A 144179-nucleotide genomic window follows, 5' to 3' on the forward strand; every position below is an offset into this window, starting at 1 on the left:
CATCCATCACGATGGGATGAAACAGTTTCCCTATCCGTGTGTAAACATGTAACGCGGGAACCCGTACCCCGGGGCTATAGCGCTCTACCGTGGGGCTGGACCCTCGATCTGCCACCATCAAAGTGTACAGGGGTCAGATATAAGTAAACGGTTCTCCTAAGAGCAGTTTGACAAGTTTGGTCCTCGTGGGATACGAGCAGACCCACGGCTGAGAACTTGCTCAGAATCAGCGGCTTCACTACCCAGGAGACTGGTGTGATACATGGACTTTTAATGTGAGGCCGTCCAAGGTAAGCTTGTAGCAAATATCAAAACCTCAAAGACAAATTTGTTAACTAGAATATGATTTGTAATTGACTTTCAATCAGAATTTAATGTTCAATACGGTCATTCAACCAAAAAAAGAAAATATTGGATGATATATGTGTTCTGTTTGATGTAAAGATGCATACATTAACGGGCGTATTCTGAATATACTGCTTCACAGACATACATAGTTTGACATGAGAACATAACACCACGTTACACCTAGCCACTCTATGGACTTCTGTAAGCCTATTGTCCATTATAAACGTCAGTCTCCCTGTTCTTCATACCTGTGTGTCTTTGAGCATGTCTGCCTTTATAGAGGGGAGAACTGGTCAACTATTCATAAGATCTTAATGTGGAAGTTGTTTTGAGGATGCGCCAAAAGCAGTTGTTGTCGAGTCAGGGTATACCATTACTGGCAGAAGAAATGCAACGACAAATTAAAGCAAGCTTCTGTCGTCATGGAATGTAGAGATAAATTTGTTCTAAGATGAAACGAAAAAATAACGTCGTTCGAGTCTTCACCGATACACATTAGAAATGAAGGACCACCCGTTTCTGTCATGCTACTGTAGCTAAACTCCCATCCCATACCGTGACAGATTCACTATAGTTATGTGAAAGAATCGGAAAAGCTTTAACTTCTTGTTGGTGTTATATTGGTGTCAAGACAAGCAACTTATCGTTTTATGTATGGAAGTGGCCATAACTGACCTTGAAAAGTATCGTTTTAACCTTGGACAGTATGTAACTATTGAGTTCAACCAGATGACAATGAAAACCTTTAACTCATAAGAACATGTTCTCTTTTTTCGTTGTTTGTTTGTGGATGAGTTTGGTTTTACGTCGCTTTTAGCAATATTCCAGCAATATCACGGCAGGGGACACCAGAAATGGGCTTCACGCATTGTATCCATGTGGAGAATTGAACTCGGGTCTTCGGTGTAACGTGTGAATGCTTTAACCACTAAGCTACCCCTATCTAACCGCCTTTACTATAGTCAACTCGTTCCCATCGCGACATGGCTCCAGTATTGCCGATGCGATGTACAATGTTAACCCACTCACTCACTCGAGCTATTACGTCGGGATCAAGTATGTAATCATTATAAAGTTATATCGCAAGTCCAAGTCAGTACTGTTTCCAGCTTGTACACGACTCTCCATATCGCCGACCAAGCGGTACCTGTACTGCAGATGACCTGTGGGATGGCAAGAGATGACCTTGTATGACACCCTCCCGCTAATGGTATATCCTGGTACCCATAATGACAATATCATGCTTAAACTCCAACTGATTTGGGTCAGACTCCTTAAGCTACTATTACGGAAATCAACAAAGATGGGCTGTGCGCCTCTCAGTTGTCCTGGACCTGACCGGAAATGTGTTGCATGTTAACGTCACTTCCGGTCTATTATACAACCGACAGCTACAACATGAGTACCGGTACATGTATTCATCACCAGCACGCCTATAGTTGTGACGTCACAGGTCGTGTTTATTAATGAACCCACTCAGAGGATGTTGCAACAGACCACGTTTACACAGGGAACCAGCACCGCTGTCATCGTGACGTAATCCAAGGCAGATGACTACCCCGGTGTGTTAGTCCCCGGGCTTATATTAGACGAATGGCGGTACGTGTAGCATCGTGAGAAGTCAAAATTGTGGTACAGCTGCAGTATTACATCCGTGTGGTCATTGGGATACTGACCATTGCTGGGCGCTGAATGTCCGCAGACCATGGTGGGAATACATGCTACACATACGTGTCATCAGACGTGGTAAGATTGCCTTGTGGCCATAACCGTGTGTTAGTTCGTGTTCGGGTACACCCCGCGTCTCAGAATGAGATTTTTATGAATGTTGTATCTGAGTAGAGCTTATGGTTGTATTTAAGTTCAGTTGAACTGAAATGTTGTGTTTTCCAGATTCTTAAACGATGATGACGTGGCAACTCTGGGTGTTTATTTTCGTCACCCTTGGAAGTGTCTCCATTGTTTCACCGCAGTGTAAGTCATCTTCGAGCTTCCACCCTTACCACTCTAGGCGATTTTCTTCTTGCATATACCTATATATATATATATATCCGTTCGTCTTTTAATGTGTAGCCAAATGTATTCGAGTTTCTGTACATATCTTAAAAAGTCGTTTAAGAGATAATACCACACTGTATACCTACTACACCATGATATAAGTTGGATTATCAGAATTTAAGCTGAAAAACGGCTTCTAATTTTATCACAAAAATTCTCCCGCTGAACCTGTGATCACTTAACAGCTGAAAAGTCCAAATTTGGAACACTGAGAGAACACGTGGAAGGTTCAAGGATTAACTTTCGAGGATCAATAATATTACGAATGATTTGTTGAAATGTATCTTGGAAACCTTTAGACATGGATCATGAGGAATCCATTTGCTATTAATTCATGACACTATAAACCGAAACAAAAAGAAAAAACAGGATTCTAAACGCCAAGATGGCGTCAGTCCGATTGTTGCGACCGCCGAACCAACTTCAAATAGCAGTGTAACAGTGTAATCACCTGTATCCTATTATATAACTAGTACATATACATATAAGTACATATACATGTATATACCTGAAAATGTAATGTCAAGTTAAAATCAAGCCTGACTGAAACAGGAAATATTCAAGTTAAATATTAATTGTTTATTTTGGTCAATTTCTTTTTCTTTTCTTTTTTTCTAATTTTATGTCTCATGTCTTGCATATCTATTATTGTATTGTTTGTTTAAATTTGACTTAAATATTTTTTTGCGTTGACTCATTTATTTATTTAATCCTATGATATATATATTAACTTACACATTTTTGACATTAACATGCTTTGTCACTGTCTGATTAATTGAACTTTCTTCACCTAACTTGACCACTATCATGTCTATGTCCACTGGATTCACAATCATGACATCTGACGCAAATAATCACCAGTATATATTTACATGCATTGCGTGCACATAATTTGAACATTCAAGAAGTATAAAAACAACCAGAAGTTTCAGCAGTGTTACTGATTTTAGAGAAACAAATTAACACATGAGAAGGTAAAGATCTTTGACGGGCACAATTTACACGGTTCCAGTATATCAAAAATATTCTTAAACCCTAACCGTGTGGGGCTTGCAGTTGTATTCCAATGCTGTTCCAGTGATGAAATGCGATGTCCCAGGAGACGTTATCTTCGTGCTCGACGGCTCCGACAGCATTCAGCCTGTTGATTGGCTGAGGGAACTAAATTTCGTGGAGATCCTGATTGACAGTCTTGACGTGGAACCGTTAGCAATCCACGTAGGCATCATCGTATACAGCACCTTCATCGGCGACGTCGTCGGACTGAATCCATATAAGGACAAATGGACTCTGAAGCAGATGGTACGAAATCTGACGCAGCCTCGTGACGGTACTAATACCGCAAAGGGTATTGAGCAGGCAAGGAAGATGTTCCGCTATCAGGGTCGACCCAACGTGCCCCACATCGCCGTTGTCATCACAGACGGACGCTCCACGGTGCCACGTGACACCATCAGACAGGCTATTGCTGCCAAGCGGGATGATGGCGTTACCATGATCGCTGTCGGTATTGGGAACGAAATCTTTTTCGACGAGCTGCAAGAAATTGCGACATCTGAAAGAAAACTGTTTAACGTAACAGATTTCAGATCGCTGCCCGGATTGGTTCAAAGCCTCCGAGACAGCATTTGTTGGGGTGAGTGTGTTGAAGAATATATCTAAACCCTACTGATTCGAAGAGACACGTTTCTGTCTGTGCATTGGTGGTAAATATATTGAACAGAAATGGATACCTATTTATTCATTTAGTTCAGGTCATTGGCTGTATGTGTCTGAGAGCAATTGAACTGAAAGGCGTATCACGATACGGTGTAATATTATAGCGATACCTGATACGATGTATTACACGGTAGATATATCGATATCTGTATAGGTCTCAATAAACTTGGAGGAGTATGAATGACTCTCAATTTGCTTTATGGAGAATCTAGTGTTTTCTTTCTGCCAAAGGAAATTATATTATTTTTTTACATAAAGATTTCAGTTTCTGTTGCTCTAATAGTGGTCTAACCTTGCTTATTTTTTTTGAAAATATGCCATTTTTCACTTAGTGGGGAATGGTCTTTAAGATCTTACAGCTGACTGATTGTAACACTTTATGTTGCAGTTATCACAACCACGACTTCCACCACCACCACCACGACTACAACCACGACTACAACTACTATGACACCGCTTCCACCAGAAGGTGAACTGTTTCAAGCTGTTGCTGTATTGTCAGGGACTGTGCTGACTAACATGAATGTACCATCTGAGAATGTTTGTTAACGCTTATAGTTGCCCATGGTGAAAAAATGACCTACGAAAATGTATCATCACCTTAGAATGCAACTGGCAAGTCATGAAAAACCTTTGTAAAGGAGTATGGCAGACATATATGTTCTGAAGGGGAAGGGGAACTAGGACAGCCAGATTTATAATTACAATGTTTGTTGTTGGTGTTTAATTCATTCAGCAATATTCAAGCTGTTATGACGCAAATGTGACGTATGTGTATCAGACAATCCACTGATTGACATCACGTTCATTGATGTAGACAGTTTGGATATGTGTTTGGACAGAACTTGATACACCGAATATTACATTTCACGGGTTGAAACCTAGCGACATCCTCCTTTACCTGTCATCATCTGACACGGGATGTTGTACACAGGTAGACATGTAGACATGTAAATGTTTAGACAGATAGATGGGTAACTATCTAAAATATTCAGACAGGTAGAAATCTTGGTTATACGATTTTGGCAAAGTGTGTCACTGTATCAGCAAACACGAAAAACCTCCCACTTAACATGTGAATGAAAGGTGTATTCACACCAACATGTCTTCAAAGAAATTTTATATCGCAGGTAGTATAGCTGGTTGGTTGCGATGATATGTTGGACCAATTAGTTAGCGGTGTAGTCATTACATAGCTGATGTCACTTCAGTGACATTAAATTACTCAGTTGGATGAATACACCACTGACCTTGACATTTTTTCCCAGTGTTGAACTGCAACATGCCGGCAGATGTCGTCATTCTTCTGGACGGGTCTGACAGTATCGAACCGCCAGATTGGGCGAGAGAAACACATTTCGTAGCCTCCTTGATCAACAGCCTCGACATCAACCCAAATTTCATCAACGTGGGTCTGATCGTATACAGGTACACGTATTACGACATGTCTGTGCACTTGCCTTCATCCATTACACAGTGCATGGTGCTTATACACTTGCCTTCATCCATTACACAGTGCACGGTACCTGCCTTCATCCATTACACAGTGCATGGTACCTATACACCTGCCTTCATCCATTACACAGTGCATGGTACCTATACACCTGCCTTCATCCATTACACAGTGCATGGTACCTGCCTTCATCCATTACACAGTGCATGGTACCTGCCTTCATCCATTACACAGTGCATGGTACCTGCCTTCATCCATTACACAGTGCATGGTACCTGCCTTCATCTATTACACAGTGCATGGTGCCTATACACCTGCCTTCATCTATTACATGAGACATAAATGTGGATTCTTCATCTCGCTCGAACGTAATATGAACTTTCCAACGTGTGCATACACATTAACTGGAACGGTTAAAGCGCGGCGATCAGAAAGGTGCAGGAACTGGCGACTGTTAGAATCGTGTGACGATGTTGTCAGTGTTGATTACATCAATGCACCTACCCTGTAACACCTGTAACACAGTCCTGACAATAAATACAAACAAATACAGTTCTGTGTTACATATTCTACAAGTCATCTGCTCTTTCTTCCAGTACATTTATCGGTGACGTCACCAGCCTGAACCCATACAAGAGTAAGACGGTCCTCAAGTATCTAGCTGGCCGCTTGACCCACCCGCGGTTCGGCACCAACACAGCCCTGGGCATCCAGGAGGTCAGAAAGATGCTTGCCACCCAGGGACGCCGCAACAAGGGTGTTCCCCAGATCGCCATCGTACTGACGGACGGGCAGAGCAAGTCCCCCCGGGAAACCATAGCCCAGGCCCAGCTAGCACAGAAGGAGGGGGTGATCATGATCGCGGTGGGTATCGGGGCCCAGGTGTACATGCACGAGTTGGAGGGCATCGCTAGCTCAAGAAGAAAGCTATTCAGTGTCGAGGACTTCCGAGCTCTGGCAGGCCTTGTCCAGACACTGAAAGAACTCATCTGTAAAGGTTAGGAACGACATACTGACTGGTCCCTGGTACATCTACACTAATGCTGTTTGTCTGTTGCTTAACGAATTAGACGTTCGGTGGCGGTCTGTAAATATACGAGTTAGACAAGAAAATCCTTTGATTGACTTCATAACATTGATCTACACAATTATATACATATTGGACTGACCACCCTGTCCTAGTTTCTTGACAAGCATGTGTTTCTGTAAATGGTTTTTAACCTGAAACCCAGGGTGGTATGTTGACTACACTAACGGGTAAATAGGGTACATTTACACGTGAAATCAACAATGATGCCACCATATTGTAACAAGAACCTAGTATGAGTTTACATGATGTTGACCACAGAGCACAGCAATGTATATCAAGAACTGGTTACTGTCTATATATCCACTAAATTATGTGTCATACGTATTCAAATTATTACGTATCATACGTATTCAGTTGAGATGGTTTAAAGTATAATGATAAAGTGACTTAATCTTCTTTCATGACCTAATCAGTTTAACCCTTTAGATATCGGAAAATGTCATTTGGAGAAAGGGTTTTTATTCAGTTACGTGAGTACGTGGCCACCGTGCTATGGAATTCCAGAAAGAGAAACAAAATGCTGTATGTGTGTAAAAGACATTCTAATCCAGTTTGAAATGACATCATCCATGTACTTCCTAACTGTATTACAGTTAGCGATGTAACGTTTAATCATGTGATACTTTATAACTCCCATGACGCATGTTCGAATGTTTCTGTACATTTACAAGTGTATAAACAGTATTTATTGTGTACAAATGGTGAATAGAAGCAAGACGGAAATAAACTATTGTCTGTCTGTGTGTCTGTACGTTAATTACTACTAACACATTATTCATATATATAACAAAGTGTTACGTATTAAAGAGCTAAAAAATCATCGACAGTAATTCCTTTCCCCTGTAAGTGAATGTTTTCCCGAGTATGGTGAATAGAAGCAAGACGGAAATAAACTATTGTCTGTCTGTGTGTCTGTACGTTAATTACTACTAACACATTATTCATATATATAACAAAGTGTTACGTATTAAAGAGCTAAAAAATCATCGACAGTAATTCCTTTCCCCTGTAAGTGAATGTTTTCCCGAGTATGGTGTAACATTGTAATGTTGATCAGTGACAGAGTTTGGCCAGGAACGTCGGCGTTCTGTACAAAGTCTACCCGGAAATGACCTTTAGGAAAGGTAAGGCTATTTTCTGTGAATTTATTGTACATATATAACATGCTGCTGAGAAAGTACTCCTCTGTGCTTGCAGCCATCACCACGACGACCTCCACTCCACGTCCGGTGATCACCACGCCCATGCCGCCGATCATAATGCCAGGCAAGTCCTCTCTCCCTCCTCCCTCCTCTCTCTCTCTCTCTCTCTCTCTCTCTCTCTCCCTCTCTCATAAACACACGCACTCACGCACTCACGCACGCACTCACACACACACACTTCGGTGCGTGTAATCCACAAACACGACCTTTCAGTCTTTTGTCTATTTTCAGAGCTGTGCACCGGTTGCATCATCGACAACGGTATCGGGTACAACCCCTACCCCGAAGACTGCAGCAAGTATGTACAGTGCTTCCGGGAGGGGCGTCGATTCCGCGCCTTGGTCCGGCCGTGTCCCTTCGGCCAGTACTGGGACACCAAGGCCATCAGCTGTAGGCCCTCGGAGCTGGTCAGCTGTTACCGGGGTACGTTTAACCACAGACGCCCTCACATTTCACCACCTTGGGCTCTTAGAGTCTCTGAGAATCTTCCTAAGGTGCTTGTAAAATATGAATATAAGTGTTTTTCATATTTGTGTTTTTCGTATGAAAATTGATGTTTTCTATCACAAATTTAGTTTGTATCTGTGGAATTGTTTCTGAAAAACGAATGGTTGTGATTCGTTGGCTCATTTGATTTATTAACTCCACGACTTGAAACACCTGCGTAGGCTTTATGTGATTCCTTGCGTTATGTGTCGACTCCCATCTTGAAACTACTTCTGTTATTAACCGGAGATCAGTCCGTAGTGAAACCACGAACAACAGCACGTGCACAATGTGGCGTGATTAACTGTTGTTTTCTAAAATTAACTATGTTTACAAAGTTACACAGCAAAGGCTTCACAAAATACAAAATAGAATGGCAGGACAAATTCAAAGTTATGTTCTTCAAAGGGAATATTGATCATCACAGACAATGCTATTGTTCTGTATCTAGGGAATATTAGTCATCACAGACAATGCTAGTGTTCTGTATCTAGGGTGTATTGATCATCACAGACAATGCTATTGTTCTATATCTAGGGAATATTGGTCATCACAGACAATGCTATTGTTCTGTATCTAGGGTATATTGATCATCACAGACAACGCTATTGTTCTGTATCTAGGGAATATTGATCATCACAGACAATGCTAGTGTTCTGTATCTATCAATGGTTTTACAGTCTCGTACACCCTTTCAAAACACAATGTGGCGAATGTATTACCAGCGAGATCTTTAAATAAGCTTATCTTCAAACAACAAAATTGAGCTTCCGGCAGAAAGAGACACAAAACGTTTCGCCATGATATTTCCTGAACGGTCATAGAGGGAGATAACCCGTTATGGCTGTTTTATCATACAAATGATCGAAGTTGAGGTTCTGTTAAACGGCAAGTGGAATACAGAAACATTTGTTTGTTTGTTTGTTTGTTTACACAAACGAGGGTCAGATTCGATCATTTGTATCATAAACTAAGCCAGAGTATATTGGTCATCACACACACTGCTAGTGGTCGTTGTCTAGAGTATATTGGTCATTATACACACTGCTAGTGGTCTTTGTCTAGGGTATATTGGTCATCACACACACTGCTAGTGGTCTTTGTCTAGGGTATATTGGTCATCATACACACTGCTAGTGGTCTTTGTCTAGGGTATATTGGTCATCTCACAAACTGCTAGTGGTCTTTGTCTAGGGTATATTGGTCATCACACACACTGCTAGTGGTCTTTGTCTAGGGTATATTGGTCATTATACACACTGCTAGTGGTCTTTGTCTAGGGTATATTGCTCATCACACACACTGCTAGTGGTCTTTGTCTAGGGTATATTGCTCATCTCACACACTGCTAGTGGTCCTTATCTAGGGTATATTGTTCATCACACACACTGCTAGTGGTCTTTGTCTAGGGTATATTGGTCATCTCACACACTGCTAGTGGTCTTTGTCTAGGGTATATTGGTCATCACACACACTGCTAGTGGTCTTTGTCTAGGGTATATTGGTCATTATACACACTGCTAGTGGTCTTTGTCTAGGGTATATTGCTCATCACACACACTGTTAGTGGTCTTTGTCTAGGGTATATTGGTCATCACACACACTGCTAGTGGTCCTTATCTAGGGTATGTTGTTCATCACACACACTGCTAGTGGTCTTTGTCTAGGGTATATTGCTCATCTGACACACTGCTAGTGGAGTTTGTCTAGGGTATATTGGTCATCTCACACACTGCTAGTGGAGTTTCTCTAGGGTATATTGCTCATCTCACACACTGCTAGTGGAGTTTGTCTAGGGTATATTGCTCATCTCACACACTGCTAGTGGACTTTGTCTAGGGTATATTGGTCATCACACACACTGCTTATGGAGTTTCTCTAGGGTATATTGGTCATCACACACACTTCTTGTGGAGTTTCTCTAGGGTATATTGGTCATCACACACACTGCTAGTGGTCCTTATCTAGGGTATATTGTTCATCACACACACTGCTAGTGGTCTTTGTCTAGGGTATATTGGTCATTATACACACTGCTAGTGGTCTTTGTCTAGGGTATATTGCTCATCACACACACTGTTAGTGGTCTTTGTCTAGGGTATATTGGTCATCACACACACTGCTAGTGGTCCTTATCTAGGGTATGTTGTTCATCACACACACTGCTAGTGGTCTTTGTCTAGGGTATATTGCTCATCTGACACACTGCTAGTGGAGTTTGTCTAGGGTATATTGGTCATCTCACACACTGCTAGTGGAGTTTCTCTAGGGTATATTGCTCATCTCACACACTGCTAGTGGAGTTTGTCTAGGGTATATTGCTCATCTCACACACTGCCAGTGGACTTTGTCTAGGGTATATTGGTCATCACACACACTGCTTATGGAGTTTCTCTAGGGTATATTGGTCATCACACACACTTCTTGTGGAGTTTCTCTAGGGTATATTGGTCATCACACACACTGCTAGTGGTCCTTATCTAGGGTATATTGTTCATCACACACACTGCTAGTGGTCTTTGTCTAGGGTATATTGCTCATCTGACACACTGCTAGTGGAGTTTGTCTAGGGTATATTGGTCATCTCACACACTGCTAGTGGAGTTTGTCTAGGGTATATTGCTCATCTCACACACTGCTAGTGGAGTTTGTCTAGGGTATATTGGTCATCTCACACACTGCTAGTGGACTTTGTCTAGGGTATATTGGTCATCACACACGCTGCTTGTGGAGTTTCTCTAGGGTATATTGGTCATCACACACACTGCTTGTGGAGTTTGTCTAGGGTATATTGGTCATCTCACACACTGCTAGTGGTCCTTATCTAGGGTATATTGTTCACCACACACAACGCTAGTGGTCTTTGTCTAGGGTATATTGGTCATCTCACACACTGCTAGTGGTCTTTATCTAGGGTATATTGGTCATCTCACACACTGCTAGTGGTCTTTATCTAGGGTATATTGGTCATCACACACACTGCTAGTGGTCTTTGTCTAGGGTATATTGGTCATCTCACACACTGGTAGTGGTCTTTGTCTAGGGTATATTGCTCATCTCACACACTGCTAGTGGTCTTTGTCTAGGGTATATTGGTCATCACACACACTGCTAGTGGTCTTTATCTAGGGTATATTGCTCATCTCACAAACTGCTAGTGGTCTTTGTCTAGGGTATATTGGTCATCATACACACTGCTAGTGGTCTTTATCTAGGGTATATTGCTCATCTCACACACTGCTAGTGGTCTTTGTCTAGGGCATATTGCTCATCACACACACTGCTAGTGGTCTTTATCTAGGGTATATTGCTCATCTCACAAACTGCTAGTGGTCTTTGTCTAGGGTATATTGGTCATCACACACACTGCTAGTGGTCTTTATCTAGGGTATATTGCTCATCTCACACACTGCTAGTGGTCTTTGTCTAGGGCATATTGCTCATCACACACACTGCTAGTGGTCTTTATCTAGGGTATATTGCTCATCTCACACACTGCTAGTGGTCTTTGTCTAGGGTATATTGGTCATCATACACACTGCTAGTGGTCTTTGTCTAGGGTATATTGGTCATCACACACACTTCTAGTGGTCTTTGTCTAGGGTATATTGGTCATTATACACACTGCTAGTGGTCTTTGTCTAGGGTATATTGGTCATCTCACACACTGCTAGTGGTCCTTATCTAGGGTATATTGTTCACCACACACACTGTTAGTGGTCTTTGTCTAGGGTGTATTGCTCATCTGACACACTGCTAGTGGAGTTTGTCTAGGGTATATTGCTCATCTCACAGACTGCTAGTGGACTTTGTCTAGGGTATATTGCTCATCTGACACACTGCTAGTGGTCTTTGTCTAGGGTATATTGGTCATCTCACACACTGCTAGTGGTCCTTATCTAGGGTATATTGTTCACCACACACACTGCTAGTGGTCTTTGTCTAGGGTATATTGCTCATCTGACACACTGCTAGTGGAGTTTGTCTAGGGTATATTGCTCATCTCACACACTGCTAGTGGACTTTGTCTAGGGTATATTGCTCATCTCACACACTGCTAGTGGAGTTTGTCTAGGGTATATTGGTCATCTCACACACTGCTAGTGGACTTTGTCTAGGGTATATTGGTCATCACACACACTGCTTGTGGAGTTTGTCTAGGGTATCTTGGTCATCTCACACACTGCTAGTGGTCCTTATCTAGGGTATATTGTTCATCACACACACTGCTAGTGGTCTTTGTCTAGGGTATATTGCTCATCTCACACACTGCTGGTGGACTCCGTCTAGGGTGCATTGGTCATCTCACACACTGCTAGTGGTCTTTTTCTAGGGTATATTGGACATCACACACACAGTTAGTTTTCTGGTAACTTGAGATGTAGTGTGAGATCAAAGGTATGAGTTAATATTCACAGGTTTACAGGCTTGGCCTGAATATGTTGGCCCATAGGATGAGAGTACCCTGTAGTACGTTCCAGAACTCTGTCTAAATATAACCCAAATCTAAACAAGTAGGCATGTAGTCATGTGAACACAACCACCACATGTCTACTCTGTACCCATCTTATCCCTTTGTTTCACATGAACAGACCCGTGCAACAACCGCCCAGACAACACCGTTCACAATTATAACGGAAATGGATGTAGGGCTTACTGGATGTGCAAGGGAGGTAACTCCGTGCCTTCCTGTTGTCCCCAAGGAACACGGTACTTGACCAATGTTGGCTGTGTGCAGGACCCCACGTGCAATGAGAAGTGCCCCCCAGACCCACCGTCAGGATCATCCAGCAGTAAGTTCTCCGTCTGGTATAAAAAACACTTCACTCACAAATCTGTAAAATCCAAGCTATATCATGGCCAATAACCAAGTCTGACTCACAAACCAATGAATGAAAGCATGAGGCATCGATTCCCGCCGTCGAAGTACAGAAACAAGCGATGAGTCATGCTGTGACATGACGAGCCATGAAGGTCGCCTACAGTAGTTCTGTGTTTTTCGCAACATTTTGGCATCCAGTTTGCACGTTTTATCAATATTTAACAGTTCTTAAAAACACCATAGGGCATTTTATCAGTCATTACTTCAGGAATGCTGGTGGTAAATTCCCCAAAACTCGTTCCCCATAAATTTCATACCGTTGCGTCACTACGTTGTATATTTCTGTCTTGTCGTAGGATATTTTATTTTAGTGGACATCCGTTTTGGGATTTCCCGATATCCGGAATTCCGATCAGTTTACATTTTGAAGCATTGTGAAAAGGTGGCTAATCTCGCTGGACAATACTTACAGGCACTTGCTCCCTGAAGACCCACCCTGACCGGAAGAACTACATCCAGACCATCCCGGGGGTTGGCGATATCGTGCGGCCATGCGCACCGGGGACGGTCTTCAGCCAGAAACTTTGTAACTGTATCATGGCGGCACAGTCAGGCAACAAGACCTCTGGGGGTAAGTGGCAGCACCAACTGTATGAGTGAGAGATTTGGTTTAAACTACTCACAAACTGCAACAGTAATTCCCCAACGATAGCGTCAGGTTTACAGCTATCATGTTTCAATGTACTTTATCTACATCAATTGCTGAACAGAACCATGGTATGGTTAAACTGATTATATATAGCATATATGGGATTCGCATACATTAATTTTGGTTTAAAGATTCAGATAAGGTAATTCCTAATACATGTACGTACAGACACAGTGTGTTAAGTTCGTTATAGGTCTTCCATGAAGTGATCCTGAAATGTCGTTACAGGTGCACTCTTTCTCGCTAAATGGAAGTCACAGCAATAGTCGGCCGAATAAACTTTGTAATAAATGAAAACATTTTCCTGTTTGTCACTGTAAATATCAAGCAGCCTAATCACACCATATGAAACGAATTACACCTAGAACTAGACAGAATTTGAGACAGGGAGTCCCCCTTTCAATACCATGGAGAATGTAATATGGCTTCGACTGAATGACGATAATGTTAATGAATTCTTTCGTGTGTGAGGTCCGGGGTAGAACAGGCCTTCAGCAACCCATGCTTACTTAAAAAGGCCACTATGCTTGTCGTAAGAGGCGACTAACGGGTGGTCAGACTCATTGACTTGGTTGACACATTTTATCGGTTACCAGTTGCGCAGATCAATGCCCATTCTGTGGATCACTGGATTGTCTGGTCCAGACTCGATTATTTACAGACCGCTGCAATATAGCTGGAATATGGTCGAGTGTGGCGTAAAATTAAAGTCATTCACTCATGTGTTACAGTGTGCAAGCCGTCCGTCCACTACAAGTTCAACCAAGGTGTGATTGATCACTCCGGCAACAATGTCCAAGCTGGTGTCACGAATGTTAAACTGACCGGCAAGGGACAAGCCATATTTGATGGCAAGAGCAAGATCAACATATGGAGGTTTGCTGGTATTGACTACGGTTCGAAGCTCGTTATCAACATGAAGTACCGTCTCGCCCACCCAGGGATGCCCCCAAGAACCGGAGGTATAGCAGCACAGGGGCAGAGTCATAGAACGCTGTGGTACCTGGTGAGTGAGGTCGGCGATATCCTGAGGTCAGGCAAGGGAGATATACCTGCTAAAATCATACAGGACATTCGGAAAGGCATACTATCTGGTAGCCTGGCGAGACAGATCATCACTGGGGGAGCTGCTACTACAAAGGCTGTGTGGCAGATACTGTTACTTAACGGTCAAGTCGTTACTTCTGGAGACGGATTAATCACACCAGAGATACTACGTCGAATTGGACGTTTCAACTCCAATACTGGGCTGCGGATTGTATGGTTCGTCTATGGCACCAATGGCACAGTGTTGAGATCTGGGAATGGAGATGTCCCTAAGGCAATATACCAGCTGCTGAGTCGAGGAGAACTTTCAGGAACCTTGGTGAAGCAGATTGCCGAAATATCTGGAATGAACGCAAACTGGCAAATTCTCTCCCCAACTGGACAGACTTTGAAGTCAGGCAAAGGGCAGATAACCAAAGATATCATCATCCAATTCACTGATAATGGTCAAAAGCATGTGTGGTTTGTCTATGGACATGATGGGTCTGTACTTCGAACAGGAACTGGGGTCGTTCCTCAAGATGTTCTGAGGGCAATTAAACAGGGGGAAATGAAAGGAGTCATTATCAGGTACACATTGACGGGTACTAGCACTACCCCGAGCAGTAGTTCAACCTGGCATCTTCTCTCATCTGATGGCAAAATTCTGGAATCAGGATCAGGGGTCTTGACGAAAGACAAAATAACACAGCTGTCTGGAACAAGATCTTTTATTTGGTACGTCTTGGACCTCAACGGTTCGGTCATGAAATCTGGCTATGATGTTGTGCCTGAACACATTTTAGCGGGTCTCCGAACTGGATCTATTAAAGGGACGCTTACCAAGCAGATGGTCACAAATTCTGGGGCCCTAGGTCAGTGGAAACTGATAGGCAAAGACGGACAGGTAACAAACTCTGGGTATGGACGAATTCCTATGAACTTGCTTCAGATGGTGTCAGGGCACGGGGGTTTCAGTATGCCTGGCAGTAATATTCTTACTGGACAAGTGGGTGGTACACAGGGTGTCACAAGAGGCGGTCACAGTGGCTCATGGTCAAGTAGTTCCACCAGTTGGAGACAGGGTGGGACCATGGGTGGTATGCAGACCGATCAACACGGTGGCACAATGAGTGGAACAATATCAGGATCTTGGACACGTGGTTCACAGACTGAAAACCAGCAGGGTCAAATGATGGGTGGTGTGACTGGTGGCCAGCAAGGTGGAGTGATGGGTGGAACAATGACAGGGTGGGATACTCAAGGCATGCGTGGTACATCAGGTGGTATGGACAGCGGCATATACAGGGACGGGAGCAGTATGAGTGGCACAGTGGTTAATGTTGACCAGCAATCAGCGGGTACTTTTATGACAAGCCATCAAAGAGGGCCTGAAGTTGGTGGGACAAAGACGACAACAACCACTCCAAAGTGGACAGAGAGAACGACTATGAGGCCGCTAGTTCAAGATATCAAACCTGTCACTTTTGGCATGCAACCTGATATGACTGGTCAGTTTGGGTTCCCTGGTGGAATGCCAGTAGGAGGTTTGGGAGGATCGAAAGTCAACTTACCCAGCATCCAAGCTGTCAATCGTGGAATGCCCGATGAAACGTTTCAAACAGGATCAGTCATCACAGATTATGGTACTGGCACTCAAGACTTTCAAGTACCATTTGACCAAGGCCCTCAGTATGGTGGGACAAACTTTCAGATGCCAGGAAAAACATTTGGGGGACCAATGCAACCAACTGTGGACCAGCCGGTTCCAGTAGATGGAAGGACAATGACAGCAGGACCATGGGATCAAGGGCCCATTGATCCGGATGGCAGACGTTATGTTCCAGTCGACCCCAATCAAGGGTTCAGTTTTGGAGGAATGGAAGGAACTCCTGTACAAAGTGGGCAGGATTATAATCAATGGGCAGTGCCACAAACAGAGCGTACAACACCAAAACCAACCACAGCCACCACAAGAGCTACAACAGCCCCTTCAAATGTCGGAATGGGCAATATGCCAGTACTTCCTAGTGGAGTTCCAGAGACGCGGCGCACTGTAACAGGGGAAATACAGGACGCCCTTTTTGGCAGTATATCTGGTGGACCAACTGTATCAAAAACAGACACCGCCAGCACTGGAACCGGAATAAGTGGGGCATGGTCAATGTCAGGAACTAGTATGGACCAGACAGCAAATGTTGGAACTGGAGACAGCATGACTGGGGATTCCTTTTTTGATGGATTCTCAGGTCCAGTGTCAGAGTCTAGCTGGATAATGTCTGCAGGAGAAACTCCAGCGGCTACTGGAGGCACTGAATGGTACACAATGAAGTCGGATGGCACCATTCTTCAGTCAGGAACTGGTGCTGTGCCACAGACATCACAACTCTCCCCTATCGCATGGGTAGTACGTAAAACTATGGGATCAGGAGGTGTACCTTTCAAGTGGTCCGTTCACAGGCCTGATGGAACGTTGTTCGAAAGTGGTAATGGCAATGTTCCTAATGATATTGTAGCACGAATAACGAAAGCGTCCCTCGTCCGTGTAAGTGTTCCTGTCCAAGGCCAACCATCTTCTCCTCAAACCTCGTCTATGTGGTACATATTAGGATCTGATGGATCAATCATCAAATCCGGGACTGGAGAGATCCCTGTTGATGTTATAAGTGGGGTCACTGCAAGAACCATTTCAGGCACAATCATCAGTCATTCTGATATTGGAGGAAATACAAGATGGAAGATCATCCGTTCAGGAGGTAAGGAAACATCGGGAATGGGTGAAATGCCTCCATCCGCTCTAGAGGATCTCTATAATGATATCATGACCAGGCAAGGTGTTACTGTTATGAGAGGCACGGCCAACACTCGGAGGATGTGGCAAATTTCGAAACCAGATGGGTCTGTTCAAACAGGCTACGGATCCATCCCTCAAAGCATGGTCAGTGGTACAATGGACTGGACTGTTACTCGCTCTGACGGATCAGTGCAGAAGGGAAGTGGACCTATACCTGATGATATCCTTAATGGAAACCACAATGTTAACATAACAGGGACTATAAGAAGACCTGTCGCAGGTGGTGTTCTCATGGGCGGAAATGTGGGTGGGGGTGTTGGCGATGCAATTCTAGGGATGGGTGCAGGTGCAGGGTCAGTATTGGGAGGAAAAGTTGTTGTGACTCAGGAGGGTAGTGGGGCTCCAAGTTCAGCAGATGGATGGAGTGTCAGCTCGAGATGGACCCTGAAACTTCCTGATGGATCCATTAAAACAGGTTCTGGGTCCATTCCAGCTGACCTTATTCAGAAAGTGAGCATGGACTCTGGAAGCCAAGCCCACTGGTCCATCACAAAGCCCGATGGATCAGTTCAGTCAGGAACTGGTGCAATACCAACTAATATCCTTCAAGGACCTACTTCAGGACAAGTCATCGCCTCCTCCTCCAAGTGGTCTCTCATCGGGCCTGATGGTACTGTGCAGACTGGAACAGGTGAGGTTCCGCCCCATCTATTGCAGGCCGCAGGGGGGACCAGTCAGTGGCAAATGAATGGACCTGATGGAAAGGTGTATTCAGGCACGGGTGAGATGCCAGAGTCTTTGAAACAGATGATGAATGCGATGACTGGTGGAGGTGGTGGATTGGCAACAGGGTCAGCAGCAGCAGCGGGAACAGGAGGAGGAACAGGATCAGTTTCAGGAACAGTATCAGGAACATGGAAATCATCTTCCATGTCATCCAATACCGGAACTCAAGGCCTTCCTGTCATGGGTGAGACTTGGACGTTTGGTACTAGCGAGACGTCAGGCAGCGGGGCCTCAGGAACTGTTGGTGGACAAGGTATAGCAGGTGGACTCAATGTCCCTGTGAAGGTAGACAAGACTTACATTGGTCCACTCCAGTATGACCTTGTACCTATCAGGGGTCACGTGATCACCAGGCGAAGCTTGCGGAGACTTAGGCGACAGGTGCGTCCTAACCCACATCAAGCTCTGGTCACCAACTGCAATGGCAGGGATGGAGAAGGACCATCCATCATGATCCTGGCAGGACGGAAGAGAGTAGTATTTTCTCTGAAGACGGAGAGGACAGCTCGAGCGGTCCTGATGTCGCTTCCAGCGGTAAGTAACATTCAAGTAGAGAGTGAATGTTGCAGCACACCAGTGAACACTCAGTTTCTTGTAAATATATTGACTGGTCGAGTCTTGAAATAGTGAATAGAATAGAACACAATAGAAGTAGGTACAATGGCACGCAACAGACATCCACGTTTTAGTCGACTCTGAAGTAGGAGATTTTAGGGACGAGGGGTGATTTCAATTCTCCTCAGGATAACATTACAGAAAGTTATTGCAGTGAATAGATAATGCAAAAAAATACCTCCACATGGATGCTATGCGTGCATAACAACCTGTAAAATGTGTCATCCTCTCCACTCTAGTATGTCACGGCAATACATTACAAGGCCCAATTGATGTTTAATGTGTATGCCACACTCCAGTATGCAGAGTATGTAAAGGTTCTGTGTACACGTGTATGACTGTAGGTGGATGTTGTAAACGCTCCATTTAGGCCGGCCTTCCATTACGTCCGGTTGTTATGTATTGCATCATAAATAAAACGTCATCACTTGCTAAAAAAAGCATGCGTTGCAATCCGATGCTACTGAAATAGGTGGCGCGTCTGCGTTTGGTATCTCAAATAGTTCTATGTGATATGAAATACTAGCATTAAGAAAGAACGCATCATTTTCAGTCTCAAGAAAGTCGTTCTCCGTCAGTAATCGTGTTTCTGAGCCTTGGGTTTTGTCTTAAGATGGTACTTTCAGTATTCTGTAGAACATGGTAAGACACGAATTACTGTTTCCTTCAAGTTTCGAATTTCGGAAGAACCATTAAAACGTGTCATCAGCTTGTAGGTGTATCATGAATTTATCAACCACTGGGTACATGTGTTCTATACAACGAGAGTGAACTGTTTTACCGCGTGTGGTGTCAAGCTCTATGTTTATACATGGTTCTAATGTGCATTCGCAGCGACCTGGCTTCAATAACATCAAGCTGATCTATGACGGATCTCACATAAAGGGCGTGGTCAACGGCAAGCAGAAGGTGATGCCGCTGTCAGGTGAGACGAGAGCTTACTCTGTCACCCATGCTGGTCTTGCAAGCAGGAAACATGACATTACAATCCAGCTTGATCATCTTACTGAATATCAACGAAGATAATCCTGGAAGGAAGTGTGGATTCGAATGAAAAAACTTTAATAATCGAAGTTGGAATGAACGTTAGCATAGCATAACGGCTATGACTTTAAGTCTTGAAAATATTACCATTATGATCTTATCCGAAAGTTATGCCAAGTTTGTGACAAATATTATCATCATATGTTGATGAATATTACCATTATGATTATCCCGATTGCAGGTAACATCGAGAGGAGACAGGCCGGCATAATGCTGGGTTCCTGTGAAGGATATCCGAGCTTTTCCGGGGAGATTGAGGAGGTGAGACTTTCACTGAAAAGTGTCATGAAGAGAGGTTTCTACAAACAAATCACATTCCCACTGAGGTGGCATCATTCTCTTTTAGATGTTTTTGGTAGTGAAGGTTGCTTTGATAACAGTTAAAACTTTTGGTTTGTGATATTACATATACATCTATAATTTTCTGAAGCATTCTCCAGCTGGGGTGATTAATTGCTGTCAAGTCTGGACTGGGGGATTTTGTAAGTAGGAAGAGTCTTACTGCGCCACTGCTGATAAGCTAGGCAGGTTATGTGATGGATCTGATATGTGGGCAAATGTATTGAAAGGTGCCTTGAAAGATTTGTCTATGTTCTTATTTAGAGGTATAGGGTGAGCAAAGTATTTTGGTTGTCTTTTGTAGTACGAGTTCGGCTTTCAAAACTGGCATCTCTCCATACCCATAAGTTGTCATCGTCGTCATAAAATCTGTCCTGTCTGTGGCTACATTTAACATCAGCTCTAATACCGTGTCTAAAACAGATTCTTTCTCCATTCCCAAAGACTGCCGGTTTGGACACCTTCCAAGTTAAAGAGAATGACAGTTATAATGGCATGAAACAAAGCGATTCAACCTTGAACATGTTTATGTAGGTTCTGAGTGAATTTCACAACACTTTAACTGTGTCCTCCAAACTGTTACATCACTTCTCCTTTTCAGTTTTCGATGTACCAGTGCCTTCCCTAGGTGACCTTCATCACGTGAAATCCTGATCACTTCACACAATCTAACCATGCTTCTAACTGTTTGAAGGAAGACGTCCATTGTGGAATTATACATTGGTGGGAAGCTTGACTATAGCACAACCACCAAGATGCCACCAACCCTTAATTAACCTTCAAACAATTTACGCTTTCCAAGACATGTAAATAGAAAATATAAGATGCTTCACAGTTTGTTTCAGTTTGGTTTCATGAGAAATCAAAGTTGCTGTGAACAAAGCTGCATCTCTGTTTCTTCCTATAAATGGTTTTGTTATGGACTTGTGACTTCACAGCGCCAAGTCAATAGCGAGCATCCAAGATATGCCTCACTGTCACTGTGAACTGTGTAACAGTGATGAATTAGCTGTACATGCCTGAAGCTTATCCTCAGTGTGCTTTTAACAGATCTTATAATAAATGTGTACAATATACCTAGTGCTTTACGTTTTTATTTCAAAGGTTCGCCTAGGCACAGGATATTCCTAGCCAAACAGAGCCTGGTTGTAAAATTGAATTCAGCTTATATAGCAACATGTCTACTTGTGTGCGACTCCATGTGCGAAATAAGCATTGTTGGAAACGTTAAATCTCCAAATCACAATCATCTTGTGTGTGACTGCTTATACTCATCAGGCTTTCTGCTGATTTGATAGTGCTAGCCCTCAATGACATGAAGTGCTGATGGTGTGAGACACATTATAGCTTATAACAGTACTGAGGTTGCACATTAGAGCACACACTAATATACTGGCATTACATGGCTTTATCATTTGGCATTATAACAGGGTATTATATAGGCAGGTAATCTGTTCTGGTCAAAACATGCCATTATATTCAGGGTGGCATTATAACAGGGTATTATATAGGCAGGTAATCTGCTCTGGTCAAAACATGCCAGTATAGCCAGGGTGGCATTATAACAGGGTATTATATAGGCAGGTAATCTGCTCTGGTCAAAACATGCCAGTATATCCAGGGTGGCATTATAACAGGGTATTATATAGGCAGGTAATCTGCTCTGGTCAAAACATGCCAGTATATCCAGGGTGGCATTATAACAGGGTATTACATGGGCAGGAAATGTGTTCTGGTCAAAATATGGCATTATACATCATTCGGCATTATAACAGGGTATGATGACTTCTAATTACTTTCATTTGGATGAAGAAGCTTAACTCAGGTCACAGAAAACAGTTGTTTTATTTATCAGGTAAGGAGACAGTGTACCTGAAGAACTGGCTTTACATCTATAAAATAACAAAATATATTTCATGTGTCATAATAGTTGAAGCCCCAGCTGGGAGTCAGACATTTACTGAAGCAGATCGGAGCATTACACTACATTTATGAGAACAAACACTGGTGGTAGCAGGATAATGTCTCCACTTTCATGTTGACAAGATAACAATTTCAACAAATAATGTAAAATAACAATACAACAAAACACCTGCATTTGTCTCGTAAAAGTAGATGTCATGAGTCTCATGACCAGCCTGCCACTAAACTTGCAACCTGCCGAAATATCTGTTATTCTTATTAAATACTGTAAAAAGACTCCACTAAAACATCCTTTTTGTACGGGATGAAAACGTCCATATAATATGTTCCATTCCAGGAGTGCATAATTTATTGGGAAAATAGTGAGTGTGGTGTCACCATGAGGAATACCTGAAAAGAGCTTCACATTTTGCAATCATGTGGGGAATCAAACCTGAGCCTTCTGTGTGACAAGCAAATGCTTTAACCACTGAGCTAACAGATGACAGTGACAAGGGGAGATAACTCATGGCCACCTAATCTCTGTGGTATTGTAATGTGAGCAGCAAGACAGACCAAACAGATGACATGTCAACTGAACTCACTGGTAACCTACAGAATTATGAAACACACACTAAACTGATGAGTCATCAGAAACAAGAATATCTTTTATTTCAAGGAAATGAGAAAAAATGGTTTTACAGAAATAAAATAGAAAAAAATATCAACAGGAATATACAATACAATCACTAAGATCTAGTAGGAAAAATAGAGATTCGATCACAAGTCAAGGCATGTGTTTTCAATATTTGTACACCTGTCAATATCTCTAGCTACACTGAATTCATACTCAAATATTGTTACAAGACTTTAGTTGCTTGATACTGACATTTCTTGATACTGCCTACAATAATCGGGGGGTAAACATTACACATCATAACTTAGATAATTTCAGATGTTGATGGATGAAAGGTTTATCTGGGTATCTATTGTGTGTCAGTAATACTATAAACTTAGTTACACTGTTTTTGGTGTCTTCTTAATGAAAACTTCTACCCTGGACTCTCAATCAACACTCACGTTGTAACAATAAAACAACCCATCTACTGCAAAAAAAAAAAAGAATAGAAATAGTATTTTCAAAAAAATTTGCATCATGAAATTGCACTTTTAAGAAAATATTATATGCACCAAAAGATGTGTACATGTTCTTCATAAATTATGCGAGTCAAATATGGTACAGATTTACTTTGACAAAACTGCCCACCAAATGCATTTAACAAATATCGTCTGTATCTTTGGGAGCAAGGTACAAAATACACTTTAGAACACAAAAAACACAAACTCTGAGGCCAAGTCGATACAGTGTACTTAGTTTACACAAGCTGAAACAAACATTGTACACCTTACATTGAAAACCAGTGTTAGAAAACATCACAGGCTGAACACATGATTCATAAATGAAATCAACCTCGGAGTTCTACAGGTGAACCAGTATGTAACCATACAGATATTGAGATCTAGGTCTAGGATAACATATCGAAAAATAGGCACATACTATATGTGGTTTGAGAAGGGAATTCCTGTTAGTACTTCATAAATACACAACATGCTTAAACATTAGTATTAGGAATAAATAACATATTGCCTTACACTTGTATGGTTTACTGTACTGGTATTCATTGCAATTGATGTATGGAAATGCCAAACATATTTTCTTTCAGACTGTTGTCAAACATCCAGAATACAAATGCACAGAAATAACCATGCAATGATACATGCTTTGACAGCTTAATTTGGTAAAACCATATTTTTACTGATAACCTTGCCTGTTATATGAACTGACAAAAATGTTTCTCCAGACTTCACTACTTCAGCACATGTTTTACATGAAGCCAGCTGAGAGGAAGAAGCTAGGGTATATATCACAATAATCAGCAGAGCAAGCTGGAATGATTTACACTAATACAGCTGTAACTGGTTCCAACTTCCATCCTTTGAGGTTGCTACAGGCTTGGTCAGTTCAGAAAACCACATGTTACCATGGTAATGGCAGATTCCCAGCAAACAATGTACAAAATTTGATGAGATCCACAGTCTACTGCTGCAGAGTGGGACTGTGATATACTCTATGGCCATCCTCCACTCGGCTCCATCACATTCTTGTATTACACTCCACCTCCACTCCTCTCCACCGGAATCTTCACTTCCGCACTCTGTTCTGCCGCCATGGCAAGTCGCGAGTTTGACACCCGGCCACTTTTAAGAGCACTCATGAGCTGCAACGTAAAAGATCATCAGCTCATCAGGACCAGGATAACAGGTCTTCAGCTCATCAGAACCAACATAACTTAAAATGGTGACCACTGCCCAGAAACATTCATCATTATCATCATCCTCACTACAAGAATAATATCTTCCTTACACATAAATGTTGTTTTCTGATTGGCTGAATGTGCTGAACTCATTTGGTATTTTGTGATAGTAATTCCACATCTCGAATAACATACAATCATGTATGGAAATTACTGATGTTTTGCGAATTTGTACCCACTGGTTCAACAATTCAACATAAACATTGAGTTTAAGTGCATATGGACAACTGCACAATAACAACTGCTTAGTTAGCAAAACACTTAAATTCTTCTGCTGATCACTAAATTCTGATGCAACATTCAATCATAACTCCATCACTAATTCCTTTGTCTTTACATGGTGCAAACTGTGAGAGGGAAACAGTTCCTGATAATTGTAAAAACATACATTATATACTGCTGACAAAGAAATAAAACCAAAATCATAAAAGAAGGAAATCATGCAAAAAGAAATAACTAGAAACTGTGGCTGAATCAAAGATACACATCAAACCAGTGCATACAAGAAAGTTGTTTCAAAGGCATTTCAGAAATTCTTACTCATGAAAAGTATGCAAAAGGCAGTATTATTGTAAACCGATTCACGTTAACCCCTTCATGATTGCTATTGTTGTTAATGGTAACCTTTCACTAACCATACATAATTCTGCTATGTTCATTATTCAGGCTTGTTTAACAATGATGAAGGGATCCCTGCTAAAACATTGTTATTACACTCTGATACAAAATTGATATCCATAAATCTTTTGTCTACATTTGCAAGACATTTCTTCAGTTGGGAACCAGGCTCAGGGGTTTTCAGCCGACCCCAAATTTCTGTGTTCAGTATATATGATAATTTGTGACTCAGACATCGTGTATGTGATTAGGAAAATCAGTTTGATTTATGTGTATGATTACACTAGTGATAAGAGACAAAGTGGATTTTGTCTTGAATGAGCCTGCCCATAAAGCCTGGTCCCCCATTAGTGCATGATGCATCTCACACCTGTCTAGTCCAGACACTGACACCAAAGCCTGACTTTCAGCACACTAACAAGCTGGGAAAGTAAACAGATGCTGGTAAGCCTATAACACACTGATCTAGATGTACAGGATCTTCCACAGCAAGGATGACACAAAAATGCCATGTTCCCTATACCACAAGAGTGATCTATCATGACCTTGAAACTCCAACTTAAGACAAACATGGGGCACTGGGGACCTAGCAGACAAAGACAAGCATGAGGATTTATTCTTTGCAATATCAAACAATACTGGGGTCTTTGTGATCTGCTGAATCATGATAATGATGTGGTAGTTAGGGCTAATTCATCCTTTGCATGGCAACCATCTTGGACAAAAACTGGGGTCTGTCTCTAATGACAGACAACCTTGTGAGTTATTCTGCTTTAGAACGCTTGCAGTGAACTATTCTGCCCTCACAATGCTCAAAGGGAGACAATCTAGGCATCTGTTCTGCCACTGAATGCTAACAGGGAGACAGACAGACTACCTAAGGAGCTATCCTGGTACAAAGAGAATCAGTAAACACAGGAGGAGTAAGCTGGGCAACTAAATCATGTTTTGTGAAACACATCAAAACCCTACAAATGAAACCAATATGTTTGTACCAAATAAATATACTGAAAAGTATGAGGTGAGAGAGCAATTTTTGTATTTTCATAATGACAAAAAACACGTCAAGATGGTCAGATTGAATGTGAAGGAATGTCTCAAATGAGACTATATGAGGATTGGTGTTTTTACCACTTTGGTGAAAGTAATGAATACAGCCATGCTGCAGGAAATTTAAAAGCAATCAGCAGTGGACTGAGAGCTATCAGATTTAACTCTAAAATATCAATAACAAAGTTGTGTGAAGCTCTTCTGACTGAATCACTGACCACATGTACCCTCAACTGTGATGAAATATCATAATAACTTGATGGCCAAGAGATCTACTCTTCTCCAAAGTCACTGTCCCATGTGCCTCTGATAGAGATGGCTTGTCAGTGAGCGCCCACAGGAGACACCAAGCAGTGATGATATCTGTACTGTTAGTTGTGGAAGGACAAATATTGTCCCTATGTACATCTACCGTCAAATTTTCAATTCAATTTCCTTGCTACATGGTCACCATCTTTTAACATCCAAAGACAATGACTGAGTGCCATCTCTCAACAGTGGATCTTAAAGTACAGCTGAAATGAGCAAGGTCCAATCTGAGCATGATACCCCACCGACTGATTTAACCGGATAAAGCACAATATACTGTGAAAGATTTGACAGCGAGACCCAACAGATAAAGTGACACTGTGCCACAATGGATCTGAAAATAAAGCAAATAGACCATAACCAATTTGAGAGTGAAAAGACCTGTTTATGGTCAATCTGACAGTGATCTAAGAGTGAAATGCAAGATGTACCATGATTGATTTGAATGTGAAATGCCAGAGTTTAATGATCTACCCATGAGTCACAAGCGTGATGTACCATGACCAATGTGATGAAAGTGAAACCTTCCATAAGAAATGAAACCTTGAGTAGAGTGGAACTACAGAAAGAAAAGGGACTAATGTGGATCAGTCACATTGACATCACAAACCACACCATCCTCCCTTACCTACAATGTTGCCAAGGTAACTAGTGTTTGTGCTTTTGTTTCTTCTGTAATAAAAGGATTTACTTGTAGCATAGGATATTTGTTTGATCATAAATCTATGTGTACTGAGTGTGTTTACTGAAGGTTGTTTTGGACTAATTATTGCACTAATTCCAAGCACTACTGAGACACAACTACAATACTTGTACAACTATTCAACATTCCGGTGTCATGGTTACTGCACTACAGGTGTGTGTGTGCTTGTTTGTGTGCATGCATCTCCATGCCCCATCCACGTTTGGATATCTGTGTGACCAGTGACCATACAGCTGCTTCCTCAAACCAATAGACATCATGCTGGTATTGCCAATATTGGAAACATACAACACAACCCATTCCAGTTAACTACAACTCTTGAGTCAAATGGCAGTGATTTATACAGCCTACTGCAACCATACAGCCAACTGCAACCATATGGCCTACTGCAACAATAAAGTCTATTACAATCATACAACCTACTGCAAAAATACAGCCTACTGCAATAATACAACCAACTGGAAACACATGGCCTATTGCAATAATACAGCCCACTACAATAATACTGCCTACGGCAACCCTACAGGCTACTGTAACCACACATGCCCAGTGCATCCATATGACCTACTGCAACAATAAAGTCTTTTGCAACCATACAGCCTACTGTAACACAGTGAAATATGAAGATCAGGACAAACAAATTCTACAACATTTTACATTGAAAGCGATTGTAAAGATGTACATGATACATAAATGGTCATCAGATAGACTATAACATAGGTGCAAGAAGTAACGGAATATTCGCTTTAGAGGCAACCTTGGATGATATTGGCTGGAAGTGCCGTAGTAATAGTTTCACTATGATCCTGCTTTACCCTTTGTTTCTTTAAAAAGAAAGTGAATTTCCAGACTGATGATTGCGTGGCATGCACATGCCTTACCTATGTCATGGCAATATGCAACTTGATATATGACTTGCACTACTGCTACTAATTGAGGTACTATCAAGCAGTAGGACAGTGAACACTAAAGATTAAATATATGGTCAGTGAACACATTTCAGATTCAGTTCCTAACAGTTTGAGTACCTAACCATCAAAGGTCTCAGAAATAGAATAGCCGGTTAAAGAACACCTCGGACCCTTTCAGGCACCATCTCTCACATTTCATTTAGAGAATGAGTTGCAGCTAAAGTCATCCATATTTTGACATGATCTTCTCATTTCCTACCTCAAGCTGCCAGACAGAAGGCAGGTAAATAAACAGAACAAAGAGAGAACAATAGAAAAACAACAATGAAAAAATAATTTTTCACTAAATGCTTGAATTACAGGATTAACTACTCTTGCTAAGAAGAAAACTTTCAGCTCCAAGTTGATCTGAATAAACTCATTTCCAAAGATCAAGAGAATACCTGTTGTGCACTGATTACCTGACTTAGTGAACACATGTACTAAGATGATTCCCAGACAAAAGGATCACCTGCTTTCATTACCTGATCATGGACAGATGTTGTGATTCGTAATTACCCAGGAAAGTTACTCACTGTCCCCAGAAGGTTGCGTAAGTTAACTATGGTGACCTCCTGATAGAAGGCTTGAGTGAACTCACAAACTGCCCCAGCACAAGCATTCTTACCTGGAGGTACTCTCCCAGGTCTACTTGAGCATTCTTGTTGAGGTCTACTTCACTTAGAATCTCATGGAGTTGATCTTCAGTCACCTTTTCTCCAATTTTCTGCAAAATACAACATGCTGGTTAAAATGCAATCCTTCAACCAGCACAGTACAAACATGTCTGCAAGAAGACAAATATTTGAGACATAGCAGTCAGTAATAATGGCTGAAAATTGAAAATCTTCTGAGCTGATCCTGAGGTAGCTTTAATGATTCAAATTTCTTCTTGAATTCTATAGCTGTGTATACTATCTTCAGTTTTATAACAGGTTACATTTTCAAGACTTAAAGAATCAAATCTGAATTTCAAAACAAGGACCCATGGATCCAAATGCACATAAAATAGCAATTTGGGTTACTCCGCTGAGCATGCAAACTATTGCCAATGATGTTAATATCTACATCTATGTTGTTATTATTTCCCACTATCAATGAAGCTCCTCTAACATATCCAGTTCTTCTATACAAAATGTTAGAAACGGCTACTTGAAAACAAAACCATATACCTGCAGTTAGACATGAGCGAATGCGTTAATGAGATGTATGATCATATGACATTCTGACTGTCTACACCATCAATGTTCAATGATCAGATAAGGCCAAAATATAATCATTTTCTAATAAACTTCTGAACAATTTAAAACTTGCGCCACTTGTCCTGTACTATATAAAAGAGAAGTAAAGGAACACTCTTTTTCATCCATCCATCCAATGATTAGACATAAGAATCATCCATCCAGTTACTAGCCCTGACAATCACTCCTCCAGTTACTGTAAACAGCCAAATTTTCGCGACTGTTTAATTTTCGCAATTTTCGCGTCAGACTTCATGACGCGAGAATAAAAACATGCGATAATATAGATATATCATTCACTTTATTCAGATACGTCAACAACATAAAAACAATACAAGTGTAAACTGCTCATCACTGTCACCACTGGGCTAATCTGGATTAACACGTGTCACTTACTAATACTCTTACTAACAGTTTTCACAAGAGATTAGCCTTTCGCCAACCCCTTATATACAGTTTAACATTTCACTTGTTTTTTTAACATTTAATAAGTAACTGGTTTCTGTAACTTCTAAACCCTTTGATGTTTGAAAAAGACAAACGAGATTTACTGTTTTTGGAGATTCATGTTTTCACAATTTACGTAAGCAATCACAACACGTGAGAGGAGATAATTTAATTTTCATTGTTCTAATACCTGGTCTGGAAGAATTAGGTTCGAAATCAATTACATTTGTTTTTAGATCACTACGCAAATTTGTATATTTTATAACAACTCAATGATCACGCACCTGGGTATTGTGCTAAAACATTCAGAGATGCCCTCTGTAACAAGATCACATGCTTGTCACGTGACCGGTCTTTTTCATGGCTGAATGAAAGATTTATCGATCAATATTCTGCTTGAAAACGTAGTCATGTAAAGTACCCACTAGGACTACATCTCAGTTATTTATACTGCATTGCATCTGTCAATACATTTGTCAGCCAGCACCTCGCGAAAATAAGAAGGTGCGAAAAGGTTTAGTGACCACCACTCGCGAAAATTCAAAGGCGCGGAAATAAGACAGTTTACAATACTGGCCCTGACAATCACTCCTCCAGTTACTGGCCCTGACAATCACTCCTCCAGTTACTGGCCCTGACAATCACTCCTCCAGTTACTGGCCCTGACAATCACTCCTATAACTACTACCCCTGACGATCACTCCTCCAGTTACTGGCCCTGACGATCACTCCTCCAGTTACTGGCCCTGACGATCACTCCTCCAGTTACTGGCCCTGACGATCACTCCTCCAGTTACTGGCCCTGACGATCACTCCTCCAGTTACTGGCCCTGACAATCACTCCTCCAGTTACTGGCCCTGACGATCACTCCTCCAGTTACTGGCCCTGACGATCACTCCTCCAGTTACTGGCCCTGACAATCACTCCTATAACTACTACCCCTGACGATCACTCCTCCAAAAACTGGCCTCGACATTGACACCTCATTCTACTGGCTTAACAATTACTCCTCTATCTACTGGCCCTGGCAATCACTTCTCCATTGCTGACCCAGACAATCTCTTCCACAATTACTATCGCTTCTAAACTACTATCCAAAGAGTTCAGCCTATCAAACCCCCCAGTATTGTTCTCAAATACTCAGGCCACATATCCATGTTGAACTGAACGAGTGTGGTTTTACACAATTATTTCGCAAAATTCCAGCAATATCATGGAGGGGACACCAAAAATGGGCTTCACACATTGCCCCCATGTAGAGAACCAAACCTGGGTCTTCAGTAAGACGAGGAACACTCTAACTACCATAATACCCCACCACCCCAAGGAGAAACTTTGTGTTTACTCCCTTACTACAATCAGTTTTATAAAGACTAATATAATAGAGGTTCATATATATGAATATGTTACCTCCACAGCATCACATCTCAAACTCAACTAAATTGCTGTGGTGTAGATATCTGAGCAGTTCTTCAAATGAAGTGCAAAAAAGTGAAATGAATATGACTTTCAAATTGTCAGCACTATTTCTGAACAAATAAAGAGTGGTTGAATCTGGAGCAGTGAAACTGTTGCTCCTACAGGCAGCAATCTCCTCCAAGCAAAACAGTCATGATGTGTAGCCATTTTAGCCATGAATTCCCTGACCAGCCTGACTCGGAATGAGATGACGTTTACTGTGATATGCAAAAGCTGTTCTACTGTTAGTTTATAACAGCAAATCTCCATTAGTAATTTGAGAAGATTAAAACCATTCTGATGTCAAGAATTCATTGGTTTCATGGTATATTTTATTAGTCTATTGAAATGATCTCATAACTGATGGCAGCCAGCAACATAAGCATCTAGGTGCTGTAGCTCAACATACATTTACATGAACAAGTGGAGATATCACCTGAGAATTATGGGAAATGTAGCTGTTCTGAAGGTGAAAAGACTTTTGATGGCATATGCAAGGTGGTATGTTTAAGATTAGGAGGCAGTTCATCTTCAACATGTAAGGTTTTTTCAGTTCTGTAAAATATTTTCTTTAGTCAAATCAAACTAAGCATTACAATTTCTGAGATATTAATAATTTTCTTTTCAAAGACTATCCACGCAGACATTAATGTTAATTTTTTTTCTGCAATTTGAATAGTGTTTGATCAAACAACGAAAAGTAGAGTTTTTATGCAAAAAATCCAAGATTAATACTGGGTAGAAAATTCAATCAGAATTTCACTTGTATCAGAAAAAAATCATACAGTATGAAAAAAAATTGAAATATAAGTAAAAGGAACAGCATTTGTTTATCTTGAGTCACTTCAAGATGCACACATATCTGAAAATATTTGCATCCAGTGCCAGAGGGTGGCAAATCCTTTCACACGCTGCAAAAACTCAAACAAATCTTTAGGATGTTCATTGCAAGCAAACTGAATACTCCTTGAAAACTGTCTTCCATTAAAGTAAATTTTCAGTTTATAAGTAGTTTTGGGAATCAGAGACCAAATTTTCGTTTATTTAATATTATATGAAACAATGATTTTTAAGTTAAAAAAGCTGCCTTTGTTAGTTGATATTTGGTTATTTTGTGGTTTAACCTAATTCAAACATCTTAGTTTCACAATCAGCCCAGTGAGAGAAGGAATAAAAGCAAAAAACCCTGATAGAAAGGCAACAGACAACAGTGCACCACAATCTCACCCTGACCTGAGGCCCTGGTGATCTCAACAACATGTAGGTGAGAAGGAATGTGACTGAGTTATGGACTCCACTTGCTCAGAAGGAAAAGACAACTCAGCTGAAATGCACCACAAAGTTTTCATAGGGATGTAAAGATCACACAACACCCACAAAAAATAAATACATATATAATACAAAGATAGTGCTTCAAAATCAAAATAACTAAATAAACCTATAAGTAGTGACTATTTTTCAAACTGTTGAAGAAAATACTGCATTTTAAGAAAAGTGTTTGATTCTGCCATTCTCTATGAGTGTGCAGTGAAGCAGGTTAGACAGGACACCAGGTGTTAAGCCACTGTGCTAGGGCAGAAGGTCTATATGGTCTGAATTCTTGACAACACCACTGGAAGCTGACAGGAAGCAACAGCACATGAACAAACCTCACTTTCAACATAGGCAAGTTTCTGTCAACAGAATATAAGAATACGTCACTGAATAGTTGAACAATGTAGGGATGGGGTAGTTGTGTATTGGTGGATTAAATTGTCGAACTTGACAAAACTATTGCTTATGTATTGTTACTTACCTCTCATTTCGTTGCAAAAGTGTGTGTCAAGATTGTGGTAACTTGACAACTTGAATGTAGCAATGAAGGTATTAGTTAGATATATCCTACCACTTTTGTTTATTAGTGTGAGGAGAAAGTAAGCTTTTAGCAATATGGCACAGGTGTGATCAAGACGTTAAGAATGGGCTCAATGTATTGGGGAATCTAACTCAGATTACACTTCAACCACTGTTCTGCCTATGTGTCTTACAAACAAGTGTCTACCTGTGCCAAGTGAACACTTGAACCTCTAGGCTAACATCAGACTTGATCCAGATGAGCAACTACAGAAACAGTCGTCAACATTCAGAGGCCAGGTTGACCTACAATCAACTGTGTTGGAGACCGTTGTCAACATTCAGAGGCCAGGTTGACCTACAATCAACTGTGTTGGAGACAGTTGTCAACATTCAGAGGCCAGGTTGACCTACAATCAACTGTGTTGGAGACAGTTGTCAACTTTCAGAGGCCAGGTTGACCTACAATTAACTGTGTTGGAGACAGTTGTCAACATTCAGAGGCCAGGTTTACCTACAATCAACTGTCGTGAGGTAACCAAAGGCCATAATACTACCTCATGTGAGAATGTAAGTCTCAGATGTGCCCTTGAACAATTTACCATTATGTCCACAGCATTGCCGTACAAAGCCTAAACAGGGAAAACATCTTTGCAACTGAGGATAAAGCATTGTGATAAAGATTTTACAATTCCCTCATTAGGTTTTATCACTGGATGTAAGCTGCCACAGGATGAGGAAAACTCATGTATACCTTTCATTTCAATGCTTCAACTTATGTTATAACCTGTCCTCATCTTGTTACCAGAACCAGCAAAGATGTTTTATTGGAACAATCTAGATCAGCATTCTCATCTGACATTTTGAGCCAACTATGCATTGATACCAGTGCACTATCCTGGCCTGTACATTATTTGTCATGAATAAAAACATGTCAAAATCCCCATCTACATGAGTGAGTGAGTTTAGTTTTACCCCGCACTCAGCAATATTACAGCTATATGGTAGCGGTCTGCAAATAATCGAGTCTGGACCAGACAATCCAGTGATCAACAACATGCGCATCGATCTGTGCAATTGGGAACCGATGACATTTGTGAACCAAGTAAGCGAGCCTGACCACCGTCCCTTAAGTCGCTTCTTACGACAAGCATAGTCGCCTTTTATGGCAAGCATGGGTTGCTGAAGGCCTATTCTACTATGGGACCTTCACGGGTCCCCATCTACATGACAACAATATGGCAACTTATATACAATGAGAGGAAGATACTCACTGACTTCCTTACAGATATGACAAACAAATACTCCAATCACAGCACTTGTTATAAATTCTCTCAGCCAGTGATTCTATGTGTAGAAGCTTAACTAGTACACAAGTGAGGTAAGTTTAGAGTGGAAACTGACACTGGCTTTGTTGACAGACTTTGTGACATTTTTGGTGTATGTTCACATGTTTCAGCTGACTGTATTTATTTTTGCAAACTTTTGTAAACTAGCCAGTCAGTGCCTAATCATTCAGTGTAACCAGCCATCAGTACCTAATCCTTCAGCACAAGCCCATCAGCACCTAATCCTTCAGCACAACAAGCCCATCAGTTCCTTAATCCTTCAGCATAACTAGCCCATCAGTACCTAATCCTTCAGCACAACAAGCTCATCAGTACCTAATCCTTCAGAACCAAATCCTTTGAATAACCAGTTCATCAGAGCCTACTCCTTTAGCATGAATAGCCCATTAGTATTTAATCCTTCAGTATGACTAGCCCATCAGAACATAACCATTTAGCAAAACTACCCCATCAGTACCTAATTTTTTAGTGGACAAGATTTCCCTCTGCAAAACTAGTCAATCTTTTTTGTGAACCTATAGACGGATACAGATTTATCTCAATGACACAACAGTAGTGTATCATTATTTATCAAGTTGCTGTAACAAGATATTACTGTTTGGAACCAAACGATCACCGTCACATGCTAATGATAAATAATTTGATCAGCTGCAACTTCAGTAGATGGTAAAGTGCTGAGTTTGTTTACTATCATAACACAGAGTGCCTTTGTTCAACTTTTCATCTCCATGACAAAATAACAACCCTGACATGGCACACATTCAAACTCTCAGACAACCACCTTCCAGGTACTTACTTACTGCCTGGTGAACAGAAGTACATATGACTGTGTTGTACTATAACACAGTGTGCAACAAAAACATTTCCTATGTACGTTACAACACAGACTTGCTGTCTTGCCTCAAACATGGCAGAATGCACTGAGCAGATCGTCCATGCCAGGTCTGATATATGTACTGGTGTGAACATAATATCTGCGCTGAGCAGAACGTCTGTGCCAGGTCTGATATATGTACTGGTGTGAACGTAATATCTACACTGAGCAGACCGTCCATGCCAGGTCTGATATATGTACTGGTGTGAGGGTAATATCTACACTGAAGAAGAATGGTTTTCAAGCCGCCAAGCCTATGGACTACACTGATGTAACCAACACAGCATTCAGCAATGATCACTCACACCAACACTCAAGGCAAATGATTTCACTGTGAATAAAATATATACATAGCACTAACTTATTAAATGATGTCAACAAAACATTCAAATACAACACAATTACAATAACTATTCAAAATAATCTACACAACAAGTACATAACACTCTGTTGTTAATTACAACATAATTTTATAAAGATGAAGGAAAATCTCTGAAGGATGACAACTTCATATTTCCCACATTTCAGTATGGACAACAGAAGCTGTCTGTCCCCAAACATAACTCAATGACAGATGAAGTCAGCCATACAAGACTGATGCCTACATTCTACCAGCTTGTCAGTTCAAACATGGTGAACAAGGCAATACTAAGTCCTGGACTCACCTTGAAGTATCTGCGCAGGTCATTGATGGTGATGTAGCCCTTATTATCATAGTCCAGGCCCTTGAATCTCTTCACATACACGTTGATTTCATCCTTAGTAAAGTTAATAGGGGCCTGCAATTCTGAGGCCTTCTTAATGTCTAGGCCCATCTCCCTGCGGAGGAACCGTTTGGCTCTTTCTGTCTCCTCCTGAACAAAGATTAATACAGCAAGTACAGACATGCAGGCCAGAAGTAGAAACTCACTGAGTGAGTGAGTGAGTTTAGTTTTACACTGCACTCAGCAATATTCCAGCTATATAGCAGCGGTCTGTAAATAATCGAGGCTGGACCAGACAATCCAGTGATCAACAACATGAGCATCAACCTGCACCATTGGGAACCGATGACATGTGTTAACAAAGTGAGCCTGACCACACGATCCAGTTAGTCGCCTCTTACGACAAACATGGTCGCCTTTTGTGGCAAGCATGAGTTGCTGAAGGCCTATTCCACCCCCGGAACTTCACGGGTCAGAAACTCACTGAATGTCCAGGACATTCTTAGTGTCATTTTCCAAGAAGAATCTGCTGTCAATGATCCAGTCACCTACAGTGTTGTACAGTCAATAGTGGACATGTGGTAAGGGTGTACTCCAGTTTCTCAACCTTAAATCAGAGTAGATGCCTGAACATATCTGGTGTCCTCCCAAAAATGAACTGGTCTTTGCAAGTATTTTCTCAGCGGTAGAGAAACCAAGTTTATTTTTAAAAACATCACAGTGTAACCCTAGGGTATCATCAACAAGTATACAAAATATCTAAGAGACTGCCCACAAATTATGCGAGCATTACCAAGTTCAAAAAAGCATGTCAAAAAATGCAATTAGATATGGGACTTTCTAAAGAAGAAAGTTTACCGAGGAGTGACCAACAAACTGACTGTGTGGGCATTCAAAGACAGGATAATTATGTCATGGAAGGAGAAAAATACGCTAAAGCATTTCTGCTTGGAAGAAACGAACAGCTTTGTTCAGTTGTGGAGGAAAATATAGGCCACACTACATAGACTGAAATAAGTGAGTTTCCCCTTGATATTACAGTTTTTGACACGCTGTTTTGAATTTGACAATACACGCATAATTTGCAAGCAATCTCTCAGATACTTTGTAGACATGTTGACGATATCCTAGGGTTACTCTCTGTGAAATATATTTGGTTTATCTATCAATGAGCAAATACTAGTCAAATACTGGTTCATTTTTTTGGGACACCCAATATAAATACAGATGTCATAAGAATGTAAAGCTAGCAGAGAACATCAAGCTGTTGAACAGTTTTTGCACAATTTCAGTTTGATAGACAATTTTATAAAATCTAATCCTGGAGACACAGTATACACATTTTCTCTACATATATAGTGAAATCATACTGATTCGATGTTTCTTTGAACATATTACCTAAATTATAAGGTAGAGAGTAGTTCACTTTCGTATGGATAATCAATATCAACAGCAGTTCTCTGACAGTTTATGAACCAATTGGTTGGGACTATTTCACTTCTTCATTAAGCTTCCACGCAATGAAGTTATATGTTAAAAATTGATACACAAGCAGGGATTCAAACAAAAGTTTAATATCAACAAACCTTCTGTTTTGCTTTATTCCACTTGAGTTCTTCAGCCATGATTTCAATGATGCGAGGCAAGGCCTCCTCTGCTGCGTGGACGTTGCAGAACGCCAGACGAGTACGTCGTGCCAGGACATCTATTGCTGAGCAGGCATACTCGCGCACAGCGTACTTCACCTGTCAGAAAGTGGTATCAGTTAGTGAGGGAGTGGGCTTGTATGCCACATAAGAAATATTCTCACAATATCATGGCAGACAGACATCACAGGCTTCATACACTGTCATCTATGGCCATTAACTGCAGGCTAGGACTGCCATTTAACTCTGAAGCACTCTCCTCTAAGCAGTAACTAGAAATGTGATAATACTGCCAGCATAAAACAAATGTCATAATTTGAACGAAGATCCTGACATAGCTTTAAGGTAGGAAAACATACAGCTGTTTGTGTGCTCAAGCTTTGATGACCTTTTAATTGTCTAGCTTTAATACTGCAAACTGTGGCAAAAAAACTCATCACACAGCACCATACATTAACAAATTCTGATTGGTCAGTCTGGCTGACACCAAACATCAACAACTTCTGATTGGTGAGTCTGTCTCACACCATGCATCAACAACTTCTGAATGGTCAGTCTGTCTCACACCAAACATCAACAACTTCTGGTTGATTACCTCGGCCTCTGTATAGGGGTACTCCTCTGATAATCTCCTGCCAACAATGGGCCATCGGCGTCCTGTCAGGTTGGCCAGCTTGGCCACCTTAAATGCCTTGTCTCCATAAGTGTTAGCCAGATGCTGAGCAACCTGTAGGCAAGAGATATATGGGATACCTACACCATGCTATTGTGCCATATACTTCTTGAATGCTAGGCATAAGCAAGCAACGCAACATACAGAATACACGTTTCATTTGATCAGACTTTAGAGTTGGTTTGCTAAAACTTCTCATTTCTCATTACTTATGACTGTGTGATGCTAACTGGTAAAATATGCATGATTATCAGCTGAGCAAACATAAACCAAAAGTAATACTTCTCAACTCATGTCTTTTACTCTTACTACTAACATATAGGTAATAGGCCATTCTTCACAAGCCTTACTTCGTTCTCCAGCCCAAAGTCCTGAACGAGCCTGATGAAGAGGGTAGGAGTGAAGCCATGTGATCCCTCCACCATCAGCCCCTCTGTGCGGCAACCAGAAGTGGGGGTCAGACCACACACCTCCACAGCTTTGTCAATAGTCTCCTGCGCCATGTGACGATACGTCGTCCATTTCCCTCCTTGAACAAACCGAGAAAGAGGGAGTCAGTGTCAATATCTGTTACATCATGGTGCTATGAGGGAGGGATGTTTTAAATGAGGCAGGTCCAAAAAATGATCCACATTGTAGAAGTTGGCGAGTCATCAATGAAGATTACGATGACACGAACAAAACTTACTCACATTTACAAAGTGCAATGTTCAGGTGCAGATTCTTGCACCACTGTCAAGCTACAGTGGGGTCAAGTGTCTTCATGTTAGTGCTAAGAGCCAACCTTAAACTCAAACCAAAACAATCCAATTCAACACAGCTGCTTCAACTCAAGGATGGCAAAAAAATACCAACTACATGCAGACCTGTGACCCCAGTGTAACCTCATAACAGTGTAACAATCTACACCTGAACACTGTTCACTGCAATTAACAAGAAGCTGTTATCCATATAGTCCTAATCCCCATGCTAGGTATAACCACTCCGGTGAAGCTCATGGCCACCAGTCTTAGTAAAATTAGTCCCTGTATTATTTGTTACACTCCTCTACTAAGTCTAACAAACCCTAGTAGGAGGTCGTGTCAGGTAACCTTTGAAAGACCTATAACTAGCCAAACGGACTTAACCAGTTAGACAATGGCTACAGATATTTGGCCTGCAGTGTATACACCTCTGATGACATGGTTATCAATAGCCAATATTTCCGCAAGCTGATATTCTTGAATATGTAAAAAACTGTATCTTCAGCAACTGTTTACTCCCTATTGACAGTGCTGTAGTGTGCTCTATGTGCATCATCCCAAAGCGATCATACGCAAAATACTGTTAGGAATCGTTCGGGTACGAACCTTATCAAGGAAAAGGTTCAAAAGGTATGTGTGAATGTCCACTTTCGTGATTTGGTCAGTGGTCTTCTGATTGACCAATCTCAAAGGTTATTTGACACAACCTCCTACTAAGGCTTGTTAGACTTAGTCGAGGAGTGTAACAAAAACTACTGAGACGAAATTTACTGATACTGAGTGCTGACGACCAGGAGTCATAAGGAAGTACATTTTGTGATTGAAACCCAAGATATCATGATACTGCAAACCACAGGAATGTAACTCTTAACTGTCTTAGATGATTGGGTGTCGTAACAAGCTTGGAGCTCTAGAGATTTCAGCTGCAGTGTGCATGAAGTAATCCTACCCACACAACCAGTGTCAGTTCATGTTAGGATATAGGAGTTACGATCACCTTCGCATGAAGATTGCCCTGAACTCCTGAGCATAATTTTCGAAGTTCTCTCAGTGTTAAGATAGTTGTAAGTTAATGATAATGTATGGTACCTAATACTATCTTAGTGCTAAGAGAGCTTCATAAATTTAGGCCTTGACATGCAAGTCTCAGGCTTGATGCATAAATAATTACATCAAGTATTTGTCAGGAGAAGCAGTAACCTTGTTCCTCATTTTACCTGTGATGGTTGCACATGTGAAGGTGTGAACTATCCCTTTCATACAATGAAAACGTTTGTTCAATCTCCTGTCCAGTTATGTCCTATATCCTCTTCAATGAATGTCGTTAGTCAAGATGCACATACCTGCTATTGTTGTAAGTTTATCAGGAGACGTACATACCTGTTATTGTCATAAGTCTATCAGGGGATGTACATACCTGCTATTGTCATAAGTCTATCAGGGGATTTACATACTGCTATTATCATAAGTTTATCAGGAGATGTACATACCTGCTATTGTCATAAGTCTATCAGGAGACGTACATACCTGCTATTGTTATAAGTTTATCAGGAGACGTACATACCTGCTATTGTTATAAGTCTATCAGGAGACGTACGAACCTGCTATTGTTATAAGTCTATCAGATGTACATACCTGCTATTGTCATAAGTCTATCAGGGGATGTACATACCTGCTATTGTCATAAGTCTATCAGGAGATGTACATACCTGCTATTGTCATAAGTTTATCAGGAGATGTACATACCTGCTATTGTCATAAGTCAATCAGGAGACGTACATACCTGCTATTGTTATAAGTCTATCAGGAGACGTACATACCTGCTATTGTTATAAGTCTATCAGGAGACGTACGAACCTGCTATTGTTATAAGTCTATCAGGAGCAACCTCTATGATGTGGTTCCTGGCGATGGATTGAGTATCTGATTTGTTGGGGTCAGCTACAAGTGGCCGGAGCCCACTCCAAGCAGACAATACATCGCCTCTCCGCACTGGGAAACAAGAAGTAAAACAATAAGCATATACATGATCCAATGCTGATGATTCTTGAATAAAACGTAGTAGTGAATGAAAAGTAAACAAAAACTAGTACAGTATAAATTAAATTTGCATGTTACAGCAAAATATTTTTAATTGTTAAACATAATTCATTGTGATATGAAGATCTGATATATTGTTTCATTCATGAAAGTTATGTAAGTGTAATTCAGTCAATGCAGGCATAAAATGTCACCTCAGAACTCTTATTACTATTCATATGTCAGGAGCATTTTGCAAGTTGCTAGGCAATTGGTAGATTAACCCCCTGGATGCCGAGTTTTTTTTCAAGCGCACATTTTCGTAAGGTTTGAAAAGTGAACGTTTTGCGAGATTTGCGCTCGCGTGGTACTGGATCTGCGTACGGCTATGAAATTGCACAGAAATGTAGAATATTTAATTTCCCATCAGTTGGTATAAATATATATGCGGCTGCCTCAGGGGTCTGAGAAATAGACACTGCTAAAAGTTGTCCAAAACTTTTGTGTGTGTTGAAAAACAGTAAATTTCTCCGTTTTTTATCGTGCACCAATAAAAGGACTCTGCTACGTTTTTTTTAATTTGGCATCTTTGCGGAATGTGTGAGCGAAGAAAATACAGCTTGATATCTGAACGACATAAGTGTATATGAAATGGATGTATGTACTAATGCATAACGTCATAATCACAAAATCAAAAATGACCTGCAATAAATGTCAAAAATCGATTTTCTACCATGACGTCAAACGTCGACACAGTATTCATGCACGTATAAAGATAAGGGGGCATAACTCAGCTATGGTTTACATTAGGTCAATGTAACTCCGATCACATGGAGAGAATTTGCTGTGGATACCGACAGTATATTTTCGTGATGTTTTGTTCACAGTGAACCAAACTATTCCAATACAAAGTTCCCCAATGTGAGAGGATACCGTTTGGTAGATTCACAATTTGTAAGATAAGATGCCAGTGTACTACATCAAAAAGCAGGTAATAGCGATTTGGATGTCCCTATCCGATACATATTTTAGTTCTTAGATTCCCATATTCTCCTGTTTGTGTAGATGTATTTTTATTAATTTTGCATCATTATTAACTAAGTAACAGCCACAATTTCAAATGTAATGAAATAACTGAAAATAATGCGACATTTTAGTTGACGTAACGGCATGTTTCGTGCATTTTGTGACGTCGGAAAAAGACAACTCTGGTTGCTGATTAGTATATATCTAACCTAATTTCTACTCAATGTGTAAAAGATCTCGGCTTCTGTGTCAGAATTCAAAACTTTTTAGACAAAATATAAAATGAATGGTTTTATCACTGAAATAGTGTCCTGAACCTATCAACAATTACACGGTTCTACTACATATCTTATTGTGAGCAACACGCGCACCTGCCTAGCATCAATTTAGCATAAATGAAAATTTCACAATACCTGATTATTCATTGAATATTCATTTAGGAAATAGACTTTTCTTCTCATGATTATGAAATCAATTCCATCATAAGTATGCAATGAAAGGTACAAAGAGATCGCTTTTTCAGTACAGAAGTATTAGGATATGGACGTAAGGTTTGTCCAAATTAAGACATGACCTGGTTTATATATTTTTAACAATTTTCGTATAAATATTGTTTGAGATGGATATTCTGCCATCAGATATATTTTAATCGAATTTGAATTGACTTTATTATCGAGAAAAATGATAATGAATCATGAAACGTTTTTGACAAACTCGCACCTGGTCAATTAATATTCATAATTGTTTTGTCTATAAAAATGACACAAACCAATACAATGAACAAGACAATTCCTTTAAATAGTAGTATGCGCGCCCCTACATTTCATAAAATGTGCAAAATCATTTTCATTAATATTATCCGTTTTACTTATAAGTTGGAATTAAATCGCTGTTTATTAACCTGTTCATATTAAACTGCAATATTTGTCCCAACGTATTGAATATTGCACATCACGGGAACTAAAGCACATGTTGCAGTAAAGGCTACGTGTGATCTTCCAACACTTGTGTAGAGGCTTAAAATGTGGTATAGTTCACTTACTGAGTCAATTTCCCATGTAAGTATTATTCAAACAATCAAAAGCTTTCAAAGAATAAAAACGCATACCTTATATCCACATATGATATGGTGTTGAACATGGATATATGTAGATAATGAAATCAGTTTCATGAAAAAATATCTGAACGATATGCAAAATATACATCACAATACTGAAAATGCAATCGGAATGGTATGGGCATTGTGTTTACTCTTGTTCAACCGACCTTCACCTCAAAGAAATTGCCTAATATGTGCAACAATGTTGACGTGTGACATCACTACCGATGACCGATTTCTTTCAAAATGGCGGCTTCGCTGAGAAGGGTACACAGGAATTTGCGAGGACTTTTTGCTTGATTCAGGGATCTTTTGTATATAAATGTGAGATGTAAGTAATCAGAATTATTCTGACTATCTGTGTATTGTCATCTGTTCTTATCGTTTACATTGTAAATGACGGAAGAAGCCAGAAATGAAGATAAGTACCGTTGTCGTTCTGCGTGATTTTGCGTCAGTCATGGCGTCACGCTGCACTAAAAGTTTGACAGTTTCTTATGAATTACCAAATTATTTCATTGTATCTATTTTCAGTTTGCTATGTTTTGCCACGATACTCTTCCCCTGAATATACTAAACGTATTGAGCCATTGTAAGCAATGATTAGACATCTGGATGTTGGAAAATTTCCGAAAATGCTAGGCAGTGTAAAATTAGAATTTTTCTTTGTTTACAGTTCAGTCAAGCGCTGTCTTTCGAGCACAGCGTTCGTTTTCTTACAAAGTATATTTCGTTTCGTTTTGTCTAGACAGTTGGTATTGGTGACAAAGACCTTTTGTAATTTGATTCTAAGATGCTTGGGGAATTCAATGATGCATTTGTCGCAGCTAACTATGAAGAATACATGATGCAATAGGCGTCTCAATACCAGCCTTCTCGAAACGTGATTTTGTAAACACTAACCAATATGCCGAAAAGCGCATTTCGGCGTTCGTGTAAGTGTATTTTCGAAAACATCCCAACCGATTCTAGGTACATCGGTGACGTTTCAGAATTATCATTACTGGTTACATGAAAACTTGATATCAGTGATCATTAATATGCTATTTTTGAAATTCATCACTCCCAGTAATTATCCGATTTTCACATTTCAAAAGATACTGCAAATAACGCTGTGAATCTCGATTTTGTACAGTTTGAAAAATGGCGACATTTACGATGAAGCCTATTTTGAAAGACGATTTTAAGCACTTTAGCTTGGTCTGAGATAACAGTGGATGGTATCAAGAAACTGGGAATTTCCCGCAGAATTCAAAACTGTGAAGTATTTATATATGCGTGGTATATTTAGAATTTTATTGGACTTCCAAGTGAGGTATGTAGAGGAGGGACATATATGTCCCTGTGGCATCCAGGGGGTTAAGCTTAGTGTCTACAGTAAATGTAAGTGTCATATAGTGTATGCAGTCATAAAGTTGTTTCACAGAATCAGTTAATCTCACCTTCAACATCTGGATTTAAATAATTCCTAATTTCATTAAGTATGAACTGAATCTCTTTTTCTGTGGGTTGTGGGTAGTCTGTCACATCACAGGGGCTGTCCGTCGTACCTGGCACAACAAACAACATTCACTGCAGATAACGTACAACAATACCATCACTGGTTATAGTCAACAGACAAATATTGCTATAGGTCATTATACTCAAATTTTCTCCAACTATGTCACCTTAGCTTAGTAACAAATAAGTGAATAATGAACCAGAAAGAGAGATTCCAAATTCTTTGTCCTCTACAACTGCAGTTTGTAAGCTGCAACACTGCATCATTAGCGTTACAGAATTGTCTCAGAAGAGACAGATGACTGCATGTTACCAGTCTGTAAAATGACCAACAGTGAATGGTATCATATATTGTTTTCAAAAACGAAACGGTGTGATATCACTGACAAGTTAGCATCAGTGAGTGAGTGAGTTGAGTTTTATGCTACCTTGAGCTATACTCCAGCAATATCACAGCAGGGTAACTGGATATGGGTTTCACATGCTCTGCCCGTGTGAGTGAGTGAGTGAGTAAGTATGGTTTTAGCAATATACCAGCAATATCACATCTGGGGACACCTGAAATGTGCTTCACACATTGCATCCATACGGGGAATCAAATCTGGTTCTTCAGCGTGATGAACACTTTAACCACTTGGCTACCCCACAGCCCCTCCAATCAACATTAAGAATATCTACATGTTTATAAGATAGAGGGTTGTTAGGTACACATAATATCTCAACATTTATGATTAATGCTTCTCCTTAAACAACTGGGAACATGAGTCCTTAATTAGAAATGTCTATGTCTTGTTGGCAACCACTCACAATTGTAAATAGTGACGGTTTTACCACAAGTAAATGTTTTCTAAAGGTGGCCTGGTAACCATTACAACTTAACATTCTCATACATTTCAGGCTCATTTCAAGCATACCACAATGGAACTATTAATACTGATTCACCATCCCAAAACAACAGCTACCTTTCATATGGTCTAGGTTCCATGTTGATTCTAGTTGTATTCTGAGCAAAACTTCAGTGCTGTGCAGCAGGATATCAGCTGTACAGAGCAGCCTGTACAGAGTCCAGAATAGACATCCCTGTGACTGATACACAAACCTACCAAACACCTTCATGATATGTGGACACACACCTGGGTATGTGGACACACACCATATCACATATCCTGACCACCAGATCAATCACTGGATTGTCCAACTGAGTGTTTCCAAAGTCCTGCCATTGTTTGATGTATTACTGAGTGCAGCACAGAAAACAAACACACAGTCCGTAATACCTGCTAGTGTGACTTTCTGCCATGGCAAGAAGAAGATGACCCTCCCATCACTGGTAGATGGATCAAGCAAACCCATACTCTCAGGACTGGAACAACACAAACGACAGGTCTAAGAAAAGGGGTTCAAAAGTGTAACTTGTACATAGTCTGGGTGACGTCTACATTGTCAGACAGCCACTAAATCAGTCAGCTCCAGTCAGCTCCAAATCAAAGTGGGGTCTCCAGGTGATCACCCACCTCTATCAGCTATTTGCTCTACCAGCATTCAACAAATAACATAAATCTGTCCTTGATATATGTACTGCTGTGATAATCAAACTTCTGTAGTAGAATAAGTCATCTGTAGAACACATGCAAAATCAGCTTATCACCTGTAGCAGTTATGTATATAAAGCTAATCACTTATAGCAGCCATGTATATCAAGCCCCAAAACTGCAGTAGTCATGCATATCAAGCAAATCACCTGTAGTAGCCATGTGTATGAAGCTAATCACCTGTAGTAGTCTGGTAGCACTATATGTACACCTGAGCTGGGTTGGCAGATTTTCCGCACCTGTGGGTTGGACATTTTACGAAGAGTGTCCGTGTATGGGCCAGTGGCATTTATCACACACTTAGCTTTAATATCAAACTCTTTCCCTGAAACAAATACAAACAGAGGCAGGTGAAATATCATGTCCACATGTCCATGGTGATGAAGTGTAAGTGTGTTAATGCATCAGGGAATAGGGTCCCAGTTTGTAGGGAATAGGATGTACCCCATGAATTTTCAGAAGCAAATACAATAATAGGTCAGAAGTTGAAGGTGTTTTCATTATATTCAGTGAAACAATAACAAAACAAATTTAAATTAACTGTGACACTTATACTTAAATATTTGAGTGTTGACCATTATCCAGCCTGGCTTGGTTAAAGTCCATTCTGAATATGTCTCTTTAATAAATAACAGGTAAAAAACACTTCACTCTAAAATTGGATCAAGATATTTAAGCAGTTGCAAAGCAAAATGCAGAACCATGGATGACGTGGACTCCTTCGAACTTGAAACACAACCCATCTAGGACACATTTACCTGTTATTAAGTCTCTAACATGAGCTCCACACACTGTCTCTTTCCCTTCCTCATCTTTCGTCTTGAGTAGATGTACAACCTCTGTGTGGTTTGTGAGTGCACCACCCATCCTTATTGACGTCATTGCTAATGATATGTTCATCCTGGCATCGTCATGTTGACCTGTGGAGAAGGAGGTGAACTCTCAGTAACATCCAGATATATGCAAACTCTCAGTAACATCCAGACATATGCAAACTCAACCATTTCAAGCGAATACTAAAAATTATTAAAATCTAAATATTTTAGACATCTAAAAACTTACCTTACCATAGGTCTTATGCATATTACCTCAAGCTTCGCTAAACGAGATCAGACAGTCGTTGATTCGCCATCCCCTTGATGGCTACCTCATGTAATCTACAAACGTAGTCACGGAAGGTGATCTCTCCACTCGTACAAGTGCGCAGAATCCAAAATTCACTTTTACCGCCAACAGGAAGGTCCGAAGAGTCCAAAGTGGGGAGGAGCATCTAGCGTTGGGAGGGAGTCACCACCCTATGGTAAGGTGAGTATTTAAATATCTAAAATATTTAGATTTTAAAAAATAAACTTACCTTACCATAGGTCTTATGCATATGGCCTCGACAGAGGGATGGTGGTGTGGACTCTGGAGGACCATCCCTCAGCAAAACAGTGCACATGCATCATGAGAACCCGGGAAACCAATGCCAACGGTCACAGGATAACACCTGGAAACAGGACAAAGAGTAACCCAATGGAACTCCAAAGAAAAACCGACGCACCCTGAGGGTGAGGTTAATCTTAAGACCAACAGTAAGTAACAGCGTTATTACCTAATGGGCAGACGGTCAGGTAAGTTGCCGGGCAACCACCAGTGGACCAAATGACTGTTATCCCTCTACGTCTTCAACTGCCAAGTCCCTCTTGTAGTGGGAAGCGAAGACAGTTGATGACTTCCAGAAACAGCCCTCCATGATCTGCGGTACAGTGCAATTCCGATGGAGGGCCATTGTAGATGCCAGAGCCCTGATCTCATGCGAGTTATTCGTTACCGGATGAGGCAGGTGCTTGGCATCGTAGGCCGCCAGGATCGTAGATCTGAGCCAAAGGGCAATCACGTTCCTGTTTACCTCTCCTTTGCAAGTCGACGCAAATGGAATGAACAACTTTTTGAGGGACTGTCTCTTAGAGGCTGACCTTTTAATATAACATCTCAGAGCTCTGACTGGACATAGCCGCTCCTCCTCCAAGTCATGATGACCCAGGACTGCAGACAATGGAGGAATGGAAAACAATATGTTGGGCTGCCCGGGGACCTGGTTCTTAGCAACAAAGTCCCATAACAGACCCAAGTGAGATCGTCCATGCCTTGACAGTTAAAAAGGGATCTGTGTGACGTCAAGAGCGTGGATCTCACTGACTCTAGCCACTGTCGCCAATGCTAGAAGGAAGGCTGTCTTTTTAGATAGGTGCTCGAAGGAAGCTTCCTCTAACGGCTCATACGACGGGCCTCTAAGATGTTGTAGGATGACATTAAGATCCCAAGCTGTAGGACGAAACTTGATCTTCTGGTCTTCCAGCTTGAAGGCCTTGAGAAGCGCAATAAGTTCTGGTATCTTGGAGATCTGTTTATCCGACTTGATTGCAAGGACAGAATTCTATGTCGACAGATAGGTCCCCAAGGTACTGCCTCTGAGATGTTTGGAGTTTTGAAGAAATAGAAGGAACTTTGCCACGAACTGAGGAGATGCTGCCATAGGATCTTGAGATCTTTGTGCACACAAACTCTCGAAAAAGCGCCATTTGTCGTCATATAGGGATCGGGTAGAGACTCTATGCGCGCGAGCTATGATGCTCGCCACGCACGAGGAGTAGCCTTTAGCCTTTAACGCCCTCTGCAGATGACCCATGCGTGAAGATGGAACCGCAGTGGATCCGGATGCAGTTGTCGACTGTGTGGATGCCGATGTAGATGCAACCACTCTGGGAGCTTGTATGGCTCTCCGCTGGCGAGACACAGAAGGTCGGGAAACCAAGGCCTGACTGGCCACCAGGGCGCGACCAAAAGCAGTCGGAGGTTCTACGTCTGTCTGATTTTGGCAATTACTTCTGTAAGAAGGACTGGCGGAGGGAACGCATACGCGTCCAGACCTTCCCATGACAGAGACATCGCGTCAACTACCCACGCCTGCGGGTCCGGCACGGGAGACACATACGTTGGTAACTGGTGGTTGAAACTGGTGGCAAAGAGATCCACTCCGTTGGGGATGGTCTGCCGGGGCACGACAGAGCGTCTGCCAAGATGTTTTTGCAACCGGGAATGTGACGGGCCGCGACCACAATACCGTTGCTGTCCAACAGATCCGCTAATAGGAACATCTGGTCCACAAGTTGTTTGGATCTGGTCATACCCTGGTTGCGAATTACCCACACGACTGTGGAGTTGTCTGACGCCACCAGGAGCCTGGAGCCTGCTGGAGCCGATAACAAATGACGGACCGCTAGGATGACCGCCTGCATCTCCAAGTTGTTGATATGCCACTCCCTTTCGGTGTCTGACCACAGCCCTGAGGTTGTCTGGCCGTTCAAGTGAGCACCCCACCCCAACAGGGATGTATCCACAAACATCTCGTGGTCCTGGTTGAAGTCTGTCAAACAAACACTGGCGCAGACGTTCAATTCTACAGTCCACCACCTGAGGTACCGATGCAGGTGCTGAGGTAGAAGAAACGAGGCCGTTCTCCCGGATAAATGATAATAGAAACCTCTGTAATGGGCGCAGCATAAGACATCCTCTGAGAGTGAGGTTTTGCGCCGACATCAATAGACCCAACAGAGACTGCCACTCTCTGAGGGTCAAAGAGACAGGACTCAATCCGTAAAGGCGAGAATCTTCTGCCACCAATCGGGAGGAACCCTGACAAGATTGAGCCAGGTCAGTAATAATGTCAGCTCCTGACTTCTCGGTGTTGATAATCCACCCCAATTGATGTAACAGGCGGGTGGAGAAGTCCAACTGTTTGCGTAGCAACTGAGGATTGAAGTGATTCAGAAAACAATCGTCAATGTAAGGATCAAAATCTATTCCCCTGAGGTTCAGAAATCGGGTGACAGGCAGCGTGATCCGAGTGAAAAGCCATGGGGCCGTAGAAATTCCAGAAGCACCCACCACTGTAGTGTACTCCGTTGAAGATGAAACACTGGAACTTCCCGTGGCGTGGGAATATGGGGACGTGCAGGTATGCATCCTGCAAATCCAGACTGGCCATCCAAGCACTGGGTGACAACTTGGCTCGGATCTCAGGATCTTGCACGCGAACGGGTCTCCCAGGAATGTCCAATTGGCCCAGAAGACCCCTAGTCTCCCACCTACAGGGGTCGGATGAACTGGTACAACTGGGGGTGAGAGATCCCAGTCGTAAATTGGCTTCAGCGCCCAGAGTAGGGGCGCTTGCCCCTGCCTTGACCGGGTGTAGATGACACATCTCTGCCGTGTTCCTGAGGCTTGCGCTGCACATCCAAGTCTTTAACCCGACCTCATCCCCTCCTAAACGAGGAGCGGATGGATTCTCTCCTTGGAACGTATCTCTTCTTAGCACTTCCCCTGGCTCGGCCATGAAAGGTCAAACCCAAAGCCTCAAAGGTCGACAATGCCACTTCAGTATTGGTAAGTTCGGCATACTGCTTATACACGGTAGGCATTTTCTCGTCGAAGAGGAATTTCGAAGTAAAAGGCACGCAAAGCAACTGCCTCTTGAATTCCTCTTGCCAGGTACAGGCATCCAAGAAACCAGATTGGCGCACAGTTGTAGTCATGGCTAGTGCCGCACGTAATTGCCTGAGCACCCTGCCCTGCCAGGCAAAGATTGTCGTCAAGTGATCAACCCTCGATGCATTATCCTCCGACAGATCCATAGCTGCTGCGGAAGTGGCTGACACTAGTGCTGATATAGGCTTGAGCATACGCTTCAGTTCAGTGTCAACAGCCGCCAACTTCAAGTCCTGAACTCTATATGAAGACTGTGTGGAACCTGACAAACGCTTGAGAGAGTCATCCTGCACAGCCCCGTTGTCGGCGAAGTCCAGCCTGTGAATCTTGTAGTCAGATTTCTTTGACTTGGAAGCCTTAATAGTCGGATTCAGGGATAGTTTGGCGAAGTCCGAGTCTAGAAGGCCAACAGCGTCCGCCACCATGGGATGAGGCAGGATGAGTAACTCGGGAGACAGGTGAATCGCCGCCGGGTTGCTTGAATCAGTGGAGGGTGAAGGACAGTCCGGTAGTCTATCAGCTATCCATTCAAAGACGGCAGCTAGGGGTAGATGGTGCCATCACCATCACCATCATTGTCAATATCTTCCTCATAATCTGGAATAGTCGGAATAGGTGCTGGTGTTGGGATAAGCACTGGTGTAAGCACGGGCGCTGGCGTAGGCATAGGCACCGGGACAGGCAACGGCACTGGAGTAGGTCTAGGTGCTGGTGTCGGAAAAAATGTAGATAAAGACGTAGGCGCTGACGTTGGCAAGGGCGGTGGTGACGAGGTAGGTATCACAGCAGCGCTAGGCGTCAAGAGGGACCGCAGAAGCCTCTGAACTTCTGGATGGGATAAAGCGTCAGGGTGAGATAGATCTACGAAGGCATCTGGCGTGTAGGCTCTGGAGACGAGCGCGCCAGTGTAACAGATGAGCGCCCCAAACTAGGCGTCGATACTGGCGCTGAAGGTGGAGGTAGATCCTGGTCGTCAGGCAAAGATCCCAGGGAAGATGCTGGCGACGACATCCTTCTCCTACGTTGCATGAAATGTTTCCTTCGCACTGACAAAAAAGTCCACCAACGATAATACTTGACAGAGCTGGCAGCAATTATCAACAAAGCAAACAGCAGACGCACAATCCGGACACCAGGGATGTGGGTCTTTGGCTGACTTCTGCCCCTTGCAGATAGTGCAAAAATGTCAAGTCATACACAGATAAATGTAACAGACAAGAAACCAGCACATAACAACACACTGACACAACGCCCATATGTGCGGGGCAGCGACAACCAACAACCAAAATGGCTGTCTTTGCTACGCTGTAAAATGGCAAAAAAGTAGGATAAATACCGAAACAAACAAGCCATAATAACCAAAGACAGCCGAAGCCATGCCGGAGTGAGAGAAAAGATGAGGTAGCAAGGTAAGTGCAGTTAAATACTTGTTTAACTTGAGATGCACAACAAAGGGATACAAACCACACCTACCAAACAGTAGCAACTTTATTGAAAGTACACAAAAGTAGGCAAACAGCGAACCAACACGTCCGTTCGAACAAACGCTAAAGGTAAAAGTGAATTTTGGATTCTGCGCGCTTGCGCGAGTGGAGAGATCACGTCACTTCCATTAATACATACATTCACATGAGGTAGCCATCAAGGAGATGGCGAATCAATGACTGTCTTATCTCGTTTAGCGAAGCTTGAGGTAATATGCATAAGACCTATGGTAACGTAAGTTAAAAATACAGAAGCTTTGCAACAGTGCTGTTGCCTGAACGCTTCTGATCAGTTACCTGGGAGAGGTGTAATAAAAACATTCACTTTACTATTATCTTATTAGTCTCCCTTTCTTGGTGACTGATTAACAAAGTGCAGGAAATCACATGGACTACAGAAATATCATTTTGTATAAAGGAAACATTCACATTGCCAGTTTTTTTACAAAAACCTCTTCAGTGATCATAGATAATTTGACTTTAAGCAGTAGTACATCTGGAGAGGTACACTGAAGTTCTGGGGACCAGCCATTACACATTATGGCCAAATGATTCTAATACTGATCAGCACTACCAGGCGGAGGTTCTGGGAACCAGCCCTAAATCCAAGAGAAGCATACAAAAGTTGATTCTATCACACTAACCATCATAGTAGACCAGGGCTCCAACAAGCCTGTCCTTCTTGAGCATGGGGAACAACTCCAGGGCCTTATTCTTGGACAGATAGTAGCTGGGCTTCAGGAGCTGCTTCCCTGCCACCAGGTCATACATCTTAATCCCTGCCCAGTAGTATGGCACCTGCCACCACCTGTGTCAAACACACACAACCATCAATCCATGCAGCACTGACCATGGTTCAGTGGATAGAGTGTATAAGGTCAGTGGTTGAAAATCCTGAACATCAAAAGTTGACAGTACTGGTTACTGTGCCTAGCACTCCACATCATGAGACTCAGTGCAACATTATGGGGAACGTAGATGACTTGCCTGTATATGACATGATCGGGAACAGATGACCAGGCAATGTCACTTACTTGTATACAGGCAGCATTATGGGGAACGGGTAGGCAAGATGTGGTGCAATGTCAATCAGGTTAGCTCTTTCTGCAAGGGCTTCCTTCACCATCCGATACTAGAAATAAAATAATCATTAAAGTAAAATTTCTTTTGACCATTCACAATGCTGCAAAACTGTAATATCAGTCCAGAAATGGTGGTATGGTAGTCTAGTGGTTAAGGTGCTTGTCCCACTGAAGACCTTTGCTGGATTCCCCTCATGGGCTCAATGTGTGAAGCCCATGTCTGGTGTCACCCGCTGTGATATGGCTGGAACACTGATAAGAGTGGCACAAAGCTAAACTCACTCATTCATTATGGCGAAATGAAGATGTCTAACACAAGCAATGGTCTCAAATATTGTAGCTATCAATGGAATCAAGCTTGGAGTTTGGGTGTGAAGAGCTAATGCTTGACCACTAGGCTATACTACTACCCTGTATCTGACTAAAAGAACAGTTAAATTTATGATAACTTAAATACATGTTACTGAGCTGATGTTTCTAAAATTAACAGCAATATAATCCCAGATCTGAAGCTTGATTACCTGTTCATAGTCAAGGTTGAAGACTGCTTTCTGCAGGTACCGAACACCACCATGGATCAGCTTTGTGCTTCTGCTGCTGGTTCCAGCTGAGTAGTCAAACTTCTCAACCAAGGAAGTCTTCAAACCTGAACAGACATCCCAGCTGTGACTGAGTAGGTAGCAACATCCCAAAAAAGACATCACAAACATAAGGTGTTTATAGTGAACACAGTACCTAGCCCCTCATCCCAAAACACCTGAAACAGTACAGAAGTCCAGTAACAGAATCAACAAACAACATTACATTAAGACTCTTATCACTGAAAAGCCATTCCAAATCTTGTACTGCCTTATGCATACATTTCAAATGTATCATTCTAAACAGACAGCATCCAGCGCCTACCTCGGCTGACAGCATCCAGAGCCACTCCACAGCCAGTGGCACCTCCTCCCACAACAAGGACATCGAACTCTTCTGTGGCCAGTCGCTTGTGGATGTCCTCCCGTAATGGTAGAGGTGCATTGCTGTATTGTTGCTGGACGTCTGCTGCCAAAACCCGACCCAACTCATTCTGTGTCAGTGAATCAGGGAGTCAGTCAGTGGAAAGGCAGTTAGCTGCTATCATATAACATGGAAGCCAAAACAGTTGTTGACGGTTACCACACAGATGGTGTTGACAAACCAACAACCATTATACATGAAATCTGACATGAGTATGAGATGTATACAATAAAGGGTGGCAACTGTATCATTTGGTCATCTTTGCCCACTTGAACCCAATATCATACGATTCTGACACATCTAAGGGATGCAGATCTGCACAGGAAATTGTGGAAAATTGGACAAATGTGCTGTGTCATCTCATAGATTCCTGCAATGTTAAAGGGGCACAACTCTGTATGACCAATCCAGACCCTCAATCAGTTTCAAACTCTCAACATAACAAAAGTAACTTTTCTCATCTTTCTGTCACATCAAAGAAATACCATCTTAGAATACAATCAATTACACACCAGCTATGTATTATGTGATTCGTCTGAATCCCTTCATCAGATAAAAGATCACAAAAGATCGCAAAGATCCCTTCAAACCAACCTACCTTCCTTGTGGAGAGCCTAGGGTAGATGACTGTTGCAACAATCACCCCACCACTAGCAGCAACACTAGCATAAACAAGTCGCTTTATAGTCTGGGGCCGCACTCGCATGTTGAACAGCTAGCTGTCAGTCAAACCATCACAAGCCTGCAAGTAGATGAGAGAACAACTGCCAATGAGTGGTTGAGGGTTCAACTAGACCTGGTTGACACAACATGCTACTGGATGTCTGCCATAACGTGGGAGAAGACAACTGAATGTATAGCTGTTTGCTGATTTCCTGGCATGTACAGCATAGACACTGACACAAAAAGCTTATGTGAATGATGCTGTACATCTGTAACACTGACAATAGAGAAAACAATACAATGTGCTTGATTGATATCTATATAGAGATTTTTCAACATTGACTTTGCCCTCAATATCTGCCAAGGACATTCACCGGCACATGCTACTCATGTCCCTGGCAGGTCGAGTCACATCGACCAGTGAGCAACCATGCATGTAAGTTCCCTCGACCAGACCAACTGCTGCTGAACATATACCTAGCCCTGCATCTACGGATGCCTCGGTCAGCCTGGTGCAGTCACATCCAAGATTCATGATATGGACAGCTGGCATTAACATCATAAATAAATCATTGGCCATGTTGGTTTACTACATGAATGCCATAGAGAACTGTACATTGTGAAATGGGAGCATGTGAGATGGGATGACCTTGTGTGATCACTACTACATCTAGAAGTACAACAATGTCTATTAATAAAGTCTATTCATGATACACAAGACCGTTCCATTCATTACGTAAATACTCACTCCACATCATCATCACCCCTGGATCTGTCGGCACTCAGTTTTCATTATCAACTCATCGGGAGGACATATTTCATGTTAACTTTGAAATGTTAAGGAATAAACTTGACAGCTAGGTGAACAGAAACAGACTACTAGAGATAGTCACTTAGTGGATGAGACACTACATGTGACATGTGCTTCAACACGGGGTAAGACTAGTGTGGGCAATTGTTTCAGAGCTCATGACTGATGATTGGTTCATTACAACTGATCAATCATCGAAAATATTTCATAAGCATCATTTATACAACTTTCCTGTTATGTTTGTTAATGCACAAAAGAGTTTTGGATTTTCTTGCAAATTGCATTTCCCAATTTCACATGTTTAAAGGATTACTAGTATCTTACAAACTTGGAAGGAGCTTGGTGTAATTGTGAAATGAAAAATTTGCTGACACATAGAAAACTCACTTTGTGATAATACTGAACCTAGCACATATAGTTCTCATATACTCGGAACAAGACAACCATCAAACACACTTTGCACTAAGTGGCGTTTCCATGGAAACAGCAAAAAATGAAATTCTGATAAAGTTAAAAATAGCAAATGGCACATCTATGGATAATAATTAACATGTGAGTGCAGTGAGCATGTAAACTTCCCGACAAAGTTTCAGGATGGAATGACAGATGAATGGAAGGACAAAATGAGAGTTATATACTGCGAAAGTAGGGGTATAAATATTAGCACAAACAAAACCCCACTTAACCTGGTTCCTTTCTGCTGTGCTACAACCTTCAGTAGAAATCTCCCAATCCTCAATGGACACAGCAGTGTGGTGATCAATAATAACTTAATCAGCAAGTTCAATGAAGCTTGTCATAGGCCATACAATTGCACATAATGGCACAAAAATTGTTTAGGTATTGGGAACTATGTAACAAACATCATTGCATACAAAAATTACTAGAAGCAGGAAAAGTTGTTCCTGTATCCAAATGGCATTGGAATATTGAAAACTGTTTGTATTATTCATTACACAACCTGTTCTCAAGTTGGATGATTCCACACCATTTCCTATAAAGAGCCCTCTCATGCTTTCACGCTCACACAACAGTCTCACTTCAAAAGTATGTCAATCTTGCGAGAACGGAGTTAATGCAGTCAGCTTTAAGTCAGGCTTAAATCACAAGGACAGCAAAATTGGAAATAGAATAACTCCTAATTCAAATACAACATGTATGACAATGAGCATGCTTGGTTCTTGGTACTGCAAGTGTAGAATTCAGTAATCAGCCTTACAAACTAACATGGATGCAGTGAATGCACCTCAGACCCAGAAGAGTTTAAATACTGTTATACACCAGTAACAAACATCTGCAGGACTAATGACAACTGGTTGACTGGAAACATTTTAAGTGAGAAAGACATGAGTACTTGCACCTTTCGAAAAACCAAATACATGTAATACCATTTGGATGCATGTGATTGCTCTCTAAACTACACAAGTTTCACACTGTTAACACAAGATTCCATATTGAAACTGTACTGGGTAGTGTCTTAATTCATACATCACAAACAGTCTCACTATCGGAGTCTTGATAACTGAGGGAAACTGTCAAAAAGTGCCCAGTTTTGTATTGTCTTGTGGCCCAAAATCAGGATCAAAGAATGGCATTCCATCAGTCAGGAACACCTCTATGCAATATGATTTTTGTGCCAATATGTCAAACCTACACCAATGTTCCCCATGACCTGACTTCCCCAAACATGTCCATGACTCCCTCTGATGACACGGGCATGTGATGATTGTTACTATTTTTTATGCCCAAGGCACACACTGCTTAACAAAGAAATGTTTTGTCAGCATGTGAAGACAAGACAGATTTATTATCATGTACACTCAACATTATGCAACACGAATATCATCTCCATCTGTAATACTTAACAACAAGATGAAGCTGGTAAATATCACACATTTTCACGCTCATATGATCATAAACACAGAAATTAATGGTGCATGTTGATGTAGCTGTGAGGTGAATTTGGGGCATCATATCATGTAGCAAAATAATTATAATTGTAGATTACTCAAGGACACATTGTCTGCAAGGGTGGGAAAAACATTGATCAAATATAACTGTGAAATACATTGTCAGCATATTGATCGCAAATTGACTACCCTACATTTTCTTTATAAAAGGTCAACGACCTTGAACAAGGTCATTTGTGTACTAAACGTACACAAGAACTGAATGTTTCACTTGGATAATCCAAGTAATGTTAATAATCAGGTCAGCTGGAATAGGGGCATGGGCAACACTGTTGTATTCTGGAGTTTATTGATCCACAACTGTAGGTCATTTCTAAACCTATTATTCACATACCATAGTTGGTATTTGAAATCATCCATATTCAAAGGATTGGGGATTGCTAATCCAAAGACTTGACATTTTAACATAATTCCCCTTAAAATATTTTGATTTACAATTTTCCTAACATCCCACCTTAAGTGTGTCACATTTTGTATAAGTACACAAACATGATACAGGTCTCAGTACAAATATGCTAGGCATATGTTATTCACTGGTGCAGAGATTACGAATAGGAGATCGGGTCAGTATACACGGGTGATACCCTGATACTCTTGTATGATGCACAGTTGTGCACTCTTCATGTTTATAAATGGCCTTATGGTACAACACAAGTAAAACATAATATCACTGGTGTTGCCATCTTTGATAATCTCCAGGGTATATGTTACAATAAATCAGCAGTATACCTTGGATGCATCTACAGATTGGTTCAATGATTTTAATACCTCCTTTGGCTGGCCTTCTGTCCAATCAGGTGTCTACACTGGGAAGTTGAGCGTACCGAACACAACTCACTTTTGCTTCTTAAATTATCAAACCGATTACACTTAGCAACATAAATCATGCACATGTACTCTGAAAGAAGTAGAAAGAGTTCTTGCATATATTTCTTAAAAGTTTCTGACATGACCATCCATGAGCCATTACATCATCTATGTACTATCACACCATCCATGAACTATCACGTCTCTATGTACCATGACACCATTACATCATCTATGTACTATCACACCATCCATGAACTATCACATCTCTATGTACCATGACACCATCCATGTACTAAAGATTCACACCATCCATGAGCCATGACATCATCCGTGTACCATGACACCATTACATCATCTATGTACTATCACACCATCCATGAACTATCACATCTCTATGTACCATGACACCATCCATGTACTAAAGATTCACACCATCCATGAGCCATGACATCATCCGTGTACCATGACACCATTACATCATCTATGTACTATCACACCATCCATGAACTATCACATCTCTATGTACCATGACACCATTACATCATCTATGTACTATCACACCATCCATGAACTATCACATCTCTATGTACCATGACACCATTACATCATCTATGTACTATCACACCATCCATGAACTATCACATCTCTATGTACCATGACACCATTACATCATCTATGTACTATCACACCATCCATGAACTATCACATCTCTATGTACCATGACACCATTACATCATCTATGTACTATCACACCATCCATGAACTATCACATCTCTATGTACCATGACACCATCCATGTACTAAAGATTCACACCATCCATGAGCCATTACATCATCTATGTACTATCACACCATCCATGAACTATCACATCTCTATGTACCATGACACCATCCATGTACTAAAGATTCACACCATCCATGAGCCATGACATCATCTATGTACTATCACACCATCCATGAACTATCACGTCTCTATGTACCATGACACCATCCATGTACTAAAGATTCACACCATCCATGAGCCATTACATCATCTATGTACTATCACACCATCCATGAACTATCACGTCTCTATGTACCATGACACCATCCATGTACTAAAGATTCACACCATCCATGAGCCATGACATCATCCGTGTACCATGACTCCATCCATGTACAATGACACAGTCTGTCTACCATAACTCCATCCATGTACAATGACACAGTCTATCTACCATGACTCCATCCATGTACAATGACACAGTCTATCTACCATGACTCCATCCATGTACAATGACACCTCTATCTACCATAACTCCATCCATGTACAATGACACAGTCTGTCTACCATAACTCCATCCATGTACAATGACACAGTCTGTCTACCATGACTCCATCCATGTACAATGACACAGTCTGTCTACCATGACTCCATCCATGTACAATGACACCTCTATCTACCATAACTCCATCCATGTACAATGACACAGTCTATCTACCATAACTCCATCCATGTACAATGACACAGTCTATCTACCATGACTCCATCCATGTACAATGACACAGTCTGTCTACCATAACTCCATCCATGTACAATGACACAGTCTATCTACCATGACTCCATCCATGTACAATGACACCTCTATCTACCATAACTCCATCCATGTACAATGACACAGTCTATCTACCATAACTCCATCCATGTACAATGACACAGTCTATCTACCATGACTCCATCCATGTACAATGACACAGTCTATCTACCATGACTCCATCCATGTACAATGACACAGTCTGTCTACCATGACACCATCATTGTTCTATGACACCTCTATCTACCATAACTCCATCCATGTACAATGACACAGTCTATCTACCATCACTCCATCCATGTACAATGACACAGTCTATCTACCATGACTCCATCCATGTACAATGACACAGTCTATCTACCATGACTCCATCCATGTACAATGACACAGTCTGTCTACCATGACTCCATCCATGTACAATGACACAGTCTATCTACCATAACTCCATCCATGTACAATGACACAGTCTATCTACCATAACCCCATCCATGTACAATGACACAGTCTATCTACCATAACTCCATCCATGTACAATGACACAGTCTATCTACCATAACTCCATCCATGTACAATGACACAGTCTATCTACCATAACTCCATCCATGTACAATGACACAGTCTATCTACCATAACTCCATCCATGTACAATGACACAGTCTATCTACCATGACTCCATCCATGTACAATGACACAGTCTATCTACCATGACTCCATCCATGTACAATGACACAGTCTATCTACCATGACTCCATCCATGTACAATGACACAGTCTGTCTACCATGACACCATCCATGTACAATGACACAGTCTATCTACCATAACTCCATCCATGTACAATGACACAGTCTATCTACCATGACTCCATCCATGTACAATGACACAGTCTATCTACCATGACTCCATCCATGTACAATGACACAGTCTGTCTACCATAACTCCATCCATGTACAATGACACAGTCTATCTACCATAACTCCATCCATGTACAATGACACAGTCTATCTACCATAACTCCATCCATGTACAATGACACAGTCTATCTACCATGACTCCATCCATGTACAATGACACAGTCTGTCTACCATAACTCCATCCATGTACAATGACACAGTCTATCTACCATAACTCCATCCATGTACAATGACACAGTCTATCTACCATGACTCCATCCATGTACAATGACACAGTCTGTCTACCATGACACCATCATTGTTCTATGACACCTCTATCTACCATAACTCCATCCATGTACAATGACACAGTCTATCTACCATGACTCCATCCATGTACAATGACACAGTCTATCTACCATGACTCCATCCATGTCCAATGACACAGTCTACCATGACTCCATCCATGTACAATGACACAGTCTGTCTACCATAACTCCATCCATGTACAATGACACAGTCTATCTACCATAACTCCATCCATGTACAATGACACAGTCTATCTACCATGACTCCATCCATGTACAATGACACAGTCTGTCTACCATGACACCATCATTGTTCTATGACACCTCTATCTACCATAACTCCATCCATGTACAATGACACAGTCTATCTACCATGACTCCATCCATGTACAATGACACAGTCTGTCTACCATAACTCCATCCATGTACAATGACACAGTCTATCTACCATAACTCCATCCATGTACAATGACACAGTCTATCTACCATAACTCCATCCATGTACAATGACACAGTCTATCTACCATGACTCCATCCATGTACAATGACACAGTCTGTCTACCATGACTCCATCCATGTACAATGACACAGTCTATCTACCATAACTCCATCCATGTACAATGACACAGTCTATCTACCATGACTCCATCCATGTACAATGACACAGTCTATCTACCATGACTCCATCCATGTACAATGACACAGTCTGTCTACCATGACACCATCATTGTTCTATGACACCTCTATCTACCATAACTCCATCCATGTACAATGACACAGTCTATCTACCATGACTCCATCCATGTACAATGACACAGTCTGTCTACCATAACTCCATCCATGTACAATGACACAGTCTATCTACCATGACTCCATCCATGTACAATGACACAGTCTGTCTACCATGACTCCATCCATGTACAATGACACAGTCTATCTACCATAACTCCATCCATGTACAATGACACAGTCTATCTACCATGACTCCATCCATGTACAATGACACAGTCTATCTACCATGACTCCATCCATGTACAATGACACAGTCTGTCTACCATGACACCATCATTGTTCTATGACACCTCTATCTACCATAACTCCATCCATGTACAATGACACAGTCTATCTACCATGACTCCATCCATGTACAATGACACAGTCTGTCTACCATAACTCCATCCATGTACAATGACACAGTCTATGCGCCATGTTCCAAGAAGCCATCCATGTACCATAACACCATCCATGTACAACCTCTATCTCTCACAACATCATCCATGTACTGTGACACCTCTACCTCTCATATATATATAAACATCAACCATGGACTATGACACCTCTATATCGCATAACACCATCCATGGACTATGATCCCTCTATCTCTCATAACACCATCCATGGACAATGACACTTCTACCTCTCATAGCACCATTCATGTACTATGACACCTCTACCTCTCATAACACCGTCTGTGTACCATGCCACCATATATACGATGAAACCATCTTTGTACTATGACAGCATCCATGTACCATGAGACCATCTCTGAATTATAACACCATGTCTGAACATTGTAAGATTCAGTGTACAATGACACCACTCATGAATCATGATACAATGATACAATCACAGTACCATGTAAAAGTAAAATTCCATGAAAAAAAAGTGTACAATGACACCACTCATGAATCATGATACAATGATACAATCACAGTACCATGTAAAAGTAAAATTCCATGAAAAGCAGATGCTTCAGTTGACTGACTGACAGAGAAATGTTAGTCTTCTGCCAACAAATGACCAAATGAATGTTCATTATCATACAAATGCACAAACCACCTGTGGAACTACATCAGGATTATCAGCATCAGTAAGATGAGAAAGTGCAACTGATGCTCTGTACACCTATGAAAAACCGTAATGACATTCATATGAAGCATATCATCCCTCAGCATAATTAGAGTAATTATTCTGGTTCATGTCCAACAAACTGTGCTCAGCATTCCAGTATGTGACCATAATATGATATACATACAATGCAGGAGGCCAGAGGCATTTCAGATTCAATGAGATGTTATATAAAATTAGAAAGTGATGGATGCTGGAATAAATATTGCATATAAAATTTACATGACACATGATAAATCAGACAGCTGCAGCATGGTACATCCATACTAACATTAAACCCTGGGCGAACACTACACTGCTGTCTTGCATATATTGTGATATGTACTTCAATATACTAGGAGGTAACATATTTGCCAGTGATTGACGCTGATTAGCTATGCAGATCCTATCTCCTGCATGTTGAAGTAGACGGCTTAGTAGGTCAGCTGGCATAAGTTTGTCATCGTGATGCCATTGGAGTTTTTTGACATAGTTTTATTCAATTTTAACTTAAACAAGCCATATAATAACAAAACATTTTACTCAATATCGCAGAACAGTGACAGGTATGCAGTGTACGATGTATAGGCAATTTGTGTAGTTGGGCTGCAATGAATCTACTACAGACTTTCATCTAGGCTCACAAAGAAGGGGGGTTTGTGGGGATCCCCAATTATTAGCTTCGGGGGTCCTTGCAGGGACTGTTAACGTGTTAATATGGTTAAGTAACAGTGTAGAGAATTGTATGTTTTGATTTCTTTTGAGTCATTGATCATGTCTACTGGTGGATGAAATGATGCATGAAACTGCTCTGAACAAAACTAAACATTCTGCAAAGCCATAGATTTGTCATTGATACAATGATTAATACTGTGCATCCCGATGGACATTGTTTTCTGAATCCATTCACTACATCTGTGAATGGATAGACACACATTTTTTCATCACGTAAGACTCTGTACTTTAAGACAAATATAACACAAATCACAAATTCTGGGTTAACAGTTAGCAGCTGAAGTATTATTCATAACATTCAGTGAAACAATAACAAAATAAGCTCTATGACCAGGGACGCAATGATTCCCCCAGACCTTCATTCATCACCTTTCAATATTGGGCCCTCAATTCAACAGTGTTAACCTAGCACGACATTACGACCAATGACCACATCATTGTCCAGTTAAACATAAGCGTTGACTGTTATACTGTCTCACTTGGTTATCGTCCATTTTGAGAGCTAACTTTGATAAAAATTGACCTTATAAAGATATTCAATTACAACACTCCTTTTTAAATATATTCACAAATGGTCAATGTTTGTGAATGTGAAATACAAAACAAAACTGAATTCATGTTAGTGATGTTGTGATTAATTGAAACAAGCGAGGAAAGGTCAAAGTAACTAAACAACAGAGCAATCGATTGCATTTTCTCATAATCACACACAAATGATATTGTGGAAATATTGTTGTAGTCTGAAACACTTGAGTTGTCAGGCTTTGAAAAAATTCAGCAGGTCAATATGAACACCTATCATCAGCAAGTCACACTGAATACATAAACCATCAGCAGGTCACACAGAATATTGAGCGAACAGATATCATCTGCGGGTCACACTGAATACATAGACTATCAGCAGGTCACACTGAATACATATCATCAGCAGGTCACACTGAATACATATCATCAGCAAGTCACACTGAATACATATAATCATCAGCAGGTCACACTGAACACTTATCATCTGCAGGTCACACTAAATACATATCATCAGCAGGTCACACTGAATACATATCATCTGCGGGTCATACTGAATACATACCATCAGCAGGTCACGCTGAATACTGAGTGAATAGGTATCATCTGTAGGGCACTCTGAATACATATCATCAGCAGGTCACACTGAATACATATCATCTGCACATCACACTGAATACATATCATCATCAGCAGGTCACACTGAATACTTATCGACTGCAGGTCACACTGAATACATATCATCAGCAGGTCACAATGAATACATATCATCATCAGCAGGTCACACTGAATACATATCATCTGCAGGTCACACTGAATACATATCATCTGCACGTCACACTGAATACATATCATCATCAGCAGGTCACACTGAATACTTATCGACTGCAGGTCACACTGAATACTTATAATCAGCAGGTCACACTGAATACATATCATCTGCAGGTTACACTGAATACATATCATCATCAGCAGGTCACACTGAATACATATAATCATCAGCAGGTTACACTGAATAGATATCATCTGCAGGTCACACTGAATACTTATCATCAGCAGGTCACACTGAATACATATCATCTGCAGGTCACACTGAATACATATCATCTGCAGGTCACACTGAATACATATAATCATCAGCAGGTTACACTGAATGCATACCATCAGCAGGTCACACTGAATACTTATGAGCTGCAGGTCACACTGAATACTTATCATCAGCAGGCCACATTGAATACTTATTATCTGCAGGTCACACTGAATACATATCATCAGCAGGTCACACTGAATACATATAATCATCAGCAGGTCACACTGAATACATATAATCATCAGCAGGTTACACTGAATGCATATCATCAGCAGGTCACACTGAATACTTATCATCTGCAGGTCACACTGAATACTTATCATCTGCAGGTCACACTGAATAGATATCATCTGTAGGGCACACTGAATGCATATCATCAGCAGGTCACGCTGAATACTTATCATCTGCAGGTCACACTGAATGCATATCATCAGCAGGTCACACTGAATACTTATCATCTGCAGGTCACACTGAATACTTATCATCAGCAGGTCACACTGAATAGATATCATCTGTAGGGCACACTGAATACATATCATCAGCAGGTCACACTGAATACATATCATCTGTAGGGCACACTGAATACATATCATCAGCAGGTCACACTGAATACATATCATCTGTAGGGCACACTGAATACATATCATCAGCAGGTCACACTGAATACATATAATCATCAGCAGGTTACACTGAATACATACCATCAGCAGGTCACACTGAATACTTATCAGCTGCAGGTCACACTGAATACTTATCAGCTGCAGGTCACATCGTGAGCAAAAAGTTTTGTCTGAATCTTCAATACTTCAGTTCAGAGTGGGTCAGAAGTAAACACACACTCACTATGACTACCGTCACTATATTTGTTGACTGTTGTATCAAATTTAAGGACGATTAACTGTTGCATATATGTTGTTTGTCCGTCATGATACTCTATTTTCACTGTGTTGCAGTTGTCTTGGTTTTTTGCAGACACAGACACACACGCACACACACACGCACACACACATACACACACACATGCAAAGTCTAAGTTTCTCATGAATAAAAAATTATCAGCTGACAGATAACTTATTTGATTGTCATAATCAATCTATTGTATTATTTGACAATATCTGCCATATTACAGATTTATTAACTTCAAATGAAATCACACTGATCTGATCTTATCCCAGTCCAATGAACATTCAGTTACATACATTTTGCCCTACTGATGGCCGACTGTCTTTGTTCATCACATCATATGATAGTGCATGAATGCATACAAGATATTGTCCTAAAATGCACTTCTGGTAGTGGAGGGGTGGGGGGTGGGAAGGGGATTTGTGCAGGGGAATTTTGTCCAGTTACCATATTTAAGAACTGACTACCACCTCGTGAGAGTTCTTTTGTTAATGAACCCAAACTGTGTGTCACATCCTGTTCTTCCTTGACAAAATCACTTGGATCAAACAAAATTAATGTCAAATGCACTGACGGGCACTGCTGTCGTCTGACTACAGGACAGACGTAACAACTGCACGCTGAAACCTACTGTTGGTTGAGACACCAGGCATCACCATAATGATTACAGAACTAGGCTGGAAGCTTCTAACACTGACATAGGAACACTAGCCTGTTCAAAGCATAGCAATAAATGTTATTTTACTATACTTTGCAATTCCATTGGAGACTTGGCAACAATGTTAACAACATTGGCTTCATAATAAGGTGAACACATGTCACAGATTCAGTAATTAATGGCTATTGACTGGAAATTGAAAAAGAATGTTTCACAGATTAATAATTTCATGGTTGATTATAACTAAACAGTCTTGGAAGAAACACTGAACAACTGCCCAAACACTGTTTTACTAAACAAATAATTTGAAGTTCTGACTATAAAATTAATTGATAATCAAATGTATGATGATGATGTGACATCTAGTGTAACCTGTAACCATTGGTAACAGTTCATTATCACAACGACGACGTTCATTTAGTAGTGACACTGTTTATGTTATTGTCCTTTCACAAGACTCTGGTTCATTTCATCAATGTTAATCAAAGCATAATGGTAGATTCCGCAACGACTCCACTGCCCTACCACCCAAAAGTGCTGTGAGCCATTAACTAGTACCTCTAGCTCCTTGTCTGGCTGCTCTGTCAGCTGCACTCACTCCCCTGTAACTGCATTAACTGTTACTATTAAATAACTTGTTAAGTCAGCGTTGGTAGTAACTAGGTGACTACTGATACTTGGTACAGGTAATAGAGAATCACGGCTCAGTGATCATTATTGATCAGTAGATGATCACTCTTGTTAATAATTGACAAAAGAAATATGAAGATTCTATATTCATTACATTCAAAAATATATTAATTCAGATACTGCTCTGTATGTTTGGGAGCAGACTATCCACACTTAATTTGCAAATGCTAGGGGGACAGGGGCTAGAGCAATGGTGCCTTAGCCACAACACAAGCAATATTTCTGCAAGGATAAAGGTCAGTCTAGGTGATATTCCTCCAAGGTCATAATTGGTCTAAATAATGTTCCTCAAACTTGTCCACAGTTAAAAATCTGATTAAAAATTAATCCTTCAAAATTTAGAGTTGGTCCAAGTTATATTCCTTCCTGGTCAGAGTTGGTCCACTCATCTCTCTCAGGTCAGAGTTGGTCCACTTATCTCCCTCAGGTCAGAGTTGGTCCACTCATCTCCCTCAGGTCAGAGTTGGTCCACTCATCTCCCTCAGGTCAGAGTTGGTCCACTCATCTCCCTCAGGTCAGAGTTGTTAAATGTAATCTCACTATTACAGTTGAAGTTTAGGACATTTCAAGTGGTGCCATATACAATGTCATTAAAATAAGATCTCAGCTCTATCTACCACAGTTGGAACAACCCTTCATTTGACAAACCAGAGAATTGCCTACAGATTGGAAAACAACCATGCAAAAGGTGAACATGGGGTATACCAAATGACAGTTGTGTGATGTGGAAGTGAGGAAGTAAAAATCATCCTCAGTCTCTCTTTTCAATGTTTTACATGTATAGGGCATCTGTCTTTTTCTTGTTAGTCATTCTTAGTGTTTGGGAAACCTTCATTGTGATGCCATCTTTGATTTTCTCAGCCTTGTACCGTGTGCCATATATGGAATTACGACACTGCCATAAGATAATAAGGGTAATCATAAACTTTCCTGACTGATAACACTGAAGTTTACTTAGATATTGTATTGATGACTGACTTACCATTACCAACGTATTATTGATGAAAATCAAACTTGCTAGGATAGAGAAGTCACCAGTTCATTATGACCAAAACAAACATGTTTCCTGGCTTTTGAATCATGAATTCCTGGGCCTAGATTTCCAATGCTCTCTCATCACTAAGAGAGCACTAAGAGAGCTTCGAAAATCTATACCCTGATTCTAAACTCTTTTAGTTGTTTTTTTCTTGCACCATAGATTTCATGACATCCCAGTATTGTCCAAAGTTTCTGCCACTCCAACTCTAGAACGAAGAGAACTAAGTTCTTCATAACTGAAAGCTGGCCTTAAAACACATACAGCAAATATAACCATGAATGTTTGTTTTAAAGTGAAAAAAGAATACATTAAGTACTTCAGCACTAGTATTTGGAGTGGCTAGAATAGGAAACATATTCTGTGTGCCTTGCTAAATACTCACTTTATGGTGTATATATATCTCAGTCTGTAATACTACTTACCTTAGTCATGCATGGTTAATGATCAGTTAAAGCTCACATGCAACCAAACAAACATACTCAAAACACAATTATCACTTATTCATGTCATATATTATCATGAGTATACACTGCTAATTGTGAAGAAACAAACAAACAACATTATAAGTGCACAATCTCATATCAAAAGCACAATATTTTGTACTTGGGCTTACTTCTCTTGACTCGAAAAACCCAGGGGACCAAACTCAGTGAGAGCAGGTGGGTGTACACTCAAGTGTAATGAAGACTTTTCACTGGCTGGTTCATTTGCTGATACCCTGAAAGCTTACTATGTGTGAGATGATCCGTTTGTTTGGCATTTTATAAGTATGGTGAGTAATAAGAAAGTAAGATTTTTTATGGATAACAATTTCTTTTACTGTACATGATGAAGCATTTCAGTATGGATTCATATACCGTTGTCAAGCAAGAGTGCTAACAGTATAAGAATCCATACCAAAACATTGCATCATATATAGAAGAAGTTGTTATCCATAAATAATGTATATAGAAATGTTGGGTTTTGTGAATACATGCTCTCTGCATTTGGGTTTGATCCAATTAAGAAATCCTGAGATGGTGAACTACCGTGTTTTTGGAAATTGTCTTTCATCCAAGTACAAAGCAGAACTTGAAACTGACAATCTGAGTTTGCACTGGTTTCCAGTTCCATCTGATCCAGTCATCCAAGAAAAATGGATCCAACTTTTTGCAACCCACAGATGAAATAACATGTCAAGTGTACAAGTATCACACCTGTACGTTTGTGTAATTACATAATGTGACAGAGACAGAACCAAGGTGGTCAAGCTATAAATCAATGTAGTTTGTGTATGCTGTATAGCCTGATAGGTGTTAAGTTCAAATTGCATGTGGTCAATGATTGAAGTTGTGTATTGCATATTGTCATCAGCAGACAGGCAGACACATAGGTGTCAATAAAACAGTCATTGAGTTTTGTAGGTGACACAGCTGCTTATCACAATCAACATGTTTTTTCTATGTTTCCATAGACATGAATTAAACATGTCAGTTTTTAAGCTGAGCAATTTTTAACAATGAAATTAGTATTTCCCATGCTACACTTGAAAACTTTGTTTGCACATCAGCAGGTATGGGACCAGTGTATTTGTATTACTACAGACTTAAGATGCTTGTAATCACAAGAAACATATCTATTCTCCAACTTTGACCGTTGCAATAATCCTTGCACCCATCACTTGCTGTCCCTTTATCAGTCGCCATCCCCAGTTCAAGCAATGCGAACTTAATCACTGCGCCATGGTCACAGCACAGCTGTTGAAACTACTTTTACTCCAAACGCTGGGGGAAAATTAGTGAATGGTTTTCAACTTTATACGCTGAATTTGCACTTTTGATAATTTGTTACTGTAAGTCTATACCGAAAGGATTCAGAATCAGCAAAGTTAGGTTTTGCGGTGCATGTGACCTTTAAGATTAATTTCTACAATTAAGTCCCCAGCCCATAACACAGAAACATCATGAGATAGGGTCAAACACTCACTGAGCACACTGAACGGAAGTATATATCAAATGTAAAATTTTAATATTCAATTTCTAAAGATTTACGTTTTAAGCCAAGAAATATATATTTGGCAATTCTAAAACTATGAATACATTATTATCAAACAGAGAATGCATTTTCTGTAGTGAGTGATTTTCACAAATATATCCAGGTTCAGATAACAAACTGTCATAAAAAGAATATTCATACTTGTGATACTTGTTTTCCTGTCTTCATATAACACATATTGGAGTCAAACTTTTCATAGCTGAAACATTATGTTTTCTACCTTCTTCAGTCATTAATCCATGATTGCTACATCTAAACCAACAAAATGCAATTCTATACACTTTTACCTTTATAAGGAATAATACAGCTCAGATGACATAGATAGTTTGACATTCCAATAAAAGTCTGACTTACAATATTTCTGCAATTTCTCTATCCATATTTGACTTTCAATATCAATACACGCTGTTTAGAGTTATTAATAAAGTTGGGACATGACTCAGCACTTTGTGCAAACCAGACATATCCAAAGCCACATTGATAAAACACATTTTGTCATCTAGAAGGAACAGAATACTACACCCTTTTCTGATAATTTAAATTGATAGCTGTATATATTCCCAAGCATAGAATTATGATGCTGATTTAGACAAATATTTAGGTGCTGGAGGGAACCCCCAAATATATCTGCATGGTTAAAGATCACATATACTGTAGGGGGTAGAAATACATAAATCATTTATTGACATCATTACAAATGAACACTGTCATTAAAACTACTCATTTCGATATTTTATTATAACAATATTAACATATTTTAGACAACAGTGCACAATTCTCTCCTGCAAACAAAATTTCAACCAGTCAGAGGGGCACGCCTCTGTGACACAATGTGAGGTAGGTCTATGTAGTATTCATGTACACTACCCGGGGTTATATTGTTTATAGGTTGCAAATTGTGACAGTTGTTTTGAAAAATGAAAGCTTTATGTTTTCACAATATACTGCCATTTAATCTTGTTATCTGCTTTGCTTATTTTCTGTGATACAACTTGTTTTCATAGATGATTCTGTCAAAATTGCTTGTCATAATGGTTATAAATCTGTGTCATGCAAAATCCTTTTGGTAATGATTCAAAAAATATTTAACTATGAGTAGGAAGTAGTTTTGATTTTTTTATCTCAAAGAAAACAAATCTAAATAGCACGTTCTATGTTGGAAGCAAGGTTGGGGTCGAATCACCTGATAATACTACAGACTGCCACAAAGCTCTCTTCGCACTTACAAACAACATATTTAGTATGAAATGATGTCCAGTGGAAATCTGTGTATGGTGACACTATCACCTGAGACCTGGGAGCAATTGACTGCAACGCAGTGATTTGGCATGTCATTCAACACTTTGTTGATGTTGAAAAATCAGCAAATTGACAAGCTTCTTAACCATTTTCCATAGAACTGAAAATCCTTCCTCACATGATGTGATTGCAGTTCAGTGCAGAGTTACGTAACCTGTCTGTGTTTTAGCTGGCCAGTGACAGTGAAGCAGAAAACATTTTGGCAACTTATAATCATTTGGTATAAATTAACCACACATATTTTTTAAGAATGAAGTTGATGTTTCGCTAAAGACTTACCCCAAGTCTTTCTTATGTATAATGGTTATAAGAACACAAACAAGAAAAGTTTATTTGTTCTTCACTGATCATGCAGTATAATATTCTGTCTTTATGCATTACAATGTCATTCATTCTGACAACTGAAGCACAAACGTTTTGACTATACCAATGCATAGATATATATATGCCATTTTAAAGTGGTAGACTCTTTGGCAATAATGTCTGATAACATATATTGTTACCAGTTTCATTACATTTCAGAACAGAGATCTCCTCTTACACAGAAGATTTTAAAAAAAGACATCTGTAAAGACTCTCAATCTTGAAGATGTCTGCATGTCACTGAAGTGTCATACATCATGATGATAACTGTGTTCAGATCTAATTTATTTTCATCTAGTGACAGTTCTGATTACACACCAGTAATAAAAAAACATTAAAAATACAAATTGTAATTCATAACACAGGTGTGTGTGTGCAAACAAATTACATCGAGGCATATATTGCCAGGACTGAGGTCATAGCACTAACTGACTAAGCGTAAGTTGGGTCATAGAACTAAGCACAGTGCTTTGACTGGTATTTTGGCACAAGCCTGTGATGCATACACATTGATCGTGTCTTCTGAACTGATACTTCGACTTCAAGAATCCAAACATATCTTCATGCTAATTTCTCAAAGACTATGCATAGTTATTGGCTAGGTCTCTCAATTAATCTTTGGTTAAACCAGTACAAATGCAATGTTCGACATTATTACATGAGGACATCGAATAAATAGACCATGACAGTCTGATAAATAACTTGAATGTAAGATCGACTTATTTCAAATTTCAGTACAACATTAACTTAAGATTCTGCACTTCACAAACATCATAACATCAGCTTCTTCACTTCGTAAACATTATTTCAGCCACTGACGCCAAGTATGCTGTAGTCTAAGTGTACCAAATCCACATTCTCAATATTGCCTTGAAATATACATGTTCCCGGGACAGGGACACAGTTCTACTTTTTTTTCCCGGAACGACAGCCCCCGAACATAGCTAAGATTAAAAAAAAATAACAAAAAACATTATATTACGGTAAATGCACTTACATAAATTGCTTCTGTTGTCGAAAAATCCAAGTTACAGAAGGCCTGATTATACAGTAAGAACGCTCTCGGCGCCTTACTTTTGCACCGTGACAACCTTGACCAACCTTGCGTCAACCTCCTTCAAATAGACTATTTTCTGTACGGCAGATAATATACAACTGCTCATCAGAGCGTATCGTTTTAGATGGATATTTTAACCATAGAAAAGTATTTGCTTCGTTGATATGATGCTCTGGGAGACAGGTGGCTGATGAACTAAATATCAAGTTATATAGTAAAGGCTCAGTGTGATATTTGTATTTGTTTTTGCAACAAAAGAACATTGACGAGCGTGTGCTGCTACGCTGGTGTAAGGTGAGAGCCCACAGGTGCGCTCATGTTCGCCTGCGAATAAAAAATCACAAAATTGCCAGTGCAGCGACACAACTTCTTACAGTCACTGAAAAAAGCTTAACAACACACCAGATTCGGTCAAAGGTGCCTTATACGATCTGGAGAATACAGTGTACTAGGACAGGACTACAAAGCACTAGCAGAGTCACATTCGAGATGTGTCTTACACCATACACTGATTTGTCAACGTAGTGATCGAAATATAAATGTCTCTTTGACAGCCACTACAATAGTTAATGCAGTAAATCGTTACAACCATTAAGCACGTTGCTACCAATAAAGTATCAAATCTTCGCTGTTTAATAGTGCAATATATAACAAATAACTCAGGAAGAATTACCTATTGTATGTTTTTGCGTGTTCTGTTTAGAACTGATTGATGGTGTATCGCGCAGCACAACATGTATTCTTTATCAAATACTATTTATGCAATACTTTCTACAATATATATACAGATAGTTCCAGCATCAATGCTTGAGACAGAAACTAGCGGCATAAGCTCTTATTTAAAGTTTAAAATGATAACATTACAGTTTCCGTTTCCCACACCAGTGCACCCTGCACGCGTATCGTTGTATTTGAGGTATTTCCTGAATTGCCAGCTACGATGTTGTCGTCTATCCGTGTACCGTGTTCTTATGTTCACGTGGTGTGATACCTTCCAACAACTACATCTTATAGTATATCTGCTTTTTTCTAAATGTATGATTTGATCAATGAGTGAGAGGAAAATCACCTCGACAGAGATAAAATTCTCTTTATAGCTCTGAAGTGAAGACGTTAAAAGACATGAGAACATTTTCCGAGTAATATACTTACCATGACTTTTAGCGATCTCCAGAAATTTGGACTCCCCCCATAAAAACAGAACAAGACTTTCAATACAATCAGCACAAATGGAGCACTTGTTATTTGAAGCCATTTTAATCTTTACCAGATAGGAATTAGTTGACAATAACGATGTTGTATTCTAAACCGAAACCACCCGAATTTTGTGTCAAGTGTTGTCTTTACTGATGTTAAGAATTTCTTTTCCCATTTGAAGTCAACTGAAAATATGTTCTTCCATTTAATCTTAGATCTGGAGACTTCTTTTGAAGCAGATAGCATATACTGATAAGACCTTGCTCCCCTAACAGAATATACTAGCGACGACTGGGTTATCATTCAAATGAAAGCAGATTTATCAATTGAGAAATTCCTAAAGTAGCTGTGAATTGGACCCATAATACGATAATGTGTCGCTGAATTTACCTTCAAATCAAATCTGTCTTCAAAATCTGATAATCACAAGTAACCTCCATTAACATTCATGAAATCCGGTATTCTGCTAATCCCCTGTCAAAGCAAGATGATTTAAACTCTGGTTTATCGACAACAAACATATTACTATTATTCAACACTCGTTCCGTAATAAAATCTTCAAACGATTGTGGAGAAACTGTATTAGGAAATATCCGAAGAGCTATATAAAATGGTGTTGTTGCCACTAAGACATTTGCAGTGATTAGCAATGATAACGTCATGCTATCTGTTGTCAGCAAAGTTTTCATATCTACAAACTAATCAGGACCCGTGAAGGTCCGGAGTAGAATAGGCCTTCAGCAACCCATGCTTGCCATAAAAGGCGAATCTGCTTGTCGTAAGAGGCGACTAACGGAATCGGGTGGTCAGGCTCGCTGACTTGGTTGACACATGTCATCGGTTCCTATTTGCGTAGATTGGTGCTCTTGTTGTTGATCACTGGATTGTCTGGTCCAGACTCGATTATTTACAGACCGCCGCCATATATCTGGAATATTGCTGAGTGTGGCGTAAAACTAGACTCACTCACTTACCCCGAACAAAAGTATTGCCTGTTCTACTTCTTATTCTCTCATGGGGATCCTGCTACCCAGGGCAAGAACTCCTATATGTACCAGGGATTCCTGAAATATAAAGTTAACGTAATGACTATAGGCTAAGAGAGAGTTGTTGTCTACATTGTCGCAGGTACGAATTTCGGATACGCCCTAATCTGTGTCTTGGTTTGTCGGTATGACACACTGCCAGATTTCACCATCTGAAACGATAAACGTGTCTGACAAGCACTTCTTGGGGGCCCCTGAAGGTCCGCTTTAGATGTGTTCTATAGCAACCAACGCCTGTCGTAAGAGGCGACTAAGGGGGTCGAGTGGTCGTTTCGATAATTTGTCTGATACACTGATACATGTCATATCATATTCGAATAACGAAGATCAATTCCCACAATGCCCCAATCACAGGATAGTCCAGACTCGATTATATAGAGGCCGCTATCACATAGCTGGAATAGTGTTTTGTGCAGCGCTAAACTACAAATGATAGCGTCTCTCATGGCCTTCGTCCCACAGATAGATAAACATCATCATTTATTTCTCAACACCACCCATGGTGGTACATGAGACACAGTGGCATATATTATACAGTAAAACATCAAGATGACAGAAAATACATGGATATAAATTATAAGTCATATGTAAAACCTCAAATAGGACATGGATACATGGATAAGTCAAACAAATCCGATATATATATAATTAACATACCAATAAACCAGACATGGAAACAAGTAACGGATGGAAGTTTTGTTTTGGTGTTTCTTTGGTTTTGTTTTGGAATGTGAGAATCATGCCCTAAGTATTAATTTAAGGTATCTGGAAAGGTTACGTAGGATGCTTGTCTCTTTCGACTGAAGAAGAATAGCCAGTTTAGATAACTTTGGGAATTGGCAGAATCTTTAGGAAACATACATATATCACTCCTGGGTGAAGGTTTCGCTCCTGAAAAGGTAATGGAGTAGGTTTTCAAACCCCCAAACTTCTGAGCCATATGTTAAGACTGGAACAGCCAGAGTGTCAAAAGCTGTTAAAAACAGTCAAGCGGTAAGTTGACATTTCGAGACTTCCTGAGGAGAGCATGCATTGCTTTTTGTGCTTTTTCGCATAGAGATTTTATTGCATATATAAATCGTCTATTTCTGTGCATGTTAATTCCAAGATAAGTATAGGAATCTCTAAAAATATCTAACGTAAAAGAAGCCAAGTGTTGATGATATAGAAGGACCACCCCCAAATATGACAACATTAGTTTTCGCAATATTAACGTTTAACTTCATCATAACACAGTACTCGTTAACAGCATTTACGGACTTCTGTAAGACGTCTGGTGTAACATCAAATATAACAGTGTCATCAGCAGAAAGTAATACAATGAACTGAATCCACATGATAAGCAAGGACTCATCTGGATCCCGCATGCCAACGTTAACACCCTCACATCCCTTACAGTATATATTAGATTCATGGATCGGGAGAGGCAGGGGCCAGGGGCCATTCTGCACATTAGAATAAGAAATGGCCCATTAACATTTTGAAGTTTACTATTTAAACATGGGCCATGGCCCATGGCCCATTCTAAATTTGGAAAATGGCTAATAATCCTGACAATGGCCTATTGTTGAAGTTTTCTGTCCCAATCCCTGGAGATTCTATGTCATTCAGGAATAGGGAGAAAGGTAAAGGCGAGAGGTTCTCTCCTTGTTGGATATATGAAGGAAACACTGAACTGAGTGGCGCCATCTGTGTCAGGAGACAGGGCTCATGCCTACGTAAGTTACACAAGCTCCAAGTGAACTACAAGAGTCAGTACGTATATGTTCCAGCTGTCGGCTGTTGTGAAAACTGCACATCTCCAAAATGAAATAGTATACACCCTCCATGATTCATGGTGGTTACCTATATCACATCTAGAGGGGCGTTTTGGGGCATGAGCGTGGCAATGTAATGGGAGTCCCAAGTGAAACAGTATGAAGCATGCATTCTAAGCGCGCTTCTCTCTGACCCATTGCAGTTAGTCGTAATTTCAGGTCATACGTCTTTCTTGCTGAAAGCTCTATTATATTTCGTCAGAAGTTGATAAATTAACGTTTCGTTGTCATATCTTGTACGTACGCTCAGACCAACGCACCAAGACAAATATGCTAAACATAAAACATCCGGTACATTAACAAAACGACCCACGTGCTGCCAGACGTATTTTATCGTTTTTCTCAGTATAAAATAAGCTTTAATGAAAGTAGTATTACATACATCCAGGGCAGGTAACTCTAATTAAGTAAAGCTTTCCACTGCGGATGTCGCTGTGTGGACATCACCGAGTCTGTGGGAGAAGTATTCACGTGAACAGCACACACGAGACACATGCCCTGAGTAAACAAAGGACGAGTAAAGGACACCGAAAGCCGTCAGAATTATCTCTCTTCCAAGCAGTTTGTTTTTATATTGTAGCGGGCAAAATCTAATTCCACAGCAACAGTCAGTCTTTGCTGTTTCAAGAACTGATATTGGACCAAGACGGGAGTGCAGTTGTCTTCTGTTATAATATAACTGAATTATTCTCGTTTGAGACTATAAAGTTTTTAATTAGGAACCTACTACATGACTTCAAACACAGGAGACTGGATTGGAAATCCATATTTCATATCACAGACATCTGTACAAACATGATAAACATGATCAGCAATTAATTGTCATGCAGCAGCATGTAGTAGGGTATCTTGAATTGAAACTTCACACCTTTTCTAAATAGTTAAATCTGTTGATACTCTACCAGCAGTCTTGTATGTCTCGTGTCAAGTCAACACATATCCCTTCAGTAGAAGGGAATTCTATAACAAACAGAATGTCCAAGAAAAATGTGAGAAGAGTGTTACATTTGTGTCGCACTTCTTCAGAAACTCTCAGCAGTGAGGAAATAAACTTACAAAGTGAAGAACTACAGAACATACTTGACAGTTCAAACATTGACCTAAATCATCCGCGAAATAAGGGTTCTGTTCCCTTGTGTGAAGCATGTCGCTCCGGGAATGAGTGGGCTGTTGATATTTTGCTACTGAGTGGTGCTGATGTCAATGTTCGTGATAAAAATAAGTGTACACCAGTGTATATTGCAGCCTCCCATGGACATAAAGCCATCCTTCAGAAACTTCTTGACAGAAAGGCTGATGTCAATGTGAAAAACTTGCAAGGTTATCTCCCCTTATTGTCAGCAGTTGAGAATAACCACAAAGACACAGCGCAGATGCTTGTTGACGCCGGTGCTGATGTCAACATCCTCCGTCCAAACACATTTGGCATCTCAATGTCACTAATGACCTTTGTCCTTTTTGCCAAGAGTGATATTCCATTTGCTGAACAGCTTTTAGAGGCCGGAGTTTGTCCCCATTCCTTTGAAAAGCCTTTGAACTTTATTCTCCTTGAATATGGCGATGATTGTCGGGATTTTATTAAGAAGCTAGTTTATGCTGGATTTGACTTCTACTGTGATGGATGGATTAAGATGGCACAACACAAAATTGTTGCTGAACTTGCTGAAGTGAGTGACAATGAGAAAGATATGATCAAGTTTCTGGAATATCAGTATTGCAATCCTAGAAGTTTACAAAGACTGTGTCGCACAGTGGTTCGCAGTTCTCTGGCAATGTCTCACAAGAAATGCCACATCCGTGTGAAGGTGCAGCAGCTGCCGTTGCCGACTGAGGTGAAAAAGTTTCTGTTACTACAATATCTCTGATGAACTGTTGTAAATAAAATATTCTGCAACATATCTGTGATTTCTGGGTGAATGGTAAGAATAAATATAGTGTTTTCTAAATTCTATTGCTTTGTTGTGATGTTGTGCTGAAGGACCCAGATGACCCTGTTGCCTTTGGTATTTGAGAGGCAGGAATCCTTTGTGAGTTCACAAAGTCCCCGTATGCCTGCTTATGTTTCTTGGTTTGTTATCACCAATCTGTGCTCTCAGGTTTCATCAAAGTGATAATTATTTGAGACTGGCATGACTCTGATTTTTTCTTCCTAAACTGACTGACTTGTTTATGATAATAAATAATTTTAATGATAAGATCTTATTGTAATATTATGCCTGTTAGCAAGCAGGATCATCGAAATTGGTATATTACCTTGGTATGTGGTACCTTGTTTTTCCAAAAAGAAACCCATATCTGTAACCAGTGTGAAAAATTATCCAAAACTATTTCATTCTTTGCTGTTTTGTGACGTACCGGACGTGTTCAATTCATTCATGATTGAAAATTCAATCAATCAAGAATATTGAACATGCTCACACCAGTGCCAATGAAAGAAGTTAATCAAGAATATTGTTGGACAGGTTCAGGGTTAGACAAGGATCTCTGCAGCCAGTTGCCCCATGTCAGTAGGAGACTGAAGTGGTGACTCAACCCCTTATAAACAACAACTGGTAAGAGGCAAGTAACAGGATCAGGTGATCAGACTCTTTGGTAGAGATGTATGTCCTTGTGTCTGAAATGCTTAGATCAAAGCCAGTCAAGTCAGTCAGTGGATTGTCTGGTACAGACTAGGTTATTTAGTGACTACCATGGTTAATAATACACAGAATGGACTGGTTTAGGTGAAGTGGGTTGATCTAATTAAAGTTGAGTTTTTGTCCCCCAACCACAGCGTGGAATGGGGGACTATGTATTCAGCAGCGTCTGTCTCGTTTGTTAAAGCGATATTTCATGAATTGTTGGACCCAATGTGTCCAAATTTGTTGACAGCCTATATTAGGGGATTACACAGACACCAGTTGATTTGGGTGGTCTTGACCTTATTTTCAATATGACCATGACACTTTGTCCACTTTATGAACTTTGTTCCATACAACATTGCAACTAATGTCCTCAATTCTGTCGACAGCCTACATTGGGTGAGTCATTTCATGCATCTTGTGTGTGAGCAAAAAGTTAAAAGTAGTTACCGATTGTATCACAAAGATGAAACTAAAAATGAAGCAAGTCTCCGTTTCATTATGTCATTTTTTTATAACTATGAACTTTTTCAGTAAAATATGATGTTCATTTCTGAGACTAGTTGTTAGTCTGACCACAGTGTTCCAGTTTCATCCCAGTGAAACAAATCGGTAACTGTCATGGCATAGCTATCCAGGTCAGCAGCTGATCCACTAAATTGTCACCTATGACGAGCAGCAGATTTCTTCAGACTCAAAGTTTGGGATGTATAGAGGGGAAAGTGAACTACATGTATTTTGGAGACTAATGTAAGTTTTCAAGCAGTATGCTGCAGTGTCGTTATGAAAAACCCTCTAAAAAATGTCAATCTGACCAGTCAGTGTTTTGAAACTATCACACCAATGAAGATCAGGTTAGAATTGGTCTACAGTAACCCATGACATCATAACAGGCAACTATCAGGATTGAATGGTCAGACTCCATGACTTTGTTGACAAGTATCACAATTATGTAAATCGATATGTTGCTTGTTAACACAAGTCATTGTATCCCAACTGCATAATGTCGATGCTCATGCTGTTGATCACAGGATAGTCTGGTCTAGAATCAGTTATCTATACATCTGCCATTTCACTGGAATACTGCTGAGTGTGGCATTAAACAGCAGACTATGAAAATTATCCTCATATTGATAAGTACCATGTTTTGGATGGTGTCCTTTGATCAAATCCCTGAGGTTCTCCGCTCTGGTTTGATGTTCCCAGTTATTCTACAGCACTTATTTGAACTTATGTCCTACAAAATGCCTAAAAGTTTTCCCAAATCAACATTAGTATGCAAGGATTTAAATTTCTATGGTAAACAAGTTTCTTTTTTTTTTCCCCAATTGATACTCTAAGAGGCAACATGACACTACATAATTAAAATGTACCCATTTTTTAATTTTCTTTCTCTTGCAGAAGAAACAAATATTCTATAAGTAATAGCATTATTCATACCTACAAGTTTTCATGCACAATCTTTGGTCCTCATATGAAGATAATAGTGTCCACAAATCTGGAGGCACATGGATGATGAACTGACAGGTGGATCCCGCTTCATGGTATTTCATGGCAAGAGCTGAATGTACTCATAAACCCCATACTACTGGCAATACAAAACAACGAATATTCTCATATAAATTAAGTCTTTATTTCTTTTACACTTTTTCATAAGAGTTGCATCTTGGTTGATGAAAAGTTCAACAAAAACATTAAGATGCCTGAGCCACTTTCACACTGGTCTTTGGAATGACACATTCGTCATACACCATATTTACCATGATAAGAACACGTTGCCTCTAGCCACCACCATGTATTCTTAGTCAGGTAAATATGGTACCACAATGGCACACAGTAACAGTTTGTGATAAAATGCCTTCAGTTCACTGAATCATGAATGTATGTACATCTCCGTCAATGTTGCTATGAGTCGTGAGGTCGTCTAGGCACGGGTGTATTTTCCCCAGATGTGGAGCATAAAAACGGAGGCGATGAAGAGCAGACTCATGACTAGGACAGGGACGGGACCACTGCAACAACGAACAAAAAATCATAATCACAACTGGCTTGATAGACCAGACTCATTTCCGAGGATTGGGCTTACAAAGAATAATACTTTCTGCTTTAAAACAAACATTCTGTGGTTGACTATTATGGTGTTGTGTTTATCTGACACCTTTAAACACTTTACCTATAAACTGTATATTTATAATACTTATCCCATCTCTTACATTTGTGATTGAAGTTTTCTGCATGTTTTTAGTAACGGTATTACATAGAGATCTACAATTCTAATGGCCTCACAAGCAGGAATATACCATCAATCATGGTATGCACACAAAGCTACTTTCACTTGACTGGCTCATGACCCTGACAATCTTAGCACAGCAGTAGAAGTAAGTATCCATTGTGACCCTAGTCACAACCTGATATCAGTCTTATACCTGATTGCCCTCTTCATATGAAATCATGTCAAAGCATAATAAAAAAAATAGTCCCAATGAATTATACTGTTAAGGAAAACGAAACAGTTTTCAGGAAGGATAATGTCTTTATGTTAAGAAATTATGAACCCGTGACTGAGGATGTGTTCAGATATCTCCCAATACTTACACCTTGATTCCAGGAGAGTCTTCTGTGTAGAATCTCCACATACCCGCACTGCTGCCAGCTGCCTTTCGGGGGGCACTAGATGTTGTGGTGCTTTTCCTGGATCAGAGAGATCGTACAGTAAACAATGGGGAAGCTGACGGGGAATCATGAACATGTTAAATAGATGGTGATTTCATCAAATGTAAATAAGAAATTCACAAAATGAATTGTTATTGTCAATCTCAAGATGAAAAGAAAACAAGGTTACCTCTGTCTGACAGCAGATCCCCCTCCAGATCTTGGGGACACTGATTTTGATGGAGCCCGGCCCCCGACATTGGTTGAACTTGCTGATGGCTGGAAACAAATCAATCAAGATAAAGAAAACGACAAAAAAATAATGTAAAAAATAAACATATTGATCAGACAAATAACAAAGTCAAAGATCTTTGTCATGTTACGTTTTAAAAGTTAACAGAAAATTGATAAGTGAAAACACACTTGAGAAAAGAAAAATCCCAAAACATTGTAATCTTCGATATACAGACGTCAAATAGAAAACACAAAAGCGATTATAAGTAGCTCATCATGTACATGTAATGTATATAGTAACACCGGTAGTATACCGCATAATTATTATTGTAAACTTCACATGTGACATATTGTACAATCGAAAACATTCAAAATTAAATTTCCGGAAATGTTAGTGCAGCTAAACTGCTCTTTCGGTATATATTAAGACTTTAAAAATGAATCCGATAGGTTACTAAATTCAAATAGAGGAAACATATTTCCAATTCTGTTTTCTACACATTGAAGTCCCGTATTTTCGGAATGAGTACAGAAATATATAACGGAAAATATCAACAAAATATTAATCATAATATTTATGTTTCAAATGTAACAATCCAGATTAGTCTTGCATTATTTTCGGCGAAATATCACAGCTGTACTTACGAGTGCCATGTTGTTTGAGTGAAAGGCTGTGCTGACGTTGACCAAACCTGGTGGCGTCCTCTATATATAAGGGAGGTAAGCGACAGGTGCCCCTTTAAATACTCCAAGTAGCTAGCCACTAGAAATTTATTACGCCCTCGAGCATTTCCTGGTCAGTTTCTTATAATGCCTTCACGTGTCAATGTTCGGCTCATTTTTTAATCCGAATTATGTATCAAGTTCTGAGATAACGTTGTTAAAATACCTCTGTGTCTAAGTTGGTCTCTCATAGTAGTCCGTTAAAAACAATGAAAAAATGTAATCCAATCTAGTATTATTTAAACTACTTTGAGTCTCTACAAAATTCGAAAAGCTGTACTTCTATTTCCCACTTCACAACTGTGAAATAAGTACCAAACAGACAGATTTTTTCATTTGGATAAGTGGCCCAGAGAGGCAGGTGCTCTCTATACAATAACTCAACATTTTCTGTGCGAAGTAGCACATGGAATTTATGTCAAGAGGGCTGGTTGTAGAAAAAAATAAAGCAGATACTTTCTCTTATTTCTAAATATTTATGGCATATAGGTAATACACGGAACTCATCTTTTGGAGTTGGAGTACACAATGGACACTTGATGTCCATTACGGTTACTGTTTGTGGGAAATCGTGTCGCTTGAACTTGGAAGTTGTGAGCGTTGAAAATTTTGAAATATGTATCAAACATTATTTTAATTCCATCTTCTGCTTATTGTTCTCTTGCTGTACTTTGTCTTTTTATTTTGTGGATATCGCATGTAAATACATGTTCTCACCTCTTCTATCATTCAAACAAAACACATGATTTATGTTGTCGGATCAACGATAAACAAAACAAACTGATTAAAGACCTCCATTACGTCATAATGATAGACATGTGCCATGGGGTTTTTAACCCCCGCGGGGTGGGCGTTCTTTCACCCGTTTAATTATGCGAGGACATCATAAACTAAACAATAAACAGTATTAGGAAGAAGGGTCGTTTATACAGGCTGCGACGTATCTCCTCCCTGAGGGCAGTTTTAATTTCCAGCAGGGTCTTTGAAAACGAAATGAAAACGTATCACGATGAAAGATTCAGTGACAGTTATTAGGATTAAATAAGGCATCACACGTCTACACTGAAGTGTGCAGGCAGCAGGAAAGACCTTGCTCTTTTCGCCAATGGGCGACAATTAGTCTTAGCAACATTTGCCTATGATATTCGCACAGGGGCGTCCCAAACCATATGGTTGATTTTCCAGCGTATGAATCAGGTCTTCTTCTATTACAGATCACAACAGCATGTGATTACACAATGCCATTTAGAAAGTGGTCAAATGTAACATGTTATATTTGGGATTACAGGGGGTTTTTTTTAGAAACGTACCGATTCTAGCCTATCTGGTGTTGAGTCCCATTCGGGAATTCAAACCCACACCTTCAGAATCAAACACCTAATTGCCAGCACACAAAGTTATTCAACCAACCCGCTCAGCCACCGCAACTTCTTTAGTGGAGTAAGACAATAACATGGAGATATTCCTCGTGATAATGGCGGATGCAGTAATTACCAGTGCCACAGTTCTCTACCTATGCGTTCTTTTATAAAGCACTAAGGTTATCGTAAGTCATTAAGAATCGTAAGAATCGGAGTTAAAGTTAACGCTACTAAAAGGTTGCCTCCTGAAAGAAGCCCGAGACCTCTTAATCTTATACCTCTCGGGAGAAGGTACAGGCTGTGAGTGAAAGATCTAACTCACTATATAGGTCACGGTGTGTGCAGGAAGTAAATGAAAAGATATATGGAGTGCAGTTAGTTTCCTACATAAGCCAATATAGCTGAAACTAACCCACAGTTTCATGAGATACACACACCAGTAGATTTCAGGCTATTCGGGTGTATATTTCCCAATCGTATGCCAATGTGGTACACCCGTTTGTCACTGAACCGCCGTTGTCTGCATGGAAACTATGGCAACAGATAATATTTTTCTCCAAAAACTTGCTTTGCGAACGTGCAGGTACAGTAATTGAGGGATGCTGGCGTCGGAACAGTTACGAGTTCACTGATGCAATATATTTTACGACTGATTTATTCACTTACTGTACTATACGCAAAGGAATGAAAATATATCAATAATATTCTAATTTGGATTAGGCAGACAAGTGGTTGATGTATTGAGTAACGACCCACGCTATCAGGACAGGCTGGCAGTAAACCATGTCTCGATGTCTGACCACCCGGCAGCACAGTATAGGCGTCTATACATCTAATAGAGTTGTTGTTTTTGTATACTGACACGTCACATCCTGGCAGGATAAAGCAGTTGTCATCCAGCGTCTCTGATATCATGTTACAACGTGTGTAACCAGTGGAGCAAATAAAGATCATTCATTCCGAAACGTCGCAACAATGTAGAATAAGTGATTGACTGAGCTTAGTTTTATGCCACACTTAGCAATATTCCAGCTATATAATGGCGGCCGGTTAATAATCAAGCCAGATCCAGATAATCCAGTGATCAATAACTTGAGCACAGATCTACCAACTTGAATACTATGGCATGTGTCAGCAGAGTCAGCGAGCCTGACCACCTAATCCTGATAATCGCCTCTTACGACAAGCATGAGTTACTGTCTTACTGAAGATCAATTCCAACCCGTACATCTTCACGGGACTCAAAGTAGAAAAAAAAGACGCTGTCATACATTAGAGTATATTGTCTATTACTGTTGCTCTCCAAGTTCTAAAACTGCCAATTGAACGTAACGTATGATTAACGTTTCTGTTTCCGCGCGTCCACGTTGCCGAACATACTATATAGGAGTTTCTAAATTTTGTCAGGTTTAATTGATACAAACTGTAGATGCTTAACGTACAATAAGACACCCATCATGGCGTATGGTGATCAGGTGGATTTTGTGTTGACACTGAAATATCTACAAATATCACACTGGAACACTTTCTTCTTTGATTTTGTCACCTAAGTCGGAAATAGGTTTAATGAATGCCGCACGTGTATACCCTGGAGATATCGAGGATGTACACGAACCCTCTCAGTTCAGGAGTCCAGGGTATGGGAAGTCCCCGGCGAACGAAGCGGTGGTAAAATATAACACTCTGGACCGGCGCCTTGGATGGCACGGCCTTCAAGGGCCTGGCCTAAGCACTGTGTCTCACATGGCATGGGAGCATGGTGTCTGGTGACACAGCAACAAGCTATTTTTCAGTCTTCCCCGGTAGTCAGCTATCCAGCAGTCACATTCCCAGTCAGCTGTATTGCACTCACGTTCAGGTAGTCAGCTATCCAGCAGTCACATTCCCAGTCAGCTGTATTGCACTCACGTTCAGGTAGTCAGCTATCCAGCAGTCACATTCCCAGTCAGCTGTATTGCACTCACGTTCAGGTAGTCAGCTATCCTGCGGTCACATTCCCAGTCAGCTGTATTGCACTCACGTTCAATTAGTCAGCTATCCTGTGGTCACATTCCCAGTCAGCTATATTGCACTCACGTTCAGGTAGTCAGCTATCCAGCAGTCACATTCCCAGTCAGCTATATTGCACTCACGTTCAGGTAGTCAGCTATCCAGCGGTCACATTCCCAGTCAGCTATATTGCACTCACGTTCTGGTAGTCAGCTATCCAGCAGTCACATTCCCAGTCAGCTGTATTGCACTCACGTTCAGGTAATCAGCTATCCAGCAGTCACATTCCCAGTCAGCTGTATTGCACTCACGTTCAGGTAGTCAGCTATCCTGCGGTCACATTCCCAGTCAGCTGTATTGCACTCACGTTCAGTTAGTCAGCTATCCTGTGGTCACATTCCCAGTCAGCTATATTGCACTCACGTTCAGGTAGTCAGCTATCCTGTGGTCACATTCCCAGTCAGATATATTGCACTCACGTTCAGGTAGTCAGCTATCCAGCAGTCACATTCCCAGTCAGCTGTATTGCACTCACGTTCAGGTAGTCAGCTATCCTGTGGTCACATTCCCAGTCAGCTGTATTGCACTCACGTTCAGGTAGTCAGCTATCCTGCGGTCACATTCCCAGTCAGATATATTGCACTCATGTTCAGGTAGTCAACTATCCAGCAGTCACATTCCCAGTCAGCTGTATTGCACTCACGTTCAGGTAGTCAGCTATCCAGCAGTCACATTCCCAGTCAGCTGTATTGCACTCACGTTCAGGTAGTCAGCTATACCGCACTGACATTCCGACAGTCACGATATAATGCATTCACATTAACATGCCATCAAGATATGAACTCTTCTGCCCACCAGACTGCCATCATATTTCGTCGTCTCACATCACATGCATGAGATGCGTTGAGCCTTTACGGTGCTACAGACATTTTCAGTATTCAGTAATTTACATCTTTATGTCATGACGAACACATGTTTACTCCGGCAGGGATTAACCACGTATGACATAACCTAGAGTTTCCATTTTAAAGTTTTTGTAAACCCTACACTTTATCGAGTCTACCTTATCACCACCACCCAGTGCCATTTCCTGGCCTGAATGTGCATAAACCCAGTCTATGGTATGGAAAAGCCATTTTCGTACATATGTAGATTTGATAACCGAGAATGCTAGGTACTGCTCATATTACAACTGTTTTAATTAGAGACGTCACGTGACACGGAGGAGCAGTATCAACCTCGAAAGATAAAGGCGATGATAGTAGAGCATGAATACACGATGCCATTTTGGTAATAAGTGATACTTACGTAGGTGCCTGACTCTGAAGGTGCGGGTTCGAACCCGGATGGGACTCAACCAAAAATTTACTAGAATTTGTAATTTACCAAGAAAGTGAAATCTCAAATATGACGTATGTTGGATAGGAGAGCAGTTGTGAAACAAAATGCGTCATATAAATTCGTTAAAAACGCCGTGCAATAATTTTTATAATAAGTTCGATTTTTTGTGCATTTCTAACAGTTTTGAACTCTGTCGAGATAAAGACAGATGGTTTGTTTCAGCATAATGTATTTCGAAGTCGGCTGCAACAAAGAGCCGGCTATTATGAATGAGTTTGTGATGAGTGCACAGGCAAAGTGTAGCGCAAAATGGGTTGCGCAGCAGAACGAAACTGACCAGTCTTCGTATATGCGAGCGAAGCGAGCAAAGGTTGGCAACAAACTTTCCTCGCTTCGGTCCGAAAAATATTTTTCATGTCAAAATGAAATATCGCCACCATCAAATATAGACACACATTTACTCACAGGGTTGTGCTCTCAGATTTCCAACCTCATACTTAACAATTACTCACGTGAAATATATTTTAATCAACGTTTTAAGCGCCGCTGGTGCTCTCACAGAGCGTTCTTCGCCTCCATTACCCCTGCCAGCTTCCGGTTCAGCGGAATGAAGGAACAAGAATAAGCAGAAATTAAGAGGACACATCATATTGCCCAAATTTCTCATTAAACTGTTCCAGATTATTTATCTGATATGTTGTGGTTATTGTTAGAATTTTAGTAACAGTTATTCTAAAAAGGCTCACTCCTGACGTAGCGAGTGGATGAATGCAAGGGAGGTAATTGCGCAAGTAGTTATTTTTGCGGGAAATACAAACACAGTAATATGTGGCCATACGCTGGGACAGATGCCGTCAGCTGGTACGTAATGTGAAGTAAAATTAAACTTATTTCTTTTCTTGTTAAGAAAAAGTGTTCGATGTGATCTAAGTACCGATTTGACGAAAAGCTATTCTTTTCATTTCTTGATCAATTCTTATCAATACAAAATAGTTCTATTACAAAGCAAAAGATCGTTTTCACTGTAAACGAAAACCGTGACACCTCACGACAAATCCACTTGATGACTTGAAATTTAAAAACAAAACATCCATACCTCAAAGTAAGTAAGTAAGTCTTTCCTGTCCCGCATTGTCCTGTTATAAGGAGATTGTGGCCTGCCTCAGCAACAGCAATGCAGTTCCTTTGCTCCTCATTCAAGGTTAATCTGCACGACGACTGTCATCTGCGAACTTTGCGGAGGGCATGCGACTCGACAAGTGTTTTCAGAGTTACCTAACCTGTTCCTTCATTCCGCTGAACCGGAAGCTGGCAGGGGTAATGGAGGCGAAGAACGCTCTGTGAGAGCACCAGCGGCGCTTAAAACGTTGATTAAAATATATTTCACGTGAGTAATTGTTAAGTATGAGGTTGGAAATCTGAGAGCACAACCCTGTGAGTAAATGTGTGTCTATATTTGATGGTGGCGATATTTCATTTTGACATGAAAAATATTTTTCGGACCGAAGCGAGGAAAGTTTGTTGCCAACCTTTGCTCGCTTCGCTCGCATATACGAAGACTGGTCAGTTTCGTTCTGCTGCGCAACCCATTTTGCGCTACACTTTGCCTGTGATGAGTGTTACTTTGTTTAAAGGAAAACACTGTTGAGGCTGTAACGCAAAAGTCTGCTTAACATATGTCATATTTGAGATTTCACCGCGACTTCCGCTGTGGCTGAGCGGGCTAGGTGGCTGACTTTGTGTGCTGGCGATTAGGTGCCTGACTCTGAGGGTGCGGGCTCGAATTCCGGATGGGACTCAACCAAAAAAGTACTAGAATTTGTACTTTACTAAGGTGAAATCCCAAATATGACATATGTTGCATTTGACCACTTTCTAAATGGCATCGTGTAATCAAAAGTCTGCGTGTTTCTTCTTAATATCGGGGGCTGTCTGCACAAGGGAATAGAGTTTTACGCTGGTTATCGCATGTTCGAAAATCATTCTAGTTTTATTACTGGAATTACTGACGGAATGAGTTCGCCCAATCGCAGTGATAGATGTCGCAGGATGTACCATCACATATTGAAAACTCTCTAGTCCTGTTAGCTATTATTAAAAACAAAGGTATTTGGTCAGACACAGCACTCAAAGTTTACAAATGGTTCTCCTATACCCAACAATGGTGGTAAATACGGTAACTGATTATCTTATCATATTCGAAGCATGTGACCAAAATACCAGCCTAGATAACACTCTACCCGGAGCAACCACGGCCAATCTGGATAGTAATAGTCAGAGCACAAGGCTTCCTCCTTTGTGATCGTGACTCGCTGTGTGTTCCGTTTGTTGATGATTGTACATGGACATTTCGACATCTCGGTGGTGATATTTGGCAGGACTGACTGACAACACACACTGATGGAGAGATTGGTGTATTTGATATTTGTTTTAGCAAGTAAGTTGACTTCATATCAATCATGTTGTGTTAGTCCAGACACTGACTGTTTTGGGGATCATGGCCACTATCGATATCTGTGCAGCGTCATACACCGGTACAGGATACAGGACGAACTCGCAGTACAGGTTTCACTTATGTTGTTCAAACACCAGTTTGTGTGTTTGTTAGTTGTCTGTCTGATGACAGTTCTTGACTGTCTCCCTTAAGCTGGCCAAATTCCAATGACATGGAACAATCTTTCAGTTTTACACATTTGCCTTTTTACACTTTGAGACACAGCCTATACGCGAGGCGGCCTTGAACAATGTGTCAGCTATATCACGGCCTCACAGTTTGATGTAAGAGGAACGCCCGAAGTGATCAATTCTTTTTTTTATTGTATCACATTCCATATAGTGCTCACATATTGTATACAATGGTATATGGGATTACATCCGACATATATTCTACATAGTCACGATATCCACTGCTATATACAGTGTTATATCTAATATGTCACAAAGTACGCGTCTTAACATCATAGCATTAACATCAGATGAATGAGTCATGTATGACATATCATAATATCTATATCCCTATGTCTGGCCTATCATACTGTATACTGCATTATGCCCAAACATATCTTATTGTACGTTGCATTACATCTGATCGATCATGTTCCATAAATCATAATGCATCAAAGCTAGCATATGTTATGTACTGCAAATACACCTGACATATTATGTTGTTAACATCGCCTCAATATCGATCAATTCTTACATAAGTATCACAAATTACCTGAGATAATATGGGATTCGGGTCCCAAGTCAGATGTTTCTCACAGCTTCTTATGTAGCCATACTGCTAGGTATAAATATACTTGTCAGATCAACCCAGTGAATGTGTCACACCTACACTCATCTCCTGTACCTTGCTCAAATACTGGTACCGGATATGTTTCAGTAGGGACCTCCGATTGTCAGAAAGCCAATCACCTATTTTGCCACCCCAACATATGAGACTGCAAACTCTGTATTTGATACTTGAGCTGGTTTCCTATATACAGTGGTCTTGAGCTTGTTGGTATCGTCTGTCTGTACCAGGCAGGGTACGTGGTTACTTGAGTCTTCTTCTGTGCCATGTGTCCTCCAGTGGACTGTGCTGGTAAATGTGTTTGGCAAAGATACCCCGAAAACAGTATTGTTTGAAAACAGTATAGAGGACAACAAGAACAGAGGACTGTCTCTGTGCCTGTAAACTTGTTTGCTGTCCTCTGTGCAGGTGGAAGTGTTTGTTGTTCTCTGTGCTGGTGAATGCATCTGTTGTCCTCCAGTGGTTTATGGCAGTGATGACGTAGAGAACCTGCTACAGTGTAAACATACGGAGCTGTCAGACCGCCTGACCAACTGCAGGAAGAGCAACCTTCAGGTGGACATCCTCAAGACGTCGTCGGCAGCGTCCAGATCAACAGGCTTCGTCGACTACGAGGAATTATTTATTTCTGCCACACGGACCACATGCAGGTGATGTGATATTCTACTACTTACGGGTACGGATATATTTTGTAGTTGTTTGCCAGAGTACTAACCTATAAGCGCACATGTAGTACTAGATTGCGGGAACACTGACGGATAAGCAACCATGTTTCAGTCAACAGGACGAGTACACAACCCAGCTGACGTGTAAACACAATGTGATAGACGAATGTCTGGCTGATCAGTACAAGAATCTGCTGCCTGACCAGTACAACTTGGCGGAAGCCGTCCGGTACTTGTGTACCAACCTGTTTGGTGAGTCACATGACTGACGTTAGTAGACCATGTCAAAAGCAAAAATTATATTTCCGTTAACTGACGTGTACACGTTTTCAGCCTATCAGATCAATATTATAATCGTGTATATCTCCTTAGCAAAGCCCTGGATCCGCTCACTTGGTTCTTGCGATCGCATTTGTTAGGACTGGTGTTCAACAGCCATTGCTCGTCATAAAAGGCGAGAGAATTTGATCGATGGTCCGGTTCCCTGATCTGGTTGACATGTCAGCTGCGTCGATTGATTCTCATAATATCAAGCATTGTGTTGTCCCCTCTTAATCATATATAGACTATCGTCATACGCCAAGAGTGTGGCACTAAACAACAACAAACGAAACAAATAAAGCAAATTACAAGCCGTTTTTAACATACAAATGTCGACAAAAGGGACAGGGAAATCACCGGGGTTGTTCTGAAGACATTTTGGGTTTTCACGTAAAACTGCTCGCTCAAAAACATCTGGTGCAAACTGGTTGTATAGCACAGAAACACACCGAGATGGGTGTGAGAGCACGTGAAATGCGAGGTAGTTGGGGGGTATATAACACAGCTAGTGGTCAACGATACATCGCACCATTCTTACCCGATTCGTGCTTATTCGTTCCCATTCGTGTTTAGGCACTTAGACTAGGTATTATTTTGTTATATTTGTAGCTTCATGTGGCTATTGTAGCAGTAATATTGTTGAATTTGTACTAGAACGTTGTTTCGACGTTAGACAATTAGTAGGGTTTAGCGGGTTTCATCTCACTAAGAGAATCACGTTCAATTCCCTGTAAGTCATCCAGTTTTCTCACTGATAACAGTTGTCAGGTTTAGTTCCTAGCTTAGGTCAAAGGTATGTTTCAAATTTTAGTTGATTAGGCTTTCAGTTACATTAGTTAGAAAGCTCAGCACAACATTTATGTCCCCTGCGCAGCAGGAGTAAGATGAGTAACCAGTATTAGCAGGAAACCAGTTTTACCGCCTGTTTTAATTTCCTATCAAATGATGCGTGGGTTTTCATTTGCGTCTATCTCACTTTTCCGGATGGAATTTCTCTAGCATTATTTCATTCTTGTTGGTATGGATAATCCAACGTTACAACTGGTTTGTGGACCGCCCTGCGGGTCTCTTTCAACAATACACTCATTGGAAAAAAGAAAACTGTCAAAACACAATATCGGCTTTCATGAGATAAAAACACAATTGTCCATTGTCGATAGCGCCAATTTCGATGCTGAGTTGTCCATTGCAGCAGGTTTTGGTGGTGATGAGCCGTGAGGACAGGACTACGATATGGTCTGTGATAACAGAGGTTTCCTCCACGCAAACGTTGACGCACAGTATCGACACTGATGTGTCTGTTGTGAGTCCCAGTGGTCTGGTGTGGTGTGGTCTGGGGAAGCGACCCTGTGGAGGGATGTACACAATCTGTCTTTCTTGACGTTGTGATGCTACTGAAGGTGGCCGACTGCGTGAACGGTCTTGGGTGCTGTTAGTGACATGATACCACTCCAGCAGTCAGGAGATTGTCCTACCATGAACATAAAGATGACCGACTACCTTGCAATCAACCCAAGATTTGGTTCCTCTGATCTGTCGTAATTCGTGCCATGACGATTGTGTCAAAACAAAACTGATGCTAAACGAGTTTTGGACTCGCTTTCATTGATAGGGTTGTCACAATATGCACGTGCGTTTTCGTTTTCACGTTTCGTTTCTCCACGTCTGGCTTTTTTGGTACATTTCTTTTTCATCAGAAAATACATTGACTTGGGTAATAACTGTAAATTTTGACTGAAAAACATGTCAACAAAACGATACAATCATAAAAAACACACCATTATGTAAGAACAAAATTGTGCAGTTGTTTTCAAAAGTGACGTTTCTTTTGTGCTTCAGTATACAAGTGTAAATACAGCTGGACTTACGTTTCCTACTGTACCCTACGTCTCATAATGACATCTGGTGGCGGTAATGTTGCTGTCATCTGATACATACTGTATGGGGGCATTTGTGATGGTAATGTGTCTGTAATGTGTCTGTAATGTGTGGCGTTTCAGATCTCAACGACCAGTGCCTCAGAGAATATATGCAGAACATGGGAGAGTGTCTGCTGCATAGGGGCTTCGACAACCCAGCCCAGCTCGCGGACTCCACAGTGACAGAGAACACGTGCAAGTCAGTGTACAATCACACTTCAGTCAGTCACAGTCGTAGCTAACGTCGTCGTAGCTAACGTCGTCGTAGCTAACGTCATATATTCAACAGTGACCCAACACAACTTGAAAGTATTTATCTCCCACACTAGAATGTTCCTGGTAAATAACATGTCATTCATGAAGTGAAAGTATATAACACATTCCCCATAATCATTGGCGGACGAACAATCAAGTTATTCTTGGACAAACATTAAACTACTTACCTAACAGAGCCAAACGCCATGCCAAAGTATTGATTTGAGTCTAAATAAGTAGTTTTCAACCTTGAAATTTATATTTGATCGAGATGGTAGCGTTGTCCAAAGTCACTTTTGTTGTGTATTTCAACATGAAGCTGGCTGATTATGGTGGCTGATTCGGGCCATCGCTTTATCGCCCTGTAAAATCTGGGCGACATAGCGACAAAGCGATAGTACGACAAGACATTGCGATATGGCGACACGATATTACGATATAGCGATACAGCCAAAAACGAAATAACGATATCACAACACGAAATAGCCATAACAAGACACGAAATTGCAACACCTCGACACGACATTGCGATAAGTAGACACGAAATGGCGATATCACGACACGAAATGGCGATAAAACTGGGCGACATAACGATATGGCGATAACGCGAAAAGGCGCCACGATATCACGACACGATATGGCGATACAGCGACAGTGCGATATAGCGATACAGCAACGTTGCGATATGACGATATTGCTCCCTTTCCATTTGTGAAATGTGGAAAAGTGGATAAGTTTATTCAGTTTTAGAATCTAATATGTGGAGTTTGGGGTGAAACATCTAGACATAATGTATATGATTAATGTACTTGGGTTTCTGTCTGTCTCTAAAGATATTTATAGATTAAGAAAGTCTGGGTCTTGTAGTTGTTATAGCATGATGCCTCTAGAAGACGATTTGAAAAGAAACAGTTATCAACATGTGTGGCCATGGTAATGTACACAAAAAGATTAATGAAGCTGATTTTCCTTTTTCCGAAAGTCGTGTCAAGTTTATGTTTCGTAGTAATGTCATCTCTTATATCAGTTCAGAACGCACAAAGTGCAATTTTGAAATAAACTAGTATACTCAATGTACTGGGCTCGTTCACAGCACATCATCCTGCCACCCACTTGTATATATACAGTATGAAGAACGTGCTTTACGCGTGCATTCTGGTAATGTCTCATGTTTGAAAGTTGTAAACTTGCCCCTAGTTTCAGATGTGTGACCATGTGTGTATTTAGTTACAACACGTACACGCGCTACAGATGTTAATAAACCGTTTGTTATAAGCCTTAACAGACATGCACAATCTACATCCCAAAATGTCAGGGCAGCTTACCCAGTCCTAGAAAAAAAGCTGAACTGTACTCATTATTCATTCATTCATTCATTCATTCATTCATTCATTCATTCATTCATTTATTTATTTATTTATTAAAAATCAAAACCTTATCTTTTACCTGTAAAGTCAACATTTTCTCGATTTGGTTTTAGCTTACACGTTCATTTTAAAGTATGATAAATTTGTAAGCGTGACCGATAATACCGCTTAACTGGTATATTGCAATTCGAACTTCACAGTACTATATAATGCGGTACACTTCGCGAACCGGTTCATCCGATACGATCGGTCATTTTCGTGATGTAGCCAAAACTACTAATAATATTCGTATTTCGTTTAGATCATTACATAATCATAGGTAACCCACCGATGCAACAAGAATATTGAACAATGATCTCGCTAATATCTCTGAATGAGAAAATGAATTGCAGGTATCGATTAGTCCCGAAAAACCAGTGGCAGCCTTATTCGCTAAAAGGCAATACCTAGAGCGAAAACAGATTTAATGATGGATGACTATCATAAACATTTAGAGGTATGATTTTAAAGCAATGGTATATGGAATACGCAAATCGAATATCAAATAAAGAAACTAGTCTTATAATATATTGCTTTGAAGCCTTAAATATAAACTAATAAACTAAACAGAGAGTATAATTATATCATCCTTGCTAACTTTGACTACTGTGCCTTCATTTTGGACAATTGAGCCCAAGAACAAGGATTAGTACTAGAAAGATTACACCATGCTCATTGTACCATACTTGAGGCCATCAGGTGTATCAGTCATAACAAATGACGAAGAAACTAGTATACCATATCTCTTTCAAAGGAGAAAGAATCATAAATTATGTATTTTTTATAAGATGGCACATGAATTAACGCCAGAGTACTTAACAAGATTAGCTCCACAAAACGTGGGGAAAAAACAAACTTACTATTGCCTTCGTAATGCCAGAGATACTCAAGGCAGTCAGACCAAAAACAACTAAATTAGTATAACACTGTAAATATCTTCTTCCATCAGTCTTACAAGGCTAGAATAATCTGGACGAATATGTAAATTGGCAGAATCATTGTCTAAATGTAAATTATATCTTACTAATTACACTCTCTTTTCCAGAGCTATAAATACTTCAATTTTGACACGCGCTTTTCCCAAATTATCATGTCCAAACTGAGACTGGGATGTAGCGTTTTAAACTCACACCAGTTCGAAAGACATATAAAAGAAAATAGTTCATACAAATGTATTTTTTAACAGATGATACCACCACACTTCATGTTTTTGCCCGCTATATTATCATATCACCCATAACCAGTACTTCTGCTGTTGAAGAAATACTCTGCGGAGTACTCATGCAGAATTGCTTCTTAAATCCATTTATCATTTCATAATTAACTCCAAACGTTTGGTTAAATAACACATTTAAAATACCATAAGTACAAACTCGTTTTCTTGGTTTTGAAAATTGCTTCATTCAATTATACATCTTTTTTACAATCTCTTAATCGTGTTTAATTCGTTTAAGTTGTTTTGTCTTGGGCGAGGCATCAATAACGGACTTGTTCTGCCTGTTTGCCAATCCTTTTTGTGGGTTTGTGGTGTCTTTCTGGTGTCTTTTCTTTGAATAAATACTGTTTAAACCGCATTTTAATAGTTTCGAAAATGTTTATTGGTGATATGACCGTGTTAGCATGACACTTAAACTATATGAATAAAAAAATAGATTGGTTCGACACATATGATTATAAACAAACCGAAATAGTGAACGCCGCTTTTTCTCAAGTTCCAAACATTAGAGCGAAGCATTCAGTTTGGAAACATGTTCAATTGCTCTCTCCTACAATCACACCTGAGTCATAACTGGCTAATGGCATTGTTTCAAAAGAAATGAAACAGTAATTTCATGACCTTAAATCATGTGTTCCACTTTCATAATGCATTGCAATACATATTGCATTGCACCATCGTATATCACAAAACATTGCAATACGAAAAATTTGGTAACACTCAAACCTGCTAATGACCATTTAAAGAAAATCGGTAAATAACCAAAACATTTCTACATTTAGTGTAATTATTTTGCCTTATCGATGGAACAATGATTTCATGTGTCGACATTGTTCCATTATTCATTAGTTAATGGTAATATGACGCCACAGTTACACAGCTGGTAAGAGATTAGAGGTACGTCTTAAACAGTAATAACCACTCCACCATTCAAATACAACACTGACACTGAGAGGTTTTTATCTGTTTCTTTCCAAATAGTTTACCAGAGGCATCGTGCTATAGAACTACAAGACCCAGGGTTTCTTAATCTATACATATCTGTAGAGATAGATTGAAACCCATGTACTTTATTCATATACATTATGTTATATTAACTAGATGTTTCACCCCCAAAATATTTACATCCCCGTACATGTAGCTTTCCAGCAAAATTCTATTGCTCTAGCCTCCACAAATCTAAAATGAAGTGAATTCCACCTAATTTTGTATCAGATTCTTTAATCTAATCATGTGTAATATTGTATCCATGACTGATTATCTGGGCTATCTGTCTCTTCAAACACAGAAGGTCCTCAGTGGGTCCACAATACTGTATTCGGCGTCATATACACAATTACATGACAGTGCAGCAACGGCCAGATTGATCTCGAAGGGGATCTTCAGTCCACTTGCCTTGCCGTAGTATGACTTGGTCTAGTCCCTTGAAAAACAGAATTGTATGTGTATAGTCTCACTTTCAGGCACCCTTGTATCGTATGTACAGTACATGCATGGGCAGTCTGCAGTATCCAGTACCACATCCACAAGATAAAGCTTCCATATGCTGCTGACCCACACTTGGCTTGCTGATGGCCATCATAATAATGGCCAAACTGCACTGTAAAGATTTAGATATATTACTTTACCTCAACTCAGGAACGTACAAACGTATCTATATTCCCTCTGAATTCTGAGATTGACTTACTATACCTACTGAAATTCATTTAGCGTACAATGTATTTATTTATTTTCTTATCTATAGATACAAAAAAATTAAAAAAAGTCTTCTACGTGTTTTCTTTATGATCATATTTTCATTTCTTGATAAGCAAGCGTCATTCTTAAAGAAAACACCGTATGATGCCAAATATGTTCTAATGAAATCCTATAGCCTACAAAGTTCGCATGATCATGGCCTGGACAACCACCACAGTTTTCAATATGTCATCACTAATCGTGCTCTTGGATGAGCTATTTGTGTAAAATGGATGGTTTTACAAATGGGTTTATCTCACATACGTCACATATTAGATTCTAAAACTGAATAAACTTACCCGCCATTCCACATTTCAAATGGAAAGGGAGCAATATCGCCATCTCGCAATGTCGCTGTATGGCCATATCGTGTGATATCGCAATGTCGCCTTTTCGCGTTATCGCCATACCGTAATGTCGCCCAGTTTTATCGCCATTTCGTGTCTAGCTATCGCAATGTCGTGTCGAGGTGTTGCAATTTCCTGTCTTGTTATCGCTATATCGTGTCTCGTTATCGCCATTTCGTGTTGTGATATCGTTATTTCGTTTTTGGCTGTATCGCTATATCGTAATATCGTGTCGCCATATCTTGTCGTACTATCGCTTTGTCGCTATGTCGCCCAGATTTTACAGGGCGATAAAGCGATGACCCGAATCAGCCACCATAGGAGACATTTCTTGCTGAGAAAAGGTGCAAAGTATTCACTTACCCTCTGCCTCTGGATACCCATGGGAAGTGATTGATATACGGAGATCTCCGGAGAGTTCGGGGATATCCGGAGAGTTCGTGGATATCCGGAGCTGCACGACTGGCTGGGCAATGCAAGAAACTTCTGAGCAAATACAACACAAAGAAAACCCCAACAAACGTGGATGTATTTCTCCGTTTAAAACGTCAAAACAGGGTTTGTTTGTTACGATTAATCTATACCCAAATGATTAGATGACCAGTGATGTTCTGACTTGTTTACAGATTGTATTCCTACGCCTCGACGTGTGTTGCAACAACCTTCCGACCGTGTGGTGTCACTCCGCTCAAGATCTACAGAAAAGCTATGACCTACCTCGCGCCACGTGCCTGCAGTGGGGCGGTCAAGGTCACCGCAGTAATGCTGACTCTTGCAATAACAGCGTCTAAAACGTTGTTCGAAATGTTGCTCTGAAGACTTTATGATACACAAAATGACCTTTTCAAAACTGTGTAAATGGTAGACAAGCGAAAAAATATGTAGTGTAAATACTTAATATATTGAATGGAAGAATGGCCACATTATGCTGATTCCAGGGCCTTCAGGGCGCAGGTGTGTTACACCACATCACATTACAGATACGAGAATCCTGCCCCGAATGCAGTCAGTCGACATCAGTTTGATTAGACAATGTGGAAATCGTTTGGTATTAAACGTGTAGTGTGACCCTAGCATGTTTAAGGACATTATAAGTTGTTCACTGGTCGCGAAGGGGCCATGGGCTCACGTACACTCGAGGTGTGTTTACGTTCCCCAAGCCCGCAGAGCCTGTGAACAACGTATTTATCTTACCGAACACCTGAATGTTAATTTTGAACTGTTTGAACGCGAGGCGAATCGCCATTTTGGAGATGACATAAGGTAAACAGATTTAGAGTGATCTCCCTTCCATCCATTTTCCATCGCAAAACATCGGTAATTTCCGTGCTTGATGCGTGATTCAATGTTATTCGAGACAAAGAAGTACTATCATGAAGCACCGGAAGAGTTCGGAATTCCCAGCGGTACATTGAAAATAATAGAATAGCGCTTAGCCAATCGGAAAGCGACATTCGTGTGTGAGGTAAGATAATAGGTAATAAACGTGTAGTGTGACCCTACATCTATGTTCCTCCACATCTATGCTTAATGCATGAACTACTATAGTAACCGATATCAGCATCTATAGTATCACATCACCACCCACTATCATCACACCATCATCAGCTAGTAACATCACCTCACTAGCGTCTATCACCACATCATCAGCTAATAACATCACCTCATTAGCATCTGTCATCACACCATCGTCAACTGATAACATCACTTGAGTGGCTGTTAACATCAACAAATTAGCGTCTGTTATCACATCATCGGCTGCTAACATCACCCCACTAGCGTCTAGCATCACGCCATCCGTTGTTAATATCAACTCATTAGCGTCTAGCATCATACCATCGGCTGCCAGCATCATGATATCAGGTACTAACATCGCCCTACTAGCGTCTAGCATCATACCATCGGCTGCCAGCATCATGTTATCAGGTACTAACATCGCCCCACTAGCGTCTAGCATCATACCATCGGCTGCCAGCATCATGTTATCAGGTACTAACATCGCCCCACTAGCGTCGAGCATCATACCATCGGCTGCCAGCATCATGTTATCAGGTACTAACATCGCCCCACTAGCGTCTAGCATCATACCATCGGCTGCCAGCATCATGTTATCAGGTACTAACATCGCCCCACTAGCGTCTAGCATCATACCATCGGCTGCCAGCATCATGTTATCAGGTACTAACATCGCCCCACTAGCGTCTAGCATCATACCATCGGCTGCCAGCATCATGTTATCAGGTACTAACATCGCCCCACTAGCGTCTAGCATCATACCATCGGCTGCCAGCATCATGTTATCAGGTACTAACATCGCCCCACTAGCGTCTAGCATCATACCATCGGCTGCCAGCATCATGTTATCAGGTACTAACATCGCCCCACTAGCGTCTAGCATCATACCATCGGCTGCCAGCATCATGTTATCAGGTACTAACATCGCCCTACTAGCGTCTAGCGTCATACCATCGGCTGCCAGCATCATGTTATCAGGTATTAACATCATCGTGCCTATTGCTACTACAATACTACCTATAATATTATACACCAGGTTAAACTCATAGCATTAGCTCCTTTCACGACATCCTGTGACCCCATGACCCTCTCCTGTGACACAATGACACCCATGGCCACATGAAAGCCCTTCCAATGACACCCATCCACACCTACCCCACCTCCCACAACCTCGCAACCCTCCTTGTGACCGAGTCATCGTGTATGCACGTTGTGTAATTACACTCACGGATAATTGTTCTTCTACCACAGTACTTTGTAAATAAATAACTTTAAAGTAATTATCGTGTACATTATTTGTCCCAGTGACGACATGACATTCCAGCACTTAGAAACATGATTGCTGACAATTGGCGAGGAGGGGCACGCGGCAGCAGCAGGAATAGACAGGTGCATCTCATGCACTGGCATTTCGAGGTAACAGCTGTGCACTGGTGACGAGATGAAGTTCACTGTACAGGCAACAAAACCTGATAATTAAAGTGTATGGTGTCTTTTGTGGTGGAGCGGAAGCGGGGAGGCCAGGGTTTTTTTTGTTTATTTTTTAATTATATGCCATCGATGGGTATATAAAAAGTGCTTCCAAGTCATTGAGTTTATACATATGCTTTGAAACACAACATAGAAGAGACGAGTGATCCCGTATGTGTCGAAAAAAAACCGATGCAAAATCATCAAAACCGAGGAATTCCCATTAAACAAAAAAAGTAAATCGAACAAAATGATATTAAAACTGCGAATCCTTATCGTATACCTTGCAAATAAAACATGTAAGTCTCAGACCTTCATTCAACCTACAATAAAAGTTGTTTAACAAACGATCATAGTTTCAAACTGATGTTACTGCCTACACAGATACACTGTAACGTTATATTATTGCCTACACAGATACATTGTAACGTTATATTACTGCCTACACAGATACATTGTAACGTTATATTATTGCCTACACAGATACATTGTAACGTTATATTATTGCCTACACAGATACATTGTAACGTTATATTATTGCCTACACAGATACATTGTAACGTTATATTACTGCCTACACAGATACACTGTAACGTTATATTATTGCCTACACAGATACACTGTAACGTTATATTATTGCCTACACAGATACATTGTAACGTTATATTATTGCCTACACAGATACACTGTAACGTTATATTATTGCCTACACAGATACATTGTAACGTTATATTACTGCCTACACAGATACATTGTAACGTTATATTATTGCCTACACAGATACATTGTAACGTTATATTACTGCCTACAGATACATTGTAACGTTATATTACTGCCTACACAGATACATTGTAACGTTATATTACTGCCTACACAGATACATTGTAACGTTATATTACTGCCTACACAGATACATTGTGACGTTACATTACTGCCTACACTGATACACCGTAACGTTACATTACCGCCTACAACGGATACATTGAACTGTTGTAATACCGCCTGTTCTCATACGCAGTACCATTTACAGTGGTTCACCTTTGCCCCCACAAATATATTACCAAAGGGCACATAACCCGTGTCATTTGGTCATGTGACTGCTGATAAGACAATGATTCACAATAGGGCTTGTTGACCAGCAAGATAGCACGTCCAGTCTGACTATAATGTAAACACCGACATTTGAATCCCGCATACATGCAGCCGACCTCTTTGACCAGCCAACAAAGACATACATGACGTAATCGACGTACTCAGTACCCGCTTGAGACACGAGTTGGGATATAGGGAACAATAGCAAACAACATGGATGTTACCGGAAATATTACCTTGTTCATGTTTGTGGTGTGTTCAGGTAAGTAGGGTTGTTACACATGTCCCGTAAAATATGTATATCTTTGCTGTCATTTTGTACCAATACTTTTTCCTTTCTATGTCGATTTTTTTAGAATTCATACACGTAAATGTATAGCACTGACTTGAATTGACTGTTGGCAAAATGGCAGTCATGTTCAAATTTAAACCTGTCAGAGTGTTATCAGGGCATACCAGAGTTGCTGAGCCAGGCAACGCCAGCTACAACTCCTGCCGTAGTTACCCTAAATGATCACATTCCTGCTGATGGTATTTACCTATTCGCTTATACGTGTTTTCAACATTATTTTCAACAATTCATATGTTGAAACATTGTGATGGGATTACTTCTGACAAAACAAGACCAACGGGACTCTCCAACGCTCTTTCCAAGCGCTGCTTACTCCCCAAACAAGGAAAATGAAATGTTTTCCCCTCGACTTCTATAGCAAGGTTATATTTTTTAAAAATCACCAAGGCTGTCAACAGCCATTACATGCACACATGGGTACAGTGTAACATTTTAGCTACAATAAAAACACAAATTCCGGGTAGTTCAGCTTGCCTATTTTCGAGCACAGAAAATTGAATGTACCAAATGTCACCTACATGAAAATATCTGTGAACACATTTAGTATAAGACATCGTGTCCAAAAACGACAGCACTATATATAACAAATATGGTAAGTTTTAATGACTGAATGGATGTACATTTACGAAACTTCGATAACAGTGTCATCCAATTACAGCTGTCGCATGTCTCTGTCAGGACTGAAGTTTATGTATGATACTCGCTCAGAGACCAACTGACGCTGAACCAAGAACATCAGATTGGGAATTCCTCTCTAAGCTGGGTCCTCCAGCATTTGTATATCGCTCCCTGGCTTCCTTTCCGATCTACTCACTGTTTTGGGATGTGGAAAGCGTTATGTCGTTTCTATTTAGTTCCTTTCATTTCCATATACATCAGGGTGTGGGGGTTATATACGTGTATGTATGAGACATGTAGAGCAGGGTGTCGGAGTTATACACGGATATGTGTGAGACATATATACCAGGGTGTCGGGGGTTATACACGGGTATGTATGAGACATCAAGAGCAGGGTGTCGGGGTTATACACGGGTATGTGTGAGACATATAGATCAGGGTGATGGGGTTATATACGCGTATGTGTGAGACATATAGATCAGGGTGTCGGGGTTATACACGGGTATGTGTGAGACATATAGATCAGGCTGTCGGGGTTATACACGGGTGTGTGTGAGACATATAGATCAGGGTGTCGGGGTTATACACGGGTGTGTGTGAGACATGTAGATCAGGGTGTCGGGGTTATACACGGGTGTATGTGAGACATATAGATCAGGGTGTCGGGGTTATACACGTGTGTGTGTGAGACATGTAGATCAGGGTGTCGGGGTGTATAGGCTGGCACGACGAGGCATAATAGAAGCTCACACACTCACTAATACCATCGTCTAGGTTACAATATACCACGTGCAATTATGTACCTTTCAAGTTACCCCAAATGCACTACACGTGAAGATCCGGGTTAGAGTAAGCAACTCATGCTTATCTTAAGATGCGAGTAACTGGATCGCACGACCAGGTTCGCTGACGTAGTTGACACGTCACGTGTAATCGCATCGGTTATTTACAGACGACTAGACTAGGGCTTAGTCCCTGAATATATACACCTGGACTACCCCATCCCCACCCATGTTACCACCTCAAAAATGTAGCGTCAGTATTTTGTGTATCCACCACGTGCTCGGATGACAGCTTGCACTCTTCTCCTCATACTGCTGGTAAACCTCCTGATGCGATCACGTGGCAATCGCTGCCATTCATCATGTAAAGCAAATTCCAGTTGTGCAGGATTCTGTACAGGAGGTTGCCGCAACCTCACACGACGTCCAAGAAAGTCCCAGATATGCTCTAAAGGGTTCAAATCCGGGCTCATAGCTGGCCATGGTAATGTGGTGTTAGCCTCATTCTGAAGATATGCCGTCACTGCACGTGAACGATGTGGCCTGGCATTGTCATCCATGAATAATGGGCGTGTAGCCAACGGATGATTATCAAAATGAGGCACAACAGCTGGACGGAGAATATCCTGGATGTACTGTTCACCATTGAGATTTCCATGGACAATCACCATTTGCAATTTACAGTCATGGGACAGGCAACCCCAGACCATAACTGATCCTCCACCATACGGAACAGTAGGATGAACATTTCTGGGCACGTAAGCTGTGTTTCTATGCCTCCAGACTCTCATGCGACCATCTGTGACGTGGAGGAGGAACCTGCTCTCGTCTGACCAGTGAACCCTCCTCCATGACCTCAAGTTCCACTTTTGACGAGCCTTACACCACTGCAGGCGATGTCGTTTAAGACGATCAGATAGAGCAGGACGTTGATTACTCTTCTGGACCTCATACCAAGTGCCCTAAGGTGTCTTCTGACTGTTCTGATGGATAGAGGTATGTGGGGTAACCATAAGTGTTTCAAAAACGTACTTGTTGCAAAGGGTTCTCACCTTGCCAGAGGTGCCAGATTGCGGTCATTTCGAGGTGTTGTCTTTCTGGGTTGTCCAGACCTTGGACGATCTTTCACATGTCCAGTAGCTTGATGTTTTCGAACAAGCCGACTGATTACTGAGTGACAATACCCCAGTTGTATTACTGTGACAATACCCCAGGCTTTGAAGGACATGCCTGTTGCGTGCATGCCAACAATCTGCCACCTCAGGGCTTCAGAAAGTCTTCTCCTTGCCATTTTGATTTTTATCACATTGAGGAAGTAACAGATTTCTTTCCTTGTACACAGAAAGTGTATCACAGAGAGAAAGTGGATTTTGAGAAACATGAGGGCTGCATGCTTCATATGCCCAAAGCATGCTTTGCGCGGAAAGCAAAGGAACTTAATGACCTTTTTAGACTACTAGAGATGTGTCCTTACACAGACATATGATAGATTTGTAACTTTATCTAACAATTGTGTTTTTATCATGATATATATTAGGGGGTGCTTAATTAAAGTCCAGGTGTATATATAATTTTGGTAGTAACAAACAAACCCATGTTTGTAAACCCAGGGATACCAGAGATTCAGCACCTGAGGAAATCAAGACTTGCATCATGTAAGGCTTTAGCTTGGCACTGGGCAAAAAAATGTGGTTCAGGGACTGTAAGACAGACTAATCGCCGACATGGGAATTTTGCTGTGTGCGGCGTTAAACAACCAACCAATGGACCCTACCACCCCAAACCTCTTGCTAACTGTACGAACATACGAACGAATGAACAAACTGATAAATAAATGCAAAAAGAGGATGGATGCACATAGACAGAATGAAGGCATAAAACGCTGTTCAAATGAAATGTTCCTCTTTCTCTTGTAGCACTGCTGCAGAGCCAAGCCTTTAACCTTTTCGACCATGTGACGTGTCCCATTCCTCAGCTGAAGAGCAAGCTGGACACGTGTACCCCTCGTTACGAACAGCCCGTCAACGTGTTCCTGCCGCCGTCGCTGGTGGGTGACGGTGTGGTGGGGCCTCAAACCCTGGTGTCCAGCACTGGAGTCGACTACCAGCAGTTGTTCCTGCAGGTGGATGCTTACAAGTGTCGCAATGAGTACGTCCGTCCTGCATGCTCAGCTATGCACGGTCATAGACTTACAGAGTCGTATACTTTAACACAGACTTACAGTGTCCTATACTGTAACACAGACTTACAGCGGCCGGATATTTTAATTCTGTCTTACAAAGTACTATATTATACCATAGACTGTCTAGTGAAACCCACGTGCGAAACTAATCCTATGATATCGGGGGTTTTCCTACACACAGGATCCCTGAATCCTGATATGTGTAACGCTGTAATGCTAACTTTTCTTTGAATCTGGTGTTATGTTCAGCTAATATTCACATTCAATACGTGAATAACGAGTGAAAAACATTACAGAATTTACAATCTTTAAATTCTCAACAATTCCTGGTCCTACTATATATAGGCCATACCATATCCGAGTCCCGTAATGGGATTCGAACCACTTTTTACTGATCCCAGGTCGGACGCCTTGTTCACATGACCAACATGAGGTTGAGTTCTTCAGAGTTCTGAAGGTGACATGTAAATGTGCCTCTACCGGTGAGTCGTGTCAGAGCATTATTATACAGACGTCACCCACAAGGAGAGGGAGAGAACACACAGAGCAAAAAATGTAGGTGATCTATATTCATGTTTCCTTCGATGACTGTCCCAGTGTGAGAGAAAGTCGTCTGCTTATATCCTCCCAATAAAATGTTTTGACTCACTTAAAGCACTCACTATACGTTATGTATATACGCATGGTTGCATCGAAGATGTACTTCCCCACTAACGTGGGGTAACCAACTGCAAATCTTAAGTAGATAAAAATTGCTATAAAACATGTGCAAATGTCGTGCATGTGGCCAGCTGCGGTTTGGTGTCAATTTCTCCTATGAATTTGTCTTTTTAACGGAGTTTAATCATTTCTTGAACTCGATGACAACAATCTTTTCAAGGTTACAAATTTGTTGTACAATACAACTGTTCATGTGGCACGGTAAGCAGTGCCTTTAAACAGAATATAATAGTTTGCAAAATCTAGTTTAGAACAGTTGACAGAAGTGACTACATTTGTGTTAGTGAGTCTAAACGTTTGATGAGTAGTATGTTTGGTCGACTAACAAACTCTGGATTTGGGAGCAGGCAGCGTCTGAAGCGAGCTGCCCAAGTGGACTGTCGCTACGCTGTTATGAGCCAATGTGTGGACCCTGCCTATCGCTCCTTCCTGCCGTACCTGTCAAGGATAAAAGAGGGTATGGAGTATGTCTGTGACCATATTGCCAGTAAGTACATCACCTCACCTGTACTGATACACAATTTCCCCGTACCGTGCAACCTGTTAAATACCCCGTGCATCGTTTATCTGTACCTTACCTGTACCGAACATACCCGTACCTGCACTGACCACACCTTTACCTGTACCCACCACACCTTTACCTGTACCCACCACACCTTCACCTGTACCCACCATCTCTTTACCTGTACCCACCATCTCTTTACCTGTGCCCACATCTCTTTACCTCTACCTACCATCTCTTTACCTGTAACCACCACACCTTCACCTGTACCCACCATCTCTTTACCTGTACCCACCACACCTTTACCTGTACCCACCATCTCTTTACCTGTACCCACCATCTCTTTACCTGTACCGACCGTCTCTCTACCTGTACCCACCATCTCTTTACCTGTACCCACCATCTCTTTACCTGTGCCCACATCTCTTCACCTGTGCCCACATCTCTTCACCAGTACCCACCATCTCTTTACCTGTACCCACCATATCTTTACCTGTGCCCACATCTCTTTACCTGTACCCACCACACCATTACCTGTACCCACCATCTCTTTACCTGTACCCACCATCTCTTTACCTGTGCCCACATCTCTTTACCTGTGCCCACATCTCTTCACCAGTACCCACCATCTCTTTACCTGTACCCACCATCTCTTTACCTGTACCCACCATCTCTTTACCTGTACCCACCATATCTTTACCTGTGCCCACATCTCTTTACCTGTACCCACCACACCATTACCTGTGCCCACCATCTCTTTACCTGTACCGACGTTCTCCTTACCTGTACCCACCATCTCTTTACCTCTACCGACAATCTCTTTACCTGTACCCAACACACCTTTACCTGTACCGACCATCTCTTTACCTATACCCACCACGCCTTTACCTATACCCACCACGCCTTTACCTGTACCCACCACATCTTTACCTGTACCCACCATCTCTTTACCTGTACTGACCATCTCTTTACCTGTACCGACCGTCTCTCTACCTGTACCCACCACACCTTTACTTGTACCCACCATCTCTTTACCTATACCTACCACATCTTTACCTGTACCAACAATCTCTTTACCTGTACCGACCATCTCTTTACCTGTACCCACCATCTCTTTACCTGTACCCACCATCTCTTTACCTGTACTCACCACACCTTTACCTGTACCCACCATCTCTTTACCTATACCGAACACACCTTTAGCTGTACCAACAATATCTTTACCTGTACCCACCATCTCTTTACCTGTACCCACCACACCTTTACCTGTACCCACCATCTCTTTACCTGTACCCACCATCTCTTTACCTGTACCGACCGTCTCTCTACCTGTACCCACCATCTCTTTACCTGTACCCACCATCTCTTTACCTGTGCCCACATCTCTTTACCTGTGCCCACATCTCTTCACCAGTACCCACCATCTCTTTACCTGTACCCACCATCTCTTTACCTGTACCCACCATATCTTTACCTGTGCCCACATCTCTTTACCTGTACCCACCACACCATTACCTGTACCCACCATCTCTTTACCTGTACCCACCATCTCTTTACCTGTGCCCACATCTCTTTACCTGTGCCCACATCTCTTCACCAGTACCCACCATCTCTTTACCTGTACCCACCATCTCTTTACCTGTACCCACCATCTCTTTACCTGTACCCACCATCTCTTTACCTGTGCCCACATCTCTTTACCTGTACCCACCACACCATTACCTGTGCCCACCATCTCTTTACCTGTACCGACGTTCTCCTTACCTGTACCCACCATCTCTTTACCTCTACCGACAATCTCTTTACCTGTCCCCAACACACCTTTACCTGTACCGACCATCTCTTTACCTATACCCACCACGCCTTTACCTATACCCACCACGCCTTTACCTGTACCCACCACATCTTTACCTGTACCCACCATCTCTTTACCTGTACTGACCATCTCTTTACCTGTACCGACCGTCTCTCTACCTGTACCCACCACACCTTTACTTGTACCCACCATCTCTTTACCTATACCTACCACATCTTTACCTGTACCAACAATCTCTTTACCTGTACCGACCATCTCTTTACCTGTACCCACCATCTCTTTACCTGTACCCACCATCTCTTTACCTGTACTCACCACACCTTTACCTGTACCCACCATCTCTTTACCTATACCGAACACACCTTTAGCTGTACCAACAATATCTTTACCTGCACCCACAATCTCTTTACCTGTACCGACCATCTCTTTACCTGTACCCACCATCTCTTTACCTGTACCGACCATTTCTTGACCTGTACTGACCATCTTTTTACCTGTACCCACCACACCTTTACTTGTCAAGAAATGATTAAGATCTAATAAATTGTCAGTAAGTGATTATCGAGGAATCAACCATGCTTATAAACATTGCCGACTTAATCGATCAAGAAGTCTATGAAAAGAACAGTAGCTGTACCTATAAGAGCGCAGAGAAGTGACGATGCCTTGTCTTTCTTTCTCTAGTTGACTTGCATTTTTATCTTCTTGGAAAGTTGCGATACCTGCATGCCTCTTCATTATCATTCTGTTATCATTTTATCTACCAGGTTCTCACTCTGTTGTTCCTTGCTCTCCCTCTATCCTCCGATAATACGTTGCAACGTTTCCTACCAGGTATTGATGCCCTGTGTGAGACGGGGAAGCTGAGTCAGGTTACGGGATGCGTCAAGCGCAAAGACCAAATAACCTACACAGAAAACGAGGACTTCTACGTGCAAGACCGGATGTGCAGGTCAGGAACCGTCTCCTTACCCTTTTGTATCATTAACACCAACATTGATCAACTTACCACTACTACTAGCATGGTGTTCCTGGTGGAGTATAGAACAGGTGGTAGAAATGTTAACTGGGGAATGACTGGTATCTAACTGGGTTCGTTATAGAACTAGAACCACCATACAGTGACAGAGGAGAGCAGGACATTTTGCGCTGACAGCGACATACTGGGGACATTAGGGGACTGATATAGTAGAAGATATCATAGAGACAGATGATGTCGGCGGACGAATAAGACTGTCAGGCAAACGCTGTGGGTGATGCAGAGATGTGTTACTGGATGAACCGTACTCAATACTTGGCACCGAAAATATTCTGACCTAATGATTTTTTTTTTATTTACATGTACTTGGCCTGTGATCTATCACGTTTAACCATTGAGTAAAGTGTCTCCAGTTACTGGTGTTTTGTTACAGGACGTTTGAGTACGCCCGTCAGTGTGTCGTCAGTTCTCTTACGGAATGTGGACAAATTGATGTCGACCTTCACAGTCGAGCCATGGACTATTTCGCGCCATCGTTTTGTGGCGCTGCCCATCACGTGACATCGCTGGCAGCCATATTGCTTTTCTCCGGACTATCTCACATACTGAACAAGATCCTTCTGCGGTAAAGCCAGCAACTGTTGCCACGTGCGCCATGGAAGCAGGGGAGGCGGTTCATGTATGTGTAGAAATGTATGTCTCAAGCAAACTAGTTGATTCGTGATCATAAGAGTTTCTTAAATTCGTAAATTCATAATGTTTTTTTTTTTCTTTCAGTGATACGATTTTACCGCTTAAATTCAAGAGTAATATAACAATCTCGAATCCACTCCGTTCCAACAGATCACCTCAGTAAATCATGCCAATGATGTTGGAAACGAACACATTATTCTCTCACAGAAGGCTGTGTAAGAGGTCAGGAACAGACCTTATGGGATGATTTGCAAATTCCTTACACGTGTATTTGAGCTACACCTTTTTACCATAAGTGAAAACCAAATATTAACGGAATGAAGCACATGCTGTAAATTTCGGTTCCAAAGTCTATGGGAAAGACACTGAGCTTTGCTAAAATGTTCAAGATCTAAAACGACACTTTATTGAATAGCTATATGATATTCTTCGATTTGCTTGGATGAAAATATCTGCCCACACAATCTGGGTGTTACATGAGATTGTTTACAGAGATACTACAGGAATCACGTTGTAAAAGTGTGTCATCCGACCTTCTTGTTGTAAATACATTTTTGTAATAAAACATATTTCCTGTTAGTTTGTACGGGTTGGTTTGTTAATGCGCCGTGAGGAATGTAGTACATGTTGAGCGTTGAGGAAAGCTCTCCAACATATAACAAATAAGAAGAATGTTTTATTTTTTACACAACATACGCACTCGCCCAGGGCATGACGTTTGATGTCATCCTAACCTGTTCATTTTTCATTCTGTTCTGGTGGTTTAAAGAGCCTTAAAGGTATGGTAAAGGTTTGGTGGGTATAGGTAAAGAGATGGTCGGTACAGGTAACGAGCCTGTGCTTAGTGAAGTCACACCACAATGTATGGTATGGATTAGTGAAGTAACACCATGACGTATGGCATGGATTAGTGAAGTAACACCACGACGTATGGTATGGATTAGTGAAGTAACACCACGACGTATGGTATGGATTAGTGAAGTAACACCACGACGTATGGTATGGATTAGTGAAGTAACACCACGACGTATGGTATGGATTAGTGAAGTAACACCACGACGTATGGTATGGATTAGTGAAGTAACACCACGACGTATGGTATGGATTAGTGAAGTAACACCACGACGTATGGTATGGATTAGTGAAGTAACACCACGACGTATGGTATGGATTAGTGAAGTAACACAATGACGTATGGTATGGATTAGTGAAGTAACACCACGATGTATGGTATGGATTAGTGAAGTAATAACGACGTATGGTATGGATTAGTGAAGTAACACCACGACGTATGGTATGGATTAGTGAAGTAACACCACGACGTATGGTATGGATTAGTGAAGTAACACCACGATGTATGGTATGGATTAGTGAAGTAATAACGACGTCTGGTATGGATTAGTGGAGTAACACCACGAAGTATGGTATGGATTAGTCGAGTAACACCACGAAGTATGGTATGGATTAGTGGAGTAACACCACGCACGACGTATGGTATGGATTGGTGAAGTGGATTAAAGCATCAAACAACCACTTTTAACCTAGTTGGATGATATGCTGTCTTATTACCCTACAAACCGACATGAACGTGAACCCACGCGTTATCACATGACATATGTTTGCATCTTGATTCAACAATTCTTATACAAAGTCATTTCTGCAAAAAGGTAGGGGATATTCCATTTTGGGAGCATGCCACTAGCCAACGCCAATGAGAAAAAGTAATACATATCTATACAGATAAAACATTTCCAAAGGAATGGAAGAAATTGTCACATTTTCCGTAAAAGTCTCTTCATCGTCTGTTTCCTCCTTGGCTTCATCATTTGCACTTTATTAATCTTGGAAATCCAATATTCCCTACTTTTTCATGGTATATCATCATGCGACCTGACCACATACGAGAGTGCTATCAAGGATCTAGAAGGCTCCAGCAGTACCAGTCGAGGTAGGAATCCTTGGAGGCGTCAGTATAAATGTATGTAAAATCTTCATATCGTAACTCCTCAGAAACTGCTTATTTTAATGCGTGTCCATCTTAACGGTGGAACGTTGTTCCCGATAAATTCCTGCCTTATTGAGGATAAAGGGACAGCATGTTAGAATTTGTATACATACTTATCTACTGACTTGAAGTGATACAACTCCACGTTGTGATGCCAATTTCTGAATGTTTACCAGTCACACATGCCACACTCAATACAGACAATAAATGTACCCGTGACTGAATGATTGTGGTCCTAAGTGTTTATTTTCATGGAATATTTAAGGTATACATGTTGACGTCTGAGAAACCGGGGCATGTCAGAACGCTCAAGCTGTAATGAAACCAACAACAATGTGCACTCCCCCATTTATATGACGAAGTGCAAACCAGGTGCACGTCTTACTGTGTAAGAGTGCGAGTGTAGTTTTTCCCGCGTTTAGCAATATTCCACGACACCAGAAGGAAACCAGAAAATGGGCTTCACACATAGTACCCATGTGGGGAATAGAACCCGGGTCTTAGGCTGACGAAGGAACGCTGGACTTCACTGCTACCCCACTGACTCCTCAAGGTTAAGCTGAGACTAGAGTTGTTACAAACACTCCAGGCAGTGGATGTTCTAAGAGATATAGACTGAAGGTCATGTGTAACCCGCTTCAATAGAAATAACGCTGTTACAGAGGCTACAAAGATGGGACATGTTTTGGAATGCAAGTCTCTGATCACACTCCTGTGATACAAACATAAAATCTGAACATCCAATCAATCTGAAAATCTGAAAATCTGCACTGACCACACCTTTACCTGTACCCACCACACCTTTACCTGTACCCACCACACCTTCACCTGTACCCACCATCTCTTTACCTGTACCCACCATCTCTTTACCTGTGCCCACATCTCTTTACCTCTACCTACCATCTCTTTACCTGTAACCACCACACCTTCACCTGTACCCACCATCTCTTTACCTGTACCCACCACACCTTTACCTGTACCCACCATCTCTTTACCTGTACCCACCATCTCTTTACCTGTACCGACCGTCTCTCTACCTGTACCCACCATCTCTTTACCTGTACCCACCATCTCTTTACCTGTGCCCACATCTCTTCACCTGTGCCCACATCTCTTCACCAGTACCCACCATCTCTTTACCTGTACCCACCATATCTTTACCTGTGCCCACATCTCTTTACCTGTACCCACCACACCATTACCTGTACCCACCATCTCTTTACCTGTACCCACCATCTCTTTACCTGTGCCCACATCTCTTTACCTGTGCCCACATCTCTTCACCAGTACCCACCATCTCTTTACCTGTACCCACCATCTCTTTACCTGTACCCACCATCTCTTTACCTGTACCCACCATATCTTTACCTGTGCCCACATCTCTTTACCTGTACCCACCACACCATTACCTGTGCCCACCATCTCTTTACCTGTACCGACGTTCTCCTTACCTGTACCCACCATCTCTTTACCTCTACCGACAATCTCTTTACCTGTACCCAACACACCTTTACCTGTACCGACCATCTCTTTACCTATACCCACCACGCCTTTACCTATACCCACCACGCCTTTACCTGTACCCACCACATCTTTACCTGTACCCACCATCTCTTTACCTGTACTGACCATCTCTTTACCTGTACCGACCGTCTCTCTACCTGTACCCACCACACCTTTACTTGTACCCACCATCTCTTTACCTATACCTACCACATCTTTACCTGTACCAACAATCTCTTTACCTGTACCGACCATCTCTTTACCTGTACCCACCATCTCTTTACCTGTACCCACCATCTCTTTACCTGTACTCACCACACCTTTACCTGTACCCACCATCTCTTTACCTATACCGAACACACCTTTAGCTGTACCAACAATATCTTTACCTGTACCCACCATCTCTTTACCTGTACCCACCACACCTTTACCTGTACCCACCATCTCTTTACCTGTACCCACCATCTCTTTACCTGTACCGACCGTCTCTCTACCTGTACCCACCATCTCTTTACCTGTACCCACCATCTCTTTACCTGTGCCCACATCTCTTTACCTGTGCCCACATCTCTTCACCAGTACCCACCATCTCTTTACCTGTACCCACCATCTCTTTACCTGTACCCACCATATCTTTACCTGTGCCCACATCTCTTTACCTGTACCCACCACACCATTACCTGTACCCACCATCTCTTTACCTGTACCCACCATCTCTTTACCTGTGCCCACATCTCTTTACCTGTGCCCACATCTCTTCACCAGTACCCACCATCTCTTTACCTGTACCCACCATCTCTTTACCTGTACCCACCATCTCTTTACCTGTACCCACCATCTCTTTACCTGTGCCCACATCTCTTTACCTGTACCCACCACACCATTACCTGTGCCCACCATCTCTTTACCTGTACCGACGTTCTCCTTACCTGTACCCACCATCTCTTTACCTCTACCGACAATCTCTTTACCTGTCCCCAACACACCTTTACCTGTACCGACCATCTCTTTACCTATACCCACCACGCCTTTACCTATACCCACCACGCCTTTACCTGTACCCACCACATCTTTACCTGTACCCACCATCTCTTTACCTGTACTGACCATCTCTTTACCTGTACCGACCGTCTCTCTACCTGTACCCACCACACCTTTACTTGTACCCACCATCTCTTTACCTATACCTACCACATCTTTACCTGTACCAACAATCTCTTTACCTGTACCGACCATCTCTTTACCTGTACCCACCATCTCTTTACCTGTACCCACCATCTCTTTACCTGTACTCACCACACCTTTACCTGTACCCACCATCTCTTTACCTATACCGAACACACCTTTAGCTGTACCAACAATATCTTTACCTGCACCCACAATCTCTTTACCTGTACCGACCATCTCTTTACCTGTACCCACCATCTCTTTACCTGTACCGACCATTTCTTGACCTGTACTGACCATCTTTTTACCTGTACCCACCACACCTTTACTTGTCAAGAAATGATTAAGATCTAATAAATTGTCAGTAAGTGATTATCGAGGAATCAACCATGCTTATAAACATTGCCGACTTAATCGATCAAGAAGTCTATGAAAAGAACAGTAGCTGTACCTATAAGAGCGCAGAGAAGTGACGATGCCTTGTCTTTCTTTCTCTAGTTGACTTGCATTTTTATCTTCTTGGAAAGTTGCGATACCTGCATGCCTCTTCATTATCATTCTGTTATCATTTTATCTACCAGGTTCTCACTCTGTTGTTCCTTGCTCTCCCTCTATCCTCCGATAATACGTTGCAACGTTTCCTACCAGGTATTGATGCCCTGTGTGAGACGGGGAAGCTGAGTCAGGTTACGGGATGCGTCAAGCGCAAAGACCAAATAACCTACACAGAAAACGAGGACTTCTACGTGCAAGACCGGATGTGCAGGTCAGGAACCGTCTCCTTACCCTTTTGTATCATTAACACCAACATTGATCAACTTACCACTACTACTAGCATGGTGTTCCTGGTGGAGTATAGAACAGGTGGTAGAAATGTTAACTGGGGAATGACTGGTATCTAACTGGGTTCGTTATAGAACTAGAACCACCATACAGTGACAGAGGAGAGCAGGACATTTTGCGCTGACAGCGACATACTGGGGACATTAGGGGACTGATATAGTAGAAGATATCATAGAGACAGATGATGTCGGCGGACGAATAAGACTGTCAGGCAAACGCTGTGGGTGATGCAGAGATGTGTTACTGGATGAACCGTACTCAATACTTGGCACCGAAAATATTCTGACCTAATGATTTTTTTTTTATTTACATGTACTTGGCCTGTGATCTATCACGTTTAACCATTGAGTAAAGTGTCTCCAGTTACTGGTGTTTTGTTACAGGACGTTTGAGTACGCCCGTCAGTGTGTCGTCAGTTCTCTTACGGAATGTGGACAAATTGATGTCGACCTTCACAGTCGAGCCATGGACTATTTCGCGCCATCGTTTTGTGGCGCTGCCCATCACGTGACATCGCTGGCAGCCATATTGCTTTTCTCCGGACTATCTCACATACTGAACAAGATCCTTCTGCGGTAAAGCCAGCAACTGTTGCCACGTGCGCCATGGAAGCAGGGGAGGCGGTTCATGTATGTGTAGAAATGTATGTCTCAAGCAAACTAGTTGATTCGTGATCATAAGAGTTTCTTAAATTCGTAAATTCATAATGTTTTTTTTTTTCTTTCAGTGATACGATTTTACCGCTTAAATTCAAGAGTAATATAACAATCTCGAATCCACTCCGTTCCAACAGATCACCTCAGTAAATCATGCCAATGATGTTGGAAACGAACACATTATTCTCTCACAGAAGGCTGTGTAAGAGGTCAGGAACAGACCTTATGGGATGATTTGCAAATTCCTTACACGTGTATTTGAGCTACACCTTTTTACCATAAGTGAAAACCAAATATTAACGGAATGAAGCACATGCTGTAAATTTCGGTTCCAAAGTCTATGGGAAAGACACTGAGCTTTGCTAAAATGTTCAAGATCTAAAACGACACTTTATTGAATAGCTATATGATATTCTTCGATTTGCTTGGATGAAAATATCTGCCCACACAATCTGGGTGTTACATGAGATTGTTTACAGAGATACTACAGGAATCACGTTGTAAAAGTGTGTCATCCGACCTTCTTGTTGTAAATACATTTTTGTAATAAAACATATTTCCTGTTAGTTTGTACGGGTTGGTTTGTTAATGCGCCGTGAGGAATGTAGTACATGTTGAGCGTTGAGGAAAGCTCTCCAACATATAACAAATAAGAAGAATGTTTTATTTTTTACACAACATACGCACTCGCCCAGGGCATGACGTTTGATGTCATCCTAACCTGTTCATTTTTCATTCTGTTCTGGTGGTTTAAAGAGCCTTAAAGGTATGGTAAAGGTTTGGTGGGTATAGGTAAAGAGATGGTCGGTACAGGTAACGAGCCTGTGCTTAGTGAAGTCACACCACAATGTATGGTATGGATTAGTGAAGTAACACCATGACGTATGGCATGGATTAGTGAAGTAACACCACGACGTATGGTATGGATTAGTGAAGTAACACCACGACGTATGGTATGGATTAGTGAAGTAACACCACGACGTATGGTATGGATTAGTGAAGTAACACCACGACGTATGGTATGGATTAGTGAAGTAACACCACGACGTATGGTATGGATTAGTGAAGTAACACCACGACGTATGGTATGGATTAGTGAAGTAACACCACGACGTATGGTATGGATTAGTGAAGTAACACAATGACGTATGGTATGGATTAGTGAAGTAACACCACGATGTATGGTATGGATTAGTGAAGTAATAACGACGTATGGTATGGATTAGTGAAGTAACACCACGACGTATGGTATGGATTAGTGAAGTAACACCACGACGTATGGTATGGATTAGTGAAGTAACACCACGATGTATGGTATGGATTAGTGAAGTAATAACGACGTCTGGTATGGATTAGTGGAGTAACACCACGAAGTATGGTATGGATTAGTCGAGTAACACCACGAAGTATGGTATGGATTAGTGGAGTAACACCACGCACGACGTATGGTATGGATTGGTGAAGTGGATTAAAGCATCAAACAACCACTTTTAACCTAGTTGGATGATATGCTGTCTTATTACCCTACAAACCGACATGAACGTGAACCCACGCGTTATCACATGACATATGTTTGCATCTTGATTCAACAATTCTTATACAAAGTCATTTCTGCAAAAAGGTAGGGGATATTCCATTTTGGGAGCATGCCACTAGCCAACGCCAATGAGAAAAAGTAATACATATCTATACAGATAAAACATTTCCAAAGGAATGGAAGAAATTGTCACATTTTCCGTAAAAGTCTCTTCATCGTCTGTTTCCTCCTTGGCTTCATCATTTGCACTTTATTAATCTTGGAAATCCAATATTCCCTACTTTTTCATGGTATATCATCATGCGACCTGACCACATACGAGAGTGCTATCAAGGATCTAGAAGGCTCCAGCAGTACCAGTCGAGGTAGGAATCCTTGGAGGCGTCAGTATAAATGTATGTAAAATCTTCATATCGTAACTCCTCAGAAACTGCTTATTTTAATGCGTGTCCATCTTAACGGTGGAACGTTGTTCCCGATAAATTCCTGCCTTATTGAGGATAAAGGGACAGCATGTTAGAATTTGTATACATACTTATCTACTGACTTGAAGTGATACAACTCCACGTTGTGATGCCAATTTCTGAATGTTTACCAGTCACACATGCCACACTCAATACAGACAATAAATGTACCCGTGACTGAATGATTGTGGTCCTAAGTGTTTATTTTCATGGAATATTTAAGGTATACATGTTGACGTCTGAGAAACCGGGGCATGTCAGAACGCTCAAGCTGTAATGAAACCAACAACAATGTGCACTTCCCCATTTATATGACGAAGTGCAAACCAGGTGCACGTCTTACTGTGTAAGAGTGCGAGTGTAGTTTTTCCCGCGTTTAGCAATATTCCACGACACCAGAAGGAAACCAGAAAATGGGCTTCACACATAGTACCCTTGTGGGGAATAGAACCCGGGTCTTAGGCTGACGAAGGAACGCTGGACTTCACTGCTACCCCACTGACTCCTCAAGGTTAAGCTGAGACTAGAGTTGTTACAAACACTCCAGGCAGTGGATGTTCTAAGAGATATAGACTGAAGGTCATGTGTAACCCGCTTCAATAGAAATAACGCTGTTACAGAGGCTACAAAGATGGGACATGTTTTGGAATGCAAGTCTCTGATCACACTCCTGTGATACAAACATAAAATCTGAACATCCAGGCAACGGTTCCCAAGAGACACTTTAATCCCTGAAGGAATTTTCCGACGCATAATTATCATAGCCACTGATTTTAAAACCGTTTTGAACACTCCGTTAGTAGGTAGGTAGCTCCCTTGGAGGGACCTGCGACCATAGATGAGTGTTTATTTCCTTCATGTGGTAGATATCGGCCGTCTCCAGTAGTATCTGGAACGATGACATGAGACTAGTTTCAGATTGTTCCAACCTCGACCTGGAATTCATGGATTCCATGATATTAATGGAAACACTCATTCCGTTGTTATTAAAGTGTTGCAATAAAATCACCCATTAACATCTTGGGTCAGTTTTCGGAAATCAACTGGAAGTACGTCGTACAAGTTTCTACATGGCCAACTGTAGTTGGTCACATTGCATCGTAAGCTGGTGACAGACTGACGGTGACCCCAAAACAGACCGTATAGCACGTAAAAAATGTTTGTTACACGATAATGGCAGGGCGCTTCTACAAATGGTCGTGAATCGAACCTAACATACTCTAGTTTATTGTGACTATCAATGGGAATGATAAACATGGTATCATCTGACTGTAGCTCCTTATATCTAGTGAGTTGATGCAGAACTTGTCAAATGACAGCGAATCAAATTCTTGACTGGCCCAAGACACTATTGACTATCCACACTATCACTATCAACATGACATCACATAACCGCCATCTTCATGGAAGCAATGATTCCTCTCTCAGAAGGGCAACTGCTGTTGGCTGCTGCAAACGACCCCATAACATGTTTTGCACCTGTCATCTCTTCAACCTCAAGGTGTTGGCAATTGTTTTCTCTATACAATGTAAAGTTGAATAACAGATGCTAACAGAGTAAAGGTTCCACCTATCTTATACAAGTTACAACAAGTCAGTTCCGTATGTTGTTATACGTTTATTATGTATGATGTCAGGTAACATCGGTTTGGTATTCTGTACAATATATTGAATACTGTCATAACCTCTCTCGCACACAGACCTTGTAGTTGCACAGTACAGTTTCAACACAAATGGCTGCTCCTGCTGTTGTTGCTGCTGAACCCCGATCTCATGTATGCTCAGTCATACCATACAAGATGGACACTGGCAGACATGCTGGGTATTGAAGCGTGCATACTGACTGACAAAGCTGGTTGTTACATACGCAAGTGTATATCGCTGAAGAAAATGGTACTAGATATTGTTAAATTGTCTTTGGTTACTTCCGGGAAGCACTACTGCACAACAAAAAATGCAAACATATGAAATCGGGGAAAATGGTAAATGTGCTATTACTTCACATCCCCACAGTTGGAACACTGAATAACTGCAGCAGCAGCAGCAGCAGCAGCAGCCACAGAAGCGTCCTCACCACCAACTCCGCACACGATGACACACTACAGTCAAGAGGCTGTCCACGTAGAAATCATTCAGGTATAAAAAAAGACTCCAGTAGACAATACTCAAAATCATATTCACACAAACTTACAAAATATTACAAATTAATAAAAACAAAAATCTCTCCCAACAAATTGTATAACTTAAATTAGATAATGATGTTCTAAGGAGAGGTGACTCCATGATGTGTTCATCCATCTTAAAATGCAAAGTGAGTATCGCCTATAGTAAGGCATGAACACTCCATAACCCTTTCCATGCACGAATTTCACAAAACAGGTGAAAAAGGACTAACATAATCCATGTCAATATGGCATGTGAGCTGTGAGGCTTTGGACAATTCTGTTGGTCTTCTAGAACCTAAATTATATTCAATCACAGGTGACAACAACCCTTCAAGGCTTTGTGTTTCATTCACTGAATGTCATTCAAGCTTTTGTTGAGACTGTCACATTCCACACCATTAGTATATCCACAACATAGAAGCTACCCGTGCAACGTGTCACATAGTACATTATTTCCTGTTTGGGTGAATCCCCTCCTTCAACCCAGTGACTTCTTTCTTGTAATCTTACCCAGCAGAAAACCACACTAGAAAACAGAACTGCCTCCAGGGCACAGGGCAATCTCTCTGAGAACTATCTGTTGGGTTCTGTCCCACAAACTGAACTTAGTGCTAAGGTGAACTTAACTCCAAACCTTCACACAGTTGTAGCACAAACATCATTTAGTGGAATGGCCACAAAGGGCTATTACAAACAGCCATCTCAGCACCAGTCATAAATCTTTAAAACATAAATCTTGCACCTAAGATGAGTTTTCAACAGGGTCCTGGGCATAACATATAGTAAGAATTTGACTGGAAGTATAACGATCTTGACATCTTCCACAATTCACACTTGCACATCTCAGCTGACACAGTCTTTGCATCTACTGTTCATCTTTGTTACCGATGCCTTCAGGATTCCACTCATGCACCCTGCATCTACATGCTACTAATAAATACTAATCAAACAGTACATTTTGCAGTAAATATCTACCATGAACTTCCATGAAACAACTCAGAGTATGTAAAGCATAAGGTTTTGTGATAGTTCAAGGTATACAAAATAATCCTGTTGGTCTTTGCGACAAAACTTGTACCCATATGTTGACAGCTTGTCAGTCTCCTACAGCAGTAGGTATCACAAATGCACAACATGCATTAACATGAGCCACTCAGCTCACAGCACTGGGATCCCCCATATTGCAAACTATCGGTAAAACCTATAGAAACATACAACATAAAGTGAGGTGTTGCTCACAGATCACTTACACAGCTTCATGCATGTAGGGACAATCTGGATGTGGCAGCCTTCCCCTCTCTCTAACAGGTGCTTGATCTCAGATCACTTACAAAACATCATGCATGTATGGGCCATCTGGATGTGGCAGCCTTCCTCTCTCCAACAGGTGCTTTATCTCAGATCACTTGCACAGCATGATGCATGCTGGGGCTATCTGGATGTGACACCCTTCCCCTCTCTCCAGCAGGTGCTTGATCTCAGATCACATATACAGCAACATGCATGCAGGGGCCAGCTGGATGTGGCAGCCTTCTACTCTCTCCAACAGGTGCTTAACCAAAGGGTACAAACAACATTACACATCTTAGGTGTAGATTTCACTCTTTAAATTTTCTTCCCTTGAGCTATCATTATATTTTTGTCAGCATGACTAGTTGTAGAGAGTTACCAACTGTTCTTACATCAATACCCATAGCTGGAATCAACCGAAAAAAGGTAGGATAACAGTTTGTGAGTATTTGTGTTACTTAAACTGAATCAGCATTCAAGTTATATCAAGACAACTCAGCTTAATGTGGGAGGATAGTACAAAAGTGATGCAGGTCTCGACAGCTATCACTTTGGTGAAACACACAAACAGATGGTCATGACAAACCCGTAACACGAACCTGGGTAAACCAGGACTACAGCCCAGTCACAGGTTCCTAGCACACCTAAGGGATGCAACTCTGCAGTGATCTGCACTGCCTCAGACTGGGACCCCTGGACCCATGTAAGCCAACACATTAAACATGTAAATGACTTAATTGTTGAGTCCATGATCAAAGGAGTACCTATTCTTCTCATCTGCCCCTAACAAAAAATTGTTTTATATTAAATATTGAAATAAAATCTGGATAGGTTAACACATGAGCAAGAAAACAAACAAAAAGCAGATGATTTACAAAATTAACAGTGGCCATTGTTTTGTCCGCATACATTTGTCCCAACTAGCAGTTGTCAACTTTCTACAACATGTGCTTGAGAAAAATCAACATAAAATTCCTTGACCTTTCAAAACTTAACAAGCGTCACATCTTATTTCTAATAAGACCTTGCGAAATTACAAGAATACAGTATCAGTCTCTGAAAAATACACCTCCAGTTTAACAAATATAGTTGTAAAATTTGCCATTAACTGCAGCATCAGAGGTAGACACATTCCACACTTGTCCCTTGTGTTGTAAGATCCTAGTTGTAAGTCCTAGCAGAGGTAGAGAGAGAGAGAGAAAGCCAACAACTATTGACCGGACAGCCCTTTTGACCAGCCCATGTAGTGGTGTCTAGTAGACAGTTTTTCCATCCAGTTGTGGTGGTCGTGTCTAATAGCTATAGTGTCTAATTTTCTATGTCCATCTGTCATAAGCTTTCGTCACTCTCAATGGCCTGTAGATCAGGGTCCATGTTGGATGAGGTGCTCTGCGAGGCAGCCTCCTGGCCATCTTCCAGCCCTGCCCCTTCTTCCATACCTGAAAACGTGGACGGGAGATAGTATCACACTTTCAACTGCTTCTGTGAGAACAGTACTTACTCTTCAGAAATACACTGCTTCTAACAAATACTTAAGTAATAAATAATAAAGTACTAAAACAAATGAAAAATGCACTGGAAATTGTCTTTGCAAGAATCCGATTTGGATTTTGTTTTCAAAGTGTCGTTGTCCAAAGAGAGGGTGTTATATAGATTATAGAGCAGTGTAAAAACAAGATTGAAGATTCAGTAGAGGGTAGTACTAGTACTGTGCAAATTGTTATATTCAGAGGTTTTGAGGTCCAGGGTTATTTGGAATAGCATGAATTTATCCAGAACTGTATCATATTTTCCACAACGATTTATTAAAACAATCATCTACCATCTCATTACAAAAAGACCAGCTGCTGGAGAACAAGACGAGCCTTGTCCTACTGATGAGTGAGTGAGTATGATTTTATGCCACTTTTAGCAATACTCCCGAGCTGTGATGGCTGGGGACACCAGAAATGGGCTTCACACACTGTACCCAAGTGCGGAATCAAACCTAGATCCCCAGTTTGACGAGTAAACGTCTTAACCACAAGGCTAGCCCACAGCCTTCCTACAGATGAAGCATGACCACTGCTGTACATTTCTATTTCTGACCTAATGCTATTACCACTACAACTATATTCTCTTCTGCCATTCTACTGTGTAATCACTTTGTAGCAATTGGCATTGATTCATAAACGTTGTTAATTCAATAATACAGTCATACATAAACATCTTTGTTGTTTGTTGGTTAAAAAATGTAAACTATTGTGTACGTATTTCTGGGTTAACATACTGCTTCAACATTTTGTTCACTGATCCCAAATACCTACATAGCCAGCTAACCATTCCTCACTATCATTCATTCCAAGAGTGTTCTTTGTGAATTAGCCTGTCTACTATTTATCAACTCTTTGATGAAGTTGGTTTCTTTTTGTTTAATGCCACAGTGACCATTATTATAGCTATAAGAACTTGGTCAGTAGACAAGCAAATCTGGACCATATCATCAAGTGACTGACATCATAAGCAACAATCTGCACAATTGGGACAACATGCATAAAAAGTAAGTCATGAACCATCACCAATGGAACCTCATACTTGAGTTTCTTGACAAGCATGGCCAGGTAATGAAAGCTGACCCAGATCAACAAAGGTAAAATTATGGGCAGGATAAGTGTGTCTCCTTATTGAAACCCCAAACATACCTGTTTCATTGAGGCGCGAGAGTGGGTCATCCTCCTCTGGGACATACAGCTTATCAATGGCCTCCTTGATCTGGTTGTTGATACCTTTAGGATCCAGGTCCATTGCCCAGGAGAAGTTCATCAAAGCCAGGTGGGTGTTACCCAACTTTTTATGGACCTGTATCACACAGAAAGCACAACTTTAAAATTGCTCTGAAGCTGTCATGAAAAAATTTCACTTATGTTAACATTTGAAGTAGCTGCCTATACTCATAAAGACAAACCCAATTTGAGTAGTTTTCCAGGGTTCTTGGCACTTGGCATGCAAAATACCATATTGACAGATCTTCTGAGATTCACGGTATTATTGTCAACTAACCAATTCAATTCAAAAGGCATTCAGACATCAAATGACTCGAACAGTAATGACCAGACTCTAACTGCTTGTCAGACACGAACTCACCTTTCCAATGAGGAAATAAACAAGAGATTCCTTAGGAATGATCATTTTCAGCTCTTCTAACTCTTCTAAAGCTTCCTGAAATCACACAATGCAGTCAGTCAAGTAACCAGCTCAGGAGGACCTAGGCAGCAGACCTATGCAAAATTTAAAACACTTGGTTCCCATCATAAGTAACAAGTGTTTGCCACTAACATGGCAATGTCCCCTGCAGCTAAAGGAGAATGAAATATTTATAACAAAGTCTTTACTCTTTACTTTTTGCTCAGACACAAGAGGCATGAAATGACAGGTGTCTGGATAATCACAAAATGTAGGCTGTCAACAAAATTGAGGACACTGGCTGCAATATTTTATGGAATATTGTGTTAACATAAGTTCGACAAGTTGACAAAGTGTTGTGGTCACACTGAAAATAAGATCAAGGTCACCCAAATCGGCTGGTGTTTGCACAATCCCTTAATGTAGACTCACCAAATGTAGGCTGTCACCAAATTTGAAGACAACAAATAAAATAGTTCATGAGAGTGTTAAAAGTGTTCAAAGTATCATAGTGACCTTGAAAATAGTCTCAAGATCACCAAAACTGACTGGTGTCTGCGTAATCCCAAAAGAAGGCTGTCACCAATTTTGAAGATGTTGGGTACAATAGTTCCCGAGATATTGTGTTGACAAGAATTGGGACGTACGTACAGAAGCCACTGAATACATAGTATAACATTCCACATTGCGGAGGGGGGGATATATAAAAGAATGTTATCACTTGACCACAAAATAGAAACAAAAAGTATGTGAGATTTATGGTAATTATTTCACAAACAGAAGTCACTTACATATTCACTGTAATGCTGCTCTTGCATGTGACCTAACTCCACCATGTATGATAAATACAAAATTAGAGTACAAAGTACTTTTATTCTGGCAAAGGCTGTTCATGAAGGCCTAAAAGGTTCAGCCTTGGATGTCATGCACTGATGCATCATAACAAAGTCTGCTGTAAGTTTCTTTTCCATTAATAAGGAACATGCTTTGATAAACATGTCTTGAAAACACGAGCACAGCAGTGAAATGCTGCAATGAATGGCAAGATTCAGTGTAGTGTGTATTCCAAATGCAATAACTACTAGTGCTTCTCATTATCAAAGAGATCCCTGCAAAACAATTTCTCAACCACCGACCCAAAGGTCTGGCAAGATGATTCTGTAAGAGACGACAATGTAGTGTGCACACCTGTCACTATCAATATCCAGACTCTACTTACCATATGCTTGTCATTAGCAAACATTATGGAAGCCCGGTGGAACTTGCATAGAGGATTTTTGGGGTCTGCACTGATGGCAATGTTCAGAGTCTGCAGGGCTGACTCTGACTTCTGCTGGGCATGTTGCACCTGAGGATGGAGGAAACAACAGTAAATACTGATCCAACATATCAGCTAGACTCACGTACATACACACAATACAGATGTTGTTGTGTATCTACACCCTACACAGATGCCATAATATGTCCCTACACAACACAACGATATATTGGGGCCAAACACAACACAGATGTTATAATGGGTCCAAACACAACACAGACAATTTACTGGGTCCATACACAACTCAACACAGATGTTATACTGGGTCCACACACAACAAAGACTATTTACTGGGTCCACACACAACACAGATGATTTACTGGGTCCACACACAACACAGATGATTTACTGGGTCCACAAACAAGACAGACGCTGTAATGTGTCTACACACAACACAGATGATGTAATGAGTCCACATACGACACAGATGATGTAATGAGTCCACATACGACACAGATGCTAAACTGGGTCCATACAAAACACAGATGCAACAAGACTACTACAGTGTCCGACAGTAAAATACTTACCACACCAACATGACACAGAAGTGCAGAACTCTGTGGGTTGATCTTTAAGGCTTTACTGAAATGGACTTCGGCTAAGCTGAATTTTTCTTGTTTGTAAAAAATCATACCAACACCATACCTGCAACAAAATATTTTCTATTGTCTGACATTTTTTCCATGACATAAGAACTTTTGACACACATGTCATTATAGGAGATAACGAAACATGATGAACACAACTCATGTCTAGAATGTGCCATCACTTTTCCTACTGGTCTACTCTAAAGGAACATAATGTTTTGATGTAAGGGAAAGACTTATGCAAGCCAAGTTCTACAATGGACACAAAGTTTTGATGTATAGGGAAATACTGTGGATGTCAAATGCTGGGCTTAACACAACGAGCCTCTTGTAATTAAACAATCCTTTTCATCATGATTCAACATGACCAAATACAATGTTGGAAGCACAAAATGTGACAATGAACCAAGGACATAACTGCAGACAGAGCTCTATCCCAAAATTACACTGAAAAGCCACTACAATTGTGTTAATCACACTAAGTCTCACCAAGCATTATAGTGTCTGGGATCTGCCCTGATGGCGTTCCTGAAATAGGTCAATGCTTTGTCCAGCTCCTCTGTGAAGACATACTCATGGCCTAGTAGGGTGTACGCATAGGCAAATGTTGGGTCCACTTGTGTTGCGCGCTGAAAGAACTTGATTGCTACATCATGCTCCTTTTGCAAACTGAAGCAGTTTCCTGTTGCACACCATGCCTGTTGAAGTAAACAAACATACGCCTTCATCTTTGTATCTGATAAACCACAGCTGAACCATGCAACCTCGTTACTGAACAGTGCAAGCATATGCTTATGTGTAAATGTATCTCAAAGATCTAGTGCTCCCTAATTTCCAGTGTCTTTAAATCCCTTAATATTCCACACAACAATTAGGGTTGAAGCTTTCCAGTGTCATGCCAAACAATGTGTTAAAACCATTTCTGGTGTAACCATGGTGATATTTCTGGTATAGTGCTAAAAGTGGCATAAAATCATACTCAAAAGAAACAGCACACTTGATGTTTACATCGGAATATCTATGGGACATATCTATGGTGCTATTTTGATATGACTTTTTTGGGGGGGGCTAGTTTTTCACTTGAAAATGCATGAAGATGCATAAGTTGCCTCAATTATGCATTAATTCTACTGAAACAGTGCCCTGCCACCAAACAATCATAATACAGTCATGACTCCTTAAAGAATGAATACACTCACATTTTTTGTACTCTTTTAACCATTACATATGAAAGACCCTTGGTTAGTCTTAAGCAGAACATCAAACTTATTCTTAAAAATCTTGTAGTTAATTGATACCAAGCGATTAGAAAAGAACCAAAAAGCCATCTGCTTTGCTCTCACTCGCCAACGAAACCACAGACAGATTACGTAACTCTTGTCACCACACAGTGACATCAAAGAAGGAACAATTTTCAGTTAGTTGTATAGAAATGTGTAGGAAGCTCATCATTTGCTGATTTCTAGACGTCAACAAAGAACATGCCAAATTGTTGTGTTGCCGTCAGTTGCTCCTTGGGGTCGGGGGATGGTGACCCCGCTTCCAGGATAGAAAATGCTATTGAGATTTGTTTTCATCGAGTTATAAAATCAAGACTACCTACTACACATTGCTGACCAAAAAGATATTGTGTGAGCATAACGATTTCTTCCTCGGAAGCGAGGTTTTGATCGAAGTGACAATATTATCGTAAGTAATATTATATTGAGCCCCTCTCGCTTTCAAGAGTGAAATTGTTATGTTATGAACAATGTCATGCAAAATCCTATTGGCCATCAATCAAATACATATGTTACTATCAGAAGAAAGTAATTTTGATTTTATAATTATAGTCGGTGAAAGCAAACTTAAATAGCATTTATCCTCAGACAGGGAGCCACCATTTTTTCAAATCGTGAAGTTGAAAGTCTGCTACAATTGTTGAGATTATGATTTGTTTTCATCAAGTTAGAAAATCAAAACAACTTTCTACTAGTAGTTAAATATGTATTTGAATCATGGCCAAAAGGACATTGCATGACACAACTTGTAACATGATGACTTCTTCCATGGAAGCGAGGTGTGGCTCAAAGTGAAAATACTGCGCGATAAATTTCTTCACTTGCTAAATTCACTTGTTTTTGTAAACGTTCACTCACTGTTATTTAGACCCTTGTCAATGTGCGTCTTTATATTTGGTCTTATAATCCTAATTACTTTATAATAATACTTGTATGCATTTTGAAACGTAATAAAAAGATGTGATATGCAGATACTTATTTTTAATTTATATCAGGAATGTAATATCTAGACATTTTATAGTTTGCCAATGTGAATCATAATTGGCACGCACGCCCTAGTGTATGTTATCTGTATCATTACACTTCACAACAAAAACAATGATTTTGTTGAAGGCTACAACAACTTAATAAAAACAAATCCGCATTTAAATCTGCATAAAAATAATTAATCAATCAGCATGTTATCGGTTAATTCTCTGACCGTTCCAGGCACAAGACATGCCAAACGGGGACCTTTGTCAGGTAATCTTAGTGGCGTTACCACTAATTATACTTGTAATAAATTCATCAACTGAGCATGAAGTGAATGATGACAAATAATGTGTAGGTTTGTACCACCTAATACAGATTACAACCTAGCGACACCAAGTGATTTTCACAGAATCGTCTATGAAAACAAGGGTTCTAACTTGGAAACTAAGCAAAGCAGGAGACAATACTAAATGATAGTACGTTGTAAGAACATATAGCTTTCATTTTTCACTACAGCTGTCGTGATTTCACGTTTGTTTAAACCTGTAAAAGAAATAGTTTACCCCTAAAATGTAGATGAATTCTGCATAGGCCCCCACATCTATACCTACTATTATGTCACTGAGATGCACCGCTCTGATTGGTTGACATTTCGTTTGCGGCTGAGAATTGTGTACTATTGTCAAGAAGGTCGATTTAAGGTAATTAAAGATCGAAATGAGTAATTTTAATGACGGGGTTTCATTTATGACGATCCCAATGAGTGATTTATGTATTTTCACTCCCTAAAGTATGTGTGATCTTTAACATACATGACCTTCAACTGTCATAAGACCTTCATATCTTTGTGGAACACATGTCTGGAGTGTAGGGACCTTAGATGAAGTGAAATCTCTAGGTTATTCCCACCTTGCAGGCTCATGTCTCACCTCTGGGGAGTTCTTGTCGAGCTCTGTAAGTTCCTGGGCCAGTGTGGAGAGCTCCACCTCTCGCTGCAAGTGCCACAGTGTTGTGCTGTAGTACTCCAGTCCCTCCATGTGATACGGCTCCAGTCGACGGAGTTCCTGGAAGATCTTCTCTGCCTGTCACAACACAAACAATTTAAGTTGTCTTTCAGTCTCATGGGTTGACCTAGGCTTAGGGACACTTCATGATTGTTCACATTCCTGCACACCTAAAGAAGACTTGATTTGTGTCATAACTATGCATGCTCTGACATTTGCTAAAACATCCCAGTTTACAGATTACAACAGAAAACAGTTATACTAATGCTGTGTAGACACTAGGCCATGACTAAACCAATTCAATGCAAACCAAATATCGTAGAAATCTTCATGATCATGGAACATTTTGAATATTTTTCCTATCTTGACACACTCTCAAGATGACTAACGGCTGGTGGAAAAGCTCCAACACACACTTCAGGTGCAACTCAGCACAGCCCCTTATTACTACGGATATGGCCAGTGCTGTTCCACCACCTGTGAGTTTAGTTTTACACTGCACTCAGTAATATTTCAGCTATATGGCGGCGGTCTGTAAATAATCGAGTCTGGACCAGACAATCCAGTGATCAACAACATGAGAATCGATCTGCACAAATGGTAACCAATGACACGTGTCAACCAAGTCAGCGAGTCAGACCACCCGATCCCTTTAGTGACCTCTTACAACAAGCATAGTCACCTTTTTATGGTAAGCATGCGTTGTTGAAGGTCTATTCTACCGCAGGCCTTCAAGTGTCTGCAAATATTCACATATCACTCACTCTGAATTCACTTTCAGATCCTGCAAGGTTATGACCTGACAAAAATGCTCATTGTATTATTAGTAGCTTAAAGATAATACCTGCAGCCACATTCAAATTTCAGGCTGGTGAATTATTTTGTGGGCCAGTATCTCTCTGGCATAGCTAGTAGGACTGGCCAGAAAATTTTGGAAACTATTTCGCACACTGGTACTGTGCAAAATTTCATAACTTAAGTTGCAAAACAAGGCCCCCAGACATACACACTTGATTCAATGAGCAACTTGCTTTTGGTATTCTACCTTTTGGTAAATTGCCCCTTCAAAGAAAGCTCGGCCCAGTTGTGAGAGCACCCAGCCTGTGTTGTATTGATGCTCAGGCAGATCGGAGAACTGTTCTACAGCCTTGCGGCAGTCGTACTGTGACAGTGACAAATACGCCTTGCCCAGGGCTTGCAGGAGATTCAAGATACCCGCTGAAACAGAACATTGACATTTTACATTAACAGAGTTACTGAAACAGGGTCTTCTTTTGCAGATACATTTTACATACTTGTATCTGGAAATAAAACCAAAAGAAAACCAGTTAGGAGGATAAACTGTGTCGGTTCAAAATGATTTCCTGATCTTCAAATACTTGCTAACACCTGGAAACTGTCTAACACATGATGCCTATCAACATTGTGAACACAAAAGTAAGCCAAAAGGTCACTCTTTTTTCTGTCAGCAGACGTGACATTGAGCAGTGAAGGGTCATCACCCAGTCGTATCGGCTGGTTCCTAAGGTACCATCAGGAACTGCTCATTTGTAACATCATTCTGACTTAACGTCACAAGATGATTTAAGTAACAATCAAGCCTATTTGATGTTTACATACGGCTCATGAAAATCAAAGATAAATTGCATATAACCTCATCAAATAACACTGGTCATGTCACCGGGAAGATAATATAAGAGTGAAGTATTAGCATTCAATATGCAATAGTGTGTGACACAGATACTACTAACCTGACGACTGATGAAGGAGAATTCAGTATGTCACAGTATGTGACAGATATAACATTTACCTAATGACTTATGTCAGAGTATACAAAATGTAATAGTGTGTGACACAGATGGTAGTTACCTAATGACAAATGTAGAGGGATTAGGGAGGTAACAGCATGTGACAGAGATAGTACTTACCTAATGACTGATGCTGCATCTGTATAATCTGCGTCTGTGTGGGTGTGTCAGATGTCAAGGATGGCTTGCTGTCAACAGACAAGTCACTCTTGTTGATTTCATTCAGTTCTTGTTGTGACTTGCTCAGTCTCGTCTTGGACTTTCGACCTACTGCCTTCGGACTGGCAAATCGGGATTTTCCTTGACTTTTGTTGTTTTCCTGAAGGAAACATACACAAAACCCTATATCACAGAGAGGCATATCAGGGACAGCAACAAGTCATAAATTCACGATCTTTGACAAACTATCATTAACATGAAATATGCGTTACCTTCACTGAGCTTGAATTTCCAAACAACCGTGAACTTCTTCTAACATTTGGAATATTCCTGAAAAGAAATGTAATTTTCTGAATAAAACTGACATTTTATATCTATCTTAACTCATACTTATTTGTTTATCTCCTCCTCTATGTGGAGACAGTGGAACATTTGAAGTTTCCTTCTTTTGATGCGGACATACAATCACTCACCCACAGGACGCCTCTCCGTTTCCTGCCACATCAGTCACATGACCAGCCCTGTTCGTCACTGTCTCCTACATCAGCCAACGAGATGGTTGGGGTCAACTATACGGCGATTGATATCCTCTTATATTTTGGTCCTTCACACATGACCAGCCCTGTTTGTGACTTTGTCACCCTCTCCTACATCACCCAACGAGACGGCTGGGGTCAACTATACAGGAATTGATATCCTCTTATATTTTGGTCCTTCACACATGACCAGCCCTGTTTGTCACTCTCTCCTACATCACCCAACGAGACGGCTGGGGTCAAATATACAGCGATTGATATCCTCTTATATTTTGGTCCTTCACACATGACCAGCCCTGTTTGTCACCCTCTCCTACATCACCCAACAAGACGGCTGGGGTCAAATATACAGCGATTGATATCCTCTTATATTTTGGTCCTTCACACATGACCAGCCCTGTTTGTCACTGTCTCCTACATCACCCAACAAGACGGCTGGGGTCAAATATACAGCGATTGATATCCTCTTATATTTTGGTCCTTCACACATGACCAGCCCTGTTTGTCACTGTCTCCTACATCACCCAACGAGACGGCTGGGGTCAACTATACAGGGATTGATATCCTCTTATATTTTGGTCCTTCACACATGACCAGCCCTGTTTGTCACTGTCTCCTACATCACCCAACAAGACGGCTGGGGTCAAATATACAGCGATTGATATCCTCTTATATTTTGGTCCTTCACACATGACCAGCCCTGTTTGTCACTGTCTCCTACATCACCCAACAAGACGGCTGGGGTCAAATATACAGCGATTGATATCCTCTTATATTTTGGTCCTTCACACATGACCAGCCCTGTTTGTCACTGTCTCCTACATCACCCAACGAGACGGCTGGGGTCAACTATACAGGGATTGATATCCTCTTATATTTTGGTCCTTCACACATGACCAGCCCTGTTCGTCACCGTCTCAATAAGTCCATAAGCCCTTAAGACATATAATGAAGATGAATTTAACCTAACGTCTTAAAGATGTACAAAAAGTCTCAACTTGCAATGGTTCCAAGTAAAAATATTAAACAACATTTTAACCACAAATAATTATCTCTTTCAGATAAAATACATAGATTCTTCACAGTGTACTTTTTGTGCAAAGGTACCTGAAACAATTATGCATTTACTCTGTGATTGCTAACATGTTAAAAGAATATGGAAAAAAATGACTGATTGGCTCAATGTAATTTCTGAAGGCACAATCCTTTTTTCAAATGAAAACATAATCTTTGGATTTAGGGGGAAAAAATAATACCCCCTTGAATGCAACATGCTTGATTGTAAAACAATCAACTTACAGATGTAGCAGAAAAAAATCAAAACCAAATTTTCAGTGTAAACAAAGAGATTTTGGAAACTATTATAATGCAACAAAGTTTTTTTACTTTTCAAAATGCCGATTTTCAAACTCCTATAAATATTGGTCATCCTTCCATAATCTCTTTGCAAGTTTTGATAAGTAATTTAGTACAATACTATGTCATACGATGTGTCCTATACTGTGAGAACTGTGTAGACAACTGAAAGAAATATGTACACTTCTAATGCTGTAGCATGTGATGTATCCCATACTGTGAAAACTGTATATACAGCTATGCATGTGTAGTATTCTATATGGTTAAGCTGTGTACATGAAATGTGCTGAGAACGATAGCTCTGAACTTTTAATTCCTGTAGTATGCTGTAAGTGACATACGCACTCTGCTATGTCAGGATGTGTGGTTTTCGTGGCAGTGAAGCCCCTCCGCCTGGTGTATGTCTCAAATCGCATCTATTTATTGTTGTATAACAAGCAGAACAAGTAGATCTACATAGAGCTATGGTGACTGCCTTCGCTGCTCAAATGGTACCGGAATCGCTTCGTCTTCAGTTCAGTAACACTGTAAGTTGTGAGCAAGCTGTCCTCCATGTCAAGTCTATTTATTGCTGAAACGTCGAATCTGCTGTTATAAAACCTCTTTGCTTTGTCTTGCCCAATCGATATCCAAGATGTAATCTCCAAGAGTCCAAGAAGACGACCTCTTTTTTTCTTTTTCCCCTCTGATGTAAGCTGGTGACTCTCCGATGAGTCATCTGTATTCCTTCATGAATGCAATCACAAGTGGTTTGAAAGGGTCCACTGAATGTCATCCCTTGCTCTGAAAGTCGGGGTGATCTTCATTTCTGCATGCATCCTTGGAGTGGTCGTCATTCAGTGAATGTTTCCATGCAGGCCTGCATGTGGAGACCACATGCAATGAAGATGACAAACGATGATGACAAATGATGATGATGTCTGTGACGATTGGTGGATGCAGTCGATGAATCCTTCCAACTGTAGCAGGATATGTGCATGCATGTACTCGATGAGTCGATGAAGGGAGCACTCTCTAAACTGCGTCGAGATGATACAGCTAAGTTGAAGATCTCTGTGAAGCTCTGTACCTCAGGTAGCAGGAGTCAAGATTCATCGTAAATGTCTCGTTTGCAGAAAGGGACAATAACATCATTGAATGACTTCATAGAAGAGCTAGTCCGTTGCTTCAGCGGAGGACGTAGTTCACTAGATGACTTCAACTCTTTGGTTGAGATGTCATCGATTCTGATGCCACACCACTCCTGAGACTAGGACCTAGTCTCCATTTTATCTGGACTGCCTCCCTGGGGTATGTCTGGCGATACACAATCGGATTGCCAGACATGACTTTACGGTGCCTACGTAAAAAGTTTTTAGCACATATTTGAATAGTAAACAAATACAAACAAAATTCTTACCAAGTTCACAGTGAACACTGGAAGAACAAAAAAGATGCAAGTAGGACATAATAATACGGAACAGCTGCAGACAGCCATAACCTACACCAGGAGCACGATTTCGTCAGTGAAAACATAATCTCACATGATGTAAAATATGTAAATTTATCCACAATTTCATATCATAATGATAATTAATACAGACTAAAGCCCAATGCAACTATATTTTGTGTAACGGACTAAAATATAAAAGGATATTAAATGTTGTATAGGGACTCAAGTTGACTCCAACCGTCTCGTTGCACGATGGAGGAGAGAGTGACAAACAGGGCTGGTCATGTGACGGGAAACAGAGAGGCTTAGTGTGGGTGAGTGTGATTGTACGTCCACTTCAAAAGAAGGGAATTTCGAGGGATTTTCAAGTGTTCCACTGTCTTTGCATAGGAGAAGATAAACAAATAAGCATGAATCAGGATAAGGAAAAATTATGAAACACTAATAAAAGTACAGGTGGCAAGACAGCTTTTCAGCTCCAAAGTGGAGCAAGCAAGCAAACAATAATTGCCATGGACCGAGATGTCAGATTACAGTAACTGTCAGTATACACAAATGATCCACAGGTCATTATTACACTCAAAAATCTAACAAAGTTAAAATCTGACATTGAAATTCAAGTTTGAGGTGTTCTTAGTACGGAACTGCTTCCGTTTCTTGGAACCAAGCACTTTAGTATGTATGCTGATAATTGGTATGTGTTGGCATTTTAACGTACTAGACTGGGTTTACCGTTATTTTTATGACATTTAAAAACTATGATCATATTTCAAGACCAAACATTTACTATCAATGCTTTAGTGACAGCTGAGGGATAGATAAGCAGGCTTTAACTATTTACAGTAATATTTCTGTATTAAAGGCTTTATTTACAGCATCAATGAAAGAAATGATGTTTCATTTTAACCATCCAGAATATAATGTGATTCTAAAATAACAGACATATTACCCTGTCTGGTTAGAAATGTCTCTTGTATTGGCAGTGTTCCCAGACATGCTGAATACTGGAGGCTTTGGCATCTGGTTTTGATTGTGACTTCTCCGTGTGACCGGCTGGAAATGATTAGGGAAACATTAACTGCAAATAACAAATCAGACAGATTTGCGTTTAAGCCTTTTCCCTTGAAACCTGTTTCCTACTAACTACTGAGATGGTTGATTACCTTCTTGCTGGGTGCCTTGGGATCCAGTGTCTGTTGTTCAGTGTAGGACACAGGGCTGGGTGTGATGAAGGGCATGGTGCCCTGATCCATGGGGCTCGGCGTCTCCAGGGGCAGAATACCAAACCTACAACACAACCATTTCATTAACACAAACAGGGATATCAACACATTCATCACAGTCAAATCAATATCCTGTTACCAAAACACAAACATAACAGTTGCCATGGTAACAGCAAAATGATCATCAGTCACATCAACACATACACCAGTTGCTTAAACACAAACAATAGTTACCATGGTTACAACAACAAAAAGGATAGTGACATCACAGATATCAGTAACCTCAACACAAACACCATACTGACATCAATACAATCATCAGTCACATCAATACAAACACCAGTTACCTCAACACAAACATTATAGTTACCATAATAACATCATCACAAACATCCCAATCACAGATACACAAAAATAAGTCACATGAACACCAACATCAACAGTCACATCACAGACAAACTTCACAGGCAATTAAAATAAAGTTTGTGGGTGGCAGTCAGGGGGTCTTACCGTGGAGTGAGTGGGCTGTGGAACAGAGGTTTACTGTAGAGGCCCCTGGAGATAACAGACTGTGTCCGGGGGTGACGCGCAGTTGTGGGAGCAGAGGGAATGTCCACCAGAGGGGGTTCCTGATTCTCGGGGGTCATGGACTGTGTCACACAGATCTGTGGGGTGGGGGTCTGCATCTGGAGCAAAACAACACATAAAGAGTGAGTGAGTGAGTGAGTGAGTGAGTGATGTGTGTTTAATGCTACTTTGGACTGTACATCAGTTGTACTACAGTGGGTCAGCTTAATACAGGAGGAATGTCTAAAGTCATGTTGATCTCAGGTGCTTTCACCTTTAACAAAATGGAAAACAATATTCATTCATTACTGCAGACCATCAGGAACACAGAGATACAGCCTTGATGCAAGATCACAACCTATCTGCACTACGGTTACGTAAGGACCAAACATAGGACCACAAACAGATCAGTGTACGCACACTCACCTTTAAGAGAGAACCCTGTTCCCATCTCACATTGGCATCATTACACCCAGGAGCTATGGCTTCGGAGATGGGGGTGAGGACGTCAGTGATGTTCTGTGACATACTGTGGGTGTTGGTGGGCGGGGCTGTGTGCTGGGGCACCTGGAAGACCTGGCCAGGGTCAACCTTCTCACCTGTCACAGATCAGACAGTAACCATATGAACAATAATTTAGAGAAGACACATCTGTGCCATCAGTGCTCACTATAACAATGTCAAGACTTGTGTCATACTCTAAACGATAAATTGAAGGTGACCAGTATTGTATTGTATCACACATACTTACGGAAGATTTTTTTGGTATGTGCAACAAATCATTACAAAAAGCAGTCTGGCACTGGTTCTTAATAGCAGATAATGTCATTTGAATGGTGTAACTTTGAAAGATCACAGACCAGGTGGTGGTCATCATAAGCTGCGCCAGCTGACTGTCACTCCTGCCATCTCAGTCACTAGGAGAACATCACTGAGTAGATACTCCTTTTCTTTCAATGGAATAGAGAACTAACACAATAGCACTCCAAAAGACAGATCTCAGCCAGGTATTATCAGGAGCACTTACCAAGTTGGCACAACCTTTCATATGACTTCCACAACAGCGGATTGATTCGAAGACTTTTTCTGTAACATTCTGCAGCCTTCTTCACACGCTCTGTTTTACTGAAAATGAGTGTAACTTGAGTTTACAACCATCTCGTTATATGACATGTAGGATGAACGCAGCCCCACACACTCCAGACAGCAATAACCAAGTCACTCAGCCAAACCATACGATCAAGTTAGTCGCCTCTAACATACGTCTTTATGCTATTTAGTGGTGCTCCGATTAACCACAATAATCGAAAATTGGTCAGTGACTGAACGACCAAGCAATCAATCACAATTTCTCATAATCAATTACAAACAATTTCGTAATTACTATTGCAGCGTTTGAAACATTTGATGATGGAACGAACATATTGCAGACGCTATCAAGACCTGAAAACGTGCTTAATTCGATTACTGACAAGTCATGACTGTACAGTTCTTGAAGACGCTGGGAGGCTCATGCTCATGATAGACTTGTCATCATTTTAAACTAGAAGGTTGCATCATTTTATATTTGATGTGAAATATGCATACGCAATTCGTGAAGTCCTTTCCATCCATTCATTTCAATGACTGCTCACTGGTAATGAACCAACTGTCAATATTAATTACCAACACTAATGTTATTTCAGAACTCACTGACTGTGGCACTGAATACATCATAATCCTAATATAATTATAGTCTGTGTTGTTTTCTTCCAACAAACTTGGGGCTTTCTCTATATTGTAAACAAAACACTCACTGACACAATCCCCTATACTGCCCTTACAGCATGACACAGTGTCTGCTTACTTCCCTTACCTGTACATGTTGCCCAGGAGAGAGAAGACATGGCAAGCCATGTTGCCAAACTCATTCTCGATTTCGTCTAGAGACTTGCAGCGACTGAGAATGTTGCCCGCCAGAGTGTCCTCAGCCTCCGCATACCTACGACACAACACATTTGTACACTGGAATCAAAAACCCAGAACATCTGCTGGTAATAGATAAACACCTTCAATTAGGTTAATCCACAATATCACGATACATGGTAAGGTCTAAGACAGCAATGAACTTCCTCATGGTCCTGCAACATGTCCAGTTTAGGGGGACATTCCACAGTATTGAGTTACAAAACAATACCCCGAGTACATGAAAATACAGTTACCATCCAAAAACTAGGTGATATGAGACAATCTCTCCTGGTACCTTACTGAAGCATACAATGATTTGCAGGCCACAGTAATGTATTGGTTATCTTTATGTCTAAATCAAAATGACCTCACAACTCTCCACCACTGTAGCAGCTGAAATGTACTTCTTACAACTCAAGGAATTGCTATTACTGAAAATGTTGGAAGGTGAGAGTTGGAGGACAAACAGTATCTCTCTGGAGTGGCTTTTAACATTAACTTGTCAACATTTGACAATAAAAGATCAAAATCCCTCTTCAAGTCTCTGAGTTAAACTTTAATCAATTGGTCCGGACAACAAAAGTCAACTCTTCATATATCAAACATGTGAACATTTACAGTAGTTAGCCAAAAAAGTAATATAAGGCATTTGCCTAACAACCCTACTTCTGAACAATACTGGTGTAACAACACGCATTGTTTACAATGCACTAAATTAAATGTGCCTTAGTCAAACTGCTTCAATTCACTGTGGTAGACGTGTGTGGAAGAGTCCTTACTTCTGGATATCCATACAGCACTTGGCCATGAGATACTTGCACTGCGGGGTGGGGCAACCCCTCTTCTGGAGTAGCATGTATGTCTGGATGGGTCTGCCTGACCGGTAATAGCATGTTGCCAACAGGTGAAGCGCCTCATCTGATGACACTGGAAATACACAATAGATATATAAGGTGTGCCAAACTGACTGCAACTTTAGAAGTTCTTCCTGCCAACTATTCATTTAACGTTATTAATGCTAGTCTGACAAGCCTCGTTTTAGGAGTATCATCATCTCAACTCACCTTCGGCATATAGTCTCTCAGCAAGGAATGTGGCATCGCTGTAGGCATAGTGATTCAAGGCATCTAAGATGGCAGCCTGAAAATCAAAGGATGTTGTGTATCTTTTGATCAATAATTTTTGTCACTTTCTATTGTGATACATTAAGGGATCATATGTGTATCTGTCTCTATGTTTAATTTACATTCTAATGGGATGTTCAACTGATAGTTTAGGGAACCAAAGTTTACTATAATTTATGTGAAAATCTTTCCTGAACGGAGTCATTTGCACCAGATCAGCCAAGTGGCTCAACTTAAGTCTTGCCGATTACAAGAAACCGTGGTAACACATGGTATCATCAAATGTCAAGCGCTGATATGGATATCATGTATGTGACAGACAGGTATTAGCAAGGCTGACTTCTCTAACAGTCCTAGTGATGTACAATGGCTACAAGTCATGGCAGAAGCCATCTGAGGAAATGGCTGATTGTGCACACCATTTGTTAAGTTTGAACACATTGCATAAGACTTGCAACTACTAAGATTAGGCAAAACTTAGGAAAAATATGACTAGGTGCTGAAAACGACAGATAAGACTATAGATGGCAATAACGTCACTCAGCCAGGTATGACAACGGAGTGTTGACTCACCTGGCATGAAATATTTTGTGCTTTTTCAAGTGTGTTCAATGTGTCTGATCTACTGATTAACATCTTACGTGTCTTTCTTTCATAAAGCTAATGTTGACATATGTAAAAGTGTATGACACCTGATACTCATAGAAAAGCATTGTATTAAATGTCTCAAAGTATATAGGTAGTATGACCATCCGAAGATCAACTGGACTGGACTTCGAGCTCGGGGAACTTCAAACCATCAGCACTGAGGGACCAATGAACAATGTATTTAACTTATCGCACACCTTAACCCCTTGGGTGCCACAAGGACATACATGTCTTTCTTCTTCAACCTTCGATTTGAAGTCCAAAAAAATTGTAAATATATAACGTACACAAATATACTTAATAGTTTTGCAATTTCTTGCATTCTTGATACCATCCACTATTATCTTAGACAAAGCTAAACTTATTAAAATAATCTTTCAAAATATGCTTCATTGTAAATGTTGCCATTTTGGACACATGACGAAATCGTGATTCATAGCATTATCTGCTGTATTCTTGTAATGTGAAAATGTAATAATTACTGGGAGTACTGAATGTCAAAAATAGCACATTAATGATCACTAACATCAAAGTTTCATGTAACCTCTCATCATAATTCTA

The 144179-nt window shown here is 40.8% G+C and overlaps 7 protein-coding genes across 10 annotated transcripts in view; 4 read left to right on the plus strand and 3 right to left on the minus strand.

Annotated features, from left to right (window-relative positions):
- The first annotated feature begins 201 nt into the window (after positions 1-201).
- Positions 202-21567, plus strand: LOC137299084 (mucin-19-like). 2 transcript variants are annotated; one of them, XM_067831579.1, is made up of 14 exons: positions 202-290; positions 2242-2322; positions 3485-4042; positions 4514-4594; positions 5394-5553; positions 6175-6575; positions 7866-7934; positions 8102-8293; positions 12949-13149; positions 13651-13809; positions 14619-19027; positions 19943-20033; positions 20334-20413; positions 21093-21567. In XM_067831579.1, the coding sequence occupies exons 2-14, from the start codon at positions 2253-2255 to the stop codon at positions 21117-21119; spliced, it is 6498 nt and encodes a 2165-aa protein (XP_067687680.1). In that variant the 5' UTR covers positions 202-290; positions 2242-2252; the 3' UTR covers positions 21120-21567. The 2 variants fall into 2 exon arrangements, with proteins under 2 accessions (XP_067687680.1, XP_067687681.1); XM_067831580.1 differs by lacking the exons at positions 3485-4042; positions 4514-4594; positions 5394-5553; positions 6175-6575.
- A 750-nt stretch (positions 21568-22317) lies between these two features.
- LOC137297678 (glycerol-3-phosphate dehydrogenase, mitochondrial-like) lies at positions 22318-74076 on the minus strand. 2 transcript variants are annotated; one of them, XM_067829593.1, is made up of 18 exons: positions 73946-74071; positions 55300-55443; positions 54603-54771; positions 54221-54345; positions 53652-53749; positions 53262-53425; positions 47362-47523; positions 46784-46928; positions 46289-46374; positions 44954-45061; positions 41225-41359; positions 38975-39153; positions 38547-38678; positions 37892-38050; positions 36267-36455; positions 33195-33218; positions 29027-29125; positions 22318-24672 (listed from the first exon to the last, which is right to left on the minus strand). In XM_067829593.1, the coding sequence occupies exons 2-18, from the start codon at positions 55405-55407 to the stop codon at positions 24562-24564; spliced, it is 2193 nt and encodes a 730-aa protein (XP_067685694.1). In that variant the 5' UTR covers positions 55408-55443; positions 73946-74071; the 3' UTR covers positions 22318-24561. The 2 variants fall into 2 exon arrangements, with proteins under 2 accessions (XP_067685694.1, XP_067685695.1); XM_067829594.1 differs by lacking the exon at positions 33195-33218 and having other exon boundaries at positions 73946-74076.
- Positions 74077-78482: 4406 nt separating this feature from the next.
- LOC137298006 (uncharacterized) lies at positions 78483-80011 on the plus strand. The gene has a single exon (XM_067830026.1). It carries the CDS (start codon positions 78980-78982, stop codon positions 79928-79930), a length of 951 nt encoding a protein of 316 aa, XP_067686127.1. The 5' UTR covers positions 78483-78979; the 3' UTR covers positions 79931-80011.
- Positions 80012-82303: 2292 nt separating this feature from the next.
- Positions 82304-84297, minus strand: LOC137298952 (protein transport protein Sec61 subunit beta-like). Its single transcript, XM_067831346.1, has 4 exons — positions 84218-84297; positions 83529-83617; positions 83282-83377; positions 82304-82698 (listed from the first exon to the last, which is right to left on the minus strand). Exons 1-4 carry the CDS (start codon positions 84224-84226, stop codon positions 82611-82613), a joined length of 282 nt encoding a protein of 93 aa, XP_067687447.1. The 5' UTR covers positions 84227-84297; the 3' UTR covers positions 82304-82610.
- A 6910-nt stretch (positions 84298-91207) lies between these two features.
- LOC137297713 (uncharacterized) lies at positions 91208-102939 on the plus strand. The gene is made up of 5 exons (XM_067829646.1): positions 91208-91423; positions 92739-92928; positions 93056-93195; positions 95265-95382; positions 100771-102939. The coding sequence occupies exons 1-5, from the start codon at positions 91387-91389 to the stop codon at positions 100958-100960; spliced, it is 675 nt and encodes a 224-aa protein (XP_067685747.1). The 5' UTR covers positions 91208-91386; the 3' UTR covers positions 100961-102939.
- Positions 102940-104213: 1274 nt separating this feature from the next.
- On the plus strand, positions 104214-113444 carry LOC137298075 (uncharacterized). Of its 2 annotated transcripts, none has more exons than XM_067830135.1 (5): positions 104214-104483; positions 107890-108121; positions 109223-109362; positions 112028-112145; positions 112606-113444. In XM_067830135.1, the coding sequence occupies exons 1-5, from the start codon at positions 104435-104437 to the stop codon at positions 112799-112801; spliced, it is 735 nt and encodes a 244-aa protein (XP_067686236.1). In that variant the 5' UTR covers positions 104214-104434; the 3' UTR covers positions 112802-113444. The 2 variants fall into 2 exon arrangements, with proteins under 2 accessions (XP_067686236.1, XP_067686237.1); XM_067830136.1 differs by lacking the exon at positions 104214-104483 and adding an exon at positions 104484-106969.
- Positions 113445-122643: 9199 nt separating this feature from the next.
- The window catches only part of LOC137254684 (cell division cycle protein 27 homolog), a 25074-nt gene continuing 3538 nt past the window's right edge, over positions 122644-144179 (minus strand). Inside the window, exons 2-19 of the mRNA XM_067792540.1 lie at positions 142911-142986; positions 142626-142773; positions 141755-141880; positions 140927-141024; positions 140326-140498; positions 139843-140018; positions 139273-139396; positions 139059-139162; positions 135058-135115; positions 134747-134945; positions 133864-134036; positions 132744-132896; positions 130052-130260; positions 129503-129620; positions 128877-129005; positions 127619-127693; positions 127177-127333; positions 122644-125934 (exon numbers count right to left, since the gene is read on the minus strand). Of these exons, the coding sequence (XP_067648641.1) occupies positions 125825-125934; positions 127177-127333; positions 127619-127693; positions 128877-129005; positions 129503-129620; positions 130052-130260; positions 132744-132896; positions 133864-134036; positions 134747-134945; positions 135058-135115; positions 139059-139162; positions 139273-139396; positions 139843-140018; positions 140326-140498; positions 140927-141024; positions 141755-141880; positions 142626-142773; positions 142911-142986 (2406 nt within the window). The 3' untranslated portion in view covers positions 122644-125824. The remainder of the gene's footprint in view (positions 125935-127176; positions 127334-127618; positions 127694-128876; positions 129006-129502; positions 129621-130051; positions 130261-132743; positions 132897-133863; positions 134037-134746; positions 134946-135057; positions 135116-139058; positions 139163-139272; positions 139397-139842; positions 140019-140325; positions 140499-140926; positions 141025-141754; positions 141881-142625; positions 142774-142910; positions 142987-144179) is intronic.

The sequence above is a fragment of the Haliotis asinina genome, chromosome 10 (genome assembly GCF_037392515.1).
Source record: "Haliotis asinina isolate JCU_RB_2024 chromosome 10, JCU_Hal_asi_v2, whole genome shotgun sequence".
Taxonomy (NCBI): Eukaryota; Metazoa; Mollusca; class Gastropoda; order Lepetellida; family Haliotidae; genus Haliotis; species Haliotis asinina.

Excerpts from the sequence above, each read along its gene's own strand:
- LOC137297678 (XM_067829593.1), bottom strand. The coding sequence starts at position 55,407 with ATGCGAGTGCGGCCCCAGACTATAAAGCGACTTGTTTATGCTAGTGTT. Across the intron at positions 45,062-46,288 it reads GCAGAAAGTCACACTAGCAG|GTACGACGGACAGCCCCTGT; the intron begins GTATTACGGACT and ends TTGTTGTGCCAG. Across the intron at positions 38,679-38,974 it reads ACTTTGGGCTGGAGAACGAA|GTTGCTCAGCATCTGGCTAA; the intron begins GTAAGGCTTGTG and ends TCTTGCCTACAG.
- LOC137299084 (XM_067831579.1), top strand. The coding sequence starts at position 2,253 with ATGATGACGTGGCAACTCTGGGTGTTTATTTTCGTCACCCTTGGAAGT. Across the intron at positions 4,043-4,513 it reads CCGAGACAGCATTTGTTGGG|TTATCACAACCACGACTTCC; the intron begins GTGAGTGTGTTG and ends TTTATGTTGCAG. Across the intron at positions 20,414-21,092 it reads TTTCCGGGGAGATTGAGGAG|TTTTCGATGTACCAGTGCCT; the intron begins GTGAGACTTTCA and ends TCTCCTTTTCAG.
- LOC137297713 (XM_067829646.1), top strand. The coding sequence starts at position 91,387 with ATGGAGAGATTGGTGTATTTGATATTTGTTTTAGCAA. Across the intron at positions 92,929-93,055 it reads GCCACACGGACCACATGCAG|TCAACAGGACGAGTACACAA; the intron begins GTGATGTGATAT and ends ACCATGTTTCAG. Across the intron at positions 95,383-100,770 it reads GTGACAGAGAACACGTGCAA|ATTGTATTCCTACGCCTCGA; the intron begins GTCAGTGTACAA and ends ACTTGTTTACAG.
- LOC137298952 (XM_067831346.1), bottom strand. Across the intron at positions 83,378-83,528 it reads GGATCTGCTGTCAGACAGAG|GAAAAGCACCACAACATCTA; the intron begins GTAACCTTGTTT and ends TCTCTGATCCAG. Across the intron at positions 82,699-83,281 it reads GACTCTCCTGGAATCAAGGT|TGGTCCCGTCCCTGTCCTAG; the intron begins GTAAGTATTGGG and ends TCGTTGTTGCAG.
- LOC137298006 (XM_067830026.1), top strand. The coding sequence starts at position 78,980 with ATGTCTCGTGTCAAGTCAACACATATCCCTTCAGTAGAAGGGAATTCT.
- LOC137298075 (XM_067830135.1), top strand. The coding sequence starts at position 104,435 with ATGGATGTTACCGGAAATATTACCTTGTTCATGTTTGTGGTGTGTTCA. Across the intron at positions 104,484-107,889 it reads CATGTTTGTGGTGTGTTCAG|CACTGCTGCAGAGCCAAGCC; the intron begins GTAAGTAGGGTT and ends TTTCTCTTGTAG. Across the intron at positions 109,363-112,027 it reads TGTCTGTGACCATATTGCCA|GTATTGATGCCCTGTGTGAG; the intron begins GTAAGTACATCA and ends GTTTCCTACCAG.